Genomic DNA, 144,179 nt, shown 5'->3' with positions numbered 1-144,179 from the left:
GCATCCCTCCTTAACAACCTTCACATAACCCTTATAAAGGTCTTCTGTCACTTCACTTTGTGCATGCAATCTTCTAGAACTAATATAGATTTCTCTTTTCTCTACATGTGGAGAATTAATAATACCTTGAGATTGTTGTTGTTCAACAATGTGTCTTTCCTCATGTTTATTTGGCATATTTTGTGGCCAAATAAATGGAGTCTTCAAAAGTGTATCTTCATTTATTGATTTTGAAACCACATCACTTTGATTATTGAAAAAAATAAATCCCATCAGATTGAATCAACAACATCAAAGTACTCATATGTATCTCTAATACATATTTTGATTTCTTCTAGGCATTCAAAATTAATTGATATCTCTCTGATGACTTCGTGCATTGTGGAGTTTAACAACTGATTGTAATGACAATATCTTTGATGCAAATATTCGATTCTCTGGAATGAACTTCAAAAATGCTAAACCCGATGATGACCCCCCAATTTGCAACAACTGAATACTTCTTTCTCCATATAAGTGTTTTTCCAACAATTTTTTGATATGAAATTGATGCTAGAAACTAACATCATTAAGTTGTTCAATGCATTTCTCCTCACCATGCGATCCCAAAATAAACCTTTGCATGTCAATCGTTTCTTCCAACACATGAAAAATGGGCTTTGGAATTTATGATTTCTTAATACATACAATTAATGATGGAAAACTCCTAATATCTCTCCTTCTTAATGTTACTGAAAAATAGCTAAACATCTGATCAATATGGTCATGAGTATTCCCAACAAGAAGCAAACCAATCTTTACCTTTTTAAATTCCCAATTCAATGAGCATGTTTAGATACCCAAAAATAACTTGATTTTTGTTTTCACAGATTGTGTTTTCTAATTACAGATACTGAACTTCAGGAAAAATTCCAGACCAATGAGAAACCACATCATGGATTACAGTTATGGTCATATTTGCATGATTATGAATATTTGGAGGTGTGAAATAAACCCTTGGCAACATCTTCCCATTAAAGACCATACAACCAACCAACTGAAATTGAATAATATTTTCCTCATTTAAATTTTTTGGTGTGCAGACAAAATGTGGAAGAAGTGTTTTCTTTTTGTCCATGCCATTAATTATCAAACCCAAATATTTGTTTGGATTATCATAACACTTCTTTCAATGTTTATACAATTGTTTCCTTTCACTTGTTTTCTAATTGTGATGCTCTTGAAGTGCTTTGACAACAAAATATGCACATAAAATAAAAGAAACATATTAATAAATATATTTTCATAGTTGATAACTATCCAATTTTTAAAAATAATGTTATGAATGCATACCTCTTTCTTCCCCTTGACATTTATCCCTTTTTTCTTTAAGAGAAGCACATGTATTGCAAACCTCCATCATTGTCTTCTTAGGAATACAAAATTGGTTGAATTCATTCTTCCATATCCTTATAAAATATGAATATGCAATAAAATTACCAACTCCTTCAACACCTTCTGCATATTCTTTGCATAATTTGTAGATTCGTCGTCTCGAGAAATTATCTGGAATATGAATTATGTCTTTATTTGGCATACACTCCCCATCCTTTGAAAATAATTCTTTCATCCATGACATTGCAGTATTTGCTAATGACCCAACCTCTTGTTTATAACATACTTTTGAATAATATGCGGGATCCTTTTCCAATCTTTCTTGGATTCTTGACAAACAAAAACTACCAATTGAATGCAACATTTTTAAAGCCTTTCTTCAAAGAAATACATTCCCAATATGATAATCATAACTTGCTAGTGTAGATTGCATGCAACCTACTAAATATGAATTTTGCATGCTTTTATTCATTAACAAATATCTTTTCCTTTTCTCCATAGAAAACTTGAAATCCATATGTTTTAAGCAATCCTTTAGACAACATTCACTTGAAATCAGATCACCAATAGAACTTCTACTGGTGAGATATGTTGTCCTATGCCTTTTATAACTGGAATATTTTGGATTGATATGAAAACGTCTACTCGTACTCCTAGACACAATATTTTATTGCAACGTCTTCATCATTTCATTATCCTCTGTAGAAGCATTTTCATCACCATTAGGAGGAATATTATCCTCACTATGATCATTCTGAACATAGTTAGGAAATTCATCACCATCATTGCTTGGAAAATATTCATTACCATCCTCACTTGAAGAAAATTCTTCACTACCATCATCTACGCTTTTCAAATCCTCACTTGAACAAAATTCTTCACCATCTTCATCCATGATTTTGAAATATTCCCTTGGAGGATTCAATTATTCATCACCATGAGTGCCTTTGAAACGCTCACTTAGAGAAAATGCATTATTCACATATGTGCCTCTAAAATTATCATTTGCAAGAAACTCTTCATCCTCCCCTTCATAACTAGTGCTCTCATAATCCTTAGGATTAAGTCTAACTGGAAAACATAACTCTCTATTTTTAGCCAAATTATCATTTGTAGGAAATTCTTCATCCTCCCATTCGTCAGTGTTGCTCTCATAATGCTTAGGATTAGGACTCAGTGGAAGCTTTGAATCTCTATTCATTGGAGATTCTTCATCCTCCCCCTCACCTTCCTCACTGGTGCTCTCACAATCCTTAGGATTAGGACTAAGTCGAAACTTTGAATCTCTATTTATTGGAAATTATTCATCCCCACCTTGATAAGTTGTGCTTTTATAATCCTTAAGGATTAAGACAAAGTGGAAAATTTGACTTTGGAAATTCTTCATCCCCCCTTCATCATTGGTGCTCTCGTAATCCTTAGGATTAAGATGAAGTGGAAAATTGACTCTGGAAATTCTTCATCCCCCCTTCATCAGTGGTGCTCTCATAATCCTCAGGATTAGGACTAAGTGGGAATTTTGACTCTCGAAATTCTTCATCACCGGTGCTCTCATAATCATAGGATTATGACTAAGTGGAATAATTGACTCTTGATTTACATAAATTTCTTTTTGTTTCCCTTCATCAATGTTGCTCTCATCATCCTTAGGATTAGGACCAAGTGGAAAATTTGACTCTCTATTCATAGTGAACGAATTCTTGTTATGTTCATCAATATGAATAGAGTTGTTGCGTGACGAAGATGTTGATGTTGCAAAAAGAAAAACTTCACTATTAGAAGAATCCATGACTTTCAAACAGAAGATGTTGAATGATACAAATGCACTCTCTCCCAATGAAAATATATAGCTTAAAGATTGAAAATTTCCCTCTAAAATTCCCCCCCAAAAAATTTCACTAAAAATTTTCCCTCCAAAGTTTTCCCCCAAAATTTTTGCTAAAAATTTTCCCTCCAAAAATTTCGTTTGAAATATTTCCCTCCAAAATTTTCATCTAAAATGTATTTGAAAACATTTTACTAAACTTTTGGTCTTGAAAAATTTCACCCTACTTTCTATTCAAAATATCCACAAAAATATTCCTTTAATGCATTCCTTCAAAACTAAAATAATTTTTTTATTTAAATTATTTAACATTAAATGTGAAACTAAATTAATTTTTATAATTTATATTTTATTTTTTAGCCGACATTGAATAAAAGTTAATCTAAACTTATAATATTAACTACATATTAATTTTCTTAATTTTAATTTTAATCCCACATTCAAGAAATGCTAAAGCAATCCCACAATCTTCACTATATAATAACAATCATTGTTTTTATTTGTCACATCACATCAAGTCTTTTGGGTTTTGTTAAAACGTTTGGAGCAATTTTGCGGAGGCACTGCATTGGCATCAATAACACATTGAACGAGAGTTTTTTGCATTTGAAATGTTAGTTTTCCTTCTATTTTGACCATTTAAAGATGAATTTGGGGAAAATATGTTATTTTATGGTTTTTATGCTCCAAACCTAATTTTTTACTGCTCTACTTTTTTTTTTTTTTACAATATCATATTTCCATGGGAAAAACCACACAAAAATCCTTGTTCTTTTATATTTTATAACGAAGAAGAAAAAAATCTCAAATTTGTAGGATTTTTAGGAGAAAAAATAAGAAAAAAATATATTTTTTAGGGATGTTGGGTTTGTTAGGATATTCCGACACATAGGATATAGTTAAGTTCAACTTGGTCTAGTGTAGAGTTAGGTATAGAGTTAGGTAAAGTGTGTTTCTTTACCGTTGTACATTTTGTAACTTACAATCCGACGGTCACGATATGTAGTGATCCGACGGTTCATTCTCTCCTCGGTATTACCGACACTTGATCCGTGGCTTGACACCCGATTGGTCCATGAGTTCTATTTAAAGCGCATGGAGGGTCATTGTTCGGGTAATCCGTGCATGAGAGAAGCTTATGTAAATTTTCATTCTTTGATTAATAAATTGCCTGTAGTACCCACGTTGGGACAGGCCGTGGACTGTTTCCCTCTTTGAGGGTTTTAACCACGTCAAAAATACTGGTGTATTGATCTGTGATCTGGTTGTGAGCGGTGTCCTTTTGGTATTCTTTCTGAGGAACTTACCCTGTAAATTCCTACATGGTATCAGAGCTATTTGAGGGCCGCGTCCGTTGGTGATCCAAATCTGAAGCCGGTAGAACTGCATGCGGCTGTCGTTTCCTAGATCTGCTGTTTCTGACTGCTTTCGGGCTGAGAGGACTGCTCTGTTGCGTTCGGAGCATCTGTTCCAGTGAGGAACCCCTTTCGTTTCACGCGAAAAGGTTTTCGGTAGCCCTAGCTGCGTCATTTTTCAGATCAGGAGGTATACAGTGTTTTTTGCAGTTTACTGTTATTTTCTCTCTGCTTATTTCGGTCTCAGTTTATTTAGCCTTTTTTTTTAACCGGATCTATACCTTTCATTTCTGCGTATGCTCTTTGCCCTGCGACTCTGTGCGATCTGGGCAAATCAGAAACAGAAAGGAAGGATTTTTCTCATGCGTATGCTCTTTTCCCTGCACCTTAGTGTGATCTCGGAAAATCAGAAACATTGAGAAAAATATTTAGTTTTTCGGCTAAAGCTAACTTTGAGATTTTTTTTAAAAATTTCTAGTTTTTTGGCTAAAGCTAACTTCGAGCCGCAAGGTTCATTTTTCTTTGCATATTCGTGTTGGGTTTTGTGTTTTGTGTTTTGTAGGGAAAAAGAGCTTTCTCAAGGCAAGCACGCAAACCAAGGCCCCCCCCTCTCTCTCTCAAATTTTTTGTATAGATCAATTGGTTCAAAGCTATTTTAAGAGAGTAGAGGTCTTGGGTTCAAGTCTCCATTTTGTGGGGGCGGATTTTTTTTCATTCCCGCACATTCGCGCACTTTGCCGGCAACGTCAACAATTTTTTTTCAAAAAGCCATAACTTCTTCATCCGGAAGCCTTTTTCAGAGCCGTTTTTTTTAAAACCACCTATTTTTTCGAGATCTATCCATTGGAACACTTACTTTCAGCATCTTCAGCTTCAGTTTTTAAAAAAAATGGAAAGTCCATGCCAAGTCATTCTTGACAGCACTAACTACTTCCAATGGGTAGCCTACATGGAAGATTTACTTAGAAGTAAAGGTCTCTTCAGAATAGCCACAGACCAAGAGAAGAAACCAAAAGATGAAGACAAGGCTGCAAAATGGGAAAATAGACAAGATCAAGCACGTGGTTTGATAGGGATGTCTATTTCTCCTGATCTTAGATTCCACATTGCAGAACTTGAGACTCCTCATGAAGCATTAGAAAAACTCGCTAAAGTTTTTGGGATTAAAAATGAAATTAGAGCCCATCAACTTGAAAATGAGTTGCTTACTTTGGATCCTAATAATTTTTCTTGCATTGAAGATTTCTTGTCCAAATTCAAGACCCTTAGATATCTCTTGGAAGGTGTTAAAGTTAAGAAAGAAGATGGTAACCTTATTTATTCCATCCTTACTAAGTTGGGACCAGCCTACTCTGTATTTGTTTCCACTTTCCATTCTACAAGGGAAGCTTTCATTTGTCAAGGAAAAGACTACAAGGCCCCTTCCTTTGACTCCTTTTGTGATTCCTTAATAAGAGAACAAGAAAAACTCTTACACCTTGGTCTTCTTAATCTTGGAAACTCTTCCACGAAAGCGTTAGCCGCCCAGCAGCAACCAAATTCAAAGAATCCTAAGAAGTCATATCCTCAAAAGAATGGTCCTAAACCATCTCAGCCTCAAAATGAAAGATCATTTCAGCAAAATGATAAGACCAATAAAAACAAATGGAAGAAGACTGATAGACATTGTAACTTTTGTAATCGAGATGGCCACTTAGAATCTAAATGCTTTAAGAAGATGGAAGCCTTGGAAGCCGCAATGAAGAAACATAACATCCATGTGGAGCCTACTTCAACTTCAACTTCCGGAATGGCACTTTCTGCATGTCGTTGTCAATCATCTCAGTCTGGTTATGCATTAAATGTATCTTCTTCTTCTTCTCATTCTCATGAGTGGCTCATTGATTCTGGAGCCTCTTATCACATGGCCAAAAACCAAGCCATGTTTTCTTCTTTAAATGATTGTAACACCAAAAATATATATGTTGGTGATGATAGATCTCTTAATGTTGTAGGGACTGGAACTGTTCATCTAGACAATGGTCAGTTTAATGATGTATTATGTGTTCCAACCTTATCCTGCAACCTTCTATCTGTCTATCAGATAACTCATTCAGGTGAAGGTAAAATTGTTGAATTTTCACCTCATGATGTTGTAATCAAGGATCTAAAAGATCCTAAACAGATTCTAGCTACTGGTCTTGCTGATGATTCCAAAAGGTTGTATAAGTTTCACAACTTTGGGTCATCAAATCTTCCCTCAGTATTTGTTGCTCATAATGATGAAGTGAGCAAACTTTGGCATGAGCGATTTGGTCACTTAAACTATCGCTCCCTTCAGCATCTATGTAAAGAAAATATGGTGACAGGTCTTCCTATGGTATCTTGCAGAGATGGTGTTTGTTCCGGATGTGTACTCGGAAAACATCATCGGGACAGTTTTGACAAACGTGCCTCTTGGCACGCCTCAGCCCCTTTACAGCTTGTGCACAGTGATTTATGTGGTCCTCTTCCTGTTGCTTCATTCTCTGGCTGCAAGTACTTCTTAACTTTCATTGATGATTTCTCCAGACGCACTTGGGTATACTTCTTAAAACTCAAGAGCGAAGTATTTAACACTTTTTTGGCCTTCAAAGCCTTTGTTGAAAAACAATCTGGACATCAAATTCTTAAGCTAAGAACTGATAATGGTGGAGAATATGTTAAAAACACATTCATCAACTTTTGCACCGAAAATGGAATTCAAATGCAACATACTGTTCCATACACTCCACAACAAAATGGTGTAGCTGAAAGGAAAAATCGCACCTTAAAGGAAATGGCTAATTGTATGCTGCAATCTAAAGGACTCAGTCTTAGTTTTTGGGCCGAAGCAATTAATTGTGCAAATTATATAATCAATCGCACTCCTACTAAGGTTCTAGAGAATATCACTCCAGAAGAAGCTTGGAGTTCCATTAAACCAGATGTAAGTCACTTTCGTGTGTTTGGAAGTGAAGCATGGGCCCATATTCCAGATGAAAAGCATAAAGCTTTAGAACCTAAGAGTGAGAAATGTACTTTTGTTGGATATTCTGAAGATGTAAAAGGTTATAGACTTATTCCATTTAAGTCCAAAAATGTTATCATTAGAAGAGATGTAAAATTTGATGAAAATAAATCGGCCTGCGAGCCTAGTCCGGCGGATGTGCCACCTCTTCCTATCTCTTCTACTTTTGAAAACATTTCTTCTTCAGATGATGAAAGCGAGGATGATAATCCTCCCCCACCTTCTCAGGATCCTCAACTTCCAAGATGGGTCCGTGCTACTCGGGATGCAGCAGGTGATCTTGCCGGTGATCCTACAGATCAGCGACGTACACGTTCTCAGTTTGAAAGAGCCTCTTCTTTACTGGCTCAAGCTCCAGTAAATCATGATCCTGACACTTTTGCAGAAGCTTCAGGCCATCCACATTGGGAAGCAGCTATGAATGAAGAATATCATTCATTGATGACAAATGATACATGGGATCTTGTTCCTCTACCAAAGGGACGCAAACTTGTTAGATGTAAATGGGTTTACAGAACCAAGTATGGACCAGATGGGAAAGTTGATAAACATAAAGCTCGTCTCGTTGCTAAGGGCTTTTCACAGGTTGAAGGCATTGACTACACTGAAACCTTCTCCCCTGTTGCCAAAATGAACTCTATCCGCCTTGTTCTTTCCCTTGCTGCCTCTTTAAAATGGGAAGTCCATCAGATGGATGTTAAATCTGCCTTCTTGCATGGGGACTTGCAGGAAGAAATCTATATGGAACAACCCATTGGCTTCATACAAACAGACTCCAGCCTTGTTTGTCGACTTAAGAAATCCCTTTATGGCCTCAAGCAAGCTCCTCGGGCTTGGTATGCCAAAATGGATAGCTTTCTTTTAGAATCTGGCTTTTCTAGGTGTCATTCTGACAATACTGTCTACACCAAGAAAGTGGGCAACTCTCTTATCATCCTTGTTCTTTATGTTGATGATCTTATTCTTACTGGTAGTGATCCCAACCTTATAAACCATGTGAAGTCCAGCCTTAAAAAGAAATTTGAAATGACAGACTTAGGACACTTACACTATTTTCTCGGTCTTCAAGTCTTGCAATCCCAGGAGGGTATTTTCCTTTCCCAGTCCAAGTATGCTTGTGATATTCTTCGTCATTTTCACATGGAAGACTGTAAGCCAGCCCCTTCTCCCTTTCAGTCTGGAGTCAAACTTTCAGTCTCTTGTACTTCTCCTGAAGTTGATGCTACCTTATACCGTCAACTTGTCGGAAAACTCTTGTATTTAACCCATACTCGTCCTGATCTTTCCTTTGCTGTTGGCCTTGTTGCTCGTTTTATGCAAAACCCCCGTGAAAGTCATTGGAAAGCAGCTAAAAGAATACTTCGTTATGTTCGAGGTACAGTACAGTTTGGGATTCATTACAGTGCCAAAGCAGCTCCTCTGTTAGTTGGTTTCACTGATTCTGATTGGGCTGGTGACCCTGATGATCGGAAGTCTACTGCCGGTTATGTCTTCACTCTTGGTTCAGGACCTATTACATGGGCTTGTAAGAAACAGGCTGCCATTTCTCTTTCGTCAGCAGAAGCAGAGTATCGTGGTGCCGTGGAAGCTAGTAAGGAAGCCTTGTGGCTTCGTCAGATCCTATCAGAGTTTGGCTTTGAGCAGCAGCATCCAACCACACTTTGGTGTGATAATCAAAGTGCCATTCAGCTATGCAAAGATCCAGTCCAGCATCAGCGCAGCAAACACATTGAACTACACATGCACTTCATCAGAAAGCTCATTCATGACCATGTTCTTGAAGTGCAATATTGTCCAACAGATGATCAGGTTGCAGACATCTTCACAAAGGCTCTCACAGAGGCGAAGTTCACTAAACTTCGATATATGCTTGGAGTTCAGGAAGTTGTCACTAAGGGGGGATAGGCTCTAGTGCCTCCTTCCTTCTCCTATTGTGTCATATTTGTAAATCCTTCAATCCTATCCCAAGTTGTTCTTAAGGGGGGATGTTAGGATATTCCGACACATAGGATATAGTTAAGTTCAACTTGGTCTAGTGTAGAGTTAGGTATAGAGTTAGGTAAAGTGTGTTTCTTTACCATTGTACATTTTGTAACTTACAATCCGACGGTCACGATATGTAGTGATCCGACGGTTCATTCTCTCCTCGGTATTACCGACACTTGATCCGTGGCTTGACACCCGATTGGTCCATGAGTTCTATTTAAAGCACATGGAGGGTCATTGTTCGGGTAATCCGTGCATGAGAGAAGCTTATGTAAATTTTCATTCTTTGATTAATAAATTGCCTGTAGTACCCACGTTGGGATAGGCCGTGGACTGTTTCCCTCTTTGAGGGTTTTAACCACGTCAAAAATACTGGTGTATTGATCTGTGATCTGGTTGTGAGCGGTGTCCTTTTGGTATTCTTTCTGAGGAACTTACCCTGTAAATTCCTACAGGGTTTCTCCATGAAACGAAAAAAACAAAAAAAAACCATTCTCATAAAAGAAAACAATTCTATATATATATATATATATATATATATATATATATATATATATATATATATATATATATATATATATATATATATATATATATATATATATATATATATATATATATATCTATATCTATATCTATATCTATATCTATATCTATATCTATATCTATATCTATATATCGAGCATGGGCTTGGCCCTGTAGCCTCACTCGCCAGCCTTTGACCCCTTGCTGGGTTGATGAGCGGGGCTTTTGTGGCCCATTAGCCCCGCTCACTAGCCTCTAGCCCCCGGTTGGGCGTGGTCAGGGTAGGCCCGTCCACCGGCCTCCGGCCCCTGGTTGGGTCGAGGGGCTTATTCCTAGAATCAACCCCTTGGCCCAAGTGGGGGCTAGAGGTTGGTAGGTGGGGTTATTGGTGCAGGCCCAGTCGGGAGCTAGAGGCTGACGGGCAAGGCTACCAGGCCATGACAACTCTACCCGTCGACCTCAAACCCCTTGTTGGGCTTAGGGGTATCGACCCCTTAGCCCAGCTGGGGGACGAAGGCCAATGAGTAATGGACTTTTATATCGATTTTTTTTTAAATTTATATTGTTAAATTTAAAAAAATAGTTTAATTAAGATATGTGGTTTTTAATTAACTAATATATATCTCTCTCTCTCTCTCTATATATATATATATCAAGAAGTTGACATCAAAGAAGATCTTTGTGAATGTTTCTAGACCAAGGGCAACAATTGCATCATCTAAAGTTGTAGTTGGATGCACTATGGATACTGTTGAACACACCTGAACTGAGAAACATAATAAAAGTCAAGAAAGTACAATCAAACTTATTTCAGAATGGAAGAATGCATGAGAAATAAATAAAATAAGTTTTTCATGGCATCTTAAAGACAGTGAAACCGATAATGGTGTACATATCTATTTGTATTGTGGTATGATTAACTTTGGTGAATCATATGAGGTGATGGGCAGAGTACAAGACATATGTTTGGTGTCGAATACATACACTATTTATGTTCTTGCAAGATTGGCCAATACACGTGAAAAGGTTAGATATCGTCTCTCAAAGGTCCAGTATGACACATATGAAGAATCTACACAATTGTGTGAAGAAATTGCAAGGAACATTTCAAAAAACATTGTAAGTATGCTTATTTATATTTATGTGTTATGCATTATTGTAATGATCATTAATGTTTTTTTATAAATTATTTATCATTGACATATTGTATTTTGTTTCATAGGATTTTGTTGAGAGTATTTCAATCATGTTGGAGGGTATTTATTATATGGAGTCAAATATTATGAATGTGATCAGTAGTTTCCACACAGAGACAGAAGAAGAAAGGAGAAGGAAGCAAAGAGCAATAAATCATGACACTGCAATAGTACATATAGGGGATTAACAAAAAATCATTAAGGTGGTGTTGACAGTGTTGGATCCACAAAAATTAGGGGATCAACCCAGTATGAAGTCCCAACTAGATCTCACACCATTTGGTGTGGGAGTCCCATATGGTACGATGGCCCAGTTGCCAGTATCTTAAGGATTTGCCTCAACTCTTTCTTGTCAGCACATGAGAGTGGTTTGCTTTGTCTTCGAGAAGTGAGGTTCACGTGCCTATTCAATGTAAGTGTCACTTGTGTCAATGGATCTTTCATTGTCGAGGGAGAGCATGAGAGTGAGTTCTAAGTCGATTGGGAGCAGTCCCAACACTACTAGGAACACACAACACAACAAGACATAAACAACTTCCAACGGAGTAGTCCATACGGATGCGGAAATCACAACACACAAGGGAAGATAACATGTATAAGACTCAGCGGATTAGTCCACACAAGTGTAATGGTAGTTTACAGCAAGTTCCATGTGAAAGGTCTTTCTAATGTCCGGGAGAGTAGTATACATGGGTGAGACAGTGTTAACATCATATACAACACATTTCCATTAACATATTATGCATTACAGCAAGTGCAATAGTTCAAATGTAGAACACATGTTAAAGCAACATGCATCATAAGTGTTAAGGATTAGTCTTACAATAGTTATAATACATGTGCGAAAATGTGCTGACCTCATAGCAGTCTTCTGAATTAAGCGAAAGTTCCAAGACACATCATTACACCATACATCACTAACCTCGTGTGAGAGGAATTGGAGCCACTACTTACTCCTCAAAGGAAATATTATAGACTCTCTTGCCTAAGTGGGAGGAGTTGAGGTGAAAAAAGTCCATTTCATTTACAAATGAGGGGGTATTTATAGCCAAGGGTGAAAACTAACCCTTGTGGCTATTCGACTACCCTCATGACTGTTTGAATTCCATGACCTTTTGAATTCCACGACTTTTTGACTTTACATGACTCTTTGTACAACAAGTAGGTCTCTTGGACTTCCATGTTGCATTACATTGATTGAAAACATAGCCCATAGTGGAGATGTGGGTGACATGACTCGTGACATGACTCGACTGACAGTGTTGGTACATTCGTGCCGCTTCTAGAGTGCATGTCGAACTACAATGCCGCTGGGTGATGGATGTCTTCATGGTGTATCACAACTTCATCTCTGCATGGAAAAGTGCGTAGAGTCTTCGATGGTCTTTGGTTTGCTTGATGATGCTTAAGCATGTTGCTCCTTTCTTGCATGTTAGAAGGCTTGACAGCTCATCGGTTCACAAAAGGTGCATGTTCGTTCATTTGTGAGTACGTCTTGCATGTTTACTTGTCTGTCCATCTGCAAACATATCTTTGCATGATCATCCGTTAGCGAGCACATCTCTTCGCATGCATCGTTCATTCGTCCGTTGGTGAACCTATCCTTCTGCATGTGCTCCCTTTGTTCATCCCATTCATTGTCTTTCCATGTTTGTTGGTGTACCTATATTTGCAGTCAGTCATGACAAGATGACATCAAATCCAAAACCTCCTAGTCTACCATGACACATGATCATTTCAGATGCATGTGACTGGGAGACGCAGTAAGGTTGTGAATCAGGATGATGGCTCTGAGCACTGCTGATGAAAACTGCACAAGAGTCACTGAGTGATGAAGATGGGAAATCCAAGTCGTCTATAACTGTTTGCGAGGTTTGGTTCAGATGGAAGGAAAATTGCGGAAATTTTGGGAGGGACAGTCCAGGCTGCAGGAAGGCAAGGTAGGTAGGATCTGTGCAGTTTCCAGAATGAGTGGAAATCAAGGGCTAGAAGGCCAAATTTGTGCAATTTCCTGGAGGAACAGGTCAGGCTGCAAGGAGGGTCAGCAAGTAGAGTTTGCACAGTTTTTGGGAGGAACTTCCCGGGATCCTGGTAACCAAAACTGCGCATTCTAGAGGGAATTGGCAGTTGGTTGCTGGGGTCACTGGCAGCAAAAACTACACAATTCCCAGAGGGAACTAGCAGTTGACTGTGGTGTCACTGTGTTATAGACATTTTTGTACCTTACATCTATAAGCATGAAATGTCCATAAACCAAGGGATCCTAAGTCCCTAAAAGTGTTGTTCCAGCTCCTAAAGAAACAAGGTCAACAAATTACAGCTTCTCCCAGAAGTTCTCCACCAGAAACTGCTTAGAACTAGTCAAAACAGGATCATTTCAGGTGCTCCACTAGCTAGCTGCGTTGCAAAGCACCCAAATACACTGGCTAGGTGCGTTGCAACGCACTTTAATGCACTACCAGGGTGCGTTGAGCGGGAAATGACAAGTGGCAGAGTCATTCCACGAGGTGGAGAGAGCATGGAAGCTTCCAGAATCTTCTCCAATGACACTTGCCTCACTGAATTCGACCAGTGATGAGTAAGAGGCTCTCAGTATCCAAGTGGAAGCAAGAACTGACAAAGAGAAGCCACTAATCAATTCATGAGCTGACTCATCCTCTTTGCATACATCTATATATGGATCCCTCACCAAGAGATCCAAAGGCGTGAATTTTGTACATTGCAGAGAATTGTTGTTGGTTTTGTGATAGATATCAGAGTATTGGGTGATTTATGCTTTGTTGGAGGTGAAGAAGGGATTCTATGCTGGGAGGTTGATGCTGGATCAGGAATCATCGGTTGTAACTCCTCCTGGATCTTCTTGTTTTATCAATAAAACTACTTGAGTTTCTCCTACATGCTTGTATATCCTGGATGTGTGTTATATTTGTATGTTTAGCTTAAATCTGATCCTAAGATTTTTATGAACATAAATCTGTGTCTTTGTGTAGTTTCTTGCTTCTGTGAACTTGCAGGAACTTGGTGACGCTGGGCAAGTGAGGGAGCGGATAGCTGGGAGCCACCAAAGAGAAGAGAGATTGGATCAAAGGACTAGCGCAAGACATAGGTTGGTTCATCTCAATCATCTTCGTTTATAGTTCATAAAGGAGAATACAAGAGTAGTTTTCCCTGTTTGTTTCTGAGGTCTCTGTCACAACCCAGTGGGATAGGGTCGTTCTGAATAGACACTTTTCCCGAAAACAAAATGGCGACTCCACTGGGGATCGTGTCTAGTTAGTTTGTTTGTGTTTCTATTGTTGTTCATCTCATAAACTTAGGAGTAGCGAATCGAACTGCATTTTCCATTTACAAATGCAAAGTAGACATCTGCTACTCTAGTCCATTCACTGGACCTATTTATGATCTAAACAGTTGACTCACAAATGATCTAATTACCCTTTGTGATAGCTCTTAAACCTCTTGTAAATCAACCCTCTGATTGTGCACTACTGATTGCTTTTACACGGCCAAAAACCATAGATTAAACTGCAAACCGTGACCCAGAACCAGGAGAGAATTCTCGTTTCTGCTCTAGTGCAGGCTCTGTGAAGAGACTCTGCATTTCAGCGCAGTTCCCGAGAGGGCTACTTGCGTTGCAATTCAGTTTCTCTGTGTAGGAGGTGCGTTGATCAGCCTAGCCCTGCCTAGCTGAGGTTCTTTGCTCACTTTTTCTAGTTTTGCCTCTGATTTTTGCAGCCTGTGATCAGTGTGTTTGTCTGTTTAAAATCCCCTTTTCTTTGCCTTAATTCCGCCTCAGTTGTATAAAAGAAACTATATTTGTTTTTGTGTGTTTGTTACGTCATTTACAGTTTCCCATTGCAAAAGTAAACTAGTCATACTGTCGTCCTTAGATTTAGATCTGTCGTGTCGATTTTGATCTTAGGAGAGAGTTTATTTGCTGTTGACATTTGATTACGCTTTTACTTTTGCATTTGGCTTGAATTTGTGAATTTCTAGTGTCGAAACAAGTGTTTACTTCAAAATCATAAAGTGTCGTAATCGTCTCTACCTTTTGATTTCGAAAAGAAGCTTGTTTGTGTTTTTCACTTGAAAGCGAATTCAAATTTGTACAACAACTTTCTTTTTAGGCATCAATATTAAGAAAGTGAAAAACAAATACATGCACAAGTGCATTTGCATATTGACAGTTTGTATGGCTTGATTTAGGAAAAGTGCATTTACAGTGTGCTCTTTGCTCTTTGAGAAAAGATTGTGTCTTTCTTTTCCCCTTGTAGCTAGGATTTTCATTGCTGAAAAGAGATAAAAGCTTGCTTATCATCTTTAGATTGCATTTTAGGAATTACATCTACATCTCGTGGTGAACCCAAAAGGCAAACTTCATAAGAAAGATCAACCTAAAATAAATTCAATGAACTTAACAACGCTTTGTAACTTAACGCACAACATCTAGAGGTCTAAGCTAGAGACGTGTTCCGGCGTCGTAAAGCCTGGTAACTGTTGTGCTCACTGATGGTTGGGTGATTCCTCCACTTTGAGACGATAAGTGCCAGTACGGACTTGTGTTCCCACGTACCGTTGAGTATATATTGGGAGACCCCTATAGGCATAAAACCTTTATCCATAGGAAGCCGTGTCAGCCGCCCTACTGATCACAATGCACCGAACACAACATTCGGGAAGATTGACTGCTGTACCCTAAAAAGTATTCTGCAGTTTTGCGATTGGTTTGGCACTCCCTCTACCTAGACCTCCAGAGCAGTCCCTTTCGTTCCTTTTCGGACTCCTTAACAGAAAAGGTCCATCTGAGCACTTGTCACTTCAGGCTCATTAAAAATCGAAGGAGACTAGAGTCATCTTTTGTTTTTTCTCGACTCTTTAAAACTGAAAAAACAAAGTTGTGTCAAAGCGTGTTAAAATTTATTTTAAATGGAATATTCATACCCTTTTCCTGCGTTGATCTTTGGGTTGAGAAAATGGAGCCTACCAACCAAGGAATTCCCCTTGGTGGAAATCCTAGTCCCTTCTCCTCTTGGGGAGGTGTTGGTGTGCCCCATATGGCCACATTGTCGCTTCTAGGACTGACAATTGGCTTGCCAATATGGCTCTTCTCAACCAATGTCGTTCAGAACACCACTATTCCTGAACAATCGAATCAAAAATTAGACGAGTCCAGAGTTACCCACCAGCCTTCTACTTCCTCTAATTCTTCCTCTCCTCCTTCCTCTTCGCTTGACGGGACCGGTAAAGCTAAAAGCCAAGTTCCTAAGGAGAAGAAGGAAAAGAAGAAGAAAGAGAAAAAGAAGAAGGAGCCAAAGGCGAATAAGGGAAAACGAGTGTCGTCTAATGAGAATCCACACACAACACCGACCAGGCCTAAATCGCCATGTTTCATTTGTAGAGGAGACCACTTTCCCAGAGATTGTCCTTGCATCCTCTGGATACTAAGGGACTGGTCTCCTCGTTTGCACAATCCGGTGTCATCAACCTCTGGAGATCATGTTGAAAGCACACCGTCAACTAGTGAAAGTGAAGCCCCAAGACAGAAAGGGAAAGCTAGATTTCCCTGTAGATTGTGCGAAGGTGACCATGCCCTCCACCGTTGTCCCTTCTTAGACGAGGCTAAAAGAGTTTTGGATGATCGTCCGGTTTCACCGTTACGACTTCCTCCTGGATATAAAAAACTCTTGCCGAGTCCGTCACTAGTTGAGAACCCAACTGGCCCGCTCAAGTGGTCGGCTGAATCATCTATCATTGAGGATAAACCAACTGAATCCATACCAGACGAAAGTCAAAAGGTCGAGGCGGCAGTTGACCCGGTCTTGCCTTCAGAGGTTTTATCTTCAAATGATACAGTCACTGAAGAGAATAAGGATGACACTGTCCAAATTCTCTTCATCAACACAGACTCTGACGAACATGGGGGCAATCCACCCATTCCTTTACCGCAGGAAGAAAGTTCGTCAGAGCCATATCCGGCCGTCTACTCGGTCCCACCTCCAAGCAACCTAGTTGTATCCTTCGACTGGAATCAACTAGGCAAACCCCGTTTGCCAGCAAGTATACCATTCCGAATTATCGTTCAAATATATAGAATGGTCATGGCTGGTACCATCATTGATGAGGGGGCTTCTATGAGTATCCTTTCCTCTATTGCTTGGAAAGCACTTGGTTCTCCATCGCTTTTGCCTGAAATGAGAAATCTGACAGGCTTTGATAAAGGAACCAGTCGACCTTTAGGGATCCTTCCCGATGTGCCCATAACATTGAGAGGGAAGACAGTTCGCGTGAACATCATGGTCGTTCAAGGACCCTTGGATTATAACCCACTCCTTGGACGAGACTATATTTATTGCATGGGAGCCATCGTCTCCTCACTCTTTAGAGTAATGTGTTTTCCGCACGAAGGAAGAGTGGTCAAGCTCGTGGACCAGCTTTCATTTCCCGGATCACGCATAGCAAATAGTCATATACCGTCCCTAAATGGTCTCTTCACGCAAGAAATGTCTCAAGTCCCAGTTCGTCCTCCCGATGAGCGCGAGTAATTTGGAGGGATATGACTGAAACCCAGGGGGCATGCGTCCTGGTCTGCTTCGGCAGGAAAACTTCAGTATAGAGTAGGTTTCCGCGGGAGAATATGACTAGTCCGTACCCCGTCCGTGATTGGAAGAGGGGTTGTTCTAGAATAAGATTCTCTTGTCAAAGTTACGTGAGTTGACAAACGGAGTCACTCACCTTTGTTTACCTCGGTAGACATCGCCAAAGAAGTGTTTTTTTGCACCGCAAATAGAGCAATCTTTGGGTAGCCTGTAAGAGGTAGGTCTCTCCTGATAGAACAAATGTTTTGTCTGCAAATTGAGGGGTAACTTTGAAACTCTGTTTTATACCTGGGGGCATGCAAACCTTTTGGCACGCAAGCAAGGGGTGGCTATTTATTCTTTAATTTTTTAGGACCTCTAACCCTTTAAACTCGTAGGATTAGTCGTCACCGAACTTGCATAAAGAGAGGATGTGGGGAAAAAATCTAAAAGTTGCCGTTTTTATATGAGACATTCTTATCATATGACTGGATTAATCGAGAAGTTTTAGCGCATAGTTCAAGCTCGTTAAAAAATAAACATAAGATCGAGCAAATGTTTCCACCCGCGTTTAAGCTCGTTAAAAAATGAACTATCCTCCGGTAAATAACCATCGTGAATGAAGCATTTTCAGCCATTAAAGCCTTGGTCGTGTTTGCACCGTCACCTCCACTTTTCCATTGGCCGATCATTCACCTCCATTTGATTGTTTACCCATTTTGAGGAACAGCTACGAAGAGTGATTTCACTAGCCATCCTTGTGACACTGCCGTGATTGGAGAATTCCAAACCTTACCTGGAATCAGCTGCTACCCATTTTATCACTCGTTCCTCAAAAGACGAGTCTTCTTTAAGCTCTTTTCATCTGACTCGTAAAATATGAAAAGATTACCGAGTTTTGGCCTTCCAGCTCGTTAAAGCGACCAGAAGTGCTATCCCTCCTCTAGATTTTAATCTTTTTGGACCTGAGGGATTATTGCACAAAAAGATCGAGCGCTTGTTTTGTTCGGCTCGTTAAAACTATCGAAAATTCATCCCTTCTGTATTGTTTTATACCTTTTCGGACTTAAGGGATTAGATGACGAAAAAGGAATTCCAGAGTTATCTTTACGTACCTTTTCAGACTCCCTAAAAAGGAAAAGGACCGAGTTATCTTTGTCGTTAGACTCGTTAAAAAGATTAATAGTGACAAACTTGTCTTTAGATGAGAACGAGTTTCACTATCGCTAGGCTCGTTAAAACATAGCGATGGGTTTGCCCGAAGGGCAAATTATAGAACAAGCATATGTTATCCTCCTCAAGATTGACAAAAATAAAGAGGTACTGGTCAGAAATGACTGGGGAAAAATTGGGAAGAAAACTCAAAGAAACTTTATTGGTAGCAAGTTGCTCTTGAACATGAGACTTCCACTCCGTGCGAGAGTCAGGTTGGGTTGTTTCATTCACCGGTCACATCACCATGGTCACGCCATACCATCCAGATTTGGGGTAAATGCTACCGATCCATCACATAAGTGTCGCCGACATGTTCAAGAGAAGTCATCCAGAGAAGTCACTCGTGTCCCATCCACTACCATACATTATACTTCACTCTTTCATGACTGCCACCCTGAATCGTATGTCACCAGATCGTTTTCACCTCCATCAAAATCATTTGCTCCGTTCCGTGTCATTGATGTGGGATTCATTAAGGCCCTCCTTTGACGGATCACTTCTTGTCGACATCAGCTCATTATCCAAGAAGTTGATCTAGGAACACCCCTTCAGTACTTTGAAGCTTGCATGCCTCAATGGCAAGTTTCTCACTTCCGGCGACAGGTATACATCAATGACCTTCGACCGAAAGATTTTGCGTGGTGCTCGACGCCAAGTCCTTTATTCACACCACGTGAATTGTACTGCAGTACCTTGAGGGTCATTATCATTATCGGTGATTCCTCTCGTGCTTGTTAACAATTTACATCATTGACTGGTAATCAAGCGATGTCTTTCCATGTTCGACTTCAAAACATTTCTCACATGGATCGACTTGTACTTAGAGTAAAGATCGGACGAGATTGAAGACCCCGGATCTAGTTTCATCCATCCGGGCTGCGATATATATTCAGGAAAATAAAGACATTGAAATGTACAGCATTGCAGCACAGATAATCATCCTACCAAAAGGATGATGACTTCGTCAGAATCATCAGTCTACCATCAGACGATTGTCTGTCCTATGTACATGAAAATGAATTTATAAAGCTGAGCATGGGAATGCCCGCCTCAGCTAGATCATGAAAACAGTATGAAAATAATGTATTGTATTGTATCTTATTACAGGTCTCCTCCCCAGCATTAGAAGAACTTCGGATCCTCCTAATAAAGCATTTCACCCGATAAACGGCCTCATACTTTATGGGGCAACTGTTATAGACATTTTTGTGCCTTACAGCTATAAGAATGAAATGTCCATAAACCAAGGGATCCTAAGTCCCTAAAAGTGTTGTTCCAGCTCCTAAAGAAACAAGGTCAACAAATTACAGCTTCTCCCAGAAGTTCTCCACCAGACACTGCTCAAAACTAGTCAAAACAGGATCATTTCAGGTGCTCCACTAGCTAGCTGCGTTGCAAAGCACCCAAATACACTAGCTAGGTGTGTTGCAACGCACTTGAATGCACTACTAGGGTGCGTTGAGTGGGAAATGACAAGTGGCAGAATCATTCCACGAGGTGGAGAGACCATGGAAGCTTCTAGAATCTTCTCCAATGACACTTGCCTCACTGAATTCGACCAGTGATGAGTAAGAGGCTCTCAGTCTCCAAGTGGAAGCAAGAACTGACAGAGAGAAGCCACTAATCAATTCATGAGCTGACTCATCCTCTTTGCATACATCTATATATGGATCCCTCACCAAGAGATCCAGAGGCTGGAATTTTGTACATTGCAGAGAATTGCTGTTGGTTTTGTGATAGATATCAGAGTATTGGGTGATTTATGCTTTGTTGGAGGTGAAGAAGGGATTCTATGCTGGGAGGTTGATGCTGGATCAGGAATCATCGGTTGTAACTCCTCCTGGATCTTCTTGTTTTATCAATAAAACTACTTGAGTTTCTCCTACATGTTTGTATATCCTTGATGTGTGTTATATTTGTATGTTTAGCTTAAATCTGATCCTAAGCTTTTTATGAACATAAATCTGTGTCTTTGTGTAGTTTCTTGCTTCTGTGAACTTGCAGGAACTTGGTGACGCTGGGCAAGTGAGGGAGCGGATAGCTGGGAGCCACCAAAGAGAAGAGAGATTGGATCAAACGCAAGACACAGGTTGGTTCATCTCAATCATCTCCGTTTATAGTTCATAAAGGAGAATACAAGAGTAGTTTTCCCTATTTGTTTCTGAGGTCTCTATCACAACCCAGTGGGATAGGGTCGTTCTAAATAGACACTTTTCCCGAAAACACACTGGCAACAAAATCTGTGCAATTCCTGGAGGGAATTAGCAGTCTTCTGCTAGGAGGTGTTGGCAGAGGAAACTGCACTGAGGCTGGGAGGCTAGCCTATTGATCATCTCTAGGAAATTTCTGATCTAAGTGGACTGTTGTGCAGTAAAAGGCATGCTCATGAAAACTACGCAATTTATTGGATGAGCAGTTGGTTGACTGCTGGGATGACTGACTGGGAAAACTACACAATTTTCTAAGGGAGATAGGGATGGGAACTTGGTGTCTGCCCAGCTTGTATGTGAAATTTCCTCAATCATATGAGCGAATAAGGTTAGTGGCCTTTGCATAATTTTTGAGGGGAGTCAGTCCTAGGGTGATTGCCAGGTCCGACTATCCAAGTGGTTAGTATGAAAGTGGATTGAATTGTTTGCGGGTAGCGCAACTTGAAGAGACTTGTTGATGCTTCTACATTGTTCTAGTTGATAGTTGATTGAGTCGATGGCAGGGTGATGGTCCGTCTGTCAGAGGGGAGTCTGGTCTTCAAAACTTTAGAAAAAATGACTAAATGTGTGAATGATTGAAAGTTGCATAGGTGATCATGAAAACACACAATCATATGACTCGACGATGAAATGACTCAAACCATCCAGACACACATGTTCAACATGACTAATCGATGGTGGAACTAACAAGCGTGACACTCGCGATTGACCGTTCATTGATCAGGACGATGCTTGCGCAATAGTGAATGTGACTTTGTGTGTCAGTGCAACAAGTGATTTCATAGAGAACACAACAAGCACATATGAAGCGAAGACTTTGAGCATAACTAGAACATGGTCGGAAGCATGACTTAGACACCAGCATGTAGAAACTTGAATGAAATGAACAAGTAAGGTGGATGCAAGGACTCACATGAACTCATGGAGTGAATCTGAGTGTGTGGATTCATCAAGTGAAACTCTCAAGGGAGGCTCCAAAATTGGGTGCAGGCCAAAATTTGGGAGGGTGGTTGTAGCCGCTACAACACTTGGTGACACGCTGGTAGAATTCCAACTTCTCTATTTCATTTCATTGCTAGCATAAGGCCTTGGTCTTTTGGGGAGTATTGAATTGTTGTGAGGGTTACTTCGGCTTCCCCACTTACCTTCGGCTTCCCCACTTACCCCATGGACATACATGGTCCACCCTTTGACAAATTAGTCAAACAAAATCAAAAGTTCAGCTTGATCTCAGTGTTTCGAATTCGGGAAGGGTAGTTTAGCTTGCGAGTTAAAGATTTTCAGAATATAAGTTTTCATCTCTAGTGTTGCACCACTACCAGTAGGCCTAGATAGTACTCGACAGATTCATGTAGGAACACACACATTGCTCCACTACCAGCGAGCCTGGATAATACCCCGGTGGAGTTGTATGCTTCTCCTCTCTGCGTAGGAAGCCTTTCTCTTCTTTCACCTTTGTATTTTTCAAGAGGACTATGCATAAGCACTTATTTAGTTTTGGTGCGGAAGAGGGATCTTGACTTATTGAGAGAAGAAGAGGTTGTTCCTTCAAAGAAGCATGTAATACCTCTGACATAGGTTTGCTCATTTAGATTTTCCCCTCTTCCATTTCTACTAGTTGGATGAGCTTGAACACACAGAGCGAAAGGCTGAGTATAGGCATGGGGCTTGCCAGTGTGGACACAGGTTCATGGTTGGACCAAAAATTCCCTTGCATACGGTTCATGTTTTCTGTCAAGACTTGATTGATCGAAGGTTATAACCAAGCACAAAGAAGATGGACACAAGACTGGTCAAGTGCTGCAGTGTCACAAGTCTCTTCAAATTTTAGTCGCATACTCTATTCAAAAGCCAGAACGTAGTAGTTGGAAACACTTATTTCCAGAAACAAAAGTAGTAATATACCAAGCAAACAAAACAAATGTAAACAAAAATAGTAAGCAAAGTAAACGAAGTGAAAACAACAACAAGCAAGCAAAGCAATCAAATCAACAAGCAAACAATTATACAAACTAGAAAGCAAAGAAAAGTGAAAAATAAAACACTACTCCTACTCCTACGTTAAACGGTCAGGGTTATGTGAAATGAAATTTCCAATGAAGCCACTGTAGGTGTACCCGACCTGCAGTCATAAATATATGAGCGATTAAAATAGATAAAAAATAGTGTGGAACAGAAAATGAAAAAACTTGAAAAACTTGCGCACGAGAGAAAAGGTCTCAACCATGGGCAAAAGAATGTGTCACAACCACCCAACACACATGCTTACCTCTTCCATGACTACCATTTTTCAACAAATCTTGGAGGCCTCTTGCGAATGTGTGTTGTTCTACACCAAGTTTCTCAACAAGTGCGAGGAAGGACTGAAGCTTGTTACATGCAACATGACCCACCAAGTAAGATTGTTCCAGCCATTCAACAATTGGATCATAAAATTCATGATGGCTGTTCTAAAATATCCGTGATCTTTGAGTAGACAGATTCCTGATTCAAGGGAGGGGATCACGATGGGAATCTGATATGGATAGATAGATCTGGTCATTCTCATCAGTCATGTCAAGATAGTGAGGGCCTGCCATAGCCATTAGTGCAGGCCGAAGTGCCTCACTTGCTTAACAAAAGTCTAAGAAGAAAAATGTTACATGGTGAAGATCATAGCACATGAAGCAATTGTCATTGGATGTATTGTTGGGAAAATGATAAGCTACATGAGAGCCACCCAAGATAGAAGAGAAATTATACTGCTCGGTCGAGATGTCGGGTTCCTAGTTTGACATGAACAAATAAACCTTTTGAGTAATTGTACGAAAACTCTGAATGAGGGAACCAAGTTCGTTGTGCGCTATGCATGATAAAACACCCACCTAAAACTGGTGAAAAAGTGCGCAGACATCATGGTCAACATAGAAATGTAGAAAGGATGCCAGCACTGTGAATGTGTGAAATTAGTTGGGGTGTGGTGAAATGAGAGTAACTTGATTCGTGCAATAGGTTGTGCGCTCATCATTACACATGGAGACTGTTGGTGTGATGAGGGGGCATATTTGACGTGCAAAATTTGCAAAAAGACCAAGGAATTGATTATGAGAGAGAACATATGATAAGTGTGATTCTAGGTAGAGACGATCAACTTCACTGTCCCATGACTAGATGAGGGATGGACACTCCCAACCCGAAATGGATGTAAGAGAGATGCATGAAGACAGACATGTTGTAATGGACTCGTGGATTTGATCATTAACAAAAATATGAAATTTTGAAATATCATACCACAAACAGTAAATATTCTTTACACAGGGATCCATGTTGAGTGCAACAATGCAGATAGACAAATTGTGCATGAGAAACGAGATCTGATTTGGTTTGACAGGCTTACCAGAGTCACGAGGTCCTGACATAACCATAAACGGACGTTGAAGTGCCTTGACTCCCTGGCATGTCCCGAAACTTTCCAGAATTGAAAAATTGCATTTTGGGATGTGAACCAGATCATGTTGTTGTTACTAATTTCAAAACTTCTCTTAGGATGACAACCATCTTTGTCACCGAATTCATCAAAATTTTCAGCAAGCTGACTTGACAAGCCGTCTTCATGCAACACACAAGATGATTACGAGTGGGAAGAGTCTTGTGTGTTGAAACTATTTTCATCATGGACAACCTCATTGCCTTGTGTCGATCGAGTAGGTAAATTAGAAGATGAAGAAGAAAGAGAATTTGGAGTGTCTCCGATGCATGTTGATGCACTGTGAATGATAGGACAGACAGGCAAGTGAGGTGCAGAGGAAGCTTCTATATGGATGTCTGCTTTGACTGGTGCGCATTCCAGATATAAGTCAAAGTGTAAATGAGATGACAGTAGATCATATGATGTGCTTGGGTGTTCATCACAACATACAGAAGCATGGGAGTGATGGCAGCCCAAGGCTAGAGGCTGATCGAAAGAATTGATTGTGCATGATGTTTCACCAAGATTCGTGGATCAAGGATCAATCAAGAATAGAAGCTCAATGTTTTGAGAGGAATTGATTGTGTATTCACTGTCCTGCTCCTCCGCTTGTATGATGAGAATGCCTTGCACATGGCTGCAACTTGAGCCAACAACTCGAGAATCAAGAGAGTGTGCGCAGCTAGCTTGTGAAGTAGATCACTCAAGCGAGTCATGGTGCAAGGAGTCATGGCTTGTAGTTGATAGAGGATGGCAAAGATGTAGATTAGACTCAAGACTTGGGTTAGGAATGGTGATGTCCTCTTGCAGAATGGAGGGATGAGCTTCCACCATAGGCTTTCCTAACCATTTTGGAATTTACTCTGTTTGGGTGGGAGATAGCTGAGCAGATGGGTTGGTAACATGCTGTGTAGATTGCTCAGGTTACAACCGCTGCGAGAGGGTGCCCTCTTCGAGATATGAGGTGTCTCATGATCAGCAAGAGTTGAGGAAGAAGGGAAATCAGTAAGTTGACCATTTCAGGAGACATGAACCAAGTGTTTCAGCTCTTGGCTCATGAAGCCAAGGTCCACAAACTACTCAGGAATTCAATGACATAGGTGAAGGAAGTGGGTAGCAAAGTCCTCAACTGATTTACTAGGCTTCATTCTTAAATGAGAGATTCTTTCACAGACATCTTGGTGGTCACACTCATCGAAGGCTTGATGGAGGTCCTTGAGGAAAGTGAGAAGGGAATGGATGGAAGCAGGTGGAAGAGTATGGAACCACCGATTAGCACGACCTTCAAGGGTGAGGAAGAAGAGTATGAAAACAATCTCATCACTATCAATTTCATGAGATTCACAGAACTGAAGAAAATAGAAAATTTGCTCAGTTACGAATGTTCTGTCCTCACTGTCAAACTTTAACAAGGACAAGTGATCGAGAAGCTCATTGGAGATTGATCACTGATTAAGGGAGAAATGAGAGACACACCTCAGGAGCACAAATTATGTATTATTCATGGGTAAGATATTCAACCCAGATGTATGGGCTTAGCTTATCATTTGGACCTCCTTCTAGCACCAAAATGTTGACGGTGATGGATCTACCAACATCAGGGGATCACCTCGGTATGAAGTCCCAAATAGACCTCACACATTTTGGTGTGGGAGTCCCATTCGGTACGATGGCTCGGTTGCCATTATCTTAAGGATTTTACTCAAATCTTTCTTGTCAACACATGAGAGTGGTTTTCTTTGTCTTCAACAACTGAGGTTCACGTGCCTAGTGAGTGTAAGTGTCACTTGTGCCAATGGTTCTTTCACTATCGAGGGAGAGGGTGAGAGTGAGTTCTAGGTCGATTGGGAGCAGTCCCAACACTGCTAGGAACACACAACAAAATAGACATACAAAACTTCTACCAGAATAGTCCACACAGATGCGGAAGTCACAAAACACAATGGATTAAAACACGTATAACACTCAATGGATTAGTCCATAAGTGCAATGATAGTTTACAGCGAGTGCAAGAGTAGTCTACATAGGTGAGACAATGTTAAGAACATATACAGCACATTTCCATTAACAAATTATGCATTACAACAAGTGAAATAGTTCAAATGTAGAACACAGGTTAGAGTAACATGCTTCACAAGTGTTAAATATTAGTCTTACAACAGTTACAATACATGTGTGAAAACGTGCTAGCCTGGTAGCAGGCTTCTGAATTAAGCAAAAATTCCAAGACACATCGTTACACCATACAAAACTAACCCCGTGTGGGAGGCATTGGAGTCACTACTTACTCCTCAAAGGAAATATTACAAACTCTCTTGGCTATGTGGGAGGAGTTGAGGTGAAAAAAAGTCCATTGCATGTACAAATGAGGGGGTATTTATAGCCAAGGGTGAAAACTAACCCTTATGGTTGTTTGACTACACTCATGAATATTTGACTTCCATGAATTTTCATCTTTACATGAATCTTTGTACAACAAGTGGGTCTCTTGGAATTCCACGTTACATTACATTCATTGACAACATATCCCATAGTGGAGATGTGGGCGACATGACTTGACATGATAGTGTTGGTACATTCGTGTTGTTGCTAGAGTGCAGGTCGAGCTACATTGCTACTAGGTGATGGATGTCTTCATGGTGTATCATAACTTCACCTCTGCATATCAAAGTGCGCAGAGTCTTCGATGGTCTTTGGTTCACTTGATGATGCTTAGGAATGTTTCTCCTTGCTTTCATGTTGGAAGGCTTGACATGCTCATCTATTCATGAAAGGTGCATGTTCGTCCATTCGTGAGCACATCTTGCATGTTTGCTTGTTCGTGCATCTGTGAACATATCTTTGCATGAACATCCATTCGCGATCACATCTCTTTGCATGCATCGTTCATTCATCCATTAATGAACCTGTCCTTCTGCATGTTCTCCCTTCATTCATCCCATTCATCGTCTTGCCATGTTTGTTGGTGTACCTATACCTGCAGTCACTCATGATAAGACGACATCAAATCCAAAACCTCCTAGTCTACCATGACACATGATCATTTCAGATGTAGGTGACCGGGAGAGGCAACAAGGTTGTGAAGCGGGATGATGGCTCTGGGCACTGTTGATGAAAACTATGCAAGAGTCACTAAGTGATGAAGATGGGCAATCCAAGTTGACAGTGACTTTTTGCAAGGTCTAGCCTGGTTGGAAGGCAAAATTGCACAAATTTTGGGAGGGATAGTCTGGGTTGCAGGAAGGAAAGGTAGGCAGGATCTGTGCAGTTTCCAGAACGAGTGGGCAGCAGGGGCTGGAAGGCCAAATTTGCACAATTTTATGGAGGAATAGGTCGTTATGCAAGGAGGGTCAGTATGCAAAGATTACACAATTTTTGGGAGGAACTGCTCAAAAGCCTGGCAACCAAAACTGTGCAATTCCCAGAGGGAATTGGCAGTTGGATGCTAGGGTCACTAGCAGCTAAAACTATGCAATTCCCAGAGGAAACTGGAAGTATGCTTCTGGGGTCACTAGCAGCAAAAACTATGCAATTCTTGAAAGGAACTAGCAATTTGTTGTTAGGAGTCCCTGGCAGAGGAAATTGCACTAAGGCTGGGAGGTTGGCCTATTGATCATCTTTGCATAATTTCTGAGCTGAGCGGATTACTAGGCAGAAGAAGGCCTGCTCATGAAAATTGTGCAATTTCTTGGATGAGCAGCCGGTCCACTGCTGGGATGACTGACTAGGAAAATTGCACAATTTTATGAGGGAGACAGGGACGGCCACTTAGTGTCTATCTAGCCTGTCTTTGCAATTTGCTCAGTCAACTGAGCGAGTAAGGTTAGTTGCCTCTGTGCAATTTTTTGAGGGGAGTCAGTCCCGGGGTGATTGCTGGGTCCAACTATCCAAGTGGTCAGTATGAAAGTGGATTAAATTTCTTGCAGGCAGCACAACTTGAAAAGACTTGCTTGATGCTTTTGCAGTGTTCTAGTCGACAGTCGACTGAGTCGATGGTGGGGTGATGGTCCGACTATTAGAGGGGAGTCTGGTCGTCAAAACTTCAACAAAAATGACTAAGTGTGTGAATGATCGAAAGATGCATAGGTGATCATGCAAACACACACTCACATGACTCAATAACAAAACAATTCAAACCATCCAAACACACATGTTCAACATGACTAACCGACAGTGCAAGTAACAAACGCGACACTCATGATTGACCGTTCATTTATTGAGACGACGCTTGTGCGCCAGTGAACGTGACTTCGTGTGTGAGTGCGACAAATGTTTTCATAATGAACACAACAAGCACATACGAAGTGAAGACTTTGAGCATAACTAGCACATGGTCGCAAGCATGACATAGACACCAGCATGAAGAAACTTGAATGAAATGAACAAGCGAGGTAGATGCAAGGAATCACACGAGCTCACGGAGTGAACTCAAGTGTGTGCTGTCATCAAGTGAAACTCTCAAGGGAGGCTTCGAATTGGGTGCAAGCCAAAATTTTAGATGGTGGTTGTAGTCGCTACAACAAGTGAGTTAATCTAGTAATTCTAAACATGTTTCTTTTGAAGATGTGGAAGTTGAAGCTGAAAAATATGTTACCATTAGTGAGGAGGAGGTTAGAATTGTTGTTGCAAAGGAGAAAAGAAATAAAACATCAAAAATAAAAATGGCCACAGATATCTCTCTTCCATTTGATGATGAAGAGCTTATTTATCAAGAAGAAGATATGTTAACAGTAAGAATAAGAAATCAAATGTTGGTCAATCTATAAAAATCATGGGCAACAATGAAGAACAAAGTGAAAGCTCTAAAGGAAGTAGAGAAATCATAACACCAGGTGTTGAGTTAGATGATGACATTATTAAAACAAAAGAAAATTCCATTCGAGATCACTTGATGAAGAATAAATTAATTAATAGTGGCTAAACATTTCAGCTTAATGTCAACCAATTCTATTGGTCAAATGAAGAACAACCTCAATATCAAATTATAAAGGCACATCACCTACATGTGCATAATCTGAAAACATTGTTCAAGTTCAATCCATATGTGCATGTGGTGGATTATGTGGTTCTTGTTGATCCAAATCAAGTTCCCAACAAATAGGAATTTGATAGGACACGATGTTTTGAATATAAATATTATGTAATTGGAGGGAACCATTGAGAAGAGGTAAAAAGACAATTGATTGAGGAATATCCCAATAAATCTTTTTTTGAAACAATTAATGCATCTTTTACATACAAAAACATAAGAAAAGTTATTTGAATGGGATCATAATGCAGATAATGAGTATATAATGTGTATGAATTTCATCCTGGAAGGATTAGATTTATTCATAATGAATATGTAGAAAAATGTGGTGGAGATAAGAAAAAAGTCAGTCTAAGATTTCAGAAGGAATGTTTAATGGAACAGGTTATCAAATTGAGGATAAAATACATTCAAAAGGTGGAAAAGTAAATTCACATTTATTCAAAGGCATGGATAACATTTTTTAGTTGGCATTTAGAACTGGGGATATGTGGGAATTGATTGATGATGTTTTCAACTAGTGGGAGAATATTTCCATAAAAAATCAAAAGTTTAAAATGTGTAAACCCATAATATGCATCCACAATAAAACATATCCTAAAATGAATAAACTTCCAGATGATATGACTATCACACCTTGGAGAACAATGCAAGGAGTGAAGGATGGGAAACTAGTCAAATCAATACTATGCTGTGTGAATTTAGGTGAATTATTAATTAATGAAATGTGTGCATAATTTCAAAAGTAAGTTTGTTGAATTATTTTTATTTTTTCTTGGATTATAATTTTCTTTTAAATATAACATATTGTTGTTGGTAGTATTTTTTATACATATCACTATATTAACAATTTTTACTTTATTTATTCAGTCAGAAGATTTATATGAAAATACAAGAACATATGGTTAAAATGTTGAATGAAGAGAGTTGGGATGATGTTGTGCGCAACTACCTAGAATCAAGTTCTACAACAACACTTAAATATTTTTATCTTACATTTAATAAGGTATGTTGATTTATATTCATATGCAAACTATTTTTATTTTATTACTTATACATATATATTTTTTATTTCATTAAATATGTCGAAGAAGGATGCAAATGGAGTACCAAGTACTTTCAAAATATTTATTGAAAAAATTAAGATGGAAAGGCTGAGAAAGAAACGTCTTAGGAATGTTGAACTTGATCCTACTCTTACTCCTCTCATTTGGAATGAGATCCTACTCTTACTCATCTCATTTGGAATGAGCTCGACACTATCCAATATCAAATAATACAAGGTGATTGTGAAGACATTGCAAAACTCATACCTAAAAGGGAATATGTCCTAGTTATTGCAGATATTCCTCATGGTTTCAATTTCCCAGACATTGGATATAATAATGAACCTTATACTTATCAAGTTTGTAGTAAAGTGGTTACGGTCTTTCAAGAGGTCACAACATCACCACTTTGGAGATTTGTGAAATTTCATTCAGACACACAATTTGCAATGTTATTAACAAGCTTCAAGGGAAAAGCAAACTCAAGGATGTGGCTTACATGGTAAGACATTAAATTGTATGTTTGATTAAATTTTTTTAAACATATTTATGTACAAGTTAACTGAACTTTTAATATGTCTTGTTACAAGAAACAAGTAAAATCTTGTTTCTTTAGAAGATCATACTATTATAAATTATTGTGAGTTCATCCATGTTGAATGTTGGACAAAAGATGATAGCTATAAGCCTATTCTTTGGAATCAAGTAGATGGAAAGAGTCATAGTCAAGTGCTAGTTCATGATGCTATCGTAAGAAAACTAACATATGAGGATAAAGATGCAAAAGGAGATATACTTAACATTTATCAAAAATCGCAAGCATTGATTAACTATCTTATAGATTTATGTTCAAATGAAGGAGATTGGGTTTTGGATTTATTCTCAAGTTTAGGTAAGTTTTATTATATAAAATTCAATTTTAATATTTTAGTTTTTAGTTTTTATGTGTTTATACTAATTTACTTAATTATTTCTTTTGTGTTTAATGATTAGGTACAACACTAGCATGTTTCCTACAAAAAGGAAGAAATTGCATTGCCATTGAAAAAGACTCACTACAATGCAATTTTATTCAACAAAGAATTAATGCTCTTCAATTTCTTCCAGATGCAATGCAAGAAGTTGGTTTGAGGAAAGGGGATTTTAATGAATCACATGTGGCAAAAAAGGCAAAGGAACCTCAACCACTGTTATATGGAATGATTGGAAAATGACACTTTGGAAGATTTGCAGACATGAAAGATCCATTAGAAGAGGAAAATGACCAAATTGAAGTAGAAAATATTGTGGAAGAAGACATTAATGAAGGTCTAGAAGATGATGAACATGGATTAGTTGATATTATTGATTAAGTTTAAGTTATGCTTGCAAATAAAGCTCAATTTTGAGAGTTATTCATCAGTTTTACTTGTAATGTTTAGACTTTGAGATTTTATGAGAAGAATGAGTATTTCATTATTGTTGTTATATGTTTAATATTTGTATTATCTAATTTTCACTTTAATTTTTATGTGAATCATTATTTTTTGCAAAAAAATAGTGATTACTATTAATTTTTGACATAAAATTCATAAAAAATGCTATTTTTAAAAGTTTTTTTGTTAAGATTTTCCCATAAAAATCATTTATTTAACATGTCATTTTTAACAAAAAGTCTCAAAATGTGTATTTTTTCATTGTATTTATATTGAAAATGTATATTTTTTTGTCATATGTTTAAAAATATTGGTTTTTTAGTGACAATTATTTGATGTATATTGAAATATTAATTAACAATACATAAACATATAGAAAATCCTAACTTTAAAATATTGACCCTTTTTTATTTTTTAACTATGCGAAAAATGAAGATTTTATTACAAAAATAAATTGAAAAGAAAAATTAAAAAAACACAAATACATAAACACACTTAAAAATAAATATCTTAGGGAAGAAGAAGACATTAGAAAATGTAAAGTGTCAAAAATAAACCCTCTTAAAAAAGGGGTTGATGTTGCATCAACACTTTTCAAAATCAACATGAAAATCACTCACATCTAAAAAAAATGTTCATAAGAAAATTTAAAGTGCCAAAAATATGCTCCAAAAAAAGGCTATTTTGAATAACCACTTTTCAAAATTAGGTGCTTTTTTTTTCCACCTCTAAAAAACGGTAATTAGTAATTTTCTCATTTGCTTGGTAACTATGTTAGAGATGAGGGTTTATTTGGATGATAAAATAACAATAGAGAAGAGTTCCTAGTTTGAGGGGAGCAATGACAAAAGATGGTAGGTTTAGGGTTGAGAAATTTAACAACCAAAACTACTAGTTTTGGAAGATGTAGATGGAATGTCATATGTATCAAAAAGTGTTGAAAATGTGCTCATGGGGGTTGGGAAGGGGGGGGAGGGTTATAAGTAGTGATAAGGTATATATATGTATTCTTTTTCGATTTACTGATTCACAATCACACATTAGGCCATTATTAGATTAGCTCATATAATGCATTAACCAAATAAGTAAATAAAAAATCAAAATACCATTATCATCACATGAAAGCCATATAATAATCAAAACAATTAGATGCAAAATGAACATAAGGATCTTGGTGGAAAACCCCCTACGGGTCAAAAAACACCCTTTACTGCTTCTGCTACTCTGCTTTAAATTTTATTAACCGAACGAATCATTTTACATCATCATAGTTGGCTATGTCCAACAAGGAAGTTTCTCATACTAAATCGACTTTGTGAACATCCATCCACTAAAATCCTCAATCCCCAATAGGCCTTATCTAACACCCATTGGACTATGATAATTCTACTTCCTCAACTGAAGCTACCGACCACCATCTTCAAGGAACACCCACCCCTTCTTCACCAAGCTATCTCGGTCTATTCATCATCTAGGGCCTCATGTCAAAATATTTCAAACTAGATACTTGCACAAAAAAAAAACAACTTTCTCTCTTTGATAACCTCAATACACTAAAAAAAAAACCCAATACATCAACAACATATCAAACCTCAACAACTAAAACTAGAAGCATACATAAGCTTTAGTTTTCTCAAGAAATCATATCAACACACAAGACCTCACTCATACAATTCTTCTCATAATGCAACATGAAACATATGAAAGAATTATGTAGCAACAATAACCTACAACCTTCTACAAAGAATACTCTCGATGCAAATCCATTAGCAGTACCTCAAATCTAACAAAACAATTCATCCATATAATTTATGAACCAATCATACAAGTAATGCTAAAATCATGCACATAAAAATGTTCTCTCTGCAATCATAAATAATTTTTCCATGCAATTCAGCAAATCCTGCAATCATGAGCATGTTAGCATCACCATAAAAGGATTCATCACTCTAACTATACAATGAAAACTATACTGCAACAACTACAATCATATGAAAAATTTTCCTCTAAATATACTCTCTGTAGAACCAGTAAACTCTATCGTAATTAAAATTTCAAACTCTGTCTATATGAACGATAGATGATATCTCCACGAGTTTCCTCACTCTCTAATCTTAGAAGATTATGTTTGTGTGTGAACTTCTCTAGAAATTTGACCTATGTATCATTACTTGTTGTAGGAGGTCACCCTCTACTTTCTTTACAAACTTTTTCTCTTCTCGCACACCACAATCTTTGATCTGTTCCTATTTTAAATGCCTTGTGGCACTATCTCCACTACTCACTTCATTAAGGCATTCACACTTCAAAACTTATTTTGACATGTTGATTTAGTCAATTAGAATCTTCTATAAAGAGTCCTAAATAAGAAACATCATTAAAACATTAAAATCATTCGAGATGCGCAAGGAATGCGGAAAATATTAACTTACAAACAAATTCATTGGCATACAACTATCAAAATTCGACTGTAAGGATCTCAGTCACATGCATAAGCCTATCTTCCAATGACTGAAGTCTTTTAGTCGCTCCCATGACCCATCATCCATGCGACTGAGGTAGAGGATGGTCAAAACCCAAGAATTTCAACTCAAAACTTCCTCCAACTCCTTGACCAACATCTCTAGCATATGCAAAGCTTGTCTGAGCCATGGCAAGCCTCAAAACCATCTATGCAACCTCCTATTGATCTTATACATGATGTATTCACCATAATTCCAAGAACCAACTCATGAGTTCAGAAACTGTATCAAGTGGCATTAAACATGAAGCTGAGTCGTAGACGGGAACTTGATACATCATGAAAACCTCTTTAACACCTTCAGACAACATCAAGATTCTAATCCATAACTTAGGGTCATCAAAGGCATCTCAAGGACAACACCACAAATATCATATACACGGAGACCTAGTTGGCCAACCAACCATCAAAACTAACACCATAAAAAAATCAAGCATATACATATCATCTTCAACACAAGCCTAGGTTAACATCAATGCCAACCATCAAACACTACACTACCATGCTTACATCAATTCCAATTATCATCTCATCACAACATCAATGCCAACAATCTCCCCCTTTGGCATTGATGGAAACCCTAGCAGAGCCATCCAAACAATCTCATGAAGAACTGAATCCCTCAATTTCTCCCTCTTTGACATCAATGGAAAAGGGATAAAATAAACAAAGCCAACATGTGAAGAATCAAGGAAGCACTCCCCTTGTCAATCTCAACATCATGCCAATACAAAGTTGATGCAAGCCAATGAATGACCTCCAATACAAGCTCCCCCTTAACATATAAAGGGGTTGCAAAAACATCTCTTAGACTGTTGAACATGCTACCTCTGCTGCTGTTAGTGCCTCATTTTCATATGCAGGAAGGTTGTTCCTTATATAATAATTCTTTAACCAACTTAGGCCAAATGATGAACAATGAGATACAGGGCATAATACATGGCTGAATGAATGATAATAGAAGTTTTTACAAATCCTCTAACTAGTTGAACTATGACTCCTATCTCATGTATGAAGGACACACACATGACCCAACCATGACTCATAAGAAGGATGTGACAATACATGGCTACTCAAGGACTCTAAGAGCTCATACAAGAATTAAATACATGACACCAAGTAGCCTAAACATGGTTGTAACACTTCTCACCTCTCATCACATGCACATCAACACACTTTTGACATGACTCATGACTCTCATTTTTGACTCTTATTCCTAACTCAAATATAACTTCATATGAATAACAATAATTACATGGATTTATAGGAACAATGCATGGCTATGGCATTGAGAGTACATAGCTATTATGAGACATTATGAACAAAGATAATTCTCATCAATGCCTTCTAGGCATCAAGACCATCATTGTATAATGTGAGACATGAGGTACCAATCTCATATATGAATCTTCATTTCAATCTTTCTCCAAAACTTTTAATGGAGAGAAATCAAACCATACACATGTCATATATGAATCTTCATTTCAATCTTTCTCCAAAACTTTTAATGGAGAGAAATCAAACCATACACATGTCATGAATGAATGAATGACATCAATAAGCCTAAAATTCTTCAACATTTCAGCCATATCCCAAAGAAGCAACAACAAATGTGTAATATGCCATGGAAGTTCTTTTCCATTTGTAAGAACTCTTGGAGAACTCTTAAAGTTCTCCCTTGCAAAGCATGTGATCCTCATATAGGAATTATATACTCCATGACAAAGCAATAATGAGACAATAAGCAACACACATTTGATCCTCAACACTTAGGCCATGATGGAAAATTTCAGCAACAACAACAATATGTGAACTCATAGGTAGATAAGACAATAAGAAACAATATAACCTCACTTTAGCAGCAACAATGATAATAATAGCAACATATGCAACTCATGATCTCTTTGACCAAAACATCAATAGCAGCTAGCAACAACATGTGAACTAGTATGAAGATAAAGCAATGACATAACATCATAGAGCAACAACATAACAACCACCATAGCTGTAACTTATATGTAGCATTAACAAGTACATGTCTCTACAATGAGATAAGAGATCAATCTTCAACAGCAGCATAATATGTGGATCTCTCAAGCAACAAATGAAGCATATCATAGTAGCAATAAAATCAACAACACCAACTATAACAACATCACTCTCAACCAAATCAAACATCATAGTGATCATCATCCATATCATGGAAATAATAACAACGCCATAATATGACCTCAGCAAGAAGAGGGGTGCTTTTGAATTTGAAAATTTCCTCACTTGTTTACTGCTCTTCCTTTTCTGAGAATGATTCATTTTATTCTTTGACATGGCCCACAATCTTCTCTAGAGTGATCAAGCTACAACGAGAGAACACCCATGTGATACTAATTTTTGTAAATGTGCTCACTACTGGGCGGGTGAATTAGTAGTAATAATGCCTATATGTATTCTTTTTCAATTTACTGATTCACAATCACACATTATGCCATTAGTAGATTAGCTCATATAATGCATTAACCAACCGAGTAAATAACACATAAAAGTACCATTATCATCACATGAAATCTATAGAACAATCAAAACAATCACATTCACAATGGGCACAAGGATCTTTGGTAGAAAACCCCCTCTAGGTCAGAAACCACACTTTGTTGTTGCTGCTACTATGCTTCAAATTTTATTAATCAGACAAATCATTTTACATCATCATAGATGGCTATGTCTAGGAAGGAAGTTTATCATACTAAATCGACTTTGTGAAAACCATCCAATGGAAGCCTCAATCCCCAACAAGCCTCTCCCGACACCCACTGGACTATGAGAATTCTACTTGCTCAAATGAAGCTACCAACATCCATCGTCAAGGAACACCCATCCCTTCTTCACCAAGTTATATTGATCAATTAATCATCTAGGGCCTCATTTCAGAATATTTCAAACTAGACTCCTGCACAAAACAACAAAAATTTTCCCTCTTTGATAACCTCAATACATCAACACTAACTCAACAACAAACCCCAATACATCAACAACATATCAAACATTAGCAACTCAAACTAGTATCATTCATAAGCTCTGGTTTTCTCAAGAACTCAAATCAACACACAAGACCTCACTCATAAAATTATTCTCATAATGAAACATGCAACATATGCAAGAATTCTGTAGCAACAATAACCTCCATCCTTCTACAAAGCATAATCTCAATACGACTCCATTAGCAGTACATAAAATCTAACAACAAAATTCATCCATACAATTTGTGAGCCAATCATAGAAGTAATACTACAACCATACACATAAAATGTTCTCTCTGCAATTACAAATAATTCTACCATGCAATTCACCATTGATCATGCAATCATGAGCATGTTAGCATCACCAAAGAAAGATTCATCACTTTAACTATCCAATGAAAACTATACTACAAAAACTACAATCATATGAATATTTTTCCTCTGAATATCCTCTGTTGTTGAACTTGGAAACTCTGTCACAATTGACAAATCAAACTCAGTATATCTAAAAAATAGATGATCTCTCTATGAGTCTCCTCACTCTCCGATCTCATGAGATTATGTCAGTGTGTGCACTTCTCTAGAAATTCGACCTCTGTATCATTACTTGTTGTAGGAGGTTTCCCTCTTCTTTCTGCACAAACTTCTCCTCTTCTAAAAAACCACAATTGTCGATCTGCTCCTCTTTTTAAACACTTTTCGGCACTATCCCCACTACTCACTACACTAAGACATTCACAGTTCAAAACATATTTTGACATGTTGCTTTAGTCAATTAGAATCTTCTATGAAGAGTCCTGAATAAGAAACATCATTAAAACATTTAAATCATCCAAGGTGTGTGATGAATACATAAAATGTTGACTTACAAATACAACCACTAGAACAAAATGGTCAAAATTCGACTGTAAGTCTCTCAGTCACATGCATAGGACTGTTTTATAGCTACTGGAGACTTTCAGTCGCTCCCATGACCCATCATCCATGTGACTGAGGTAGGGGATGGTCAAAACCCAATAATTTCAACTTAGAATTGCCTCCAACTCCTTGATTAGCATCTCTAGCATCTGTAAATCTTGTCCAATCCATGACAAGCCTAAAAACCATCTATGCAACCTCTTGTTGAGATTATACATGATGTAGTCACCATAAGTGCAAGAACCAACTCGTGAGTACAAAAGCCGTATCAAGTGGCATCAACCATGAAGCTTAGCTATAGAGGTGAACTCAATACATCATGACAACTTATTCAACACCTTTAGACATCATCAGGATTCCAATCCATACCTCAGGAGAATCAAAGGAATCTCAAGGGAAACACCAAAAAATCATATACATGGAGATCTAGTTGGCCAACCAACCATCAAGTCTCTCATCAACAAGCAATCAAGCATATGCATATCATCTTCAATAGAAGCCTAGGTTGACATCAATTCCAACCATCAATCATTGAAACACTACACTAACATGTTGACATCAATTCCAACTATCACCTCATCACAACGTCAATGCAAACAAAAATATTTGTACCTACCATTGAGCGGAAAGATAAAGAAGCTGACAAGTATGTCCAACGAAGAATAGGATATTCTTGACAGAAAAGCATTAGGAACAATACGGATGTGCCTTGCAACATTTGTAACCTTCAATATTTTGAAGGAAACAACAACATAAGTTCTAATGACGTCCTTAGTGAAACTATATGAAAAAACCTTAGCCTAGAATAAGGTATTTCTTATGAAGTGCTTGTTTAATATGAAGATGTCAAAAGGAGGATCTGTTGTTGATCATTTAAATGAGTATAATACAGTTACCAGTTATTTAAGTTTTGTAGGTGTAAATTTTGATGATGAAGTTAGGGCTCTATTATTTCTGTGCTCATTACTAGAAAGTTGGAATGGTTTAGCTATGGCCATTAGTAACTTTATCTCTGGATCTAGTACTTTAAAGTGTGATGGTGTTGTTAGTACCATTCCTAGTGAGAAAATGCGACAAAAAACCTCTGGTGAGATATCGGGACATGCTTTGATTGTAGAGACTAGGGGACAAAAAATAGAAAGAGGAAGGAGCCAAGGAAATTACAACAAGTCAAGAAAAGGTAGATCCAAATCCAGATCAAGGATAGTGTGTTGTAAATGTGGGAATAAAAGACACTTGAAGAAAGAGTGCAAATATCGGAAGGAAAAAAAAGGAGATGGACAACAAGAGAAGAATCATGAAGAGAATGTAATAGGTGATGTGTTGCAAGATTATTTGATTCTTTTATTAGATAATATTATTTATGCCCAGGTGGCAGATTCAGGGACCTCATTCCATTCCACACATGATAGGAAACATTTCCATGGCTGTGTTCAAGGATATTTGGGACAGGTTCACCTCATTGATGATAAACCCTGTAAAAGCATTAGAATGGGTAAGTTTTCTATAAATAAATATAATGGAAGCCAATGGCTATTGAAGGAGGTAAGGCATATTCCAAATCTAAAGAAGAATATAATTTCAATAGGGAAGTTGGGAGGTGAAGGTTGTGTAACTACTTTACAGACAAATCCTGGAAGGTCATTGAAGGAGCCTTGGTAATAGAAAAAGGAGAAAAGGTTGGTACATTGTATTTATGCAATAGTATTTCTAATTTTGTTAATGCTTTAACCTCCAAAGGAGAAGATGTAACACTCTAGCATCATATGCCCGGGAACATGAGTGAGAAGGGGATGCATATTCTTCACTCAAGAAATTTTCTACTAGGTTTTAAGCATATTGATTTGGATTTATGTGAAAATTATGTTTATGGAAAACAAAAAAGAGTTAGATTTATTAGAGTTGGGAAGGAAAAGAAGAGTGAAAATTTAGAGCTTGTGCATACAAATGTATGGAGACCTATGGAGGTATCATCTCTTAGTGGCTGTCACTATTAGGTTACCTTTATTGATGATGCAACTAGTATAACCTAGATTTATTGTATTCAAAATAAATATGATGTATTTGATACTTTAAAGAAATGGAAATCTTTGGTTGAGAATGAGATAGGAAATAATTTAAAGTGTCTTAGATTAGACAATGGAGGTGAATACTGCAACAAAGAGTTCGATAGCTACTTTTCAAAGCATGGAATTCTCAGAGAGAAAATAGTTCTAGGAACACCACATGAAAATGGTGTGTCAGAAAGGATGAATAGGACAATCATGGTGTGTGCAAGATTCATGAGATTGCATGCAGGATTTATCTTACAATATTGGGGAGATGATGTAGATACTATTGTTTATCTAATAAACAAAGGGCCTTCAAGTTTCTTGGATGGTGGTATTCCATAGGAGGCATGGGCAGGTAAAAAGGTAAACTACTCATTTTTAAAGACCTTCATTTGTGAAAATAGAACAAATCTTGAGGAAAAACAAAATAAATGTACCTTTATTGGATATGGTATAAATGATTTTGGTTATTTCTTATATGATTATTAAAATCACAAAATGATTAGGAGCAGAGTTGTCAGATTCAGTGAAAAGGTCTTTTATAAGGATCGGATGTAGGGAAACAAAAAAAAAAGTAAATCAAAGAGTAAATAGTGCTTGATGAGATCACATAAAAAAGAAAAGGTGCCTGAAAATTAGAATGATCAACAAGGACAAAAAAAACAACAACCACAACAACAACAAGCACCTCAAAGATTTGAAACTAGTCTTAGAATATCTAACATGATAAGTAGATCCCCTAAACAATACTCTCCTTCATTATATTATGTAGTGTTGATTGATTCTCCCCTTCTGCAAGGATATGAAGAAGAAATGCAAGTAGAAACCAAGAAGAAGTGGGAGCAAGCCATGAAAGAAGAGATGGACTCCCTGATGGAGAACCAGACTTGGGACTTAGTCTAGTTGCCTCCTGGTAAAGAAACATTGTAGAATAAATGGGTTTACAGGTTGAAGGAAGAAAATGGAGTTAAACAAAGGTATAAGGCTAGACTCATGGTGAAGTGATTTGCACAAAATAAAGGTATATACTTTGATGAAATTTGTTCTGATATTGTTAAAATGACTTCGATCAGAACTATTTTAAGTCTAGTGGTAATAGAGGATTTTCATATTGAGCAGTTAGATGTAAAGACAACCTTTCTCCATGGAGATTTGGAGAAATAAATATATATGCAGCAGCCACAAGGGTATGAGGTTAAAGGGAAGGAGAAATTAGTGTGAAAATTGAAGAAGATATTGTATGTCTTAAAACATGCTCCAAGGAAGTGGTATCTAAAATTTGACATGTTTATGTTCGAAAAATGTTATAATAGATTTCACTCTAGCCATTGTGTTTATTTTAAAAGGAAAAATGAAGACAATTATATTATATTGTTATTGTATGTAGATGACATGCTTGTTGCAAGGTATAACATGAGGGAAATAAATGTGCTCAAAGGAAAATTGGAAAATTCATTTGCAATGAAGGATTTGGGTGTTGAAAAACAAATACTTGGTATGAGAATAACTAGAGACAAGAAAAATTGAAAATTAACATTGTCTTAGAGTGAGCACATAGAAATGGTGTTGGAATGATTTAATTTTCAGAATGCGAAACTAGTAAGTACACCTTTGGCTAGATATTTCAAACTAAGTAAGGAGATGTGTCCCAAGACCTAAGAAGAGATTGGTTATATGTCCAAAGTTCCATATGTATCAACCATTGGAAGCTTAATGTATGCAATGGTCTACACAATACCTGATATTGCACATGCAGTGGGAGTTGCAAGAAGGTATATGAACAATCTGAGAAAATAGCATTGGATGGTAGTGAAGTGGATTCTCAGGTATTTGAGAGGTACCACAAATCAAGCATTATGTATTGGAGGTTCAAAAATTACTCTGCAAGGATATGTTGATTCAAATATTGTAGGTGATAAAGATAAAAAGAGGAGCATGACAGGGTATGTGTTTACTATAGGTGGAACAACTGTCAGTTGGGTTTCAAAATTGAAAAACATTGTTGCACTTTCAACAACAAAAGAAGAGTATGTTGCTTTTATAGAGGCTAGTAAAGAAATGATTTGGTTACAAAGGTTTATGGATGTGTTGGGAAAGAAGTAGGAGATGAGAAGGTTATATAGTGACATCCATATTTCCATTCATCTTGTAAATAATTCATCCTTTCATTCTATGACTAAACATATACACCTTAGGTATCATTTCATACGGTTAGTTTTGGATGACGGATAGTTGAAGTTGGAAAATATACACACTAGCTAGAATCCTGCAGATATGTTGACAAAGGTTGTAACCAGGGAGAAATTTAGTTGCTGCTCAGTTTCAATTGGTCTTCAAGAATGACGATGAAGATGAGAAACAATCAGGTCCAAAGTGGAATAATTTTCTAGCAAGTGGAGCAATGATGGAGTTGATATAATAAATCTCCAAGTGGGAAATTGTTGGATGTGAAGCTTGATTATCTTCCTAATTCAAAGGTCTTGTTTTATCTGTGCCTTGGATCCCAATCCCTAAAAAGGGAGTGTGAGGGGGATTTCCCCCTGCTATTACTACTAGGGGGGTCCAGGGGGGTGACTATATGTTTGGAGCCCCCCCCCCCGGTCAGGGGTTTAGGGGCTATGCCCCCAAAGCTAAAAATAGATGAAACATCGCTTTGTCAAATATTATAATTTTGTAGTCCATATGGGCCATTCATTAGGCAGATGGTATGATGGTAGAATTCATTTTTAATTTAGGTTTTCTTGCCCCTAGAAATCAACCCCTTGGTTTATACGAGGGAATTGTATTGTAGATGAGGATTATTATTCTGAGAGAGAAGGAGAGACGAGACTGTGTGGGAGCAAAGAGGAAACTGCAATAGATTTATTGTAGGTTGTATATCTTCATTTTTATATATAATGTAAAAGGAATGACTAACTATTTCTCCTTAGACATAGGCTAAATTGGGTGAACCACAATCTCTGCGTCTCTCTTGTTTTAGGCATTTCTATATTTGTGTTTCCCCAATATTTTGTGTATTTCATTGCTCTGTTAAATCATTTCTATCATGTTGGGTAACAACCCTTACATGATGACATGTTATTCTCACATGCTCCATGAGAAGTCTTGTGCATATTTATTTAATGAGACCATGAAGGAGTTCAACACGGTTTATTACTTTGAGGGTTTTGTAATGAGTTTCTCGAGGTTTTCTTTTGTGATTATGTTTGTAAAGAAACCAAAAGACAATTATATTGTAATCAACATGTCTTACAACTCCATATTTACTTCTTCATCTGGCATCACTTCTCCTTGGGCTCCAATGGCTAGAAGCTTATTCATCTTGATCAATCTCTCAACTAAAGAATAATGTTACTGATAGTGAGCTACATATTTGGAGATGTATTTCTCTACTGTCTCTTGAATCTTCTAGGTATTGTTGATGATGATGGAGTTCTAGGTAAAATCTTCCTCATTGGTGTCATGAAACTTTGATGGCGCATATGGATACTCTTTGATCCATAAATTTCATGGATATTCCATTGGACTGATCGTCACAAAAGATATAATCATATTATATTAAAAATCTGAAAATTCTACACTATTACAGTTTATTAAACTTTAATATCAGTGGATTTAATTATAATTAGTGCATGCGTGTGAATTTAAATAGCGCAAAAAAGTATATAATGACAAAATAATATCACACATGCATAAGACACAAGATATTCTCTTTGGGAAACCCTTTCGGGAGAAAACCTAGTTGGAAGGTGAGGTCGCTTCGCTCTATTTCTCAATCTGGAAATATGGATGCAGGTACAAAGAAGTAATTTATGTGGCTCCTAGCCTGCTACATTGCTTAACTCTTATCTCTCCTGGCTATATTTGCTCAGATGTGGAAAAAATGCCCTCAAAAGAATGGAATGCCTCTTCCTCTTAGTGACTTGGTTATAACACAGCCTGATAGTCTACTAGTGGTTAAGTTTAACTACATCAACTCTTAATTAGAGTTACACAATAGAATATTCTAGAGTATTTTACATCACAAACATGTGGCTAGAATCTTTTCCATAAATAATAGGGGCTTACATGAAATCCTCTTGAACTATAGGCATGAAGATGTGAAGGTTAACTTCTAAGTGGCAGAGTGGCATAACTTTTGCTACGGACTCTGATTGATGTGCTTCTTGCGCCATTGGAAAGGTCTCTGTGTGTAGAATAACATGAAAATGTGCTATGCAAAAGAAAAAAAAAATACCCCCAAAAACATCATTTGATGCCTCAAAACGCTCCCAAAAGGTTTCATATCCCACTTACCAAACTAGATCTCGCTAGTAAAAATGGTCCTGTGAGCTCATTCCTCAACTTTTTCCACTCAAATGCATTGAGATATATGAAAAACAATATAAAAATCCAATTGGGATCACACCTCCCCATTTTGGGAGGATTTTGGTATGCAAAATATTCTATTTAATGAGGTGAGGAAATTTTTCCTCCACCTTCTCTCTCATGTACCATTTAGCTTTTGTTGGAAGTTGTCCTTTCAACCCAAACCTTCCAAAGGTCAATATGCCCATGCCTTGTATTTTTGGACCTCTTCTGCAAAATTATGTCTTCTATCAACTCTACTTGAGCATCTCATGCCAAATTCTCAAGAGAAGGTAGGACCTGTTCCGCTTCTTGATCTAGCAAGGAAGGCTCATAGAGTTTCAAATTATCTACATTCACAACTGAGTAAATGTGCATGTATGGTCATAAAATGAGCCGATAGGCATTATTACCCACCTTTTCCAGTATCTCAAAGGGACCATAGTTTAGAGCCTTGATTTTCTTACCAGGCCCTTGCAACCTCTCCTTGTTCAATTGTAGCCAAACTCTATCTCCCACCTTGAATGATTTATCTGTTCTGTGTTGATCATTCCTGACCTTATACTTCTCCTGTGACTTCTGTAGTGTTTCTTGTACCTGTAGATAGATCTTCCTGGTCTTCTATATAAATTATTTAGCCCTTAAAGCATGTCCTATAAGATCTTCCCTCACTCGTCCTTGCTGCCCATATGCAATATCCAAAGATGAGGGTGGAAAATATCCAAAACAAGTCTCAAATGGGGACTTTCCTGTAGAAGAGTTGACTACTTTATTATAAAAATGTTGTATATATACCAGATTTTCATCCCAGGTCTTTGGATGCTTCTGGTTGTATCCCCTCAGAAGTTGCACCAATGTCCCATTGATTACTTTTGTCTTCCCATTTGTCTGTGGATGGAATGTTGTAGATCTCTTCAACTTTGTTTCCATCTTCTCCCACAATGTAGTCCATAATCCACTAAGAAATATTGTGTCCTTGTCTGAGATGATACTCCTTGGTATCCCAAAGTGCACCCACACTTTTCCAAAGAACAATTTTGTTTCTTCTTGTCCATTGATGGTACTTTTACAGGGCATCAGAACACACATCTTGTTGAACCTATCAACTACCACGAGCAGGTAGTCATGTCCTTCCCTATTTTTCGGTAAACCTCCCACAAAGTGATCTGGATTTAAACAGGAACACAACAAATTATAGATATAACCATAAATAAAAAGATGCAATAGAAATAACACTTCATTTCATTAATATCAAATACTGAAATATGTTTACAAACAAAATAGAAATAAGACTAGCTCGGGTGATGGTAGCTTATCTCTAAGAATAGATGTGGTGGCTACATGCCTCTAAACTGTGTTACAATGAGGGTTAAGGGCCTTTTTATTATTGAGCAATAAGAGTGTTGGGACAGGAAAAAGCTATGATTTGTCTTCATAAAATGCTTCATTTTTCATTCATCCTTATATGATTATCTCTATTTATAGATTAAAATGAGGAAAATATCAGCTAAAGTTGGATGAAACTATTTGGTGATAGAATAGGTAAATCTAGTATGAAAAATTGATTCTTTGCTATATTTGTATGTAGAGATGTGATTGGGAAAAAGCTGTTCAGTTGACAGAACAACACGAGGCCATAAAAGGGAAAGCCATGGCATCTGGGGCAGACAAGGAAGCGGAATATCAGTTTGAACATTCCTGTTTTATCATATGATCATATTTTATATTGCGAAATCCTCAGGATCCCCTGATCCTGAGGATTCACTTTTATCCAAGTTTCTCTTTTATGTTATATATAGGGCCGAAAGGCAATTAGAGACAGTTCAGACTTTTAATTTGTAATTATTCTTTTTGAAACATAAACGTTGTTAATTCAGTGACTCTATCAGCTATTACTTGAAGTTAATGAAAGAAGGTTGCATTTGATACATCTTCGTATTCTGAGTTTTTATTAAGTAGAGGCTTCTGGTGACTCTGGGCCCAGTCACAAGAAGTTCCACTACTCCTTTGTGTTATATTTTTATATTCAGTCTTTGCAATTGATTTAATGTTCAGTTATTTCATTTATCGTGAAGATTTGTGATATTGATTTATATTGCTGTTCAAATAGATTCAGAGTGAAGTTGTGAGATATACTTAAGTAGCACTTTGATTAGAAGCAAGGAAAATTTTAAGAACCACCTTAAATTAATATGTATAAAAAATGGGCGAATCCCCATGATACATAGGAAAAATGGGAGGCAATTTTATCACTAATATAATATGTGTATATATATATATATATTTTTGGAAAATCTCTCACCAAATTATATTATCTTGTAAAGTCATGGCGAATATTTCACTGAATTATAAAATCTTGTAAGACCTTGGAAAATCTTTCACTGAATAATAAAACATTGTAAAGTCTTGGCGAATTTCTTTTTAAAGTATGAAACCATATATGATAATAATAAAACATATTCATTAAACTGTAATATACTAACATACATGTTTGGAAAAAAGAAACATAATTTTCACTTCCTACAAACAATGTTGCAAGTTTTAGTGGCCATGTTTGTCATGGTAGGAAAGATTAATGTTTTCTCTACCAATTTTGTCAAGCTACCACTTTTGAAAAGCTATCATTTTTTTTTTTGTTCCATAGACTCCAACTGCGAGATTAAAAAAAAAAAAAACACATGAAGTTTGTTTACCTCAACACGCTAACAAGTAGCAAGCCCCAACTATATAATATAATAAAGTAGTACGTATCCCAAAGGCCTAAAGGGGATCTAATGGAAAGAAGTGACCGTTGTCAGAAGCCTTCCAATCAATATATAAATATATAAATGTAGATTTATTATTATTTTAACTGGAAATATTCAATTAAATAATAAAATTTAATTACGTTTCCCCCAATCTAAATTTCTTATTAGCATAATTCACTACCTTCATATCATTTTTAACAGCGTTGTAACATGTGGATTAATTTCCTTTTTGGTGCACAATCTCCGCCTTTTAGGACAATATGGTGTAGTGACCCAACCCCTACAGATCATTACGATAAACTAAGAATAGCAGAGAAGATGAAAGGTTGTACAAACCAACATATTTTCAAACAACTAATCCAAGATCAGTACCTTAACTTTTTCATGAAGATGTCATATTAAGAATGTTTGAAAAATGGTGGGAAATCTGGGCAACTACTGCGGAAAGAGTTAAGATTTCATTGTTTTGAATTTAGTTTTGTTAAATCAGAAAAACCAATATTAATGGAGATATCGATATTTTTTTTTTAATTTTTTGAAGTGACTAAATGTAGCTTTAACCATTCACCTTAAGATTTTTTTTACAATATAATTTCTTAACTCTATTTAATATCTTCATTATCATAAAAACCAACCTATATCCATCTTAACTCTACATCTACCACTCTTAGAAGGATGAAATCTATTTATTCCTCCCAGCACTTGGTAGACTCGGAATTAATACGGATCTAAGATGATAGAATTTCCCCTTTAAATAGTCTATTCTCACATGAATACCATGGTATTACCATGGGTTATCATAAACCTAGAGCTTAAAAACTAATATTAGTAATTTATAAAAATTAATAAAATTAATAATTGATTTTTATTTTATTTTTTTATTTTAACCAAGTTAAAATGTTTAAGTGACATTAAATTACAAGATCCATTTTTACTCTTGATCTACCAAGCCCCGAGAGGGATCAGATATTTTTTCACTCTATGTTAGTTTGCATATCACGATATTTGATCCAGAATAAATATGGATCTATGCTAGTTTAATTCCCCCTTTAAATAGGGAGCATTCCATGGGAATACCATGGGTCAATACGATGTGCCATATTTATTTTTATTAATACTAGTATTAAGGTTAATAATGTTTTTTTGCATGGCATTAATAATAATTTGGCCCATGGTATTTGGCCCATAGGCTTCAACTAGATAACACATTTTTTGAGTGTTCGTAAATATAAGGTGGCTTATGGAGTAAATATAAAAAATGTTTTATTTATTTACTATACCTCTCGTTTATTTATATTTTTATTAATTTACCATACCTTTTTTATAAATATGGTATTTGGTCCATGGGATTCAATTAAATAAAACCTCTTTTTTGAGCCTTCTTAAATAGAAAGAGGGTTATGGACTAAATATAGAAAGAGGTTTTATTTATTTACCATACCTACAGTTCATTTATATTTTTATTTATTTGCCATACTTTTGAAGTATAAAAAGAGGTTTTATTTATTTACCATACCTCCATTTTATTTATATTTTTATTTATTTACACGCATGCCTATTCATAAATATAAGCTGACATATGGAGTAAATATAAAAAATGTTTTATTTATTTACCATACCTTTTGTTTATTTATATTTTTATTAATTTACCATACCTCTTTTATAAATATGGTATTTGGCCCATAGGATTCACTTAAATGAAACCTCGTTTTTTAGCCTTCTTAAATAGAAAGAGGGTTATGGACTAAATATAAAAGGAGGTTTTATATATTTACCATACCTCTAGCTTATTTGTATTTTTATTTATTTACCATACCTTTGGAGTAAGTATAAAAATAGCTTTTATTTATTTACCATACCTCCACTATATTTATATTTATATTTATAACTATCATAAATACATTTTCTTGAAAATGAGGGTGAATGGAATATTGTAACTCCTTATTTCAAGGGCTAAATTTACTTTTTTTACCCTTTCCCTTAAAATAAGGTGGGCTAACCTCCATACCTAATTTTTTTATAAAATAAATTTGAGGTGATTTGTAACAATGTACTATGATACAAAATATTCACCCAATAAAAATATAAAACCCCTTAACTTAGCCCAAGGGCGAAAATTCGCCCCTAAAATTTTCCATGATTAGGAGTGAATGCGTGTTGAATTTCTATTCATTTGAATAGATGTTATCATAGATCTTGAAAGACAAGACTGATTAACTTCTACAGATTGTAATATAAAATGTTTTCCATTTAAGAATCCTTTATCGCTATTTGGTGTTAAATTACTAATTGTTGTTTGATTATCGATTGTTGATTGTTGTTCACTTACTGTTGTTCAATTGAGTAATGCAGATCGATTTGGGTTGTTATAGATTAACAATATTGTTCGAGTTTCTTTACTTGATTAAGTGTGATTAATATTAAGCTTATTTGAACGATTCTAAGTGTAATTCTTATTTGCATTCAGTTTCAATTGATTTCAGAACGAGTTGCATAGAATTGCAGAGTGTGTTGAGAGTATTTATTTCATAGATAGTTCTTTTTCGAGTTGTGTGAATTGAATTGAAGAATTAGCCTTTAGTGATTGCAACGTTTCATCATTAGATAACCTATAACTTTACTGCACATACTGTGTTGGCACTCTTGAGATAGAAAGACTTACCTCGGGTTGACAACTAATGTAGGGATTAAGATTGCCAGTAAAAAGACATCTTAGTGAGCCAACATTTTGGAACCATTGCCGGGGACACTGTTTCAAGTGATTGTTTTTATTTCTTTGCTGTAGGAGAACTGGGTTTTAAAAATGGAAGGTAAGAACCTGCATACCTAGCAAGTAAAGTACTTGCTTACCTACCCGCTTTACAGAAAAACCTTAGAGGTTAAATAGGAATGTGTTTTTATGAATGACAAGAAAACAAAAGATAGAAAAAGAGCAAAGTACTCCACGAAAACCCACAAAACCCAAAGGATCGGTGAACCTTGGGAGAACTACCTTTATAAACAAAATCATAAGAAGAGCAGAGTCTCAAGCATCAGTAGGATTCTAGGCTATACCTGGAAAAAGTTCTATTGCTATCCCTCAAGAAGCAGGCTCACCATCTGCAGCTCATGCTGAGATTCAAAGCCAATTAGGAGGATCGGAACAGAGTTTTCAAGCTACAATAATTTTACACTCTGATCCTTTGTAAGAGGGAAAATCTTGTAACTTAAGAGAAGGAAAAGGAGAAACTAGTAGGGTTGTTAAAGTAGAACCACAATTGTGTGAACAAGGATCTCTTGAGATTCTAGACCTAGGAAGTGTTGTAAGGCTAGCTCAGGTTGCTAACTCTCTGCTTATTCCAGAATCACCCCTGGAAATCCCTAAAGAATATTGGCATATCTTTGATCAAATGGAAATCAGCCACCCTAAGGTCAAACCTCGACATTAGAGTACCCCATAGTTGACCAAGTGGCCAATGCCCCTACGAAGGCTATTCCTCTACAAAGCATCCCAACCTTCCATGGGATGATCACAGAGGATCCTGATGCTTTCCTATTTGAGTTTGATGTCCTCTATAGAGGGTATGACTATACCACCAACCCCCAAAAGCTGAAATTGTTCCCTTCCACTCTAAAAGGGGCATCTTTGAGATGGTTTATGGGTCTAGGTGGGTGAACCATCAATTCTTGGGACGAAATGAAAACCTCCTTCCTTAAAAGATACCAGGACTTTTGTAAAACTAGGGAACTAAAAGATGATATTTTTAAGATGACTGCAAAAGATAATGAAAAACTAGAAGAATATGTAGAACAATTTAATTATAATTTGTAGAGGTCTCCACACACTTCCCTACCAAAAGAAGTCCTAAGAGCTATCTTGATTAAATGAATGAAAGAGGAATGGGTAGAAACTCTAAACTTAATGGGAAAAGGAGATATTTCTTAGGAAGATTATGATGAAATTATTCGTTTCTGTATCAGGTCTTCATGGGTAAGCACACGTATAGGAGAAGCTAGCCGAGAACCAATGAGCAGAGGAAGAAAACCGCATAGTGGAGGTGTAACATGGATGGAGATTGATAACCTCCTGGAAGATTTTAAGACGGACATCCTGGGCACTCTTACAACACAACCAAACATCCTACAAGCCAAACAAAAATAGGCTTTAGTAGAACAAAATTTGGCCATCTTCTACCCACGTTGTCGAAAGAAGCACAACCAATGGGAATTATCGTTAGACATGGTTCAGACGTGTGCCATCTGTACTAAAGATCACGACACTGAACAATGTCCATCATTACCCAGGTTGAAAGCAATATTAAAAGAAGTAGAAGAAGAAACATAATCGATATATTTGATGAACTAGTGTCGACAATGCCAAGCTAAACCTATAGGTATGTCACAAGACGCATCCCAATTCTTTAATTCCTCACAGTTTAATCAACAGAAAAACCTTGGGGCATCTTGGCAAGGCCAATCACCCTACCCAAATTGGCAAAGCTCACCATTCCCAATGAAATCCTGGCCAGCACAATCCTTTCCAGGGAATGGCTGGCCGAATTCTCCTTTTAATCTTGTTTGGCAAGGCAATCCCTATCAATCCCAGTGGCCTGCCTCCACCTCTAAAAACCTGAATTGGTCTACAAACTGGCAGCGACCTCTAGGGATATCTAGTGTACCTATGGGGACAGGCCCTCAACCTCAACCCACACTGTCAACTCCTTATACATTACAACAGAATTCTCAATCTATTCTGTGGCCATAGTTACCAGCTCAGCTGAACCTGAATCCTAATAACAGACTAGTCCAGTTGGTACAGATTATTGAAAACCCAGAATATGAGATTGAGCAGAAAGAATCTAATGAGTGCAGATTGAGGTCAGGACGTGTCATTACCCCTGAGCAAAACAGGGACCAGCCTTCAATTGAAAATGTAAATCCACCTGTACATATCCCATCACCTGTACATGTTCCACCACTTGTAAATAATACTGAATTAAGGCAAGGGGGAGAAACAGATCAGTATGATGACCCTGAAAAACTTATAGTCACTTCTCATCCATTCCCCGAAAGGCTAATGATACCTAAACGATCGCCTACCCTGATTTCGACCTTGTAGGGGAACTAAAAAGTTTGTGTATTAAGATTCCTCTCCCCCAGGCTATTCAAGACATTCCCATCTATGCCAAAAAAATCAAAGAATTGTGTGTAAGGAAGCCTATGAGGGAGGTAAAAGCCTCACCCACTATTAATGTTGTAGGAACCTTAAGCAATCTACTCTTGGGAGAGGAAACTCCAATAAAGTACAAAGATCCTGGAAGCCCCATAGTAACAGTTCAGATATATGGCCGCTCTTTTCCAAATACACTAGTTGACCTAGGAGTTGCCATTAACATATTAACAGCAGAAACTTGTCGAGCACTTGGAATTACAGCCTTAGAACCAACCACCACTTTATTAGAACTTGCTGACCGATCAGTGGTAAGACCAGAAGGGGCCTTGCAAGATATCACAGTTTCTGTTGACTCATAGGAATATCCAGTAGATTTCTTGGTTATAAACCCAAGGAGTAGGTTGGATGGGCATCCATTGATTCTTGGTCAACCTTGGCTGGCAACAGTCAATGCATATATTAGCTACCGAAAAGGCAGCATGACTATTACAAAGGGAGATGCTGTAAAAAATTTGGTGTTAAATCCTTCTGCTAGGCCAAGTTTGGCCATTGTAAAAATATGTAAGCAGCCACCATTGTACCTGGAAGAGAGCATCCATTCACCACTCACAATAGTGGAAGCACTAGAATTGAAAGATCAAGTTGAAGATGATGTTATCAACAATTTTATAAATAAACCAGCTAATGTGAGTAATGTACAGTGTCATATGTTGAAAGAAATCCTTGATAACAAAGCCATGGAAGATCCCATGAAGGATATAGACGACCATCATATTTAGACCACTGCTGTTCATAACCAAAAACTAGTTGAGATCAAACCAGGAAAAGTTATAAATATCAATGCTAATCTAGATAGTGAACAACAAAAAAAGCTTATCTAGGTATTGCAGAAAAATAAAGGGGCTTTTGCCTGGGACTATCTTGATATGAAAGGGATAGACCCACAGCTATGTACACACCACATTTATACAGAGAAGGATGTGTGACCCATCTGGCATCCTCAACGAAGGTTGAACCCACACCTCAAGGATATCGTGAAAGAGGAATTACAGAAGCTACTGGATGTAAACTTTATTTATCCTATCTCAGACTGTAAATGGGTGTTTCCATTGGTGGTCGTCCCTAAGAAAAATGGGAAGTGACGTATTTGTGTAGACTATCAAGAGCTAAATAAGGAAGCACAGAAAGATCACATTCCCCACCCATTCATTGATCAGGTCCTCGATACGTTGGCAGGGAAGTAGTTCTTCCTTTTTAGATGGCTTCAGTGGTTACAATCAAATTCAGATTGCCCCTGAAGACCAGGACAAAACAACCTTCACATATCCCTGGGGCACATTCGCATACAGGGTATTACCATTTGGTTTGTGCAACGCCCTAGCCACGTTTCAGAGAGCTATACTAAGCATCTTTGTTGATCTAATAAATGAAGGACTGGAGGTATATATGGATGAATTTACTCCATATGGGGATGATTTTGATCAAGCATTGCAAACGCTAGAAAAGGTCTTAGAACAATGCATCACTACTAGGTTATGTTTAAGCAATGTCAAGTGTCACATGATGATGACCGAGGGCATGATCCTGGGACATTACATCTCTGCAACAAGAATACAGGTAGATCCAACAAAAATACAGGTAATTCTTTTACTACCTACCCCCTGCACCCAAATAGAGGTACGTAGTTTCTTAGGATATGCAAGTTATTATCACAGGTTTATCAAGAATTTTTCACAGATTGCGGCACCCTTATACGCTCTAACTGGAAATGTTGATTTCAGTTGGTCTGAAAAGTGTGACATAGCTTTTGTAGGTTTAAAGAAACTAGTCTCAACAACACCAGTATTACGTGGACCAAACTAGGAGCTGCCTTTCCACATCTCCATGGATGCATTAGATGTAGCTATAAGCGCTATCCTTGGCCAGAAGGAGGAAAAGAATCCTTATGCTATATATTACATTAGAAAAAATCTCACTCTTATAGAACTCAATTACACAATGACAAAAAAATAATTCTTAGATGTTATTTATGCAATAAACAAATTTAGACACTATATAACTGTCTACCAAGTCTTTGTGTACACTGATCACTCTACCATTCGATATCTAGCTAATAAACCAATCACAAATGGTCGAGTAACACAATGGCTATTGATTTTGCAGGAGTCCGACATTACTATCAAAGAATGTCCAGGAAAGGAAAATCCAGTTGCAAAATTTCTATCTCGAATCTTGAAGGCTAATGATCCACTAGTGGTAGATGACCAATTCCCAGATGAACACCTGTTTGCCGTGGCAGTTAAGACACCATGGCACGTAGATGTGGCAAATTATCTGGTAGTGGGGAAGCTACCTAAACATTTAATGACAAGGGAAAGAAAACTGATTGTTCAACACAGTGCCTGGTTCTCTTGGATTGGCAGTTTTTTCATATAGGGGCCAACATGTGTAGACGCAGATGTATCTGTGAGGATGAGATCCATGACATTATGAAGGCTTTCCATGACGAACCTTGTGGGTGACATTTTGCAGATAGAAGGACATGACATAAGGTATTGCAAATGGGCTATTATTGACCCACTATTTTTAAGGATGCTAAAAATTAAGCCCAGGCCTACAACAATTGCCAAAGGATGGAGAATCCTGGCCAATCTAATGAAGTGCCTCTGCAGCCACAATTTGTCATAGAACCCTTTGAGCGTTGGGCATTAGACTTTGTAGGTCCATTCCATCTGCCATCCAATCAGAAGGCCTATATACTGGTAGCCACGAATTATGTGACAAAATGGATGGAAGCAATAGATTTACCAATAGCCACATAGGAAGAAATTATTAACTTCACTTTTGGGCTATTTGTGTAGTATGGATGAGAGGTGATCATAGATGGAGGAAAGTGATTCACAGGGCACAAGATTACTGCGACTCTCAAAAACCATCATATCATGCACATGATCACTTCTCCATATCACCCGCAAGAGAATGGGCAGGTCAAAAACACCAACAAGGTTATAGAAGAAATAATGACTAAGACAGTCTCAACGCATCAGCGAGATTGGGCTGCTAGACTGCGAGAGGCCTTGTGGGCCTATCATACGACTTGGAGGAATACTACTGGATACTCTCCCTACCAGCTTGTGTTCGGTAAAGAACTAATTTTTCCAATCGAATTCGAAATAAAGACTCTAAGGATGGCCCAGGAAGTGGGTATGGATTTAACAGAAGCCCAAACCAAGCATCTTCAACAGATTAACAAACTAGATGAGGCTCAATTTCTTGCCTTGCAAAAAACTGCAATAATACACAGCAAAGGACAAAATGGCGTGACAATCTTATCAAGAATAAAATGTTTCAAAAAGAGGATTGGGCACTTCTGTACGATTCCAGATTCCAGGACTTCTTGGGAAAGTTGCAAACAATATGGCTCGGTCCTTATGAGATTCAAGAAGTACATAACAATGGTAATCTTACCTTGACTACCATAGATGGATCCAGTCATTCCTTTAAGGTAAATGGGCATCGAATGCACTTCTATCATCAACCGCTTACCAAGGATTCTTTCTGCGAGTAGGTAAGCGAGGACCCCTCCATGCAAATTTTAGCTGCAGGGAATGATAACCAAGCAACTTCTTCTTTAAAAAATTGAAATTGCTTGAAAAATTGTAAATAATGTACATAACTTTGTAGGCGTCACCATGTAAATATGAATTTTTTTAGTTGCATTTTCTCTTCTTCTTTTTTGTTGTTCAAAAAATTGAATGTTTTCTGTTCAATTGATTGAACATCACAATTTTCTTTTGTCGCATTTTTTTGTTCAAACAATTGAACGTTTTCTGTTCAATTGACTGAAAAACACATTTTTCTTTTTGATTTTTGTTGTCCAAACAATTGAACGTTTTTCATTCAATTGATTGAACAACACATTTTTATTTTTTCTTTTTTTTGTTGTTCAAACAATTGAACGATTGTTGTTAGTAAATTGAACAACACATTTTTCTTTTTATAATTTGTTGTTCAAACAATTGAACATTTGTCGTTCAATTGATTGAACAACACATTTTCCTTTTTTTTTGTTTTACGCTGTTCAAACAAGTGAACGTTTGTCATTCAATTGCAACAACAAATGTTCCTTTTTGTTATTAGTTGTTCAAACAAGTGAACATTCGTCATTCAATTGATTGAACAATGCAATTTTTTCTTATTTAGTTTTACTGTTCAAACTATTGAACGATTGTCATTCAATTGATTGAACAATGCATTTTTTCATTTGCTTTCGCTATTCAAACTATTGAACAATTGTCGTTCAATTGATTAAACAACACAATTTTTTTCTTATTTGTTTTCGTTGTTCAAACTATTGAACTATTGTTGTTCAATTGATTGAACAATGCAATTTTTCTTATTTGCTTTCGCTGTTCAAACTATTGAACGATTGTTGTTCAACTGATTTAACAACACAATTTTTGTTTTCGCTGTTCAAACTATTGAACGACTGTCGTTCAATTGATTGAACAATACATTTTTATTCTTCTTCTTATTTATTTTCACTGCCCAAGTAATTGAACGATTGTCGTTCAATTGATTGAACAATATATTTTCCTTGTTTTTTTTCGTTGTTCAAACCATTGAACGCATGTCATTCAATTGATTGAACAACACACTTTGCTTTTATTTTGATTTCTCCTTTTGAACAAATGAACGATTTCTGTTCAATTGATTGAACAACATTTTTGTTTTTGACTGATTTCACTGTGAAAATGATTGAACAATTTCCATTCAATCAATTTAACAACACTTTTTATTTCTATTTTGATTTTGCCGAATGAACTGCACCTTTTAAGAGCTAAATTGTGAATTTTTCTCCTCTTTTTTTTTCTTGATCATTATGCCATTTTCTTCTTCTTTCGTATTGCAAATAAGCACCATTAGTATTGATTAGTTCCTATTCTAAAGAAAAATGGTAATAACAATATGATTATGAATTCAAAAAGCCTTTTGTTGGTTATCTTTATCCACAAGCTAATACGGTGTATCTTTATGATGGTTGTCTGAACATCTTTTCTTTTGCACACATCATGAAATGGTTCATTATTCTTAATCCATGATGGCTTATGTTTATACTTCCAAATGGATAAAACTCATCGATATAATGTTAAGGGGATAAGAGTATAACAATTCCATTGGCATATTCTTACTTCTTACACTATCCTTGACTCTTAAGGAGCAAATGAGCCTCCCTTTTTCTAGAAGAAAGATTCCAAAAGAAAAATAAAATAGAAAAATGCTTAAAACTTTGTCCAAAGAGGATAGGGGGTCTCATTACGAGCCAGCCTACCATGATCATAAGGATGTAACAGGTGACATTCTATTTTGGCTGCCAAACCAAGGCAATGACCTTCTTAATAATTAATTTGTCAGAAGAATCGGTGGTCTCATCACGAGCCAGCCTGATCATTTTTGTTACACCCTGGTGAGTGGCACTATGGTTATCTGGTCACCATGCCAGCATGTTGGTCTCTTTGTGACAAAAGATAAAAAAAATTAACCATAGGAAGGACTCTGGCTCATTTAGGAGGGTTAAAAAGCAACCCTACCGAGGCTATGAATGCTTGCTAGTAGTAGTGGCTCTGCTTGTGGTATTGGAGTATTATCTTATATTGCCATATGACATCTACCTCTTATCACCTATGACTTTATTTCTAACGAAAATTTCCATTTCATAGCACTTTTACAAGCCGAATAACATGGTGACTTTAATATATATTTACTATATTCCATACGTCCAAGCATTAAATGACAGTCATTAAACATAAACCACCGATTATGTTGATGTGATTAATTCCACTCATGGTAAAAATATTTGACATAATGACTTAAAATTGTTGTTTTTATTTGATTTGGCCAATTCACGTCTGACGGCAGATATCACTTAAATGCTTTATTGATTTGCATGTTGTGCTTTTTAGATTGGTTGCCAACATTTATTTCACATTGGTTTATTTGCCTGTTTTCCATGTGCTAAGAGGATGTCGATGCCCTTTTCTCGTTAGAGGGGGCATGGCCTATGTATGGACGACATGTATTCCAGTTATGGATAACTGTGTGACAATCGTTCGGATTATCTCTAGAGTATGAATTGCATGATGAGCATGAATGTGTAATAATTAATAGAAAATTCTGATTGTTTGAAAAATGGCAACCATTATGGCGAGCACGTGAACATATGATTTTGTGTTAAGTATGGCTAACAGGATCAATGACTTAACTAAAAATGATAATAATTATCCAAGAAACGTCATTTCCTTGATAGTTGTTGTAATATACATTAATGTTGTGTTGCATTACAGGGGTAAAACATCGTTGTATACATAAGAACCAAACTCAAGTGTAGCAGCTATGGGCGGAAGAGCAATCCGGGGTGAGCCTCTAATACTGATTGTGTCAGATCAAGCCCACGAAATCCTTGAATGCACTAGCTGGCTGTAGTATTTAAACAAATTGCAGGGATTCCGTGAAGAGCTAATGTTGGACAGGTAAATCCCCTCTGCGGACAGAGGCGATCCCACTAGTCTAAAGCAGAACTAGCCACAATCAAACCACGCTGCCACGCAAGTTCCTAGTTATGCATCAAAGGTGGATTAAAAAGACCAACTTGGAGTCCAACGCTATGTTTGAAGCAGAGTTGATATTCCCGCTCCCTCGCTCCAGCAGATCATAAACGAACACCTGCACATGCAAAAAGAGAGACAGATACCAACATAAAATCTACCAAAGCACAACTATATTTCAGTCAGAAAGGAAATAAATCAACACCATAATAGACAATGAGATTGGAACTATAATAGCAGTCGCTCATTAATTAGTAATAAACAGGAAAAGTTACAACCATGGTTCTGACATTGAACCTCTCCTGGCTGGGCGAGTAACTATATGTGTCTTGCACTGCATCTCCTCTCCGGCAGCATAACCTCTCTAGCTCTCATTAGCATTCCTCCAAGAACTCAAGAACTCAACATCTAGCACTCCATAACTCTGACTCTTAGCACTAGCGACTAGCTTGTCAAATGCATAAGGACAAGCTTATATAGATGAAGAAGGGAGGAAGATACGACGAACCGGGACACCTATTGTGGATTAGCATCTTTTTCCTGAAAGCCACTAAAGATGGAAATAGGATAGAGCTCGACATAAGACTGATTTTTTATCTTCAAAAAGCTCCATGTAATGAAGGAAACAACAGTCGGACGTGCATTAAGGCAAAAAGCATGACTAAACTTGATTGGCGCGACTGCTGGTCTAAGACAGAGCGCCAGTGGTCGCGCCCTCTTTTGAGGATCTCCATCATTGGCGCGGGTAAGACACTGTGGACTTGCGCCAATGGAAAAGGGGCACTTTTCAGGGATAATCTGTAATAGGTGTCTTCAGGAAACATGAAGTATATGCTCAAGGGAACATGATGCAAGTGTTTTTAGACTTTGTCATTCCTTATAACTCCCGGAATGAGTCCTCCAAGGTACGACAAGAGGAGTAACAGGGATGGTGACAAATTACTGTGTAACAGATGCCCCCTAAAGCATGAAGTCCGAGAGATGGAGAGGGGTGAAATGCTTTACATGAACACACATATAGTTACCGCCGCCGAGGATCTGTATTAAGAGACATGACTGATAGTTCAATTACATGATGTACGGGGTATGGTCGTAGCCATCCATAAAAGAGTACATAGATAATCTAGATCCATAGTATGGACGCAGCCATCTAGTTAGGATCAATGAATTGACTCAGGTATGGTCGCAGCCATCCAGTGAATGAGTCAAGTATCAAGAATCACGCCTGGATTACAACAGACACAATCCAGGGTCTTGCGCTCCATCTCGACCCGAACAAGAGTACAAGTTCAAGCATGTGAATATATGAGTTGATGTCGAACATGCATGAACATCGTCTGATTACCAGCCAATAGTGGGAACTGTTAACAGACGTGAGAGGTACCACCAATAATGATGATGGCCCTCAAGGTACTATAGGTACAATCTACGGCGTGTGAATAAATGATCTGAAGTCGAACACCCGTAGAATCATTCGATCGGAGGCCAATGATGAAAACCTCACGTCGAACACGAAGAACCTGCCATTGAGGCATGCAGGCTCCAAGGCACCGGAAGGGAGTCTCTAGATCAACTTCCTGGATAATGAGTTGAAGTCGACAGGAAGTGACCTTGATCGAAGGTGAGCCATAATGTTTCCCACATCATCGACGCGAGACAGAGAGACAATACTGTGAAGCAAGATTGTATGAACTATCAGAAGGAGGGTGTTTCTTCGCAGGGGCCAACTTCTCTTGAACATATCGGCGGCACATTAACGGAATTGGCAGTATTTGACATCAATGTATCAAAGGTCATGATGACGGGGCAATGAGTGAATGAGAGGTCAAATCAGGTACCCAAGTCCATGGAAGCAAGTGAAAGATGTGAGATGAGATATCCCCACCCTGGACACGAAAACAGAACAGTGCCATGTTCAAGAGCGACATACTGCCGTCACGGTAATAATGATGGGTCAAAAATTTTCTTTTCCCCCCGCCATTTCTGGCGAGTACCCCAGTTATTTTTAACAAGCTTGATGGGGATAGCATGTGCTTGTGGTGTGACAAAATCCGATGTCATCAAGTTTTAATGAGTCTGACAAAGGAAGAACTCGGCGTCTTTTCATGTTTAGAGAGTTTGAAAAGACAGCAGAAAAGGAAACTCCAGGGGCGTCCTTTTTCGTAAAGTTGTGTCTCTTGGGCCCGAAAAAGTATAAAATAATACCCGAAAGAACCGCTCGATCATTACGATCGAGGAGTACTTTTCATAATTAGTGATTTCGACCTGAAAAGGTAAAAAAGCGGTCAAAGCCACGTCGTTTCGGAACCATTAACGAGTTTGAAACGACAAAAACCCAGTAATCTTTTTATGTTTTAACAGTCGACAAAAAGAAACTTAAAACGATTGCCCCTTATTAACATTTAACGAGTCAAGAGGGAGAACTCGACAATCTTTTCCTCTTTAAATGGTCAGAAAAGAGCTGAAAGCGGACCTCCATTTTTATTTTCTTTAACGAGTCAAAAAAGGAAAAATACTCGGCAATCTTTTCATATTTTACGAGTCAGAAAAGAGCGTAAAGGCGACTCATCCCGAAGGAATGAGTGGTATAAAGGGTAGCAACTGGTTCCGGTAATGGTGGAACTGCTCAAAACATGTAAAGGTCAAGAGGCTGGCTAATAAAACCACTCATCGCTGCGGTTCCTCAGGAAAGGATAAACAACCAAGTGAAAGCATATGATCGGCCAAAGAGATGGTAGCGATGGAATGAAACAACCAAGGCTCATCTAGCAGAATTTAGCAGAAAAAAGGCAATCACGAGATGTGAATCAGGTATGGGTTCATTTTTACACAAGCTTGAACCATGGAGAACTCTGCTTGGATTCGGTTTCATGTTTACACAAGCTTGAAACGAAAAAAACTATGCTTGTTATAAATTTGCATGCCCCCAGGTTTTAACGCAAATCGAGGTACATGCCCCCCAAGCTTCATGGCTTTCACGGAGTGGATGGAATGAAGGTTCACTGTCGAGATCTATGAAAGACTCGACTTGTATTTTACGAGATCTTAATCAAAAGACTCGATTTGGAAAGGAGGAGATGTTTCATTTTTTAATGAGGTTGACACAGTAAAAGAACTATCCTCATAACCCTTATTTCATTTTTTAATGAGCTTGACACAAGATCAGGAACTATGCTCGGCTAGACCTAGTTTCATTTTTTAAGGAGCTTGACATAGGAAAACGAACTATGCTCCGCCACCTAATTTCATTTTTTAAGGAGCTTGACACAGGAAAACGAACTGTGCTCCGCCCGAACTTCATCATAATGAACAGGAAGTCGGGGCTTCCAAGAGTGCCACTCCCGGTGGAAGGACAACATCTCAGAAGTCAAGACCCAATGCCCCCAGGACACTATGCATGATGGTGGCATCGCTAGATACAGGCACGGGATAGGTGGCCACGTAGTTGACCTGCGGTGAGGCAGATGCAACTGGTGGATAAACACCAGGAGGGGATGACGACTGCGCAGGGGGGACCCGTGGACTAACGAACGATAATTGATCGATAGTCACAATTCGTCCATTGTGTGGAAAGAAAACCACACGGAAAAGTGAATAAATAAGGACCCCCATGGCATAAACATAGTCACAACCAAGGAGAAGATTGAAATCTAAAGCACCTTGGGTAACCGATACGTCTATATAGACGGTCTTGCCTCCCAAAGTAATAGGGAACTTTGGAAGGATCCCTAATGGTTGGCTAGTTCCTCCGTCAAAAGCAGTCAGATTCGATGCTATGGGCACAAGCTGTGGGGAACCCAAATCTTGCCAAGTAGTAGCAGACATAAGACTAACAGATGCACCCTCATCCAAAACAGTGCCAGGTATTGCCTTGTCATAGGCGTGTACCATGACCCAAAAAGGCACATGAGACGGGAGGCGGAAGGTAGTCAAACGTCTCCAGTCGAAGGAAGCGACTGAACTACTTGGTGGGGGAATCGTATGATTGCCCCCCTGCTCGGGGGAGAGCGCAGTAGGACTCTCAGATGTAGGGGTATTTCCAGATGTAGGAGAATCTGAGGAGACGAGAAGAACATGAGTTTGATGCTCTTCCGAAATAGAGTGGTCGGCGGGTGGTGAACTCGAGTCGACGCTCTTTTCGACCAATGGTTGGTCTGGAATAGGCTTGGCAGAGCCAGATTCAGGAAGAGGAGGCTGGAAAAGAGAGGAATCTTGGTTGATTTCTTTGTCAGCAGGGGAACGTTCTGCAATTGCAGAAAGACGTTGATAACCAGTAGGAAGTTGGGTTGAGGGAGCTGTAAGACTTTCCAATACAATAGTGGCTCTATCCATGAATGGACAAAGGTGAAGGGGATGATTGCCTTCACAAAGTTTACAAGGGATTCGAATCTTCTCTTTTCCCTTACCGTTTCCAGGTGATAAGGTAACATCGCCATGATCGACAGAGGACGATGCAGGGCGGTCCAGATCATGAGACCATACTTCTAAAACCCTGGGAATGCCAGGACAATCGCAGAGAAGGTGGTCTTCCTTGCACAACTTACAAGGAAATTTGACCTTCCGCGGAGGAGCACAAGGTGGCTCGACTTGGGTTATACCTTTAACCTCTGGTTTAGGGGTCTTCTTCTTCTTTGTCTTCTTCTTCTTTTTCTTCTTAGCCACCTGGTTAGTTGAATCCAGAGGTTCACCAGGCGAAGTAGAAGATGAGGATGCAGCAGTAGGCGAAGAAGGGGAAGGGTCCACCTTGGAATCAGCAAGACGTTGTTCGGGTGGAGGAGGTGGTGGTGGACCCGAACTGAACGGAGGAGCACTAGAGGGTATCTCAGGCTCCTTCCCGGTAGATGGCGGGTAATCTTTTGTTCGAGTACTGATATTGATGGGTATCGTTCCAGCCATAAACACTTGAGAACCAAAGGAAGAGGGAGGCTGAGATGGGTCAGCCACCATTTGAGTTTTTTGAGTTTGCTGTGAGGGAAAGGGTTCTTTAAGCACCGTAGGAGTCCCGGGAGTGCCTTTCAACAAACGACTAACTTCGGACCGCCTGGGGCAGTCCTTTGTATAGTGATCCTCATCACAGATAAGACAAGGATACTTGGGTTTGTGTTTGGCACCATCCTCGGGCGGAGGGTTAGGGGCTCCCTGTTTGGGTTGTGCTGGCTTATTTTTCGCTTTCCCTTTCTTCTTTGCTTTCGAGGGTTTGTTTGCCGTGGTGGTTTGGACGACATTGACCTCGGAAGTAACATTCGAAGTGGGTATTACCTGGGAGGTGGGTTCATTCGGAGCAGAAGTTATCACACTTGAGACCACCGAGTTTGAAAACAACCATACGGGCAAACCGATGGTGAACCCAGGCAAAGACAAAGTTGCGATATACTGAACACCGACATTTCCAACAGCAGGAAATGGACGAGGGTTCCCATCAGGAGGAACACCTTGGCCGGTGGGCGCCGGGAAGGCTGCCATTGAACGGGAAATAATCCTACTCAAGCTAACGCAAACAAAATCTAATTGGGTAAATGTTATCGTGGCCAATAAATTTTAAGACACTGAACTTAACCTTTTCATTTTTTAAGAGTCGAGAAAAGGATAAAAGATGACTCTAGTCTCCTTCGAATGTTTAATGAGCACGAAGTGACAAGACGCTCACAGGCACCTTTTCGTTTAGGGAGTCCGAAAAGGATCAAAAGTGACTGCTCTGGAATTCTAGGTAAAGGGTGTGCCAAACTTTTCGCAAAACCACAGAATACTTTTTAGGGTACGGGTGGTCGATCTTCGTGAATGCTGTGTTCACTGCATTGCGAATCGTAGGGCGGCAGACTCGGCTTCCTATGGATAAAGGATAATAGCCTAGTGGGGTCTCCCGTATATACGCGACGGTACGTGGGAGCTCAGTCCGTATTGGCACTTATCGTTTCACCGTGGAGGAATCACCCAACCACTCGACGATAAACTACCAGGTTTAAAGACGCTGGAACACGTCTTCTAACCTAGACCTCTAGAGTATTTGCGTTATGTTCCAATGCGTTGTTAGGTTCATTTGGTTTATTTTACAGTTGATCTTCAATTAAGTTTCAGTTTTTTGGTCCTACCGCATGTGATATCTCAAACTTACTAAATGCACACTATATGCCAAAATTATATCATTTCGTTCAATGAATTCTAACTACAGGAGAGTTGAGATTTTCAAACAAACAAAATGGATAATAAGCAAACAACAAAGATCCTAATGCAGCTAATAACAAGAAATAAAACTTTTCTTTTCTTTTTTCTTTTTAAAAGCAACAAATAACAACAAATGCTAACTAATAGAATGCAAAAAGATCTTTTGTTTTTCTCTTTTTTAAAATGGCATAAGGCATTTAAACAAATTGCATGAGATATTAACAAGCATAAACAAACAAAGATCACTCAATGTAAGGAGAACCAAATCTGAAATACCAAAATGAACTGTCAAAACAACGAAAAGCGCACAGACCTTCAATGAACCATGTGATCTAAGTTCAAATGAAGTCAAGCAAAATACAAACAAGCTAGAAGTGAATTGCTTAGAAGCATAGAAAATCAAGCTTTAACAACCACCAAACAGATGCAAAAGAGTATCCAAAAAGTTGACTGGGTCAAGAGAAGACCGAAACAGAAACTGGCAAACACCCAAAGTATGCAAATGTAATCTATGCACACTTTTCATTCATATCCTGAAAATGAGAATTCTAATTATGCAAGTGTGATCTATGAAAGAGAATTCTCAAACACACGATGATTCTAATGTAATCTAAGAACCAATCAAGTGCAAACCAAGAAAAACGGGTGAGAGTTCCAAAGATCATAAACTAAAAACACTCAAAGGCGATTAAAACAAAAGAAAAAAGATGCAAAATTGTGAATAGATCGAGACAAACCTCCAAGTAATGATCAAAGGAAATAAAATTAATAATTTTCCAGAAAAAGACTCAAAACCAGTCAAAAAGGACTCTGATACATTCAGATGATTGAACAAAACAGGAAACCCAAGCTTGAGAGGCGGTAAACAAGCAAATGAACAAGTTCAGAGGGTTGGCGCGACTGTCAGGAAGAAAACTGTGCTAATTGATCATTGGCGCGAGCTGTACACTGGCCAATGGCGCCAATTGGCGTGACTGTCAGATAAAAAACCGCGCCAACTAAGTTTGCCGGCTTAAAAAATAAATAATGCAACCCAGGGTCGGGTCGACCGTACTCAGACGGATCAAACAGCAAAGAATAAACTCAAAACTGACCCAGAAAGCTCCTTCACTCAAGCAAGCAAGAGAAACTTAACATGCAAGACAAACTCCAAATAGCTGATCCCCAGTGGAGTTGCCAAATTGTTGGACAGGTAAATCTCCTCTGCGGACAGAGGCGATCCCACTAGTCTAAAGCAGAACTAGCCACAATCAAACCACACTGCCACGCAAGTTCCTAGTTATGCATCAAAGGTGGATTAAAAAGACCAACCTGGAGTCCAACGCTATGTTTGAAGCAGAGCTGATATTCCCGCTCCCTCGCTCCAGCAGATCATAAACGAACACCTGCACATGCAAAGAGAGAGACAGATACCAACATAAAATCTACCAAAGCACAACTATATTTCAGTCAGAAAGGAAATAAATCAACACCATAATAGACAATGAGATTGGAACTATAATAGCAGTCGCTCATTAATTAATAATAAACAGGAAAAGTTACAACCATGGTTCTGACGTTGAACCTCTCCTGGCTGGGCGAGTAACTATATGTGTCTTGCACTGCATCTCCTCTCCGGCAGCATAACCTCTCTAGCTCTCATTAGCATTCCTCCAAGAACTCAAGAACTCAACATCTAGCACTCCATAACTCTAACTCTTAGCACTAGCGACTAGCTTGTCAAATGCATAAGGACAAGCTTATATAGATGAAGAAGGGAGGAAGATACGACGAACCGGGACACCTATTGTGGATTAGCATCTTTTTCCCGAAAACCACTAAAGATGGAAATAGGATAGAGCTCGACATAAGACTGATTTTTTATCTTCAAAAAGCTCCATGTAATGAAGGAAACAACAGTCGGACGTGCATTAAGGCAAAAAGCATGACTAAACTTGGTTGGCGCGACTGCTGGTCTAAGACAGAGCACCAGTGGTCATGCCCTCTTTTGAGGATCTCCATCATTGGCGCGGGTAAGACACTGTGGACTTGCGCCAATGGAAAAGGGGCACTTTTCAGGGATAATCTGTAGTAGGTGTCTTCAGGAGACATGAAGTATATGCTCAAGGGAACATGATGCAAGTGTTTTTAGACTTTGTCATTCCTTATAACTCCCGGAATGAGTCCTCCAAGGTACGACAAGAGGAGTAACAGGGATGGTGACAAATTACTGTGTAACAGCTAACACTGGAATTTCTGCAAAATCTGTAGAACAGTAGTATAGTGGTCAAAGGCATAAGTATGGTGGTTTCTGAAGAAGTCCTAGCCAAAGTCACCCGACTTCTGGCAGAAGGGGCGAAATGGGAAGAAAAATGCGTCCTTTTATACAGCGCAATTGAAGCATTCTAGGACCCAGGCGAGCGACTGGTACGAATGGGGAAAGGAATTCATCCTTCGGCGTTGTAGCAACCATGGCAAGAGATGGTGGTCATCGTCCAAAGATATATCACCTGCAACGGCCAGCATGATGTGGTAAAGCCCCAACAATTGAAACTTATAGCCATTTTAAAGCAAATAATTTCAGTTAATTTACCATTTTATCTAAATTCCTTGTTACACGATGTTGCCTGACGGGTAAGGATAGCCAAGGACCCACATAGTGTAGTCAGCCATCATGGGTTAATTAAGTTAATCATCACAAATAGATTGGCACAACAACAATTAACATGGGATAGTATCATAAATCCTACCTTGGCTCCACCCCCAAAAAATGAGGAAACAGAGCAGCAAGGGCCAAGAACCCCAGGCCCAAAGAAAATATTAAAGTGAAAGAGCCCCACTGCACCCCTAGAATCAGCTAAGCGTAGATGCTCTGTGAGAGTAAAAGCCCAACGACACATTCCAATCCAAGTAGAGGAAGTTGGACCATCCCGCACACCTCCTCTTAGTCCGCAAGACCCTCCTTTGCAAGACTATGAGGAGGAAGTGGCAAGGGTTTTGGGAAGCATGGGAGTGTTTATCGAAGGTAGGGAACAACCAAGGAACACTGAAAAATAGAATTATACCCCTGACCGGTCGGCCCCTACTGACAATTCCGGTCATGAACAAACCCAGCCATGCACTGATGCCATGGAGGAATAGAGGGAGTCAATTCCTGCTATGGAAACACCCCTCGAAGCCGAGGAACATGAAGAAATGGCCAACAGAAAGGAAACTCAAGCAGTAGGCACTGGTCTAGTGGACCCCCTAGCAGAAGGAAACCCTGAAGATGAAAACTTGAGAGATGCCAATCAACCAAGTGATATTCCATTTTGAAAGTCCCCTGTGGACGAGAAGACCACGAGAATGATGATTGTTCAGGAGATACCATTGCATTGGGATCTCCTAAAAATGAAATGAATAATAATTATGAGTTGGAAGGAGAAATTCCACCAGAAAACACAGTTCCAATTGGGAACATTCCTGATGATGACATAGTACAGCTTGTACAGGTAGTAGAGGATAATGCAGCTCCAGACGAAAGCCCTAGAGTAGAAAATCCCTATTGGGCTAGGCTTAAAAAGGTGCTCAGAAAGTACAGGAAATAGAAGAAAGTAATCATGCAACTGAAATATTGGTTAAAAGAAGCAACCAAAATGAGGAAGTTGAAAGAAGAAATGGAAAATGCAGGAACACAAATAGAACAATGTTCTGCGAAGGATGTTGAGACTCAGACAAAGTTTCTTGAGGTTTGTCCAAAAGAAACCCAGACTGAGCCAACTATGAGAGAAGATACTGCCATACAAACTGAGGAGCCCTGTATCTTTTCACAAGGAACTCAAATGACCTACCCCACTACAGACATTGTTGTCCAAATAGATGTTGAAGAAAATGTTCAAGTTGATTGTGTAATTTTGGAAGCAATTGAAGCTGCTATGCAGACTAACCCTGTGGAGACCTAGGATGCAGAGGCCCAAACAGATGAAACACCCCTTTACACCCCCTTGGTAAGAGAGGCAGTTATCAGAAAATTACAGAATGAGCTTCTGATAGTTCACCAAGAACTGGCTCAGCACAAGGAAAAGGTGGTCCCTCTGCATGAACATCAAGGGCTAAAGAAGAAGTTTTAAGCATTTACCAACACGAGGATGTGACCTTTGCTCAATATAAGGCTGAGCAAAAGAAGGTTGAAAATTTAGAGGGTCAATTGCAAAAAGCTAGAGAGAAAATGGAGACTGTATGTTCTCTCTATTTAGACACTCTATCTTTTCAAGCCCCCACCGCGAATTATGGTTTATTTCTTATGGAAAGATACCTCCTCTTAAAATTTAAGGCCATTAAGGCTGGTAAACCGGCAAAAATAAAAACCACTCCTGACTTTATCAAATGCTTTAGAGAGCACGATGAGAAGGTTCAACGCCTCCTTTGTGAACTCTATATGCATAATTTTGTTTTAGAGGATGACAGGGATAGCCACCAAGCCCCTTTTATAGGAGACATCCAATTTCAAGTGTTCCTCTCATTTGTTTCTAATTAGCTAAAATGGGCCAAGGATTTCAACACATTCAAAAGGCGTGAGTATGGTATTGCCCTATGGGTCAAACGAGAGCCTACACAACCATTACTCCTATCTGTCTGGCATAAACAATTTATGAAAAAAAGATGGTGTCATAAGTAAATTGGGACCACTCCATACAGATATCATTCAGGCCAAAAAGGAATACTTCTAGGACATTAATGAAGAAGCCTTGGCTGCATCAAGGAAAAGGTGGGAAGTTTCCAGTAACATTGTGAGGGGCCGAGAGCCATTCAAATATCAAAACTTCCAAGCTTCCTCTTCCCGTTTTTATAAATATAACAATATGATTTTAACGATGGAGCTAGATTGGATAGGATGCCGCTACAAAACCCCAATCATATGGTACCCTCCTAATCAATATTGTAGTGATTATGACTTAAAAGATCATGAGGTAACCTAGGGTTTCGTTGTCCTTAAGAAAAAGAATGGTTTTAGGAATTACAAGGAGGAAGTATATCCTTCTTATTCCCTCACTCAGTTTCATCTAAACTATATGCTTGCATGAGGGTGTGCAACAAGGTAAGATGGGGAGTATGTTGGGACAGGAAAAATGTATGATTTCTCTTCATAAAATGCTTCATTTATCATTCATCCTTATACGATTATCTTCGTTTATAGATTAAAATGAGGAAAATATTAGCTAAAGTTGGATGAAACTATTTGGTGATAGAATAGGTAAATCTAGTACGAAAAACTAATTCTTTGCTATCTTTATATGGATAGATGCGATTGGGAAAAAGCTATTCAGTTGGCTCAATAGCATGAGGCCATAAAAGTGAAAGCCATGGTGTCTGGGGTAGACAAGGAAGTGGAAGATTAGTTCGAACATTCCTATTTTATCATATGATCAGATTTTATATTGAGGAATCCTCAAGATCCCCTGATCTTGAGGATTTGCTTTTATCCAAGTTTCTCTTTTATGTTATATATAGGGCCGAAAGGCAATTAGAGATAGTTAAGAATTTTAATTTGTAATTATTCTTTTTGAAACATAAACGTTGTTAATTCAGTGACTCTGTTAGCTGTTAATTGAAATTAATGAAAGAAGGATGTGTTTCATACATCTTCGTATTATGAGTTTTTATTAATTAGAGGCTTCTGGCGACTCTGGGCCCAGTCATAAGAAGTTCAATTGATCCTTTGTGTTATAGTTTTATATTTAGTCTTTGCAATTGATTTAATGTTCAGTTATTTCATTTATCATGAAGATTTGTGATATTGATTTATATTATTGTTCAAATAGATTCAGAGTGAAGTTGTGAGATATACTTAAGTAGCGCTTTGATTAGAAGGAGTGAATGTGTGTTGAATTGCTATTCATTTGAATAGATGTTATCATAGATCTTGAAAGACAAGACTGATTAACTTCTATAGATTGTAATATAAAGTGTATTCCATTTAAGAATCCTTTATTGCTATTTTCTATTTAATAACTAATTGTTGTTCAATTACTGATTGTTGATTGTTGTTCACTTACTGTTGTTGTTCAATTGAGTAATGCAGATTGATTTGGGTTGTTATAGATTAACAGTATTGTTCGAGTTTCTTTACTTGATTAAGTGTGATTAGTCTTAAGCTTATTTGAACGATTCTAAGCGTAATTCTTATTTGCATTTAGTTTCAATTGATTTCGGAATGAGTTTCATAGAATTGCAAACTGTGTTGAGAGTATTTCTTTCATAGATAGTTCTTTTCCGAGTTGTGTGAATTGAATTGAAGAATTAGCCTTTAGTGATTGCAACGATTCATCATTAGATAACCTCTAGCTTCACTGCACATACTGTGTTGCCACTCTTGAGATAGAAAGGCTTACCTCAGGTTGACAACTAATGTAGGGATTAAGATTGCCTGTAAAAAGACATCTTAGTGAGCCAACAAAGAGCAAACCCTAAACAACCAAAACCCTAACCCGAGGAGATGTAACCCCAAGAGTTTATGGGCCCCGTTGGGGTGAGTTGGACAACCAACTTCCTAGGTTTCTGACTTGGTCATATTATCTCCATTTGATGTGCATGATAACCCATTGGAAAGATCTATCTGAGGACTACGACGAAAAATATGATTTTAGATAGATATGACCTGAAAAAATGCTAAAAATAGTAAACTGTGCTATAATTAAGGAAACTAAAAATCTGAAAGAAACAATGGTGGGGATCCAAGTGGAATTGGTAGGTGGCCACCAATATCCACCTGGATCACAAAGTCCATGAAAATGATTTTTTGTTGCTAGTATTATTGTTACAGCAAAACATGCATCCCCTTATGCTTCCTTTCTACGTTCTTATACTTGATCAGCGAATGAAACTGCTATAAAAACCCCATCCACTTGCAATGCCTGGTCTTATTAGCTTACTCTCAGCTTGCAAATATTGTAACAACTGGTAATATCTGTGGATTATTTTCTCCTTTCCCATTAGATAGTTCTTCCATTTCTTCACATATTTCACCATGGAATAGAGTTCCTTATCGTAGGTAGCATAGTTAAGAACTGCCCCATGAAATATTTTATAATGGTAGCAAACAAACCTTCCTTCCTGCATCAAGAAAACTCCCATATCATACCCACTCGCATTTGTCTCCGTTTCAAAGGGTCGCTGCAAGTTTAGTAATTCCAGAACTAGTGCTTGGCTAATTATCTTCTTTAGATCTTCAAAAGCCCTTTTATGACCCTTTCCCCATTGGAAACTCATGCCACTTACTATTATGGCATGGAGCGGTGTTGCTACCGTTGAAAAAGAGGCTATGAACTTCATCAGGTATTTTGCTACCCCAATGAAAATCCTAACCTCATAAACATTATTAGGCACTAGCCATTTCATGATGGCCTCCATCTTGTAAGGATATATCTTCAGTTCTCCTCCACCGATCACATACCCTAGATACACGAAAGACTATTGTGAAAACTTGGAATTCTTGAGATTATCTAGTAGCTGGTGCTTCTTCAATGTTTCCAGCACCTGCGTCAAATGTGAAATATGCTCCTCCCAGGTAGCACTATATATTAGTATATCATCCAAATAGAAAATAACAAATGACTCTATAAAATGGCACATTATATCATTCATTAATATCATAAATGTAGTTGGTGCATTACATAGGCCAAATGGTACAACTAACCACTCATACAAACCTTGCCTAGTTTTGAAGGTGGTCTTCTATGTATCCTCTTATTTAACTCAAACCTGGTGATATCTTGACTTCAAGTGCAACTTGGTGAAATAATTTTCTTGTTGCAACTGATATAGAAAATCGTATATCCTTGGTAGGGGGTATCCGTTCTTAAGCGTGATTTTATTAAATGCCCTGTAATATATACACATATGGCAAGTCCCATCCTTCTTTGGTAGAATGATGATGGATGACCCAGATGGTGATGTACTCGGTAAAATGACACCTTGTTCCAGCAATTGTTGCAATTGTTTCTTCACCTCACTTTCTTCTATAACAGATTGCCAGTACAACCTAATATTTGGCAATGAGGAGTCTGGAAATAGTTGGATCTCGTGCTCCACTTCTCTCTTAGGTGGAAACCCTTTAGGTTCTTGGAATACATCCTTGTATTCCTTTAAAAAATCCTCCAATTATTGTTTCTATATCTTAGTAAACCTCTCCAGGGATGCCTTGCCTCTTATTTACTCCTCTCTAGACTGAATTTCTCTTAAAAACAATAAAACATACTTCTTGCTGGAACTGATCAATTACTTGGCCTAGTTGGAACTTACCAGTGAGATTTTCAACTTGACTTTATGCGCGTTGATGATGAATGATTTTCCATCATTGATTAGATGGTACTGGTTAGCTCTCCTCGTGAATATTTCATCATGCATGTACATGTATGGACTCCCAAACATGACTCCACATACATAAAGGGGAACCATATCCAAATCTACTTCATCAATAAAATAAACATTGATAGAAAATCTAATTTTGCATTGTTTTATTACCTTAAACTCCACATCCTTATTTACCCATCCTAGTGGATATGGATTTGGGTGATCATGAACTTCCAACCCCAACTTCTTGACCAACTCTGCTGTAATGAGATTCGCCTGCGATCCTGAGTCAAAAATATCATTAGCCATTGTCTTCTTGACCTATATCTTTATATCGAAGAGTTTGGTCATTTCATTCTCTTCCTAATGTTGAAGGATACGCTACTCAAATTCACCTCGCTTTTAACTGATGTGGAGGCGATATTCTCATCCATGTCCGATCTGATTTTGACTTGGTTGCTCAAATCAATGGCCATGAGATTCTTCTTCTTATTATCTTTTTTCTTGTTCTTCGGGTTTAGCTCTGGATGTAATTTCCAACACTTCTCCTCTGTATGGCCATCAATGTTGCAATGGTTGTAGTGGTTGCTAGGGTCTTTGCACTGGTGTGTTGTGGCTTCCATATTTTTATCTTTTCCCCATTTTTTGTTCTTCTTCGCCTCCTTAGAAGCTTTTTGTTGCTCTTTTTGCTTCAATCCACTTGATTGCGCTTTTTCTAGGCATATGTTCTCCAGGTATTGTGCCTGTACAGAAGCCTCGTCCACCAATTTGGGCTTGAACAACATCACTTACTCACACAGATGCTGGTACAAACCCCAAAAATATTTGAGGAGTACATTTGGGTTCTTTAGAGAGATACCTAGCATTATAGCCATCTTTTTGAATTTTGTGGTGTACTCCTACATGCTTTGGCCCAACTTTTTCCTGAACTAATTCCACCGGATCCACTAGTCCTCCACATACCGAATGGGATAAAACTGTGACTTAGTGATGGTTTTAAAATCCTCCCACTTATTCATTGGAGGTTCTCCTTCCAACCTTAGGGTTTCCTTGTGGCTCTCCCACCAAGTAGGTGCATGGCCCTCTAATTTCAGTGGCACGAATCAAATATTTTTCCCTTCCTCAATCCGATGGACACTGAAATAAGCTTCCAGCTGCTACAACCAATGGTTCATCTTTAGAGCATCAATATCACCATGGTATGACTTTATATCGACTTTTCATTCCATTTTGAACAAGGATTGATTCACGACACTCAAACCGGGTTAATTTTTTTTGGGTTCTTTCTTCGGCTGGTTCTCAGTGTCTTCCCAATCTCCCAATCCCCCTTATAATTTTTCCTCTACATTCGAACCCCCATCTTCTCCAAATATCCTTAGCTTATTGCTAAGGGCCACCATGAGGATATTTACATTGGGTTTTATATCTGTGACTTTTTGTTTAAGCTACAAAAACCTCACATCTACAGGATCACAAGGTTCATTTACTGATTCGTCGGCCATGATTATGGTTTTACAATTTTCGACCTCGTCAATCTAGATCCCCTACAAATATCCAAAAATACCCAATGAAGCCTTCTCTAATACCAAATGATCCATAAAATGCCATGGATATTCCACTGGATAGTTCGTCACAACAGATCTAATAATATTATATTAAAACTCTGAAAATTCTACACTATTACAGTTTATTAAACTTTAAGATCTGTGGATTTAATTGTAATTAGTGCATGTATGTGAATATAAATTATGCAGAAAAGTAGATAACAACAAAATAATATCACACACACATATGACACAAGATATTCTCTCTGGGAAACCCTTTTGGGAGAAAACCCAACTGGAAGGTGAGGTTGTGTCGCTCTCTTTCTCTATTTGGAAATATGGCTACAGGTACAAAGAAATAATGCCTATGGTCCATGGGCTGCTACAATGCACATATCGTCTCTATGTTCTCTACCTCCTATCTCTCTTAGCTATATTTTCTTAGCTATGGAACAAATTCTCTCGAAAGAATGGAATGCCTCTTCCTCCTAGTGGCCCGGTTATAACACAGTTCGATAGCCTACTAGTGGTTAAGTTTGACTACATCAACTGTTAACTAGAGTTACAAAATAGACTCTTCTAGAGTCTTTTACATCACAAACACATGGCTAGCCCCTTTTCCATAAGTAATGGGGGCTGACATGACATCATCTCGAACTCTAGGTGTTAAAATAGGAAGGTCAACTTCTGAGTGGCATAACTTTTGCTTACAGACTCCAATTGATGTGATTCTTGCACCCTTTGAAAGGTCTCTGTGTGTAGAATTAGAGTATTTTTGAATTATAAAATGGTCCTCCTAAGGAAATTATAAGATAATATGTTATGAAACTAGCTCAAGAAAATATAGAAAAGATAAATCCACGCCTTAGAATTCAGCCTCTTTGAGGGGGCAACCTCCTTTACATTACATAAATGAACAATTCTCAGATGATACAAATGAAAAGACCCCCTTTCTATATATAGGAGTCTAAGGGGTCATAACATAATCAGAGCCGACATAACAATAATAATGTAAGGGCACAATAATAACAATAGTGGGCTTCTATGGGGCACAATAGTAACAATATGGGAACTACATGGGTACATCAATATAATAAGTGGGTTATACTAATAACAATAAGGGGTTACACTAGTAGTATAGGGGCCTAACATGCCCCTCTCCTTCAAAAAGTGTTGTCCTAAACGCTTGAGTAGTTCTTGATGCTTCTGTATAAAATTCTTGTCCTCCCATGTGGAATATTCACCGGGTGAGTTCTTCCACTTGATGAGATACCATGAAATTGATCGATTTCGTAGCTGTCGGGTTCTTATTTCTGTGACTGCTCCAGGTTCCAATATTATTTTTCCTTCCTCTTTAATTTCTGGCAATATTGTTTGAATTGGGATCTTTTGCAACTTTTGAATAAGTGGCCATACTTCTTCGTCCTTCTTCCATTCATCCCTTGCTTCGTTTATCCAATCTAGTTGGATAATATAAATAACACAAAACAATGCTTCCACATCCTCATCCTTGAAGAGTCTTCCCATCCGGTAAGGTTGCCATTTTTTAAGTGCCTGTTGTTTCGTTTTATTTTGCACCGAAGTGGCATTATCCTTTAAAAGTTGGAGAACATGTTGTTGATGCTCGATGTGATCTTTCACTGCTTGAACCTTTTTCTTCTTGATATGTCCTTCTATCTCTAGAGTTTGAGGAGTGGTAATTTCTTCCAATCCTTTACAAGATATGGTCGGATTTATTTCTTGATACTCGATGTGATCTTTCACTTCTTGAACATTTTTCTTCTTTATATGTCCTTCTATCTTGATAGTTTGAGGAGTGGTAATTTCGAACAATGAATTACAAGATATGGTTGGATTCATTTCTTCTTTCTCGATGTGATCTTTCACTTCTTGCACCTTTTTCTTCTTGATATGTCCTTCTATCTTGAGAGTTTGAGGGGGGTAATTCTTGCCAATGCTTTACAAGATATGGTCTAATTCATTTCTTCTTTCTCTGGGGTGGGGTCCTGGCATATATCTTCTTCTTTTGTTGTTTCTTGATCCTTTTCTTCCTCCTCTTCATATTCTATGTAAAATAATTTTTTCTCTGCACACTTATGACCTTTAGTGCATTTGCTATCACAATTGTAACAAAGCCCTTTTTCTCTTTTTTCTTCCAATTGTTGTGGTGTAACCCTTGTAGGTTGTGGAAGGCTAGGAGAGACAACACTTCCATCTTTATAGTTGTGAGGGGTACACTTCCTGGTTTCCATAATTTTGCTTTCCACTATGTCACAAAGCCCTTTTACTCTTTCCAATTGTTGTGGTGTTGCTCTAAAGAAGGTGTTGCTCTTTGTATCCTCATAATGTGCTATCATTTCCTCCGTGAAAATTGACCACGTAACAAGTTGTTTACGAGAACAAAGCCCTTTGTACCATAAAAATTGATCTGGTTCTAAATATGAAGATACAATACATACCTTTTGTAACATTTGTACACCATGTATATCAAAATATTGCTCCATCTGAAGTATCCAATTTACCGGATCCTTGCCATCAAACTTCTTCATCTTGCTTTTTATTGATTTTAGGAGCTCTACATTGAAACGACTGTAACTCTGTACTTTCAGATCTTTAAGTTCTGAAATTCTGACCTATAGTAGCCCTCTGTGTCCTCTTTCCAATGCCACCAGTCTGATCCAAATTTGATTCTCCAAGAAAGCGTTATGCACAATCTCCCAAGATGACCTGATTATAGACTAGTTCAGTAGAGCAAACTTGTACGACGTTCCACGAGTCACTGTTTCAACCTTTGGATCTAAAAAATGCATACAAGAAACTAAAGTCAGTCCTCTTTCTATAACTTCTTACGAAATTTCAATCCGATCCCCATAGAGAAAGTTATGACGATTTTCCCCAGGTCACCTATTTTGAATGTAATTCAAGAGTCTGCAAAAAGACAAACTTCCTCAGATCATATCTCCGCAAATATCGCTCAGAAAGCTCTGAAATTCGAACCCAAGGTTCAGTACGATCTCTTCTCAAATGGGTTTTTTGTGCGACTTCTGAAACGTCACAGAAAAAAAGTTATAGCGAAAATGCCACTATGACCTGTTTGGAGCAGCGAAACCCTAGAATCAAAAGCTCTGATACCAAATGTTATGAAACCAGCTCAAGAAAAGATAGAAAAGATAAATCCACGCCTTAGAATTTAGCCTCTTCGAGGGGGCAACCTCCTTTACATTACATAAATGAACAATTCTCAGATGATACAAATGAAAAGACCTCCTTTCTATATATAGGAGTCTAAGGGGTCATAATATAATCAGAGCCGACATAACAATAATAATGTAAGGGCACAATAATAATAATAGTGGGCTTCTATGGGGCACAATAGTAACAATATGGGCACTACATGGGTACATCAATATAATAAGTGGGTTATACTAATAACAATAAGGGGTTACACTAGTAGTATAGGGGCCTAACATAATAGTGAAATAATAGAATAAGATTAGATTGCATCATCAAATTTTAGAGGGAAATAAGAAAAACAACTTTTGCAACTTGTATTTTCAACTTATATCCCTACAAGTGTACTAAAAAATTGAGAGAAAACACTTGTTATATGCATAATTTGATCCATCATCAAAGGAGTTCCCGTTTTGCATACTTTCTATGGACCCTGCTACACGAAAAATTAGAAATACATGAAAAATGTAACTGCAATCACGTTTTTTCATGTATTTCTCATTTTTCGTCTAGCGGGGTCCATCAAAAGTATGCAACATGGGTACTCCTTAGATGAGGAAATTTTTTTTACATCCAACGAGTACCCTCACTCAAATTTGAGTAAAAAATTAGGTAGATAAGTTGAAAAAGTAGTTTTACTATTTTATTATTTTTTAATCTTTTTACTTTTTCACTCCAAAAATAATGAATCATCCACCACGGTTGATAACATAATTTGAATCCTATTGGTTCTTATAAAGCTTATTTTGGTTGTACTTTTTTCTTAAGAGACCCATTTTAGACCTCAAAATTCCCCTAATGAATAGCATGAAAAGCTGATATACTAAAGAAACAAATTTTTACCCCCAAAAAAAGTCATTTGATGCCTCAAAATGCTCCCGGAAGGTTTTAGAACCCGTTTCACCAAACCAGGCTCTGCTGGTAAAAATGGTCCTGTGAGCTGATTCCTCCACTTTTTCCACTCCAAATGCATCGATATGGATGAAAACCAATATAATGGTCCAATTCGGATCACACCTCCCAATTTTGGGAGGATTTTGGTCCCCAAATGCTTTTACAGAATGAGGTGAGGAATTTTTCCTCCACCTTCTCTCTGGTGTACAATTTAGCTTTTCTTAGAAGTTTTCCCTTAAACACAAACTTTCCAAAGTTCATTATACCCCTGTCTTATAGTTTTGGATCTCTTCTGCAAAACTGTATCTTTTGTGAACTTTGTTTGAGCGTCTCGTGCCAAATCCTCCACAGAAGGTAGGACCTGTTCCTCTTCCTAATCTAGCATGTAAGGCTCATAAAGTTACAAATTCTCTACATTCACAACTGATTAAATGCACATATATGGTGGAAAACTAAGTCTATAGGCATTATCACCCACCTTTTCTAGTATCTCAAAGGGATGATACCTTGGAGCCTTGATTTTCTTACCAGGCCCTTACAACCTCTCATTGTTTGACTCTAGCCATACTCTATCACCCACCTTGAAGGATTTCTCTATGCTGTGCTAATCATGCCTGGACTTATACTTCTCATGTGAATTATGTAGTGTTTCTTGTACCTGTAGATGGATCTTCCTTATCTTCTCTATAAAAATTTTAGCCCTCAAAGTATCTCCTGTAAGATCTTCCCTCACTCCTCCTTGCTACCCATATGCAATATCCAAAGGTTAAGGTGGCAAACATCCAAAACAATTCTCAACTGGGGACTTTCATGTACAAGTGTCGACTGCTTTGTTATAATAATGTTGTATATATACCATATTTTAATCCCAGGTCTTCGGATGCTTCTGGTTGTATCCTCTCAAAAGCTGCACCAAAGTCCTATTGACTACTTTTGTCTGCCATGTATTTGTGGATGGAATGTTGTAAATCTCTTCAACTTTGTGTCCATCTTCTCCCACAATGTAGTCTAGAATGCATTGAAAAATTGTGTGTCCCTATTTTAATGATGCTCCTTGGTATCCCAAAGTGCAACTAGAACTATATAAAGAACAAGTTTGTTGCTTCTTGTCCACTGATGGTCTTTTTGAAGGGCATCAAAAGACACATCTTCTTGAACCTGTCAACTACCACAAATAGGTAGTCATGTCCCTTCCTGGTTTTCGGTAAACCTCCCGACGTGTCCATGGAAATTATTTCCCAAGGACGAGTAAGTACAAGTAAGGGATGATATAGACCTTGTTTCCTATTACTAGGCTTGTTGGTACAACAAAGAATGCATCCTCTTATGGAACTAGCTGCTTGATCTTGCACCTTAGGCTAGCAAACATACCTCTGCAAGTTAGCCACGATCTTCCCTACACCAAAGTGACCTACAACCTTGGAGGTGTGAGCCTCTCTAATCAGCTGCAAACACTCACCTTTAGGAAAAGATAGCTTATCTAGCCTATAGAGTAACCCATCTTGGAGATGCTATTCAATGATGTTGTCACCATCGTGCACACGAATCTGACTCTGCAACTGTTGATACACCTCCTTGAAGTCCTCATATTATGAATATGCTTCTCTGTATACATAATGAGTGCATGGATCCATGTGCATAAGAGTCCCAAAAGCTATAATATTTGATGTGGGTGGCCTTGAATCGATATCAACCAACTTTTTTATGTTTCCCTTCTTATACTTGATCACCAAATGAAACTACTATAAAACTCCCATCCACTTGTAATTTCTAGTGTGTTTTAGCTTACTTTGGGCTTGCAAGTACTGTAACGGCTGGTGATCTGTGTGGATTACCATCTCCTTTCCCATCAGATAGTGCTTCCACTTCTTCATAGTTTACACCATGGCATATAGCTCCTTATTGTAGGTAGGGTACTTAAGAACTACCCCATGAAATATTTCAGAATGGTAGCAAACATGCCTTCCTCCCTACATCAAGACAACTCCCATATCATACCCACTCGCATTTGTCTCTACTTCAAAGGGTTGTTCCAAGTTTGGTAATGCCAAAATTGGTACTTGGATGATATTATTCTTTAGCTCTTCAAAATTGATTTGATGACATTTTCCCCACTAGAACCTCTTGCAAGTTACTATTATGGCATGGACCAGTGTTTCTACCACTGAAAATGTGGCTATGAGCTTACTCAGGTACTGTGTTAGCCCAACGACAATATTTACCTCAAGAAAATTAGTAGGCACCAGCCATTTCATTATGGCCTCCATCTTGTAAGGATCTATCTTCAGTTCTCCTCTACTGATCACATACCCCTGAGACACCAAAGACTGTAGCACAAACTCACACTTTTTGAGATTTGCTAGCAATTGGTGCTTTTTCAATGTTTGCAGCACCTGCGTCAAATGTAAATATTCTCCTCCTAGGTAACACTATATACTAGTATATCATCCAAATAGATAATAACTAATGAATCTATTAAAGGGAAAAACACATCATTCATTAATCTCATAAACATAGTTGGTGCATTACATAGGCCAAAAGGGATAACTAAGCACTACTACAAACCTTTCCTAGTTTCGAAGGTGGTATTCCATGTATCTTCTTCTTTAACTCAAACCTGGTGATATCCAGACATCAAATCCATCTTAGTGAAGTACTTTTCTTGCTACAACTAATCTAGCATATCATCTTTCCTGGGAAGAGGGTGTCTGTTCTTGAGCATGATTTTATTCAACACCTTGCAATATATACACTCCCGCCAAGTCCCATCCTTCTTTGGCACAATGATGATAGGTGACCCACATGGTGATGTACTCGGTCAAATGACATCCTGTTCCAACAGCTATTGCAAATGCCTCTTCAACTCACTTTCTTCTATAACAGACTGCCTATACAACCCAATATTTAGCAATGGGGAGTCTCACAATAGTTGAATCTCGTGCTCCACTTGTCTCTTAGGTGGAAGCCCTATAGGTTCTTGAAAACATCCTTGTATTCCTATAAAAACTCCTCCAATTGTTGCTTTTGTTTCTTAATACACCCCTCCAAGGATTCCTTTCCTCTTATTGACTCCTCTTCACACTGACTTTCTCTTAAAAACAATAAAACATACTTCTTGCTGGAACTGATCAATTTCTTGGCCTGGTTGGTACTTCTCAACGAAATTTTCGAATTTCCTTTGTGTGTGTTGATGATGAATGATTTTTCATCCTTGATGAACAGGTACTGGTTAGCTATCCTCATGAATATTGCATAACACATGTACATGTATGGACTCCCAAACACGAATCCACATACATCAAGGGGAACCACATCCAAATCTGCTTCATTAATAAATCAACACTGATAGTAAATCTAATTTTTCATTGTTTTGTTACCTTCATCTCCACATACTTATTTACCCATCTCAATGAATATGGGCTTGGATGACCGTGAAATTCTAGCCCCAACTTCTTTATCAACTCCACTACAATGAGATTTTCTTGCGACCCTGAGTCAAACAGAGCATCAATATTTGTCTTCTTGACCTTTATCTTTATATTGAAGAGTTTGGTAATTTCCTTCTCTTCCTATTGCTAAAGGCTACTCAAATTTACCTCCTTCTGCACTGATTTCCAAACAATCTTATCATCCATGTCCGAGTTTCTTTCAAATTGGTTGCTTGAATCAGTGGCCATGATATTCTTCTTCTTATTATCTTTCTCCTTGTTATTCGGGTTTATATCTAAATGAGACTTCCAACACTTCTCCTATGTATGGCCATCAATGTTACAATGGTTGCTAGGTTCTATTCACTGGTGTGTTGTGGCTGCAATATTCTTATCATTTCCCCCATTTTTCTTCTTATTCCCCTCCTTAGAAGATTCTTGCTTCTCCTTCTACTTAGATCCACTTGATTGTGCTCTTTTAAGGCCTATGTTCTCCAGGTATTGTGCATATACACAATCCTCATTCACTGATTTGGGCTTGAACATAATCACTTGCTAACACAGATGGTGATGCAGACCTTTCAAATAATTGAGAAGTACATATGGGTTCTTTGGAGAGATACCCAAGATTATATCCATCTTTCTAAATTCTGTGGTGCACTCATGTATATTTTGGTCCAAAATTTTCTTGAAGTAATGCCACTAGATCCACTGGTACTATACGTACCCAATGGGACAAAACTGTCACTTAATGAGATTTTTTAAATCCTCCCACTTAGTCACTTGAGGTTATCCCTCCAACCTTAGGGTTTTCGTGTGTCTCTCCCACCAAGTCAGTGCATGGCCCTCTAATTTTGGCCGCGTGAATGAGATATTTTTCCCTTCGTCAATTTGATGGACACTGTAATAAACTTCTAGTTGCTGAAACTAGTGGTTCAACTTCAAAGCATTGATCTCACCATGGTATGACTTGATATTGAATTTTCCTTCCATTTTGAACAGGGATTGATTTGCAACACTCGAACTGGGTTGATTGTTTCCTAGTTCTATTTTCAGTTGGTTCTTTGTGTCTTCCTGATCTCCCAATCCCCCTTCTGATTTATCCTCTACATTCAAACCCCCATCTTCTCCAAATATCCCCAACTTATTTCTCAGGGCTACCATGAAGAGATTTATGTTGTGGTTTATATCCGCGACATATTGTTCAAGCTGCAAAAACCTCGCCTTTGCAGGATCATGAGGTTCATTTACAGATTCGTCAACCATGATTAGGGTTTTACGATTTTCGACCCCGCCAACCTAGATCGCCTGCAAATATCCAAAAATACCCAAAGAAACCTATTATGATACCAAATGATCCATAAATAGCCATGGATATTCCACTTGACAGTTTGTCACAACAGATCTAATAATATTATAGTAAAAATCTGAAAATTCTACATTATTACAGTTTATTAAACTTTAAGATCTGTAGATTTAACTGTAATTAGTGCATGCATGCGAATATAAAGTACGCAAAAAAGTAGAGAATGAAAAAATAAGCTCTCACACACATAAGACACAATATATTCTCTTTGTGAAACCCTTTCGGGAGAAAACCCAGCTAGAAGGTGAGGCCGCTTCACTCTCTTTCCTTGTTTGGAAATATGGTTGCAAGTAGAAAGAAGTAATGTTTGTGGTTTGTGGGCTGCTATAGTGCATAGATAATCTTTGTGTGCTATACCTCCTATCTCTCATGGCTATATTTTCTTAGATATCAAACAAATTCTCTCGAAAGAATGGAATGCCTCTTCCTGCTAGTGGCTTGGTTATAACACAACCTGATAGCCTACCAGTGGTTAACTTTGACTACATCGAATCTTAACTAGATTTAAAAAATAGACTCTTCTAGAGTATTTTACATCACAAACATGTGGCTAGCCCCTTTTCCATAAATATGGGGGCTGATGCGACATCCTCCTAAATTATAGGTGTGAAAACAGGAAGGTCAATGTCTAAGGGGAATAAATTTTGCATACGAACTTTGATTGACACGCTTATTACGTCGTTGGAAAGGTCTATGTCTATAGAATAACATGAAAAGGTGTTACTCTATAGAGACAAATTTTTACCCCCCAAAAAAACATTGTTTGATGCCTCAAAACACTCCTCGAAGGTTTTAGACCCTGTTTCACCAAACTAGGTCCTGTCTGTAAAAATGGTCCCGTGAGCTAATTCCTCCACTTTTTCCACTCCAAATGCATCAATATGGATGAAAAAAAATATAATCATGCGATTTAGATCACTCTTTGAGCCATTCCTCTAGCTAGTTTTTGACATTCCATACTCCTTGTAGTTGATTTCCTCTTTCGTTAGCTAGTTCCCAGAGTGGAAGTAGCTTAGTGGTTATATTATTGAGTAGTTGGAGGTAAGGATTGACTTTTTTGACCATGGATTTATATGATTCATGTACTTTAGATGAAAAGTACTTGTATTCTTCCATGATAGGTCCCTCTTGCTTAAAATTTGTTTTATTAGCTTACAATAGCTTGACTTACTTCTCTAGATTTGTTATGTAGTCATCCTTTTGCTTCAATTATTCAAGGAGGTCTCTTAAATTCCTTCTATTGGCTTTAGAGAATGTTGTACTGACTGATTCCATTGTAAATTGATAACTTCTAGTGTTTCGTACAATAATCCTTTCTATAGTGACTATTATTGGAGGAATATGATGAGTGGGCCAATATTTTTGTTTGTGTTCCACTATCCTATTCATGGTGTGATCATATCCAAACTTGCCCAAGTTAATCACTTTTCTCTTTCTTTTTGTTGGAATGCCCATTTTCATAACCAAAAATTGACCACGTGTGATGGTATAGGTTTTTGGTTCAACTAAGTCAATGTCAATGTAATTTGTGCTCTATTAGTCATCCTATTCCTATGTTGCTTGTTGGACCTAGAGAGCTTTTTCTTATTCTTTGACCTCAACCTCTTGTTGTTATTTCCTTTGTTCCTCTTCTTGTGATTTTCTTATTTCCTCCTTTTCCTTTCTCTTTATTTCTTTCTCCCTCCTCATTTCTTCCTCTTCCTTCTTCTTAGGCTTGAGCTCCTAGACTATCTGGTTACTTCTTGCTCCTGTTTCAACTTTTCTTCTTGTGTAATTATGGCAACTTCTTGCTAGGCAACTTGTTTCTTGGTTAGAGCTTTCTCTTTCAAAAGGTGATTTCTCTTATTTATTTTGAGGTTCATTATATCCTATCCTAAGGAACTTGTCTAATAAATTCAAGGAACTTTTATTCTTCTCCTCTTCAACCCACTTCTTTGATTGGTAACTCCACCTATATGTGCATCCTTTATAGCGATTATTCACCACAAATATGAGACCATACCTATGGAATGTTAGATCCACAAAATGGTAATGTTAGAGCGTTATATTTTGATATAACTTCTTTAATTTATATTAAATAATATAATCCCAAGTGCAATGGAATAAATGGCTTGGGAGATTTCTTATCTGATGATATTGCTCCATCAACCCTTGTGTGACCTAATAAGCTATAACTTATAGTATCATCCATTCAGTGAAAATATTTGGTAGCATATGAGGAGGTTTTGTTGCTCCAAATATTCTTAGGTATGTGCCTTCCTTATGCACAAATGAATCACCAAACGTGGATAATAATTTCCTGGATTTTTCAGACATACATGGGCTAGGCTCATTGAACAAAAAGTTCATACAATGGGACCAAGAAGTTCTGGCATATCTTCAAGTAATATTGAATGTAATGGGGTTCCTAGATAAATTTATAATAAATGTGAATTGGCTCCTCCTACATCATCCACTTCTATCCCATTGTTGGAAATACATGCTTGACAAAGAAAATGTCTATCAGGTAGGAGCCCATAAAAATTAATATTGTTGGCCTTCCTTTAGACTCTGATCCTATTTGATATTATCCTACAGAGATATTAAGTAAAAATTTACGAAAATGGTCCCCATTATTTGAAATAAATAATTCAAAAATGGGGGTGTTGTGTTTTCACATCAACACCTTCATAAAGAATTTCTACATTGGTTTAGCCATACAACTTGCATATCATGGAAACTACCAATTGAAAGGGGGCTTTCAACATATTCGTTGTTAAGAAATAAATAGGGTAGCAGATTAGATTAGATTTCTCTTTACTTCATTGTTGCTTGTGAATATATTTTGCTTATTATTAGATTATTATGTTCTTCTTCATCAAGCAAATACCAAAAACATAAGCATGAAGATCACAATGAAAAATCAACACAAGATGTAGGCTCTCAAAGCTAGGGTGAAAACCCCACAAGGGGAAAAGCCTAGAAAATCCTCTTCTTATAGAATCAGATCAAAGTGAGATATCCAAGACCCAAATACAAATACCATGACCTCCCACAAGACTCAATTCATCCCTCCATTTTTTCCATTAGATACCATGATTTTGTACACTAGAGAATGCTCACAAATTAGGAAATAAATCTTCATTTTAGCTTGTATTGCACCACAAAAGTATAGGCTCATTCATTCATAAAACTCGCATCTTCCTCAAAAACTTTACCTCAGGGATTTCACATATTTCCCTAGATTTTTAACCTCTGAAATTTTCATCTTTTCAGCCTCATAAACTTTCATATGTTATAAAAAAAATTGTATTATTTTAATAGAGAAATTCACATCCTTTTTCATAGATTACTCACATTCTTTTCACAGATAAACTCATATCATTGCCTCATAAGAAACTCACATTTCTTGATTCAGAACATCAATGATTTTCTTGAAAACTGGTGGAACATTTATGCCAATATATAGTTGTTTATCCATGTGGAGGGTCATGCCCTTTAGGCAAGCTGACTTGACAAGGTAGTGCCAACTTGGCCTTGTGGGAACAACTTGACACTTTTGGCTCAAAAATAATTTTTTTCTTTCAATTACAAATAGTCCAAATGGGACTTGTCACTCATGAAAAATACTCTTATTGACACAAAACCCTAGAGGCATGAAGAACATGATTTACTAAAAATAAAATTTGATTTGAGCATGAAACCCATGCTTGAAAAGTAAATAATTTTTCTTTTGCTTTTGCTTTTACAAAATATATACATTGATACAAGTACAATGATAATTATGAAGACCGGACCTAGATACACTTTTCAACACTCCCTCTTAATTAGGGGGGTATTCATAATTACAAAACAAGGTACAAGGATACTCTCAAATTGAAATATTCTCATTAGAAGAATCAGATTGATAAGCCATCTTAAGCATCAACATCATAACCAACATTGTCAGCATAGAAATATAGCAAGGCCTTGAATAATAAGCTCTATTTCTCCACCTTATTAGAGCACGATGTTGGGAGGCATACAAATGGAAACCACCATAGCCTCTTCACATACCCAATCCAAATGTTCACCAGGTATGTCCTTTCAAGACTATTCTTATCTTTTATTTTCAATCGTCAAAGAATAACATTCCTCTTTGACCACTCTTATCTTCGAGACGTTGTCTAATCCTCAAAGAGTGTCGGTACATGAGACCTCCTATCTTGTATTCCAATCCTCAAGGAGTATTACTCCCATATGCTTATCCAATCCTCCATTCTCCCTACTAATGCCTTCTCTAATACTTACAAATGTTAGTCCTAGTTTAGTGCATTACACATGGAGAATATGGTGTTCCTCATCACTTCTTCTCAATCAGGGAAAATTCAATCATAAGCTTTATTTTCTCTTGTTCATCAACTACATGTTCTATCATGGAGATATTTTAAGTAGTAGTTACATGGGTCCTTCATCTTGTATAATCATATTGTTCCTGAGCTTTGACCTTCCAAAATATTTCACATTCAATTTTCATGACAAGGTTTCTCAGTTCCTAACAACATCACATCATATCAAACTTCAACCTTTCTGGATCTATGTCAATCTTCATCTAACTTTGAATCCATCATGTCAACAATGATTTATTTAAACATCTTCTTTCTTTATTAAACTTTCTATAGTCAAGATGTAGAGTCTCAAAATATGTTGTTTTCTCCCTCTGAAGTCAATATTACTTTGCATGGTTTATCTTTATATTGCAACATTGTTTTGCTTCATGATTTTTAACTCCCAATTATCAATCAATGTGTTCGAAGATTTAATTAATATCATGTCCATCAATATGTTTATAGTTTCCTCTATCCATCTGAGGTAGGTGAACTTATTTCCTTGTATGCTTCCATGATGTCATCAACTTCCTTCTTTAATACATATTTCTAAATTGCTCCCTTCTTTCCTGGTTTGTGATTTTCTTATATATCATCCTTATCCGTGCATCATTATTAAGGAGTCATCACAAACACAAGTCTTGCTTCACTTAATTCTTCCACCCTTCTCATCTTGTTTCCCAAACTTTGACAAACTTCGTTATGTTCCTGTAATTATCACCAACAAGTACAACCAAGGAAAATATACGAAAACAAGAGGGAAAAATCAAGAAAGTACTTCTATGATATCATATTTTTCATTCTTAAGAGCTAAGGTTCCCTTAGAGAAGACAATTAGCTAGGGTTTATAGGGTTTTATAATTTATATCCTTGCTAGGGTTCATAAACCCTAGGTTCTTCTTTTGTCATTAGAAATTTAAAAGTCCTTAATGCAAACCCATAAAGGAGTGTATCATTCTTTCAAGTCTGATTCACAAGGATACATTGCATCCTACAAATGAATCATAGATTATACTATCGAGCAAGTCATTGTATTGTCATTTGATCCATTGTAGAATTATATCACTATATAACACACTGCAGAGAACTATCCCAAACAATGTCACTGTATAATGATGTCAAAGGATGCATGAAACATAAGAGGTACATGACCATTGTAATGATTGAGCCATAGAGTAATGTGAGACTGCTATGACGATTGAGCCATAGATACTACTGAGTATACAAGAGCAAAGCCTTTATGAAACAATTCCTTTGTTCTAATTAAATGTTATGCCTCTATTGTATAGTCTATGAGCCATAGGTTCGTGCCATAGAGTAATTATAATATTCGCCATTAAGCCACTGAGAAATTTAAGAGCCTCCAATATGGATGCAAGTAAGCTATAGGTGCGAGCCTTTAAATTTATATGAGGAATTATATATATAGATAGATATGTATATGTATCACAGAGAGGCTCAGAGATGAACGATACGAGGCATTACAAAGTTTAGTTACAAAGATTATATATGATCCTTGGATGCCGCAGAATATGAACCTCGGAAGGGACATAGTGTCGTTGTGTGAGAGCATATAAAGCAATACCACGAGCCTTAATGTTGCAAGCCACAAAGAATAATCGAACTTACAAAGAGGAGGAGAGTTACCATATCGTGTCAATGATGTGAGCTATATTGTACACTATTCGTACTTCAAGATATTTTGAATCATATTTTAAGTGGAAATATACCGTCAAACTTATTCCAGATGAGAATCTGACCTTTAATTTACATCTTATTAGCTTCAGAAACTATGATAGACTTCAGATCCTTATAACATGCCTCAAAAAAATTCGTAGCATTGTAGTAGTGAACTCAAATTGGCAGAACCCTTAAAAAGACTTGTTTTTAGCCCTTGAATGTGATTCATTTAGATCACAGGCTTCTTAGAAACTATCATGAAAGGAACAACAAATTTTTAGACATAGTCCAACCAGAGTGATCTTTTCATCCTTCTTCAAACCTAAGCTCTGATACCATGTTGAGAAATCAATAGGGTAGTAGATTTGATTAGATTTATATTTACTTGATAGCTTATTGTGAATATTGTTGGCTTCTTATTATATTATTATGTTTTTCTTCATCAAACAACTACCAAAAACATAAACATGAAGATCACAATGAACAATCAACACAAGATGTAGGCTCTTCAAGCCAGGGCCAAAACTCCACAAGGGGGAAAACCTAGAAACTCTGCTTCTTGTAGAATCAAATCAGAGTGAGATATCAAAGACCCAAAGACCAAGACTCAGACCTCCCACAAGACTCTAAGTCATCCCTCCATTTCGTCAACTAGATACCATCATTTTGTCCACTAGAGAGTCCTCACAACTTAGGAGACAAATATTGATTTTAGCTTGTATTGCTCCACATAAGTATAGGATCATTCCTTCAGAAAACTCGCATATTATTCAGAACTTTTACCTCAGGGATTTCACATATTTTCCTGGACTTTTAACCTCTGAAATTTGCATCTTTTCAACCTCATAAACTTGCATATGTTGCAAAAAAACTCATATTCTTTTTACAGAAAAATTCACATCCCTTTTCACAAAGAATACTTGCATTATTTTCACAGGGAAACTTGCATCCTTGCCTCAGAAGAAACTTTCATTTCTTGCTTATAACTTCAACTAATTTCTTGAAAAATGGTGGAACATTTATGCCAATATATAGTTGTTTGTTCATGAAGAGGATCACATCCTTTGGGAAGGTCTACCTGACAAGGCAGGGTCAACTTGGTCTTGTGGGAAAAACTTGACACTTTTGACTCAAAAATAATTTTTTCTTTCAATTCCAAATAATTCAAATGGGACTTATGATTCATGAAAAATACTCTTATTGTTCAAAACCATAGAAGCATGAAGAACATGCTTTACTACAAATAAAATTTGATTTGAGCATGAAACCCATGCTTGAAAAATAAATAATCTTTCTTTTGCTTTTGCTTTTACAAAATATACATTGATACAAGTACAATGGAAATTATGTAGACTGAACCTAGTTACATTTTTCAACAATGGAAAGATATTATTTATTCAACTTAGACCTAAAATTTCTTTTTTGGTCCATTATGTCTTATAGATCTCTCTAGGAAAGTGTTGGAAACAATGTTAATACTAAGAAGGGAGGTGAATCAATATTAAGTATAATTTTATTTTAATGCCAATTTATATTTTCATTTATTCTTGGCAATCATTCATGTGAGAAACCACCAATATATCATGTAAAGAAACAAATGAAAATAACACATGAACATACACAACAACATCATGAGAAAAATGCACATATGAAAACATAGGATTTAACATGGAAACCAAAAAGGGAAAAACAATCAATCTTTAGTTCTTATGATGCAAATTATGGGCTCCTACTTTATTTACATTAATTTTTGTGAGAATCCACTCACAGGAAGCACCAACTACCTTAGATTGTTTGCTAGCACCTGCTAGTCGGAATTACTAAATCCATTTTTCTATAGACACTTGGCCAACTTACCATGAAGCACCAACTTGTAGCTTCAAGGATTTACTGTAAGAACCAACTTATAGGAGGCACCAACACCCAAGCTCTCTTCAGATATCCACTAAGATGGAAGCACCAACTCCTTGTTTTGTAGGATCTAACCCATACTCAATAAGGAACTTGATTTCTCTCTATTATGGTACCCACTTAGCTTGATTTCAACTTTCCATTCATTGCTTCTTGACCCCATGTTCTCTTCCATAGCCTTCATGCATAAAAAAACCACATAACACTTAGTCTCTTTTTCATTCCGTTGAGTTTGCAATATGTTGTAGCGGCTACAACCACCCTCCAAAATTTTGGCCTACACCTAATTTCAGAGCCTCCCTTGGGAGTTTCACTTGATGACTGCACACCCTTAGGTTCACTCCATGAGACCATGGGAGTCTTTGCAACCGCGTTTCTTGTTCATTTCACCCAATCTTTTGCATGTTAGTATCTAAGTCATGCTTAAGGCCATGTTTTGGTTATTTTCAAAGTCTTCGCTTCGTTTGTACTTGTTGTTTTCGCTATAAAAGCACTTGTCGCACTCACACATGAAGTCACATTCAATGTCACACAAGTGTCGTTACGGTCGATCAATGATCAATCACGAGTGTTGCGCTTATCATTTGCACTGTTGGTTATTCATGTTGAACATGTGTGACTCGATTTTTTGAGTCGTTCCGTCATCGATTCATGTGAGTGTATGTTTGCATGATCACCTATGTATCTCTCGATCATTCACACACTTAATCATTTTGCTGAAGTACTGACAACTGAACTCCAATCTGACAGCCAGACCATCACCCCGTCATCGACTCGATCGACTGTCACCTAGAATAGTGTAGAAGCACCAAGCAAGTATTTCTAATATGCGCTGATCATGAGCAATCCAATCAGATTTCATGCTGACCACCTGGATAGTCGGACCCGACAGCCACCTCGAGACTGACTCCCCTCAAAAATTGCGCAAAGTCTACTAACCATACCCACTCTGCTGATTGAGAAATTGCACAGACATTCCGAACAAACACCAAGTGCTCATCCCTATCTCCCTCAGAAAATTACGCAGTTTTCCCAGTCAGTCCTCCCAATAGTCGACTCACTACTCATCTAGGAAATTGTGCAATTTTCATGAGCATACCTTCTGCTAGACAGCAGTTCACTCAGCTCGAAAATTGCATAGAGATGATTAGAAGGTTGGCCTGTTAACCTCAGTGTAGTTTTCCTCGTTAGTAACTCCTCATAGAAGACTGCCAGTTCCCTCCAGGAATTGCGTAGTTTCTGCTACCAAGCTCCCAACAGATGACTTCTTGTTCCCCTTGGGAATTGCACAATTTCTACTGCCAGTTACCTAACAACCAACTAGAAATTCCCTCTAGGAATTGCACAATTTTGACTATGAGGATCCTGGCCAGTTCCTCCCAAAAACTGCGCAATTTCTACCTGTTGATCCTCCTTGCAGCTCAACCTGTTCCTCTAGAAAATTGAACAGATTTTTCCTTCCAGCCCCTATTTCCCACTCATTCTGGAAATTGCGCAAATTCTGCCTACCTTGCCTTCCTGCAACTCGAACTGTCCCTCCCAAAATTTGTGCATTCTTTTCCTTCTAGCTGAGTCAGACCTCGCGAACAGTCACTGTCGACTTGTATTGCCCATCTTCATCACTTAGTGACTCTTGCATATTTTTCATTAGCAGTGCTAGGAGCCATCATCACACTTTGAAACTTTGCTGCCTCTCCTAGTCACCTGCATCTGAAATGATCATGTGTCATTATAGACTAGGAGGTTTTTGGATTTGATGTTATCTCGTCATGAGTGACTGCAAGCACATGTACACTGACAAACATGGCAGGACAATGAAAGGGATGAACAAATGGAGCACATACAGAAGGACAGGTTCACCAACGGATGAATGAATGATGCATGCGAAGATATGTGTTTGCGAATGGATGATCATGCAAAGATGTGTTCACGGATGGACGGATGAGAAAACATGCAAGATGTGTTCACGGATGGACGGATGAGAAAACATGCAAGATGTGTTCACGGATGGACGGATGAGAAAACATGCAAGATGTGCTCACGGACAGACGAACGGAGGAACATGCACCTTTCATGAATAGATGAGCCTATTAAGCCTACTAATATGCAAGCAAGGAATAACATGCCAAACCATCATCAAGCAAACCAAATACCATCAAAGTCTCTATGCACTTTGCCATGCAGAGGTGAATCTATGCTACACCATGAAGACATCTATCATGTAGTAGCACTGTAGCTCGACATGCACTGCAGCAACAACACGAATGTATCAGCACTGTCATGTCAAGTCATGTCCCCCACATCTCTACTATGGGCTATGTTTTCAATCAATGTAATGTAACGTGGAAGTCCAAGAGACCCACTTGTTGTACAAAGAGTCATGCAAAGTTGAAAAGTCATGGAAGTCAAATAGTCATGAGGGTAGTCAAATAGCCAGAAGGGTCAGTTTCACCCTTGGCTATAAATACCCCCTCATTTGTACATGAAAGGACTTTTCACCTCAGCTCCTCCCACATAGCCAAGTTTGTAATATTTTCTTTGAGGAGTAAGTAGTGGCTCCAACGCCCTGCACTTGGGGTTAGTGATGTATGGTGTAACGATGTGTCTTGGAACTTTCGCTTAATTCAGAAGCCTACTAACAGGCCAACACATTTTCACACATGTATTGTAACTATTGTAAGACTAATCTTGAACACTTGTAATGCATGTTGCTTTAACCTGTGTTGAACACTTGAACTATTTCACTTGTTGTAATACATAATCTATTAATGGAAATGTGTTGTATATGCTATTAACATTGTCTCACCCATAGTGGCTATCTCCCCAGACATCAGACAGACCTTTCACATAAATCTTGTTGTAATAACCATTGCACTCGTTCGGACTCATTTGTTGAGTGTTGTACATGTTATCTTACCTTCTGTGTTGTGAAAACCGCATCTGTGTGGACTGCTCCTCTGGAATTTGTGCATGTCCTATTTTGTTATGTGTTCCTAGTCGAGTTGGGACTTCATCCCAACCAACTTGGGACTCGCTCTCACCCTCTCCCCTTGCAGTGAAAGAACCATTAACACAAGTACACTAGCATTCACCAGGCACGTGAACCTCACTTCTCGAAGGCAAAGCATACCACTCTCCTTTAATGACAAGAAAGAGTTGAGGAAAATCCTTAAGATAATGGAAACTGGTCCATCATACAAGATGGGAATCCCACACCAAACGGTGTGAGGTCTAGTTGGGACTTCATACGGGGGTGATCCCATGAATGTTGGTGGATCCAACACCATCAAAATTTCTGGTGCTAGAAGGAGGGTAGTGAGTTGTATATGGATGAATATCCCCTCACACTCATTTATCAACCATCTGGTCAAGGCAGTAACTCGCACTCCCTCTCACCTACTTGCGAATCTGCAGTTGGTTACTCCTCACCTCCCAGGATTGAACACGAGATTTCGTATCATCAACTTCGCTATGTCTGTCCCATCACTCGCTAGTTCGTGAAAGCAGTTAGACTGATCTCAGGCATAAAATATCTTCCATATGCATCAAGGAAGTCAAAGGACACTCCCACAAGAGTTCTTGTATCATCGATGGAAGAAGCAATCCTTTCCACACTTGAATGTCTGGCAGAAGCTATTGAAGACGAAGAGTAACCTCTGGTCTTCTGGCAAGGTGAAAAAGACACTCTTGTGATCTTGGGATCTGACTCTGATACAGGAGGAAGAGGGGAAGGTAGTGGAGGAGGTGGAGGTGGAGACAAATTGGCAGACTCAGAGCTAGAACCATCAGACTCTTAAAGAGAGGAAGAGGGTGAAGAGGAAGAAGAGATGGTTGACCTAAATCTTGAATGGATGACTCAAGGACCATTGGCTCTCCCAGCTATTCTGTACAAGATGCCAAAGTGAGCTAAGAGAATGAACATCATGTTCAACCTTGACAGTATGGTGAAGGCGGAATACCACATAGATGACTTCTACCTATAATTGTAGACCCTTGAGGTATGGTTTGACGATGTAGCATGTAGATTGTTCCCATGTACCTTGGATGGTCATGTAGCTGCATGGTATCACAGCCTTCCACCGAAATCTATACAGAAATGGTGCGCATTCAAACACATGTTCCTTGAGAAGTTCGCTGATGACAAAACCCCGTCCATGCTACTCAAAGAGTTGGGAAGCCTCAAGATAGAGGAAAAATAAAAAGTAAAATACTTCAATCAGAGGTTTACACGTATTCTAAAATTTTTTTTAGTGAACATTAAACCTCATGAATCTATCACTATTGATTACTACACATCTACACTTCCAACCAGCATTGGGTAGTTCGTCAAGCGAGCTGTGAGACTAACACTCTTGGAAAGTTGCGAAGAGCTTATTGGTGTTGAGAAAGACCTACGCGCGATCGGAGTCATCAAGGATGACGAATCAACGAAGGACTCCAAAGATGCGAGTAGGAAGCCCCAAGCAATGTCAAGTAAGGACATAGACAAGGAAGCAACCGATATTGAGACCCTCACTTGCCTTGTCAAGAACTTGACCACAGAAGTGTTTGAGCTTAAGCAACAAAAAATGGACACATTTGCAAGCATCCATCCTCCTAGACAAAGACAGGAAAATAGCTCATCGAGCGGCTCATCAAGCAGCAACTGGTTCACTTTAAAAATTGCGCAGAAGCCTGTGTTCCAACTCGAACAATGCATATATCCTATGTTTTGTTCATTCCATGAATAAAATCACCCTGCGAACTCTTGTTTGGATTGGATGTGAGTCATTAGCTCTATCTACATTCATACACTCGATGTAGAAAGAAATATGCAGGAGTAGCCGGAAGACACTGATGATGAAGAAGAGGTTACACTTGATGAAACATAAAGTTATGGGCATGTGGTGAACACATATCAGTGCTCGCAAGTAATGACGAAAACAAACACCGAGAAGCAGCCCCAAAAGAAAAATGATTATTACAATCTTAGGAGTAAAGGGGCTCCCCCTACACTTGGGTAAATGTAAGAGAAGGTGAGACTGTTGATGAAGAAGGTCGATCCATCGGTCGCCCCAAGGAAGAAAACACAAACAAAGTGTGAGAAGACTGTGGTAGATAAGAGTACATCCATGAGCAATGAGTTGCAAAACACTCTGCTAAACAACACGAACATCCATTCCACCCCACAGACCTCGGTGAGTCTACCACCTCTGGACTACAACATTGTTGATGATATGAAGAAAAATCGAGCAAACATTAGTTTGTTCGAGTTAGCCAAGGTCTAGAGTCAGCAAGATATCCTGTTGTGTGCATTGGGATAGACAACATTGAACAACACAACCTATACCAACATGGAGAAGGAAAACCTCCCAGATCACTTTCCACTGTGCTCAATACACTTTGGATGGAAGAAGAAAACTCAGGTTTCACCACATTTCTACTTTCATTTGAAGGTTTTAACTACAATGTCACAACTATTTGGTTGATTCTGGCACAGAAGCCAACATCATGCCACTCTCCATCGCTAGGAAGATCAATGCGCAATGGAGCGAGACATATGCATGAACCATACAACTTGATTGAACATCTGTACCAGCCATTGGTGAACTACGAGATGTGATCATGCGACTATCTCATGATAGTCGAGTCCACCAATGCATCAACATAGTTGTTGTGTACATACCGGACGCACATGGTCTATTACTCAGTAGAGATTGGTCCAACAAGCTAGATGGATATTTTGCTACAGACTGGTCTCACATGTGGCTTCTGTACAAGGGAAAATGCAACCAAATCCAGATGTTATTCAAGAGGTATATGAAACATAATGTCACTCCCCTTAATGGCAAGAATGAATTGTTGGCCTTCGTAGAACTCATGTTTGGAAACTGCCTTCTTGAAACAACATTGGAGTGTTATCTTGCACAGCCAACTCCAACCTCATCAGACACGGAATTGGGAATCCTTCCTTGCCCAACTGATGGTAATGAAACTTGTACAGTTCATTGTACTAGTAGTAGCAGTAGTAGCAGCAACAGTAGTAGAAGTAGTACTAGCATGTCAAACAGTCTGTGTACGGATAAGTTGTGGGCCATGGATTTTGACAAATCAGAGACACATGATGGCTCAAGGATCGGGTGTATATTAGTCATCCAATACAACAAACAATGCATGATTTCAAGCTGCTCGAAGTTCGAGTGCACAAACAACCCTTCAGAGTATGAAGCACTCATGCTGGACTTACACAAGACCATCGGTCTCAATGTGGCCGCACTCAAAGTGATATTGTACCCCGCAGATAGTTTTGATGCTTTCAAGAACATAAAAATTAATGAAGGTAAGCACGAGAAGCCCCTAAAAACTGTAGCTAAGGGAAAGAAAGGCAACCTCATTCCCAAGGGTGGGGTTTCCCTCAACAAGCTCTATGGTTTGCACAATTTCTATCAAGGGCCGAGAAATAATGGAACGCATAGGAGAAACTTGGGAACCTATCATGATCTGAAGATAGCCAATCTCAGTACAAGCTACACACTGCAGCAGTGACAATACTTTCACCACTTGACTAAACAATACCTGGATGGATCTACATGGGAAGATGATGACCTAAGTACACAATACACATGAGCAATTAAACACGGGAAAACAGGTAAAGGAGGAGACAATCCATTGAAGCAAAGACCAAGTAAAACACATATTTTGTTTTCACTCGCTATACAGGAAAAATTGACTAACATTTTGGATGATTGGATTACTTTCAAAGTTCATCATCTTACTTGGTTTTCTAATTTAAATTCCGCATGTGAGAAATTTGGGAAAATATTTTTATGCATTGATTTCATAAACTTGAACCATTATTGGAATAAAAACAACTACCTCGTGCCATCATCCAAGCCCATGTTGAATGCAGTACCTGAAACAACGATGTTGTCTTCACTTAAAGGTCTTTTGGAATGCCACCAGGTTCTAGTAGCGAAGCCTGGTGGACTTACACTAGTCCACAAGAAGCTTGGCCCACACACATATCACTTGCAATCACTTGACGGGAGGATTGACAACTGTCCTATCAACAACCAAGATCTCAAGAATTAACTTCAATAGGTCGAGCCACGCCCATGCCATGTACATAGTTTGCTTGTTGCTTATTGTTTTCATCTTTTTTTCTTTGCTTATTATCTTTGTTTTTATTTTGTTTGATTCTACTTAATATTTTTGTTCACATTTGTTTTGTTTTTTATATATTACTATTTTTATTTCTAGAAATAAATACTACCAACTACTACGTTCTAGATTTTGAATAGAGTATGTGGCTGAAATTTTAAGAAACTTGTGACACTATAGCACTTGGTTAGTCTTGTGTCTGTATTCTATGTGCTTGGTTGTAACCTTCGATCGATGAAGCCTTGACGAAAAATACGAACCATCTGCAAGGGAAGTTTTCATTCAACCATGAACCTATGTCCACACTGGGAAGCCCCATGCCTATACTTAGCCTTCAGCTCTGTGTGTTCAAGGTCATCCAACTAGTAGAAATGGAGAAGGGGAAAATCTAAATGAGCAAACCTATTTTATAGGTCTTACATGCTTCTCTGAAGGAACAAACTATTCTTCTCTCAATAAGTTTGGATCCCACTTCCGCCCAAAAAATAAATAAATGCATATCCGTAGTCCTCTTGAAAAATACAAAGGCGAAAGAAGAGAAAGGATTCCTACACAAAGAGGTGAAGCATGAAACTCCACTGAGGTACCAACCAAGATCGTTGGTAGTGGACCAATGTGTGTGTTCTTGTGTGACTCCGTCCAGGTGCTGTCCAGGCCTGTTGGCAGTGGAGCAACACCAGAGCTGAAAACTTATACTCTGAAAATCTTCAACTCGTGAGCTAAACTACCCTTCCTAGATTTGAAACAATGAGATCTAAGATGAACTTTTAATTGTGTTTAACTATGTTGGCAAAGGGTGAACCATGTATGTCCATGGGGTAAGTAGGGAAGCCGAAGTAACCCATGCAGGGATTCAATAATCCATGAAATACAAAGGCCCTGTGCTAGCAATCAACCAAAATAGGGAAGCTGGAGTTCTACCAGTGTGTCACCAAGTGTTGTAGCGACTACAACCACCCTCCAAAATTTTGGCCTACACCTAATTTCGAAGCCTCCCTTGGGAGTTTCACTTGATGAATGCACACCCTCAGGTTCACTTCATGAGCCTGTGGGAGTCTTTGCATCTGCCTTGCTTTTTCATTTCACCCAAGTTTTTGCATGATGGTATCTAAGTCATGCTTATGACTACATTCTGGTTATGCTCAGAGTCTTTGCTTCACATGTACTTGTTGTGTTCACTATGAAAGCATCTGTCACATTCACACATGAAGCTACTTTCACTGCTGCACAAGCGTTGTTACAGTCGATCAACGATCAATCACGAGTGTCACGCTTGTCACTTTCACCGTTGGTCAGTCATATTGAACATGTGTGTCTAGATGCTTTGAGTCGTTTCGTCGTCGAGTCATGTGAGCGTGTGTTTGCATGATCACCTATGCATCTTTCAACCGTTCACACACTTTTGCTGAAGTTCTGACAACCAGACTCCCCTCTAACAACCAAACCATCACCCCACCATCGACTCGATCGACTATCACCCAGAACAACACAGGAGCACCAAGCAAGTCTTTCCAAGTTGTGTTGATTGCAAGCAATCCAATCATCTTTCATGTTGACCACCTAGACAATCAGACCAGGGAACCACCCTAGGACTAAGTCCTCTAAAAAATTGCGTAGAGGAGTTGAAGCACCGAAAATTGGGTCTACAACAAAGGGGATACCCACCCAGTCTGGACCTTGGTTAGCAGCTCCTTTTCCATTTGTTATAGTGGGTCCGACTAGGGATATGGGACCAGTTTCCCAATTTATGTGTGTGTGTGAAGAATTGATATTTCCTTTCTAAAAGTTCATAAGTGAAATGCTCTAATTCTAACTCTAATCTAATAACATGCAAATTGTATTCTAATAAGAAGAAATATCTAAGTCTACACTAACCCAGGGTGTAATCCTTCTGTTATGCGATCTCAAATGATTTTAAATAACAATTGGTAATAAAGATCATTCAACTGTTATGAGAAAAGAATTCAATACAGATAAACCACTTCGTATAAAAAGTTAGACGAAACAGTTGTGAAAGGCATATCGCATAATAAGCTACTCATACATTAAGCATAAATAAATAGCTATGACTGTAAAAAAAGTGCCAAATGATAACTTAGGCATTCACACATCAATATATAAACAACTGAACATGAATATCACTTTTAACACATAGGCAGAAATAGTTAAGAGATAAAAGTACCATTTATAACTAGTCCTACTCATGAACTTCAAGCGATAATGATTTATCTATTCTTAATCCAACATCCACTAAGAGTACAAAAATGAAACATCAGTAGCAGATATTCAATACAGATATCAATAAATCCTATTCCATTCATTCATCAAAACCTCCTCAAAGGGTACAAAAGTGCATGTTCTGGGGATACATTTTTGATAAATTTCAAGACCCTTCTCTAAATGCATGAAAATGGTTTAAATACTACTAACTAAATCTAAAAATAACTTATTAGAAAAATGTAGGATGCGGTTTAAATGACCGTCCTCATTTTAGGCAAAAATAAAGCAAAAGTAAAACTAACACTGATCTAAAATTAAAACTACTAACTAATTATTTATGTATCTGCTCCTTCAAATCGCACGCATTCAACATTTGTTTGAGAAGAGTCGGCTGGCTGACTTTCGATTTTAGCTGTGCTATGAAAACATAATCGACAAGAGTTGGCACCATCTTCTTAGCAAAATTGATGATACACTTGAGAGTCATGCACTAGCTGTGTGGTTTTAGCAAGTATGCCCAGTAATAATCCCAATTCAACTTGGTTAACCTTTGGATTGATTCTGCCTTTTCTTGAGCCTTCTATCTCCAGTCTGTTTGCAATTTCTATTCATATGTACATAACATATTGAAGAAGTTTCAGAAAATTACTACTGGTTTTAGGATTCAAGTTTTTACTTTTTATCTCTAGCGTTGCTTTCTTACAAATTTTTGGGCTCACAGGTGACTGGGCAATTAGAGGTTTTCCCTTTCAAGAATTTTTTCCCAACGATGTGCTAGGTGCTAATCGCGCATCGAAAACTACCTCCGTTTCTTGATCCGGGCTTCCTTGGTGCATTTTCATTTTCCTTTTAGCGGATATCAAGCTCAAATTTTGTAAAAATAATGATTTCCGAAGCTCTTGACCCTGAGTTTTAAATTGTCTGTTTGTGATGTGAGCACTGTCTGGTATCCATTTAACCATGTCTGTGTATGGGAGAATTTTGGGCCTCGCTGCTATCTGGTGCAAGAATGAGCAAGCTAGCTCTATAATGGATGCCTCGGAAGAACTATGTGAGCCTGCAGTAGCCTCAACCTCCATCACTCTGGGATTCTCTTCCTCAAGTAGACTATACATGGCTTCCTAAGTAGAAATGCCACCGTCTCTATTACAGGCAGTGTCTATATACAAGGGTGCCATTTCTTTCTCTTCAGATCTCGGGGCTTTGCCTTTCTTTCCCATGGTATCCTGTGTACTGTTTTGTATCGTTCTTTGTTCTCCGTTCCTGCAATTTACAAGTGAAGTGAGAATAATGATAAGGAAAGGTGATGGGAAAGTCTTAAATGCCGAAGATGTATAAAATATACCACCTTACGTGAAATGGCTTTTCGATAAGCACAAACCATTTTCCATTAATGACTGGCAACTAACTTATTAATTAGCATTAAAGCGCATAACCAGGTCTCGGTTTATGGAAAATACTTTTTCGAACAACGAGCCTGAAAGATTTGTGATGAAGAGATTTTGTGATTTGCTTCACAATATCACAGATCGAAACATTGCATAATCACAACATCACATTATCGCTTGCTCGCTATATCGCAATGTCGCTTTATCACAATATCACAATATCACAGGAGCGTGGCATATGACAATTTTCGTTAATCTATTTTCTGCGAAATGCGATTTGCGATATGTGCCATCACATTTTGGCAGTTAATGTTTTTCAACGCAAGCGGTCTTTGATGCATGCGATGCGATATATGTTTGTAGTCCCGTATCATGATCTTGCAATCTTAGAATTCGGCTTGCAAGGAGGTATCCTGTTATCTTTTTGCGATGCGATATTTCCTAAGGAATAATTCTACTTTATCATAAAACTTAGGTTTTTTTTATTTTTCAAGGGTATTTTCCTAAGTTTATGATGGTAAGTTTTATTAAAAAGGAAATACAAGCACTAATTAATTTTTAAATTTTTTACTAAGGGTCCCCACTTATTTAGTATTAGGAATAACACTAAATAAGAAGGGGGTTGTTGCTGGCCACAACAATTGGCGATTCACTTGGAAGAACCAGTTATCTCTGGTTTTCTTTTGAATTTTCTAAACTTCCAAAACAGAAAATTTTCCAGAAATTTAAACTTTATTATAGAAAGACAAAGTACATTATGCTTTTACCTATCAATGATATTTTGTTTCTTCTATTTTTAACTTTGATTATTTACTCCCTCAAGCTAGTCCTTGTATCTACATCAGTCATTACTTGGTTTATAAAGATAAAAACAAATCCTTCTCTGTAAATCAGTTTTGAATATGCTCATTTGTCGTAGGTAGAGCCTCGGCTTCCAACAAGCGTTTATAGCCTCGATAGGGTTACCTGTTACCCAGCAATGATCATGTATCCTACTTAGAGAAATTTACAACTTTCAAAGAGAAATCCATATCCACACTTATTGCTTTCATTTTCTTTTTTACCCTTAAAGAACAATGTCTTGGTTTGGTAGCCAATTTATGACATAGTCATTCACTTGATTTATGGCTTTGCTGAACAAGTTGGCTCGTGATGAGACCCCTTGTCTTTTGATTTCTTGAGTCATTGCCCTGTTGTGGTATGCAGTATTGGCAAAGTCAGCAAGCTATAATATCTATGATCATGATAAGCCAGCTCGTGATGAGACCTCTTACTCTTTAAGTTAAAGTGTATCTTTAGATCATTCTCTGAACATTGTAGTTTCCTAGGTGGGGAGGAAGTCATTGTTTCCTTAAGATGGCTTTGGAAAACAATGGTAGAGTTTTTGGAAAGAGCTTTTCTACAGAGAATCTTCATTTTTGTTATTGATACCTTTCATTGGACTGATATAAACAATTTCTTACTAAAGGTCGTTTTTTATCAAAATTTACAAGGTCAAAACTAGTATCAATTCTAGGCCTAGAGTTTTTAACTGTATCTTTCAATAATAACGATCAATTTTCTAAAATAATTCTATTTATACAAGTGAAAAAACAAAATCTAAAAGAGAATTTGTGTCTTTTTCATGAATTCTGAATGTAACCATTTACAACTAGTTTTATTATGAAATAAAACAACTACTCTACAAAATAGAAGAATGATCTCCTATGGAAAATATTTTTTGAGGATCTATCCGTTAATAGGTAAAGATTCTCTTTTTCCTGTTAAATCATGTAACATAAAAGTAGATGGACCTATGACTTCTATGATTTGAAAAGGGCCAAGCCACATTCGTTGAAATTTTGTATGTTTCCCTTTTTCCTCATGAGCCTTGTCCCATTTTAAAACTAGATCTCCCATCTGAGTATATTTTCTAGACATCATGTTGGAATCAAAAGACGCTTTTACTAATGCTCGATGATGAGCGTAAATTATTTTAGCCTATTCTCATTGTTCTTCTAACTTAATTATTTCCAGCTGCCTTATTTGTAAGGAAGAAGTTGGTGCTTCATCAATATATTGAACCAAGGCTAAAGAGGGAATTGCTAAATGAGTTGGAAGAACCACTTCTTTTCCATAAACTAAATTAAAGGGAGAAGTGCCAATGGAGGCTTTATGCGTTATCCGATCTGCCCATAAAGCATATATTAAAGACTTGTGCCAATTCTTATGATTTTGATCAATGGTTCGCTTAATGATTCTGATTAAATTCTTATTTGTAGATTTAGTAATCCATTCCCCTATGGATAGTAATTGGGAGAGTATTTAAGCTTGAGACCCCTTTTGAGTGAAAATTCAGTCATTGCATTACCATAAAAATATAATTCATTATCAAACATTAAAGCAGAAGGCAACCCAAACCTGGTGATTATGAATTGATCAATGAACTCGATGATATTTTCAGCATTAGCCATCTTGAGTGGAACTGCTTCTACCCATTTAGTAGAGTGAGGAACGATCTCACCTATTATGTCCAATCCCCACTAATCGAAAGGATGCTCAATGTTAATTGGTTGCAGTGGCAAGGATGGTTTCTTTTGTCTCCCAACAGCGGTTTGACAGACTTGACATTTCCTCACGTAGTTATGTGAGTCTTTGAATAATGTGGGCCAGCAATAGCCTGCACGTAAGATTTTATGAGCAGTAGCATCTCCAGCACAGTGTCTGCCTGTTGGCCCATCGTGGAGTTCCTGCAAGACTTTTTCAACTTCAGATTTCTCAAGACATCTAAGGAAAACAAAATCATAATTTATTCTAAAAAGAACATCATTCAGTAGCTGATATTGTTTGGCTTTGAACCTTAGAGCTCTTTTCTTGGTATGATCGAGGTTTGAAGGAGTGTATCCATTCTTTAGATCATAAATGATATCAGCGTATAATGACTCAACATCGTTTAGGCTTACCTCATACATTTGTTATCTCTGCAGATGGAATTTCAGACATAAGTGATGCTTTGGCCAGCATTTTGTAAAAGCCTTGACCTTTTACAATACTTGCTGGTTTGATTTCTACGTCATATTCCTGTAAGGCAGTAACCCAATTGGCTCTTTTCTCACCCACATCTTTTTGTCCTATAAGATTTCTTATCGCTAGAAACAATACTATGATTTTTGTATGTGTTTTGAGTAAAAAGGGTCTGAAATATTTAATTGCTTTGAAAACAACATAAGCTTGTTTCTCCACATCTGAATAATTTAACTCAGTGCCTTGTAAATTGGAACTGAAAAGAGCAATTGGGGCTTCTACCTTTTCTTGATTTGCTTGAGTGAGTATCGCAACATATGATCTATTAGAGGCAAATGTATATAAAATAAAAGGATTGGAAAAATTTGGAGTTGCTAAAGATGGAGCATTAACAGTTACTTGTTTGATCAGATTGAATGCCTCATGTTTTTCTTGAACCCATTTAAAGTTTGAGTTCTTTTTAATCATTGATTGTAAAGGAGATACGATTCTTGAAAAATCTGGAACAAATCTCTTTACAAAGTTAATCTAGCCAAGAAAAGATTGCATGGATTTCTTGTTGTGAGGTAGGGGTGTCATGTGGAAAGAGTCAATTCTGCAGACAAAACCAACCTCCCTAGAAGCTAAGGCTTTCTAGTGACAAACAAGACAATTAAACACTATCTTTCCCTAAATATGCATTTAGAATACAAGTAGTCAGGTGTTTAAAACATACCTTTAGTCCCACGCTGTTTGTAGCAGTCCAGCCTCTCTGATCCGGATGAGCTCCTCCTTCTCTTCGAAACCTGCATTCACTAACAAGCAAACGATTACATAGCACCTGAATAACTCATAAAATAAAACATATTCATCATAAAGACCAAGGAGTATATGAAACAAATTATGAATAACAACTTGTTGAGAAAAATGAGCTTAATTGTATTAAGTGGAAACAAAAGAAACCATTACAACCAGTGTCTTGGTGTTGTGCAGGTCCCTCCCAGGGTCCAGCAAGAGTTCTCCTTTACTTTGATCAGCTCACCCACTTCCAAATGAAGCTAAGAAAGGATGGGAATCTCTCCTCTCAAGCTCTATAAGGGAGTCCTAATCTCAGCAGCATCTACCCTTAGGAATGTTCAGCTTTCAACCTCCCCTCCCTCTGGCCCAATGCCTGTATTTATAGTGCTTTGGAGGAAGTTAATCAGGTCCACCATGAATGGGATAAGCCCCTCTTTCAATGGGATAGCTCCCCTCTTCATGGGATAAGTTCCTCTTTCATTGGGATGCATGAACCATCTGGAGGCGCTCAATCCACGTCAAACCATCTTCTAGAATGCTCTAGAAATGACCACAAGTAACTTTTTTGAAGTGAAACTTGCGCCTTTCGACCTTTACAGGAGTACACACCCACCCCTTTATATACAGAGTGTACAAGTATGCAGGTTTTATGAACTGGAGGTGCGTACACGAAGGTAAGGCTAAGAGAAACTGCGTAACCAGAGTTAATTGACTTTTTAAGGAATTTCTCTCTTTCTTGGAGTTTGACATGAGGAGAAAAACTGTAAGACTTGCCAAGGAGGACAGTATGACTATTGGCGGAGCCATACTGACTGCAAATAGTCATGGTGACAAATTTTAGTGTAACAGATTGCCCCCTAAAGTGCGAAGCCTGTAGTAGATTAGGGTTTCATATCATCTAGGAAGGGTGAAGTACTTTATCATTTCAAGGATTATCTTGTGGAGAGCCCGGTTGGAACTTGCAAGTATTCAACACAAAATACATGTATGAGATCATATCATCGCTGAGGTAGGCATTCCCATACTCAGATCAAAAACTTTAACTAACAAACTAACTACTGCTCTGATACAAGAATGATTTCGTAGTACATCATAATCATAGACTTATGTAGACACAGTATGGACGCAGCCATCTGTTTATAATTAGTCTACTATACAATGAATACAAAACTCCTCGTAGCCTGGATGGTGGAAACTAGATCTAGGGTCTTCATTTCTACTTCCCGAAATAGTACGATTCTATCCATGCGAATAAATGAGTTGATGTCGAGCATGGTAGAAACCACTTGATTACCAGTCAATGATGTAAACTGTTAACAAGTGTGAGAGAGACCACCAGTGATGTCAATGGTTCTCAAAGTACCCAGTACAATCCATGAGATGTGAATGAATGCGCTGATGTTGAACATGTCACGGAATCCTTCGATCGAAAGTCAATGATGTAAACTGTCGTCGAAGGCGAGAAATCTGCCATTGATGCATGTGGATTTCAAGGTACTGACGATTTCTAGATCATCTTTCTAGATAATGTGTTGATGTCGATAGAAAGCGATCCGTCGTAGGCAAGCCAACAACACGAAATCATAAATCAAGTTGAAGAAATGTAGCTGTAAGGACTGACTCAGGGATGGTCAAGATGGATGACAGATATTTTGCAGATGAATGGTTTATTTACAGCAACCTCTTGAACACATAACGACACAACAGATGGCTTGGTGACATTTGACCCAAAGTTAATACCCGACTGAAGACTTTCAATGTGGTTCAATCAACTGCGAGGCAAAGGATTTCCCAACCCAGGTGAATGAAAAGTGTCGTGTTCAAGAGTGGTGATAAGGTTTCTTCTGAGACAAAGGATAACAAATAGACTCATTTTCTGTCTTTTCCCCCACCATTTTTGGCAAGTACCTCTTTATTTTTTACAAGCTTGAGGAGGATAACATATGCTTGATTATAAGCTCATCCTTCGGATGAGTCCAACTTAGTTTAGATTCGAACCCTAAGAAGGAGTGGTTCGTTCCTGTTTGTAATCGAACAGGCCCTTTACTGTGAAATTTTAACGAGTCTAGTATAGGAGAAACTCGGCGTTTTTCAATTTTAGAGAGTCTGAAAAAACTTAAGAAGACTCCAGGGTTGAACTTTTTCGTAAATTTGTGTCTCCCAAGCCTGAAAAAGTATAAAATAATACTTGAGAGAACCGCTTGATCTTTTATGACCAAGGAGTACTTTCATAGTTAGTGTCTTTGACCTGAAAAGTAAAAAGCGATTAAGGACACGTTGTTTTATTTCCAGTATTGAATTTGAAACGACAAAAATCCGACAATCTTTTCTTGTTTTTACGGTCAGAAAAAGGGCTATAAGGGGACCGTCTTTTAATTCCATTTTAACGAGTGTAAAAGAAATGCTCAGCAATATTTTCATGTTTTAGGAGTCAGAAAAGGGCTTAAAAGATGACACTGATGTTTTTGTTTGTGAAAAAATGACAATTTTCCCTGAAAATCCTTTATCCTGCACAAAAACCAACACATTACTCATACATGTTTAAAGATAGATAAAAATACTTTGAAAAATACCTTTTCACGGTGGAAAATAAACAAATTTAACATTTATTTACTCAAAAAACCTATAAAAAGGGCTTTTACCATTTCATTTTTACCATTTTACTGTTGAGGAGAGAAAAAGGGCTTTTGGCAAGAAACTTCCCGTGGATATTGCGGAGAATCCGACCGTCGAAATTGAACGCCGTCTCATCAGGTATTCTACAACATCCTCCTCTTCATTTCCATCAGTTTAGAATTTGTTTTTAGGGCTTAGTTTCATTTTTTGGAGGCTTTGGGGTTTCAAGGTCCGCTTTTCGGGGTACACAGGTGCTCCACTGGTGACCTGCGTACCCCGACATTTTCTCAGTTGGGAAAATGCCGGGCGTACGCAGCTTGCCTTAAGAGAACCTGCGTACATACGCTCTGTCTCTAAAGGCGGGCTGCGTACACCGCGGAGAGGATTTTCAAACCCCCATTTCTCCAAAATGAACCAAAAAATTTTAATTTTATGGACTCTAACAGATGTTTTATGGTGTGTAGATTGCCCACCATGCTTGATTGGCGAGAGAGAGAACATGAAGATGTTGATTTGTCCACCATTAATCACCAACCTTCCATTGATGCTTTGAAGGCATGCGTTCTTTACAAATACTGGGCCATACCTGGCATGAGGGCCCAGGTGCGCTTTCTAGAGTGGCTGGTTGAAAGGTGGAATGTTCAGGATCAGTGCTTTTACATTGGAGGGCACCAGCTCGAGATAGAGCCCTCAGACATTTATTTTCTCACTGGTTTTCCCAGGAGGGGCGAACAATTGACTCTGTACGGGACTAGGCCGGGTGGCCAGTCCATCACTAGTCTCTGTCTAGAGTGGTGCAATAAATAGAACCAGGAGAGGGGGATAGAGATCAAAACTATATCCCGACTTGAACTTATGGTAATTGCCTTTACAGTTACCAGACTTTGCGGGGCTGTCGCTTTGCACATTGCCACTGGATCCCAGATGCGGATGGCGATTGACTGCTATCGAGGCACCATTTTCAACTGGTGTGATGCTGTGTTGGCCAATTTAAAGGGCCAACTGACTAGGGCGAAAAACGGGAAACTAAAGACTTTTGGTTATGGGCCTTTAGTTGTGAGTTTTTCTCTAGAGAGGGTTTTGATGCTGATCCCGCAGCATCTCACTGTTGAGGTTGGGCTTCCTCGAGAGCCTAAGTTGATGCGATGGGTTGCGGTGATGGCCCGTCATCCTGACGAGGGCACGGAGGTTGTCCAATTTAGACCGGAGTACTTTCACTGGTTAGAGGACCAGGTCTTTTCGATACAGGATTTTCCTTATGCCGGAGTTGATTTTCATGGAGATCTGGACATGGTTCTTCCACCGGGAGAACAATGGGATGACACAGGTAATTCATTTTCACAAGTTTTTAAATTATCTACTTTTTTTTTATATCGTCTCAAAACTGACAGTAATAATTCTCAAAATGCAGATGTAGGCCCATGGCGTCCAGCCAATCTCCGACCTTTAGAGAGGAGACAACCAGTTGCACCGGCACCGGTCCCACAGGACGAGGCTACAGAGACCTTAGCTGAGTTGGAACAAGACCTAGAGCGTCTGACGGCAGATATACCAGAGACTACTATAGATGATATTCCTATCAGGCTTCAGCACTATGTAGTCGGAGTCCCAGGACCTTTTAGAAGGTTCTTGTGTAGGGTAGCTCGTGCAGTGGTGTCATATAGAGATCATCACCAGTGATTTAGATGGTCGTTTTTGTAGACACATGTGACATTTTGGTTTTTTGTACTTATCATTTTTGCCGATCATAAGGTGTTTTTCAACCTATGATCGAAGACGATGTATTTTTTGACACACTCCTATCTATATATATATCATTATTACCGGCTTATCTTGTTAAACATGTATGATAAAATGTTTTTAAATTTACATGTATGATTATTGCAAATGTCTATTTAACATTCGAGAAGCAATTGCATCTGCTAATGTATTTAAAGACCTTGGAATATGTTGATATTCAATGTAATCAAACTCACGTTCCAAGAGACGCACTCTCAAAAATAACCTTAATAACACTAGATTTCTAATGGAATACACTCTATTAAGCTGTAATACAACGAGTTCAGAATCTAATCTCACTATCAAACTCTGAATCCCAAACGAAATAGATTCAGACAATAACTCAATCACTGCACTGTATTCTGCAATGTTGTTTGTTGTTTGACCGAGGCTTACCCCATGCATAGAAACTAACTCGTCAGAGGGCGAATAAATAACCCAAGCTGCGGAAGAGATATTCCGTGTACTACGACAAGCACCATCAGCGAAACCAATGTATGTCTGGAGAGGCATCGACATCTGCATCATTAAGTGTAAAACCAAGATAAGCTAAAATAACGACAAAAACACACTTTCTAAGCTAAGTACACTGTCTAAATTAACAAACACACCAGCTAGAAAGAAAAACCTAACCTAACTAAAATTTCCATACCCATCTTTTAAGCATAATACCTCTTTAGGTAAAGTCCATTTCTAGGTTTACCCAAAGAGTCCCCGTCAAAGTCTACTAGCTCATAGGCTCCTTTGGCAAGCTTTCTCTTGACAATATAGGGCCCATGCCACATAGGAACGAATTTTCCAGCACCTAATTTATCATTATCTTGATCATATAATAACACTAGGTCTCCTTCCGAAAAATTTCGAGGGGTCACATTTCGATCATACTGAGATTTCATTCGTTTTGCGTGAGTCTCGATTGCCAATGCGGCATCACGTCGATTCTCATCTAATTGAGCTAAGTATAATAAACGCTTCTCTTCTTCAGAAGTATATGGAAGTAACTCGATGGCCATTTGTAGTGACGGGATTTCGCATTCAATGGGTAGCACAGCTTCTAAACCATAAACTAGTTGGAAAGGAGTGAACCCTGTAGATGTTTTCACTGAGGTTCGGTATACCCAAAGCGCTGAAAATAACATGTTGTGCCAATTAGACCGATGAATACCAATGATTCATCGGATCATGATAACTAAAACTTTATTGATAGACTCAACTAGACCATTTGCTTGTGGATAATAAGGAGTTGAACTATCGTGACGCAAACGAAGCTGGTTTGTAGGTTCTGTCATCATAACGTTTCGAAAATGGCGCCCATGGTCAGTGATTATCACTTGTGGGACACCAAACCTAGCAATTATATGATTGAATATGAAAATTGCAGCTGTCTTGCCGTCAGCCTCGAATGTAGGCATCGCCTCGGACAACTGAGTAAAATAATCAACCGCAAGGATGATATACGCATGCCCCCCGGCCGAGTGAGGGTTACATGTAATAAAATCGATACCCGATTTGGCAAAAGGAGGAACGACAATTATAGGGTGGAGAGGAGCAGGTGGAGCGCGCATCTTTCGATCAAACACTTGATAGTTGTGGCATTTTCGGACTGCAGTAATACAATCTTTAAACATGGACGGCCAGAAGTAGCCAGCACGCAACACCTTCTGGGCTGTGGCATACCCAGACATATGACCGCCACACGCTCCAGAGTGACAGTCATTTAGAACCCTTTCTGCCTCTTCGTGAGTTAAGCAACGTCGAAAAATAGAGTCTGCCCCCCGTCGATAAAGAGTATCTCCAATAATTTTGTATTGTTGGGACTGGAATCGAATTTTCCGACGTTCCGACTTTGAAACTTCGGGCCGAAAGGATTGGGTCTGGAGATAGACGATTATATCCCCATACCACGGATCTAAAGTGCTGATGAGAAACAAAGATTCGTCCGCAATGGGTTCCTCTACCACAGTTTCTGTGTCAGCACACGGGAAGTCACACATTAACTCGGCAAAAACTAAAGATTTCTTAGACTTATATTTTTCAAACTCCAAGTCGAACTCTTGCAGGATAACGATCCATTTAGAGTACTTGCCCCCTAGCAATTGTTTAGTCAAAATGTAGATCATAGGGTTGCAATCCGAAATGACTGTAGTTTTACAGAGTAAAATGTAGTGACGAAAACGTTGGATAGCTTGAACGGCTGCCAAGGCCAATTTCTCCACATGCGAGTATTTTAGCTCAGTGGGATTTAACGTCCTACTAAGATAATATATCACATGTTCCGTTCCGAATTCATCTTCCTGAACTAACACCATTCCAATAGTGGAATGGGAGGCGGCGAGGTACAAAAAGTAATCCTGGTTGTAGTTGGGAGGATGCAACAACGGTGCATGGGTCAACGCGTGTTTGAGTGCATCAAAAGATTTCTGAGCTATCTCATCCCAAGAGAATTGAGCGTTCTGTTTTAACAACCGTGTAAAACCTTTTGTAACCTCGGCGTAGTTAGGAATGAATCGTCGTAAAAAGTTTGCTTTCCCCTGCAAACTTTGGAGTTGGCGAAGACTCGAAGGAGGAGGCAATTTGATGATAGCTTCTACCTTCGAGGGATCGACGCGGATGCCGGCTTTTGAAACTACAAATCCTAGCAATCGTCCCACTTCTATACAGAAAACACATTTGTGTGGGTTCAACCGAATACGATAATGCCTACACCTCATGAAGATTGCTCGTAAATGGACAAGGTGATTAGCTCGATGTAATGAATGAGCGGGCAAATCATCGAGATACGGTTGCACAATGTGTTTGATGTCATGAAATGCATAAGACATCACCCTTTGAAAAGTTTCTCCGGCGTTCTTAAGCCCAAAAGGTAATTTGCAGTAAGAAAATGTCCCCCATGGACAAATGAAAGCCGTTTTTGGTTGATCGGCAGGTAGAATATTGATTTGATTGTAACCGGAAAAACCGTCCATAAAGGAAAATATTTCACTGCCGGCACAATCATCAATGATTTGATCGATATAGGGCGTTGGGTAGTTGTCCTTTGGACAAGCTCGATTAATATCCCTATAATCGATGCATATTCTTATTGTTCCCTATTTTTTGTTAACTGGAACAATATTCGATACCCAATCCGTTAACGGGATCGGATAAATGAAACCTGCTTTCAACAGTTTCTCAACTTCTGCTTTAATTGCAGCAGCTTTTCGTGGGTGAATCTGACGTAAACGTTGCCGGACGGGTTTAGCATCCGGGTAAGTCTTGATCTCATGAACAACAATTGCGGGATCAATTCCTGGCATTTCCTCATAGGACCAGGCAAACACGTCGCGGAATTCTTGAAATAGGGCCTTGTATGTCTGAATTTCGTCATCTGTACACGAGGCACCTATATGAATGTTTTCAATGATTCCGGGCTTTACTGAAATGTCAATGGGAAGAGTTCGAGAAATATTTCCCAAACTAACCTCTGAATCAAGATGTTTCATGGGATTCTGAGCCTCTTTGACATATTCAGCTGTAAAAACGGATGAGAAATCATTGTCAAAACGATCATCCTCAGGTAAAAATGAAGATCTATGATGGAGATCCTCCCATGGTAAATCGTCTACACACAGGACTTCACGAAGTTGTTCGTCAAATGACACAACTTCGGGAAATGCTATTAACTTCGAGGTTGATGTGAAAAATGATTCCTCACAGACCACATTCATTTGGTCAACCTTGGTTGAACACGGGTCGGTAAAAGACTGCACGACTTCATAAGCAATTTCATATGGACTCAACGGCATAGAATTACCAAACGAGTCGATTTCAGATTCAGAAGGAACGATCCATGGATCGTCATAATAAAGAGTATCTGATGTAATCATATGAATAGTTGTGAATGGAGACGACACGTTGAGCGGAGGAAAAGGAAAAGTTCCCAGTAAACCGACATCTTTAACTAATCCTACACCAACATCCTTATATGGGATAGTCATTTTATCAACATGCTGGATACTATCTGAAGAGGTTGGGTCGGATGAAAAGTAAGTCAGCTGGTCTATTGTTACGATCTTGCCATTATGTGGAAACTTTATTACTTGGAAGACCGATGAAACGACCGCTGTCATAGCATAAGTCCAACTTCGACCCAAGAGAAGGTTGTAGTCTAGAGGGGCATCAACCACCTCCACATCTAGACTAACGGTTTTTCCTTCAACCCCTATAGGCAAATCCTGTAAAATGCCAAAAGGACAGAACCCACGGCCATCAAAGGCCTTAAGAATTGTCGGGGATTGATTTAGTGAAGGAGAACCAAGCGATCTCCAACACTGCATCAACATAATACACGTGGAAGCTCCCTCATCAATTACAGTCCGATGAATAGGCCTGTTTTTTACTATCACTGGGATCTGGAAAGCCATCTGATGAGGCAAACGCGGTGTACTATTTTCTAGATCAAATATTATTATGTTCGGGTCTTGAACATCAACAGCGCCTATAGCTGACAAAAGTAATTTTTGTTGTGCTAGGCATGATTGCAGCACTTCCAAAGCCGACATTGCTGAGGGTGAAACAGCTAAATCCTCAACAATGTTGTAATTCTGGGCCACTCTTGCATGTGGATTGAAAGCAGACCTTCGAAGTACACCCTTAGCGGGCGATTTGATTACTAAGTCAGGGTTAGGTTTCTCGATCTGTAGTGGATCGGAACCGGGACCTGAGGTTGATGGATTTGACTGAGAAGATTCTGCTTCTTTCGATCCATCAACATGACTTTTACTACCATAATCGTGTGACCGAGTCGCAATCCTTACATGAGACATCATCAATATGGGTTCTTCAGTGGCACTCGAGGAAGAACCTATCATTTTGCTATCTTTCGGAAATGGGTCCTTCAAGACAACAAGAATTTGGGAACCCTTGACGATTTTTGCAACCTCTGCTCGATGAGGGCAGTCTCTTGTAAAGTGTTCTTCTTCACAAATAAGACACGGATAACGAGGCTTGCGTTTTTCATCATTGGATTCCGCTTTTTCATTTTTCTCCTTTGGAGTTTTGTCTGCTTTATTCTTCTTCTTGCCTTTCTTCTTTCCACCGGTTTTTGATTTAGCCGTAGATGACTCTTCAACGTGAATGTCGGCGGAAAGTTCAGCAGAAGAATCTCCTGTCGGGGAATCGGGTAAGGTGATAATAGGAGAAGAATTCTTTGAATATTTCTTCTTGCTTTTAGTATTCACCATACCAATCATGCCATCGACAGCATGAGATCCCGAAGGAGCAGCAGCGTGTTTGATTTGACTTTGGAAGATCTGGGATCTTTTCGTGTAATGTACCTGACTGAGTGTAAACTAAGACAAGGTACTGCGCTTGAGCAATCACTTTCTCCTCAGTAACTACTCCGGCCTTAGCTACGTCTTCAGTAATCTTCGGTAATAATGATTTAACAAACCATTCAGCTAGGATTTGGTCCGGGATAAAAACTTTCACTAATCGCCTTCGACGTCTCCATTCATGAATATGATCGGAAATATAAGTGGACGTCGATTGTTTTAATGAAGTTAGTAACTCCGTGCCATTATCATATCTGACCGACAACTGAAAATGAGTTAGGAACGAGGTAGCTAATTGGCTAAAATTATAAAAAGAGGCCCGTGGTAACTCAATGTACCACTTGGCCGCGAGACCAATGAGAGTACGCTAGAAGAGACGTAAGCAGATCGAATCATCCGAGATGGAATTTGAGGCACACCAGAGGTGGTAAGTCATCACATGATTCGACGGGTCCTCTCCAGACTTACCCTCGAACTTGGGAATGTCACTGGGCAACTTATTCGGAATTGGCGGCCAAAACGGAAGATAATTGATCGGATCGTTTGTTAGGCGCGTCAAGTCTGGTAAATCCAAAGTTGCGATAAATGGCAATTGTCGATTAGGATCCCTAAAACTTTGGGTCACGATACCAGTCCAAAGAGGAGGATATCCAGGATAACTTGGAATAGGAATCGCATTCGGGATATTGTATCCTCCTGGAAAACCAGGATTAACCGGACCGTACTGGGGTTGCTGTGGTTGTTGATAAGTGTATCCAGGATACAGTTGATACTGGTAAACTGGCTGCTGGACAGCAGGCCCGAATTGATACTGCCCCTGGTACGGTTGATAAGCGAATTGTGATTGACTAGTGACAACCGTACTTAAACCAGGCTGTCCTACAGGTATCTGAACCGTAGTTTGAATCATGGATCCAGACAATGGTAAAGATGTCTGAGGAGTAGTTGCAGAGACAGTAGAAACCGGAGCTGTCGATACTCCAGAAGTAAGTGTGGTGGATGGAACAGATGTTGCGGTAGTTGCAGCAGTCGTTTGAGATGGTGTACTAGGGGCAATAGGCCCAGACTGAGAAACTACCGAAGGTACAGAAGTTTGAACATTAGACTGGACTGGTTGCTGGGGTGAACCAGAAACTAAAGGTTGTCCAGTTTGAGATGACAACTGTACACTTGGCTACAATACCTGTTGAATTTGCGATGGATCCCACACTATGTTCATTCCGGGGTATTGACCCATAACAGTTTGAGGATATTGAGATCCATAACCGGATTGAGGATAGGATTGATAATTGAAAGGTACATTTCCCATACCTTGAACATAAGATTGACCTTGGGGTGGTTGATAACCTTGACTCGAGTACTGACCTTGGGGTAGATACCCTTGAGGTAAGTACTGATACTGGGGTTGACCTTGAGGTATAAACTGATACTGAGGTTGACCTTGGGGTACATATTGAGGTTGGGTTGACCTTGAGGAATGTATTGTACCATGGGTACATACTGTCCTTGAGGTTGCCCCCCAGACGCAATTTGTGTACCTTGAGGTTGACCCCCAGGGGTTAATTGAGGATGCCCCCCAGGCGGTAATTAGCCACCTTGAGGTTGAGAACTGGGAATTTAACCTGACATCATGTAAATGTCTCCTACACCCAACGGTTTATTACCATTGTTTCCAGTTAATAACCCATGTTCAATGGGTTGAGGAGATGCTCCCGCAAAAGTACCAGAAAGTGACTGATACCCAGCGGGAACAGAAGGACCGCCGTACAAGAAAGATTCAGGAGATTGAGTAAACATAGATGACTGACAAGACATATTTACAGGAGTATAAATACCTCCGGGTGGATAAGGAGTACGAGGTGGAGAAAAACTTGACCCTGAGTTGTCCAAATAATTAGTTAACGAAAGATACCAAGTGGTACTTCTAGGTGGACTGTAAAAAATGGATTCACGCTCCCTTAGATCAATAGTAGGTTGATCTTTAGGGATAGGGACGCCTATTTCTTCTTCTGGAGCAAGTTCTTCAGTAGCTATCAAACCAGAAGGAAGATTTTCGGTGATGACTCTTTCTACCCTAGGTGAATCAGGAACACTAGAAGTTGGAGTAACAGGTTCAGATATCTCAGGTTCTTCGCCTATATCACTAGTAGATGAAAAACTACCAGCAAGCTCAGAAACTGCAATAGCTTCAGGATTATAACCTATTTCTAGACTTTGGTAATCAGGATGAACTACCAACGAAGACTCTCCTTCTTCAGGTGAACCTACTTTACTGCCACTAGGAGTTACAAGGACCTTCAAACCTTCGTAATGACCCGGGACGTCTTCTGGAGGTTGGCCCCGAAGTCTACGGGACTTCCTCAACAAATCAGCCATGGTTACAATCTTAGGAGACTGGCCCCGAAGTCTATGGGACTGTCTCGGTAATTCAGCCACAGTTAAAAACTTTTTACTGCACACGCAAACAAAGTAAAATCTCAAAGCAAATCGCCCAAAGTCTCTAAAGAATGAAACAAATTCGAATCACACGCCTAAATAATCTAGGGTGTCAAACCAAACACAAACAGTAACCTTCCGGACCGAAAGCACTAGTTGGTGATGAAATCCAACATTGCCGGATTCAGTACAGAAGCGGCGGGTGGAACAGTTACCCCGGCAACCTGCTTAATGAATAGACTGGACCAAGTTCCTCCACTTTAACCGTCTCAAGTGAAGTGAACCCCCCAGAAAATCCAAGTGAGTCTAGCCGACGTCTGCTCCAGGTATAGTGTGATCTTCCCTCCACCGTCACCTCGGGTAGAATCCTAAAGATAATGGTCACTAAGGTTACCAACAGCAACAAATATACTTGGGGGAACAGTCTACGACCCGATAGCACGCAAGGGCAGAGTAACAAGCTCAATCCCCTTGCCGGCTCCTTGACAATAATCCAAGGTTTACCGAAAAGTGACCCCAGGCTCCTCGACAATAATCTGAGGTTTACCGTTTGTAGTACGTGCGTATCTGGCGTCTTTCCCAATGAAGGAGGATTGATCCCTTCACTGGTTCGGACACGGTCTCGTGCTTCTCCTTTAAGAGGAGCTTTCCCAGAGTACAAATGAAACAATTGGATTTATCCTACCACAAGATAAGCTACTTGTTTGGTTTTACTGTCTTGGAGAGTTAATTACTCTCCTACTCCAAGACACTAGCCTGATCTATATTGGTGTTTCAGAGCCCTAGTAAATAAAAAGTTACTAAGTTGATTTTACTTTAAGCGTTAATTTTTATGGCTTTTCTTTAGGACAAAAGGTAGCGGAGATGAAACTGATGGTGTGTAGACTCGACTCAAATCCACTAAAAAGATGGACCTAGGATGATTTATACTAATTTTCTTTTTCAATGGATTCCCTAGCTAAGAGAGTTGGAGAATGCAAAATTGATATAAAGACAACTTTCTTGGCAATGAAAATCAAAGAAACAATCTCTTTATCTTTTCCAAAGCATACAACACATGACCACTAATTATTTCACGAAAATTCCTGTTCTTTTCAAAGACTCAAATGCTACTAAAACAAACTTTTCTTCAAAAGAGATTTTTTTTGGTTTTTTTCCTTATATTAACAAAGCATATAAAAATAAAAAATCAAATTTTAAAAATCTATGACAATCAAATCAATTTTACCTAAAAGAAAATCTAAGAGAAAATCACCTAAAAGCAAATCTAATGATGCCAAAGCCTACAAAGTATGATTCCAGGATGTTTTACTCAGTCATGATTTAACCAAGGACTAGTTAATGTAGAATCATAAACCAGTCAAAAACAAAAAATCAAAATCTTTTGTTCTTTTTCTTAAGAATGAAATTCACAGTTTAATCAACAAACTTTTCCGAAATTCGGCAAAGAGACAACACAAAGGTAGGTTTCTCACAAAGGTGGATTTTATGAAAGGTCCGACTCCTAAGAAGACTGAAAAGACCAGGGATATCCAAGGTTTTACAACTTCTAAAGCCAAAGTCACTACAGGACCAATGCAAAAATCAAACCCTAGGGCTAGAACCTCTATGAATTTCACTAAAACTCTTGACACTGATGAAACAAGTTTAGATGAAGACTTCTGGCAGGTAACCAGTGGATCTGGGTAGTAAAAACAACTTATAAACAAAATCTAAGAGGAAAAAAGGAAAAAATTGAAATTTTCTCAACTTTGACAGGGTACGTAGGCAACCTGTTTGCACAGGTGCATGTACGCTCTGTGTACAAAGCTGCAGTGCGTACAGGTACACACCATGCTTAACGCAGAGGCTACGTACTTCTAGCAAAACCAAGAAAAACTAAAATCTAACTTAACCCTAAGCTATTCCACCCAAATGCACAGTCAAACAGCCAAAAACCAGAAAGAAAACGACTTTTCTCAAATCAAAGTTTCACACAAAGGGGAAATCATTCAAATCATGGAGTTCCCCAATATGGAGGTAGGGGTATTGTGGAAATCTCCTTGATTTTGTCAGGATCAATGTGAATTCCATATTTTGACACTATGAATCCAGGAAGTTTTCCTTCACTTAATGCGAAAAATGACTTTTTCGGGTTAAGTGAAATTCCATACCTTTGACAACGTTGGAAGATTTTATTTTAAATCTCTGAGATGATTGTTTCATTTCTTGGAATATACAATTATATCATCCAAATAGATTACCACTGATTTATTAACTAACCCCTTGAATGCGATGTCCATGGCTCTCTGAAATGTGGCACCAGCGTTAATCAGACCAAATGGCATCTTTTGGTATGCATATGCGCCCCATTTAGTTCTGAATGTGGTTTTTAATTGATCATCGGGATGTACCAACACTTAATTGTATCCTGAGAATCCATCCAAGAATGACATTAATTCTGATCCCACGACTGCCTGCAGTATTTGTTCCATGGGAGGCAAAGGAAAATTATCCTTTTGGCAGGCTTTGTTAAGATTTCGAAAGTCAATGCAAATTCTAATGTCTCTGTTCTTCTTTCTAATAGGGTCCATATTGGAAACCCATTTGGAATATCGAACGGGAAAAATTATTTTGGCTTTCAATAACTTATTGAGTTCAGATTTGATCTGGTTTTCTAGATTGGGATGGATCTTTCTCAACTTTTGTTGGACAGGTTTTTCATCGTCTATCATTGGAATAGTATGTTGGATGATTGAGGTGTTGTACGTTTTAAGTTCATCGTAATTCCAAGCAAAGACACTTTTGTATTGTCTTAAGAGACGAATATACACTAACTTTTCTTCAGGAGTTAGACCAAGGCCTAGATTGATATTCTATGGTTTGGTATTAGTTCCTAGATTTACTAATTCATTGAACTTTGGAGTTTTGAATTGGTAGATCTTTTAAACCGATCTTTCAAATCATAAAGGTCTTCTAACTTGACTACTGACCTAGGTATGGCATTGTTAGAGCTATCTTGTTGCAATTGTCGGTCATGTTGGTCTTCATCAATTATTTGATTGGTGTAAGATCCTTTAGATGTGAGGAAACTCATGATATCAGGATCATCGATGAAAATCCTCCAATTGGTAATGTTATCAGGAATAGATGGTCTAAAAATTAATTCAATTGAAAATTGATCAAGGGTAAAATCATCTGAAGGAATGAGCTTGGAAGCTACGTTAGCTAAGAGGTTTGCGCTAGCATTCTGGAGTCTAGGAATTGATGAAATATTAAATGCTATAAAGTGTTCAGTCAGATCTTGAACTAAAGATTGGTAATGTTTTAAATGACTTGATAAACAATGTATAGTATTACATACCTGTCTGATTACAATTTCAGAATCTCCGAAAACTTGAAGGTATTTTATGTCTAATCCCATTGCTTTGTATAATCCTTGGACTAAAGCCTCGTATTTTGCGGTATTGTTGGTGCAATAAAATTCGAGTCTACAAGTTACCATAGATTTATCTCCCTATGGACTTATTAACACGCATCCTGATCTCACTCCTTCGTTAGACTTAGAACCGTCAAAAAATAATTTCCAAAATAAAGATTTATTTACAGTACTATCTATGAAATTAATACATTTAGAACTATCTGTTTGAGAGAAATTTTCTACTTGAGATAAAACAGAATATTCTAAGTAGGGTGAAGTATGAGCATTAAAATTTCCTAGGAAAGAATCTACTAAGTAGTTGCCAATGACGTTACTGTTGTATGCTACTGGTTCATTTTCTCCCTCCAGTTCTATTACTATGTATTTCTGATGTCTTTCCTGCTCAACTTTTATCTGATTTGGTTTACCATTGTAAGGGAGCCACATGTGCGACCAGTCAGTTGCAAAGTATCCATGAAGTTTTTCTGACCAATATCTGCTAAGAATTAAGCTATAAAATTCCGGAATATCAGAAACTAAAATGTCGATAACTTGGCATACCTTTGGGTTGGATAACAGCCTTATGGTAACCTGATTTAATTCGCCAATCACTTTGACTTGCGATCGATCTAATTGAACTATGCACACAACAGATTTTTGTGGTTGAACGTTCAATTTTGTACCTATTGACTTTGGTAAAATATTCGATGAAGCTCCAGAATCCACTAAGTAATTATGCAAATTTTTATTGAAATTTTCGTAAGTAAGAAGAAATGGGGGAGTATGAGATCTCGATCTTCCTCCAATTAAGGTGACATCGTTTGGATCAAATTTATTGATCACATTAGTTGGAGGTCTTCCCATGTCATGGGAAGCTTGAGAGATTACAGCGGCGGGAAAAGGTGCAACTGGTACAACCTGTAATTCTTTCAAAAGTATCTTTTGCTGGTGTTTTAACTTGCTCAATTCGTAAAAAGTGATATTGGCCCTAGTCTTTTTCATGTCTTCTATAATATTATACTCCATTTCATCCAAAACGATCAGCGTTTTAGATGGAGTTGATGGGTCTATTTTGACTGGGCTGGTTTGAGTCGCTTTAGGTGTCGTTTTCTTAGCTGTGACTTTATCCTTAGTCATCGAGCTTGCACTCTTCGTCTTAGGTGTAGGTTGAGGAGGATCAAGTTGATTTATACTGTGAGTACTAACTAGGGATGCCTCTTGATCCTCTTCATCTGGGAGGATGAAATCCCACATACCTTGTAACTCTACAACTTCTTCATCGGTATGTTCCTCAGTAGCGATTTCCTCTTCCTCTTCTTCGGATTCAACACTTGTAATAGCGTTAGGGGGCTTGGGATCGGTCGAAGGGTTTCTTTTAAAAGGTCTATACAACTTTTTAGAAGAAGTTTCTGCCACTTGTTTCTTAATGTCGACCATCTTGTTAGACATGGTCTTCAAAACTTTTTGCAATCCTTCTAAATCAAATGGATCTTTCGATTGTTTTTTCTTGGGATCTTCCTTGAAAGAAACCTTCTTGGATTTTCATTCTTCTAACGTGTTTTTCTTTTCTAAGGCTGTAATACGTTTCTCTACTGCTATTGCTTCTTTCATATTTTCGACTAAAGTTGTTTTGTTATCCCTATCAACAAATATTGTTATGTTTGATGGTAAAGAAGTGATGTACCATTCACTTCGCACTTCTTCGCTAGGCTTGGAAGCAGTAGGAATTTTGTTTAAGATTTTATTGAAACGTAAATTGAAATATTTGATAGGTTCTTTTGACTTGGCCCTAAGGTTAGACAGGTCATTGATCAGTGTCGCCGTAGACCTGTCATCACCGAACTTAGTCAGGAATTATTCTTGGAAAATTTCCCAACTAGTAATAGATCCAGACGGTAATGAAAAATACCATGATCCGGTTGTTCCTTGCAGAGTATAAGGAAAAAGTAAAACGACAGAATCTTCATTAGTAACTCCATTGAGATTTATGGATAGCATAAAGTTATTTATATGTTCTTCTGCTAGCATGCCTGCCTCAGGATTAAACTTAGGCAGCCATTTTTCAAGATGAGCCGGTAAGTGACTCAAGGGCACAGGCATTAAGACTGCCCCTGGGTTATTCCATGGAGATTGGGCCATCGCTGAACAACTAATAGAGGAAAGTGCAGAAGATGATCCTTGCGGTTGAGAAGATGAGGATATTATGACTCCAGATGATTGAGAAGGAGATGTGGGAGTACCAATGGACAATGATATGAAGTTTAGGAGTGGATGGTTGACTTCGCGGTGGAGAGGTTGAGATGGATGATGATGATGAAAGAGTCTCGCTATCGGACCCTTTAGGATATTTCCTTTCTCTCTTCCTTGTAGGTAGAGGTAACTTGGTTGGTTGTATGCCAAAATTTTCACTCTTTAATCTGGTAAGAGGATGAGCAGGGTTATATTGCAAAGTCACATTGCCTTGATATTTATCAGATTTTTGAGGAGATATAGAAAATCGCTGAAGTTTTTGAATCAAAGATTCAACTTCAGGAGGTTCAATAGTAGATTTTTCTGAAATGTCAGGGTTTGTAGCAGCGACTGTTGCTCCAACGACTTCTGACTCTAGATCTAAAGATTCTAAATGAAATGGAGAAGTCGGGGGAGATGGTGAGGGTGATTTACTCTCAAAATGATATTTAGATTTAGACTTTCTTGCCATTCACAGTTCAGGGCCCTCCTTCTAGCGCCAAATATGTTGAAGCCCTGAAAATTGGGTCTACAACAAGGGGGATACCCAACTGGTCCGGACCTTGGTTAGTAGCTCTTTTTTCGTTTGGTATAGTGGGTCCGACTGGGGATATGGGACCAATTTCCCAATTTGTGTGTGTGTGTGAAGAATTGGTATTTCCTTTCTAAAAGTTCCTAAGTGAAATGCTCTAATTCTACCTCTTATCTAATAACATGCAAATTGTATTCTAATAAGCAGAAATATCTAAGTCTACACTAACCCGGGGTGTAGTCCTTCTGTTATGCGATCTGAAATGATTTTAGATAGCAATTGGTAATAAAGATCATTCAACTGTTATGAGAAAAGAATTCAATATAGATAAACCACTTTGTATAAAAAGTTAGAAGAAACAGTTGTGAAAGGCATATCGCATAATAAGCCACTCATACATTAAGCATAAATAAATAGCTATGACTGTACAAAAGTGCCAAATGATAACTCAGGCATTCACGCATCAATATATAAACAACTGAACATGAATATCACTTTTAACACAAAGGCAAAAATAGTTAAGAGATAAAAGTACCATTTATAACTTGTCCTACTCATGAGCTTCAAGTGATAATGATTTATCTGTTCTTAATCCAACATCCACTAAGAGTACAGAAGTGCAACATCAGTAGCAGATACTCAATACAAATATCAATAAATCCTGTTCCATTCATTCATCAAAACCTCCTCAGAGGGTACAAAAGTGCATGTTGTAGGGATAAGTTTTTGATAAATTTCAAGACCCTTCTCTAAATGCATGAGAAGGGTTTAAATACTACTAACTAAATCTAAAAATAACTTATTACAAAAATTTAGGATGCGGTTTAAATGACCATCCTCATTTCAAGAAAAAATAAAGCAAAATTAAAACTAAAACTAAATCTAAAATTAAAACTACTAACTAATTATTTTTGTATCTGCTCGAAATCGCACGCGTTCAACATTTGTTTGAGAAGAGTTGGTTGGCTGACTTCTGATTTTAGCTATGCTGTTTAAACAGAATCGACAAGAGCTGGCGCCATCTTCTTGGTAGAATTGATGATACACTTGAGAGTCATGCATTAGCTGTGTGGTTTTACCAATTACGCCCAGTAATAATCCCAATTCAACTTGGTTAACCTTTGGATTGATTATGCCTTTTCTTGAGCCTTCTATCTCCAGTCTGTTTGCAATTGTTGTTCATATGTACATACCATATTGAAGAAGTTTCAGAAAATTACTACTGGTTTTAGGATTCATGTTTTTACTTTTTATCTCTAGCGTTGCTTTCTTACAAATTTCTGGGCTCACAGGTGACTGGGCAATTAGAGGTTTTCCCTTTCAAGAAGTTTTTCCCAGCGATGCACTAGGCGCTAATCGCGCATCCGAAACTGCCTCTGTTTCTTGATCCGAGATTCCTTGGTGTGTTTTCCGCCTTTTGCGCGTTTTCCTTTTAGTGGATATAAAGCTCAAATTTTGTAAAAATAATGATTCTGTAAGCTCTTGACCCTGAGTTTTAAATTGTTTGTTTGTGATGTGAGTGTTGTTCGGTACCCATTTAACCATGTCTATGTATGGGATAATTTTGGGCCTCGCCGCTATCTGGTGTAAGAATGAGCAAGCTAGTTCTATAATGGATGCCTCAGAAGAACTATGTGAGCTTGCAGTAACCTCAATCTTCATCACTCTGGGATTCTCTTCCTTGAGTAGACTATACATGCCTTCCCAAGTATAAATACCAGCATCTCTGTTACAGGCAGTGTTTGTATACAAGGGCGCCATTTCTTTCTCTTCAGAGCTCGGGGCTTTGCCTTCCTTTCCCATGGTATCCTGCATAGTGTTTTGTATCGTTCTCTATTCTCCGTTCCTGCAATTTACAAGTGAAGTGAGAATAATTATAAGGAAAGGTGACGGGAAAGTATTAAATGATGAAGACGTATAAAGTATACCACCTTACGTGAAATGGAATTTTGATAAGCACAAACCATATTCCATTAATGACTGGCAACTAACTTATTAATTAGCATTAAAGCGCATAACCAAGTCTCGGTTTATGGAAATACTTTTTCGAACGATGAGCCCGAAAGATTTGCGATGAAGCGATTTTGTGATTTGCTTCACAATATCACAGATCGCAACATCACATAATCGCAACATCGGAATATCGCTCTATCGCATTATCGCTTGCTCGCTATATCACTTGCTTGCTATATTGCAATGTCGCTTTATTGCAATATCGCTATATCGCAATGTCGCTTTATCGCAATATCGCAATATCGCAAGAGCGTGGCATATGACAATTTTCGTTAATCTGTTTTCTATGAGATGCGATTTGCGATATGTGCCATCGCATATCGGAAGTTTAAAGTTTTTCAACGCAAGCGGTCTTTGATGCATGCGATGCGATATATGTTTGTGGTCCCGTATCGCAATCTCGCAATCTTAGGATTTGGCTTGCAAGGAGGTATCCTGTTATCCTTTTGCGATGCGATATTTCCTAAGGAATAATTATACTTTATCACAAAACTTAGGCTTTTTTATTTTTCAAGGGTATTTTCCTAAGTTTATGATGGTAAGTTTTATTAAAAAGGAAATACAAGCACTAATTAATTTTTAAATTTTTGAGTAAGGGTCCCCACTTATTTAGTATTAGGAATAACACTAAATAAGAAGGGGGTTGTTGCTGGCCACAACAAGAGGCTACTGACCTTACCTGCTCTACCGACTGAGGAAATTGCGCAGAAAGGATGGACAAACACCAAGTGCCCGTCCCTGTCTCCTTAGAAAATTGTGCAGTTTTCCCAGTCAGTCCTCCGACAGTTGATCGACTACTCATCCAACAAAATTGCACAGTTTTCATGAGCAGGCCTTCTGCTAGAAAACAATATGCCGAACTCCGAAATTGTGTAGAGATGATCAGCAGGCTGACCTATCAGCCTCAGTGCAGTTTTCCTCGCCAATAGCTCCTAGCAGCAGACTGCCAGTTCCCTCTAGGAATTGTGAAATTTCTGTTGCCAAGATCCCAGAAGCTGATTACCTATTCCCCTTGGGAATTGTGCAGTTTCTACTACCAGTGATCCAACATCCAACTACCAGTTCCCTTTTGGAATTGCGTAGTTTTGACTGCCTGGCTCCCAACCAATTCCTCCAAAAAACTCTGCAATTTATGCCTGTTGATATTCCTTGTAGGCCGACTTGTTCCTCTAGAAAATTGTGCAAATTTTTCCTTCCAGCCCCTATTGCCCATTCATCCCAGAAATTGTGTAGATTCTGCCTACCTTACCTTCCTGCAGCCCAGACTATCCCTCCCAAAATTTGTGCAATATTTTCCTTCCAGCCAAGCCAAACCTCACGGACAGTCACTATAGACTTGGATTGCTTATCTTCATCACTCAGTGACTCTTGTGCTATAACTCGACATGCACTCCAGCAGCAACACGAATGTACTAGCACTTTCATGTCAAGTCATTTCATGAGTCATGTCACCCACATCTCTACTATGGGCAATGTTGTCAATGAATGTAATGTAACGTGGAAGTCCAAGAGACCCACTTGTTGTACAAAGAGTCATGCAAAGTTGAAAAGTCATGGAATTCAAATAGTCATGAGGGTAGTCGAACATCCACAAGGGTCAGTTTCACCCTTGGCTATAAATACCCCCTCATTTGTACATGAAAGGACTTTTCACCTCAGCTCCTCCCACATAGCCAAGAGAGTCTATAATATTTTCTTTGAGGAGTAAGTAGTGGCTCCAACACCCTGCACTTGGGTTTAGTGATGTATGGTGTAATGATGTGTCTTGGAACTTTTGCTTAATTTAGAAGTCTGCTAATAGGCCAACACATTTTCACACATGTATTGTAACTGTTGTAAGACTAATCTTGAACACTTGTAATGCATGTTGCTTTAACCTGTGTTGAACACTTGAACTATTTCACTTGTTGTAATACATAATCTATTAATGGAAATTTGTTGTATATGTTGTTAACGTTGTCTCACACGTGGTGGCTATCTCCTTGATATCAGACAGACCTTTCACATAAAGCTTGCTGTAACAACCGTTGCACTCATTCAGATTCATATGTTGAGTGTTGTACGTGTTATCTTACCTTGTGTGTTATGATTGTCACATCCATGTGGACTGCTCCTTCGGAAGTTGTGCTTGTTATGTTGTGTTGTGTGTTCCTAGCTGAGTTGGGACTTCATCCCAACCAACTTGGGACTCCCTCTAACCCTCTCCCCTTGCAATGAAAGAACCATTGACATAAGAACACTAGAATTCACCAGGAACGTGAACCTCACTTCTCGAAGGCAAATCAAACCACTCTCATGTGATGACAAGAAAGAGTTGAGGAAAATACTTAAGACAATGGAAATTGAGCCATCATACTGGATGGTAACTCCCACACCAAATGGTATGAGGTCTAGTTGGGACTTCATACTGGGGTGATCCCTTGAATGTTGGTGGGTCCAGAATCATAAACACAACAACACACTCCACTCAACACTTGGCCCTTATACAATCTACATATCAGCTCTCAGCCTTGGCTATTCCATTGTCTCTTTCAGCCTCTCTCAGTAACTCTTTACTACTCAGGTCTCTCCACACAAATCTATTAAATCCCCCTGCAAGCTAATTCTATGTTCTAGAGTTTTGATCCTTTGTAACACAGGGATCGATGTTGGAACTGTCAGCTTCTCACTCTATTGAAATGTACTTTAGTATGGCTCACTGGTCTTCAATAAAGAGAATGAGTATGGGAACCCTTAAAAAATCGCATGGAACTGTAAGGCTCACAGGTTTTGTTAGGACGCTATTAGAGATTTTTAATTTCATAGAATGGATCTCCTTAATTAATAAATAATATACTGTACAAATGTTGTGATCAAGGATGGCTTTCCTTACTATGGATGATGCTCCATTAATTCTCTAAGTATCACGATACTCACTTCCTTGCTGCTTGTTTCTCTGTAGCTTCCATCGACCCCAACAACAGGTTTTAGTAGAGTTCTCCAACTCTAATGAATTATTAGATATGGCATATCATCCAAATCCATTTTCGACCTGTTCTTGTTGTTTTAACCATGACTATAGAGCAATGTCACTCTTGGAATGAATTCCAAATATAGTGCATTATACTAAACAACTGCCAACTTATTCAAGCCTCATATTCCCATAGAGATAGGCCGATAACACTGCACCATTATATATATATATATATATATATATATATATATATATATATATATATATATATATATATATATATATATATATATATATATATATATATATATATATATATATATATATATATATATATATATATATATTAAACCATCCTAGACCCATTTTAACTTATGATCTACCAAGTGCTAAGACTAATCAAATGTCTTGAGGTGCAAACATCTTTCAGAGTGAAATAATTTTTTGATCCCTCTCAACACTTGGTAGATATGAAGTTAAAATTGATCTAGGATGGTTATATATTAAATGTTAATATGATAAGAGTATGTAGGTTTCCATAGTCCATCACAGTAATAAGAATGCTATTTTTGGAGACTTTATTGTGTAAATGGGAATATTGTGTCCAACGTTTCAGGTAGACACTCCTCCCATCCTTAGATACCAAATAAATTTGAATGACTAGAAAATAATGGAATAAGATTAAAAATATGTGAAGAGATGGTAAGGGTGAATGTCAGATTCAAAGGAATGAAGGTTTAAAATTGGAGAACATAGATGATGTTGAGAAATCAATAGGGTAATCATTAGGGTGATTTCTCTTATACTTGATAATTGCTTGAGAAATTATGTTGGATTATTTTATTTAATTATGTTCTTTCATAAAAAAATTACAAAAACCCTAAACCATGATGATCACAAAAAGAAAATGAACACAAGATATAGGCTCCAAGCCAGGGAAAAACCCCTCTAAGGGGAAGATCCAGAAAATTATTCTCTTTTTAAAGAATTAGATAAAATGAGAAATCCAAGACCCAAAATCCAAGACCAATACCTCCCACAATGCCCAATTTATCCCTCATTCTGAGCTCTTTAAATAAGTCAAAGTCTTTCCAAGTCAACAATAGTCCAATCTCTCGAAACTAGGGAAAATTTTGGGTTTTCGGCCCCCATCAACATAATTTTGGATCTGCAACAACCTCAGAAATCTTGGCCCCAGTAGATGCTCTAGAAACTCACACGTGTGAGAGAATTAGGGTAGAAATTAATCTTTTTATATTTGTTTTCTTTCTCTAGGCTTCTTTAGACTTTCACTCTTCCTTCTAGGCTTCTTTGTTGGTTTTATCTCACTTTCTTGGCACGAAAATCTAACTTGCTTGTTTGTATCCAAATAAGGTTGGAATTTCTTCTATTTATACACATGTAGGAGGTACAATGAGTCCCTTCCAAGGCCAACTTATCCAAGGAGGGATGACTTGGTCTTGTGGGAACAAATTGATATTTTTTACTCAAATATAATTATTTTCCCACTTTCTTTTCAAATTCCAAATGGGAATTGACTCTTATACAATACTTTAACCCATGACAAGTATTTTTTTGACTCAGAAAACCCTAGAAGCAAGAAGAATATGTTTGATCTAATTAACAAATTGACTTGATCTTGAAACCCCTGCTTGAAAATAATATTTCTTTTTTTTTCTATTTTTCTTTTTACATGAAATATATAATAACATGACTATAATGTCAAATAGGAAGACTGGGCCTAGTTACATTTTCAACGCTCCTTCTTAACTAGGGAGGTATTCATAAATACACAACTAGTACAAGGATGCTATCAACTTGAAATATTCTCATAAGAAGAGTCGGATTGATAAGCCATCTTGAATCATCAACATCATAACCAGGGTTTTCAAATTACAACATGGTAAGGCCTTGACTTTAACAAGATCTAACTCTCCACAATATTAGAGTACAATGTTGGGAAGCATACATATGGAAACCACCATAGCCTCTCAAGGCACATACCCCATCTGAATGTTCACTAGGTATGTCCTTCCAAGACTATTCTTATCATGGATTCCCAATCCTCAAAGAATATTAATCATGTTCGACCACTCTTATCTTGGAAACCCTATCTAATATTCAAAGAGTGTTGGTACATGAGACTACTTCCTATATTGGATTTCTAACCCTCAAGCATTATTATTCCCATATGCTTGTTCAATCCTTCATTATCCCTCCCAATTCCTTCACTAGGACTTATAGCTATTAGTCCTAGTCTAGTGCACGACACATGGAGAATAAGGTGTCTCACATCACTCTCTCTTATTTATGGAGGATGTCTACATTCCCTGTCATACAGGGAGTAGATCATAGCTCCCTCTCAAATATGGAGACATCATCACAATATTTTTCTAGTCTCAATCCACAACTACTTTTATTCATCCATGAAGATCTTGAGTAATAGTTGTAAGGGCTCCTCTCTCGCATCATCATGTCATTTCTTGATATTCAAACTTTCTGGATGTTATGGAGCCAAACTCTTTCTCAATCTATCTATGTGACATGGTTCATTCCATCAAAATTTTATATCACTTTCCATCAACCAACATATTTTTCATTAATGGTATTTTGTCAAACCAATCAATGTAGAGCTCAATTCTATCTCTCTTTAGGAAAGTGATCTTGAACATCAAATCCATCATGACCAACAAATCACTTTTTTAACTTGCTACCTTTTCTGCCTTTCATGGTGTACATAACCACGTTTTCTTCTAGGCCATCATCAATGCTATCCACTAAATCCATGTGCTCTTGAATTGAGTTAATCTAAACAACAATAAATATATCATCTTATCTGCTATATTTTCAACCTGTACTCCTGCAACAGGTAGCCAAACCATACTTCAAACAAATCATTAATATTAGAGTTACTGTGTCATAAAATCCTTTAATCATGATGTCAAATACTGCTACTTTCTTCCTCTGAGATCAACATCCCTTTTCCTAGACTATCTCCTTAATGTACTCAGAGCTCCTATGCTCTTTAGCTTCTCATACCAATCAATGTGTTCCTAGAATGAACCAATCAATAAGATTAAATATTATATCCATCAGGGTCTTTGCATCTCCCTATTAAGTTATCATTACTTTCTTTCTAACATAATTCAAGAGACCATATCGGATGTTGACCAATATTGTCATGTTTTCTACACATTTGTCTTGCTTATATACATCGAATACCCATATGCAAGGGTCCTTGTCTCATCTCGTGTTAACTCAAACATATCATGCACGTGATTCTAATATATTTTTGTATTCTTCCTTAAATATATCAAAAGACATTAATTCTACTTTATAAATAATATCTCGTAAATATATGCATACCTCTTTTCTTCATCCTATCATCTAGTCGACTTCCTTCACAAACTGCCTCCTTTCCTTGAAGAGAAATTCTATGATGAGACTCCTTTCTTAAAATGAGAAAATTCTTCAACTATGCCTTCATGCTGCAACTATACCAACACGCTTCTTCGATTCTTTGCTTCTATAATCTTCTAGACTGCATCCATAAACTTCTAGTGGAATATTTACTCTTTCCAAGTTTCTTCCATATACTGAAGAACCTTCTCATCAGGGATCCTTGTGATCCTTTTCTTCTTGAATACTATTTATATAAAAAAATGATGTCAAGAAGTAACAACATGAACTGTGAAGGCCCAAATCCTTCTATCCTTGTCTTTCTAGATGATTGCTTCTAATAAGATGCAATTGTTTATGTCGACTCTAACTTTTCCAAAGTTATATACAAAATTCACGACTCTTCCACTCCATATGCTTCTCTAACTACTATCTTCTAAACAAAGAAAACTACTTAAACACTAAGTGGAGTTATTAAATAATAAAGATCCTCGAGATCTTCATTCTTCATATTCTTTTCAGGTTCTTCACTTTCTTTAGTAATATTAGCTCCACTTCTTTCCTTTCTCTTATTGTTTGTCATATTTTGAGGATTTGTAGGAAAATCTATTCTAAATTGTCCATATTCGTTGCATTAAAAACATTGTACTTTGGAAATATCTTGTCTTCCTCGTGGCTGATTGTTGTTCTTATGACAAGGTTAAAACTTTCCAAATTTTCCTTTCTTCTTCTTTGATCTGGAAATGAAGGCTTGAGACTTTTCATTCGTGATTGATGTCATTCTTTGCCTTCAATATTGTCTCTTCTAACATACATAAATACCATAGCTCATCGAAGTTCGGAGTGTCCTTTCTTGAATAGATGCTTGTCACAAAACTACTCCATTCTGAGGGTAAAGCATTGAGTACAAAAGTTGTTATCTCAAAATCATAAACCACTTCTCCAAGCCCTTGTAGTTTATCCTTCACTTGTGAGATATTTATAATAAATGAGGTTAAGTCTTCATCCTTTGATAATATTTCTCTGTAAAGTATATTTCTCAAATATATTTTCCTCCCTATCATACTAATAGAATATAGCTTCAGCAACTTGTCATAAATAGCTTTAGATGAACCCAAATCTGAAACAAAGGGAATGAGATGATCCTTGATGGATTAGATGATAATTCTTTGAGTTTCTCTTTTAATATACTTGTTGGCATTATGATGCATGTGTTGTCCTTGATGGAAACTCACTTGTAACAGAACAAGTATAAGGTAACTAAATGAATCCATAGGTCAGTTCAGAGGTGACAGAGTGATGGAAAAGAATAACATAATGATGCGACAAAGGTTTATAGGTCATAATCAGAAGTTTGATAAAGGTGAGTATTTGAATATCTATATGCAGGTTCATCAAGGAAAAGTCACACATACACATAAGTACAAAGGAGAAAATTTGCGTACATGTTGGTGCACTAATTTAAGAATACCAAGGGTCCTTACCATAGTATTAGCCCACAATATTGATTGCAGTAATGGTTACTTGATCTCGTCGAAGATTAACACTGACACTAGTGTAGTTTTGACTCATGGTATTGGCTAAGTCTCTAACTATATAAGGAGGTGAAGATCAAAGTGCTAAGTGTGCATGTGAAAGGGTTTTTGATAAATACTTCATTCTGAAGTGTGTTTGCATTATAAGGGCCATAGTTTACACATAGATCTAAAATAATATGTACCGATGAATATAATGATGGATCAGGATCATGAGACCTGAAATGACTTTCCATTGTATGATCTTCTCATGGATTGAATAGATCTAAGTATTGACGCATGTTTTTATATTTGAATATTATGCTCTGGATCTTTCTGAAGTTCTGAAGAGCTACGCAATTTTAGGTAAAAATTTGTAGATCTGTATGCAAGTTGGTCTCGATTAAGTCATGTATACATGCTGGTTCATTTATTCATAGTTGGCGTACATAAAGGAAGGGTTTTTGTGCATAAATGGCTGATCAACCTTATCAGTGCTGTTGTATATCTATTGTATGTCAATGATGTTCTCGTGTTGATCTGAGTTGAGTGATAATTTCTGAAGTATAATTGGCTGAATGATGAAGTTGAATTTGTTTACATGTTGATTGGTTGAAAGTATTATTGATGCTGCTAACTATATGAGGGTTTTGTAAGCTAACAAAATATTTCAAAATAACTCTAGTCAACTATGTCTCTGATTTAGAATTACAAGTTTTTAGTACATTGAGATCTGTATACATGTTGCTCTATAGAAAAGAGCGTATACATGCATGTTGCCTTAAGTGAAGTAGCATATACATTTTGGCATATGAATGATCAAGGTTGCAGTTGATTCTGTGTGTTGATGCAGTATTCTGAGTTTAGTTCTGTGTTATGGTTACAATGATCTCACTGTTCTGTTTGAATTAAGTTGGTGTTTGGTTCAGTTGATCTACAAGTTGTGATGTATTAAAGCAGGTGGATCAAGTGTGAAAATTTATGAAACATGGTCTATAGATGTTGCTGAGGGTTGGAGCCTTCAATGAGGAAGTTGAAGCTTCCTCCAAGTAGTAGCCAGTAATCATATCAGGGGATTGGAGCTCCCTTCTAGTAGGAGCTATAGAACGAGTGAAGGTTGTAGCCTTAAGCAAGTGGGTGCCTCCATACTGGCATGAATCTGCACCATACAAGAATGTAAGAAGTTTTTCATATTAATAGTTTGAAGTCTGAGATGACAACAACGGTGGTTTTTTCCCACATTGGGTGTCCACCTTAAATCTTGGTGTTCATGTGTGTTTCTTATGTGTGATACTTTATTCTATTCTTACTGCACCTGATTACGGCTTATCAAATGCATGATAAATCTCTTACATTCTAGTTTAAGTTTAACAGATAAAAAATTAGTTGTTTTACAAGTTTACTAAGCATACACTAGTTTTCTTTAGAACAATCGCGTACATACGTGAGTTGGGTTCACTAAAGTTGCATACATATTTCAGAAAAGAAAATTATTATTGTGAGCTTTAAAAACACTGATTCATCCCCCCTCTCAGTATTTTTCCCAACAATACTTAGCCCATTATTGAGCCTTATCTTTCTCTAAATCTATAACATTGCCTTCAATGTAATCCATGAGTTCATTTTCTATCAACACTAAGGATATTCTCTTTTTCCATGCTTGTAAGTTTGTTGGTCCATCAAGTTTATTGCCTTCCTCACAAATTGGAGTCATTATATTTGTAGATTGAGACATAGTGAATAATGTAGTACTTACTTGTCAAAAGAGTGACCTATTTGTTGACTTCAAATGTTCAGATATTTCAAGAGTTTCCAAGATACTTCAAGGATATCCTAGAATGATGTCTTCTAGGATGGTTGTTGCAATCATATCCTCACAGTAATTCAAGGATGAATAGTAATACAATACTGTAAATGATATTCCTAATATTTTTGATGACTTCCAAAAGAGACTCCAAGAGAGAGAGATTCTTCTTCAAAATGACAATGAGTAACCAATATCCTTCAAGAGAGAGATGAATGGTTGATGTAGTAGTATTCCCTTGAGTCTTCTTCCTTATGTCCTCCTTTTGTCCTTAACAAATGATTTTTTCCAAAGTACTTATGCCAACAAGAGTGATCTTCAAGTTGCCTTCTTCTTCAACTTAGCCTTGATACCAAGTTTAGAAATCAATAGGGCATAAATTAGGGTGATTTCTCTTATACTTGATATCTGTTTGAGAAATTATGTTGGCTTCTTTTCTTTAATTATGTTCCTTTCATCAAACAATTACCAAATCCATAAACCATGAAGATCACAAAAAGACAATGAATACAAGATATAGACTCCAAGCCAGGGAAAAACCCATCCAAGGGGAAACCTAGAAAATTCTTCTCTTCTTATAGAATCAGATCAAATGAGAAATACAAAACCCAAAATCCAAGACCAAGACCTCCCATAAGTCCCAAGTCATGCCTCCTTTCGAGCTCTTTCAATAAGTCAACGCGTTTCCAAGTCAATAATAGTCCACGATCTCCAAACTAGGGCAAACTTCATATTTTCGGCCTTCAACAACAAAATTTCAAACCTGCAGTAACTTCAAAAATTTTGGCCCCAACAACAAATCCAAAAATTCGCACATGTGAGATAATTAGGGAAGAATTCAATCTTTTTATCTTCGCTTTTTTATCTAGGCTTCTTTAGACTTTCGCTCTTCCTTCTCGACTTGTTCACTAGTTTTCACTCATTTTATTGGCACAAAAATCGATCTTTCTTGTCAGTTTCCAAATGAGGTCGAATTGTCCTCTATTTATACACATCTAGGAGGATGAATGGGTCCCTTCCATGGCCGACTTAGTCTTGTGGGAAGAAAATTGACATTTTTAACTCAAATAATCTTTTTTTCCACTTTCTTTTCAAAGTCTAGGTGGGATTTGACTCTTATACAATAATTTGACTCATGACAAGTATTCTTTTGACTAATAAAACTCTAGAACCATGAAGAACATGCTTGACCTAATTAACAAATTGACTTGAACATGAAACTCATGCTTGAAAATAATATTTCTTTTTCTTTTTTTTCTTTTTACATGAAATATATAATAACATGAGTACAATGTCAATTATGAAGATCAAGCCTAGTTACATTTTTAATAGATGAAAGACCAAACCAAAAGACCAAGAAATAGGGAATAATAATAGTGAAGAATTATTGACATAAATAAATAAAAATAAACAACAAAGGTTAAAGGTCAAAATAAAAGACTAAGAAAATGGTAATAATTAATAAATATGGGGAAATGAATAAATTAAAGAGGATTAATAAGTTAAAAATATAAGATGAATAAAACTAATTATAAATAATTAGAATAAGAAGTCAAACCCAAAAGACTGATAAATAGGGATTAATAGTAATAAATTAATGATATGGAGCGAATAAAATTGTAAGTAAATTTAATGAATGAATAAATTAGTAGAAAATTAATTATTTTTTGAGTAAAATTAACAATTGGGGAAGGGTATTATAAAAGATATAGGATGAAGAAGGATGGAGGGGGGAAGAAGCATGGGGGGATAGGGAGAGAAAGAATAATAATACAACTGAGGAAAAGGTGGGGGACGGGGGGGTGTGGAGGGTTAATGATTAAGGAGTTGAATGAAAGGTTTCCAAGAATGGTTTAAATTATTCGAGTTTTTATTTTATTTTATTTTGAGGGTTTCGGGGTGGGGAGGGGGGGTTATTGATTAAGGAGTTGAATGAAAGGTTTCCCAGAATGGTTTAAATTATTCGAGTTTTTATTTTATTTTATTTTGAGGGCTTCGTGAATGATTTGGGTGGACTAAAAAGGAGTAGGGGCAAGGATTTTTGCTTGGTCAAAACATATAAAGTGCTTAGATTTATATGACTCTTCAACAATAGCAAATTTCACAAACATATTAAGATTAGTATCAGTTATGTGTTCTTTTAATTGGGATTTAATTGATTTGTCGGTTTGACCTATATATGAATATCCACATGAACAATGAATTTTATAAACCCTAGGGCATGACAATGGATCAAATTGATCTTTAGGAGATTTGAATAATTGATTTAATGTCTTAAAGGGTTTGAAAAGAGTTTTAATGTTTTTCTTGGCTAATATTTTAGAGATGTGATCAATAGTCCCTTTGATATAGGGAAGTGAAACCATAACTTCAGGGGGAAGGGTGGGTCGTTGCTTAGAGGAAGGGAATCAAGCTACTTGGAAAGCCTTGTAGAATTGGCACAGGAATACCCATCTTTTAAGGGCTTTCGAGAGATGAGATTTTTCTTTGGTGAGGAATTGAGGATCAAAGATGTGAATAGCCCTAGAAAAGAGGGTTTTTAGGACAAGAAGTTTCTGCACCTAATGGTGATGGGATTGGGCATGGAGGTACCGATTGGTATGTGTATTTTTGTGATATACTTGATGGTAAAGAGAACCATTAAGACATCACAAGACTATTGCGAGACCAACACATCGAGAAAAGGTAAAGAAGAGTTCATTTGGTCCCTGAGGATGGGTGGAATGTCTACTCAACCCTTTAAGCATAACTTAGGTGGAGTGTCTACTAAACCCTTTGGGCATAATTCTCCCATTAACACAATAAAATTCTCAGAACATTCTTATGGTTAATATGATATATTAATTTAATCTTATGATTTTTATTAATATGTAATATTATTTATGACACATAACGTATTATAAGATAATCATTTATTTTAATAATAAAGATTAGGTATTATTCTATTGTTGACCTATTAACTTTTCAACTTTAGTTATTGACTTATTAACTTTTCAGTTTGTTAATTCAAATTATATCACGTTATTCTAATCGAAAGACTTTAAACGAATCATTTACTGACTTAAAATTTCCCTAAACTTAGTTCATTACAATAATACATATAATAATCATCATAAAAATATGCGACAAGCCTAGAAAGTCTTCTCACATGCTAAAAGACAAAGTTAAAGGAGGTCAGGCACATGGAAGCTCTCCAGAGATGTGCAGCTACCGCCATAGCATAGCAGAGCAGAGAAGATCCCACAAAGACTTTTCATGCCTGGAATCACGTATGAGAGTGAGAATTCCCTTGGAAGGGGGAAGAATCTCAGAAAAACGCGTGGATTGAGTTGGATAAACGTCATCATGCCAGATATATCATTAAGAAAGATGGCCAGTAGCGTTTGTTTATGGCGAGATATACCATTAAAAAATTTGGTCAATGCTGTGGAGTCGAGGTTAGGCAGGAAGCTTTTAATAGTTTTTGTCTGCCAGTAAACAGGTTAGATGCATAAATCCTCTCTTCTTTCCCTCGATCTCTCGACTGAAGACAGAAGAAAATAGCAGGAGGAGGTGCTAATCATGGCTGCAAGAACACGTGCAGTAGTTGCTGTAATCTTCATCACTATCCTCGTAATGCTTTCTGCGTATTCAGGTGAGTTGGAATGATCGGATTTTATTTCTTCAATTCATTGTTTGCTTATGTGTCTGATTAATGGTGTGGGTTTTGTCTAAGTTTTTGTTATACTAGAATTTTTAAGTATCAATAAACTTCCAAACCATTATGTTATTTTGAAAGGTTAATTACATAAAAATGTTTAGGTATAGTAAATTTTCAAACTTTCAAATTATTTGGAATAGGCTAATATTACCATTAGTTCATCAGATCCATTCCCAATATGATGAATGCCAAAATTACTCCAAAATGGTTTAGGTATTAGTAAATTTTCAGGCCTTCAAATTATTTGGGATAGTTGGAATAGACTAATATTACCATTAGTCTATGAGATTCATTCCCAATATGATGAATGCCAAAATTACTCTAAAATTGTTTGGGTATTAGTAAATTTTCAAACCTTCAAATTATTTGGAATAGACTAATGTTACCATTAGTCCATGAGATCATTCCCAATATGATGAATGCCAAAAATTACTCAACACAGTTTAAATATATATGGTTCTGAATTGAATTCATGTAGATGCAGTTCAACCATTAATGGATTTTGAGGGACGGAAGATCTCCAGTATAAGAGGCACTCATCAGCAGAAGCAGCGCAGGGTGGAAATGAGAAAAGGGCAGGAAGAAGCCGCTGCAGAGCCGATGAGGAGGCAGGAACAGGCGCCATCACCGCCCATTGCTAACAGCAACTTCCCTGGCCCTGATCCCTCACCCAGCAGCAACAATAACTGACTATGCCTCTCACAATACCCTACAGGTATCTATTTACATAGTCTCCAATAAGCCGGTTGATGGATCTGTTCCGCCACCACCTGTGTGATGGAAGTAATTGGTGAAGTCCGAGGATGAATAGCAATAATAATATTGTAGTCATAGGTTATTGTTTTAAACCGTGAAATTCTCCGCTCAAGAAAATTTGAGATTCATCTTAACTTGGTTTGATATTTGAAATACTTTGAGCATAAAAATTTAAAGTCAAATGCCTGAAAGTCATTTCTGGTTAACACAAATGAAATGTTCTGTTTTGTACTCAAATACATTTATTTAGAATTGTTGTAATCTTCCACTCAGAATTATAAAATACACCTCAATTTTTATGATACAAACTATAAAATGCATCTTTTCTTCTAACATACTCAAATTTTAAAATGCACCTCGTGTCTTGTGTTCAATGTACACAGTCTATTCCAAGATACCCAGTACACTTATAAATGTGTATTTCAATGTACACAGCACACTTGTAATATTATACAAATAATATATACAGTACATGTACAATGCATACATTTAGAATATTATACAAATAATAATACACAATGTATACCATTTTTATTGTGTAGATTCACCTTAGTTTTGGTTATTTTTTTTTTTTTTTTCCTAATTAATTTTGTTCAAAATTTTATAAGGATTTTAATTTGTAAAAGATGGGTTAGGATGCTAAATTTATTTCTACATTTAAAAGTAGGATTTAATTTACAAAAAAAATATAATTTCATAAATGATTATATTCGGAGACATCAAGTTGATATATGAGGCCCTTTTGTTTGTGGGACGAGGGCTCTTAAAGTTTATGAAGGCATACATACTCCACCGTCTCTAGCTTTGAGGCTCTAATCTTTGAGGAGGAAACACATGCTCTTAACCATTAAGCCTACTCAAAATGTATATAAATATAATAATTATATAAATATACTTGAAAAAATGAAAATGTTAAACTAAAATTTAGTGGTTGTGTTATTTAAAATTAAAATAGTTATTTGTTTTTTATTGTTTTTTAAGTTAAAACTTTTTGTTATCCAAAAACAATTATAGAGCCTAGATCTTTGAATGTCTTTGGTCGAGAAAACCATACCATTGGCAGATTAGAAGATACCTTGTCCAATAAAGACCTAAATGTTAGAAATTAACTAAAAGAATGTGAGGTCTAGGCCTAATCATACCAACCACTCTGTCTAAAACTAACCTAGATCCATCTTAACGTTGGATTTATCGAGTGCCAAGATGGATCAATTATCTCGAGGTGCAAACCTCTTTTTTGAGTGAAAAATTTGAGGAAAGGTTTGCACCTTGAGAGATTTGTTCTCTCTTAGCGCTTGATATACTCGATATTAAGGTGGATCTAGGCTAGTTTCAATTGTTCACTGATCCAAGGGATCAAAAACATGCTCAAAAAATGAAAGTTCTCAAAATATTCTAAAACTAGTGCCAAATCATAGTGTTTGTCGTGTTGATTTCAATGACACTTGAATCGTCTCAATTTGACATCATATGAACAAGTTATCATGTTCTGAATTTTTTTACCAAACAACAAAAAAAGACAAAGTTGCAGGGTTGATTGTGTAGTTCGTATGCTGACGCCAACTGATGATTGGATAGTACGAATGTTAGAAGGAAGCCAATCAGGAGCCGAAATTTGGGCCAGTTGTACGAGGACACATGGCACAATTTTATTTAATTGTTGGTTCATGAGATGGGCCAATCATAGTGTGACATGTGGCCCAATCCTAGGGCACCACGGGGCACTCTGGATGGTGTCAAAATTTGGTTAGCTGACTAGTTGAGTCTTTGTAGGAATCGAACACACAACCTTTAAACTAATAAACCAATGTCCAACCATTACGCCATGCATGCCGCTTGCTAAACCATTTTCAGTGGTTTATATTTATTTATCACTGACTAAGAGGTTGGGGGGTTGTGGACGGGCCAATGGGCTAGCTTGATCAACCTGATCCACAGTTATATTGGTTGACATGTGACCAAAGGCAGAGGTAACAAAGGTGGGGTGTTGTTGGAGGCCCTAACCTGCAGTTACGTGTTGACATGCGACTAGAGCCAACGTGAGCGGAGGCTAAGGGTTGGGTGAGTGGCCTATGGCCCACAACCCATGGCCCTATGTGACCATACGACTAGTGGAGTAGATTAACGAAAGGTCCAACAACCCATTAAATTTTTTTGTTTAATACAAAACAGTCATGCCCAAAAATTTTGCAACTAAATGTGTCTTCGACAGGTCCAACCTGTGACTTGTGAGAGGATAATCAAAGCGCTTAACCAATAGGCCAGAGGGCAATTTGTTGCTAGGTTTGCAAGGCCGAGAGAATGTATGATGCAGTTACATACCAGTTTAGTAAAAGGGGAGTATTTTGCTCAATTTTAAGCCTTTTTGAGCTCAAGAAGAGCGTAGATGGGGGTTTTTGAACATTCTGGACACAATGATAGTGTTATTTTTGTAGATTTAATCTTGTGTGTTGATGTATTAAGAATTTGAGCATATAATAAATCTATCACTATTGGAAGCTGGACTCCGAGACGTAGCGCAAGATGGATGAACTCTGTTATCAAATTGCTTGTGATTGATGGTGCATTTTTTTGCTCCTTTAACTATTAAAATTCTACAAATTAACTTAAATTTGTGTACTTTTACAGCCACAATCCATTTCACAAAATACATAAACTAACTTGCAAGTTGTTTAATGAAATCTTCACTTTCATTTTTAGATGATGTGCGGTCACATAAAATTTGTTGGACATCTATTTTTTCTAATCATTTTA

At 37.9% G+C, this 144,179-nt stretch overlaps 1 protein-coding gene across 1 annotated transcript; it reads left to right on the top strand.

Annotated features, from left to right (window-relative positions):
* Positions 1–140,468: 140,468 nt before the first annotated feature.
* LOC149159819 (uncharacterized) lies at positions 140,469–141,578 on the top strand. Its single transcript, XM_089433566.1, has 2 exons — positions 140,469–140,603; positions 141,154–141,578. Exons 1-2 carry the CDS (start codon positions 140,531–140,533, stop codon positions 141,357–141,359), a joined length of 279 nt encoding a protein of 92 aa, XP_089289692.1. The 5' UTR covers positions 140,469–140,530; the 3' UTR covers positions 141,360–141,578.
* Positions 141,579–144,179: the final 2,601 nt, after the last annotated feature.

The sequence above is a fragment of the Pinus tabuliformis genome, chromosome 5_2 (assembly GCF_031772625.1).
Source record: "Pinus tabuliformis cultivar Carrire ecotype Pingquan chromosome 5_2, CPIR1, whole genome shotgun sequence".
NCBI classification, from domain to species: domain Eukaryota; kingdom Viridiplantae; phylum Streptophyta; class Pinopsida; order Pinales; family Pinaceae; genus Pinus; species Pinus tabuliformis.
Note: the sequence above shows the minus strand (reverse complement) of the source record. Positions and strands in the feature narration are given on the sequence as shown.

What these genes read in the sequence shown, in the direction of transcription:
- LOC149159819 (XM_089433566.1), top strand. Translation starts at nt 140,531, where the DNA reads ATGGCTGCAAGAACACGTGCAGTAGTTGCTGTAATCTTCATCACTATC. An exon ending in AATGCTTTCTGCGTATTCAG is followed by an intron (nt 140,604 to 141,153) that starts GTGAGTTGGAAT and finishes ATGTAGATGCAG; the next exon opens with TTCAACCATTAATGGATTTT.